The sequence below is a fragment of the Zingiber officinale genome, chromosome 1B (assembly GCF_018446385.1).
Source record: "Zingiber officinale cultivar Zhangliang chromosome 1B, Zo_v1.1, whole genome shotgun sequence".
NCBI classification, from domain to species: Eukaryota; Viridiplantae; Streptophyta; class Magnoliopsida; order Zingiberales; family Zingiberaceae; genus Zingiber; species Zingiber officinale.
Genome location: NC_055986.1, coordinates 163531446 through 163675624, shown reverse-complemented (window position 1 = coordinate 163675624; position 144179 = coordinate 163531446). Strand labels below are relative to the sequence as shown.

General features: G+C 37.0%; 7 protein-coding genes across 11 annotated transcripts; 3 read left to right on the top strand and 4 right to left on the bottom strand.

Annotated features, from left to right (window-relative positions):
• Window positions 1-1370: 1370 nt before the first annotated feature.
• Window positions 1371-2366, bottom strand: LOC122044228. The gene has a single exon (XM_042604756.1). It carries the CDS (start codon window positions 2364-2366, stop codon window positions 1371-1373), a length of 996 nt encoding a protein of 331 aa, XP_042460690.1.
• A 28040-nt stretch (window positions 2367-30406) lies between these two features.
• LOC121988514 (VAN3-binding protein-like) lies at window positions 30407-34473 on the top strand. Its single transcript, XM_042541971.1, has 7 exons — window positions 30407-30737; window positions 31029-31142; window positions 32621-33014; window positions 33102-33353; window positions 33433-33482; window positions 33564-33621; window positions 33698-34473. Exons 1-7 carry the CDS (start codon window positions 30474-30476, stop codon window positions 33904-33906), a joined length of 1341 nt encoding a protein of 446 aa, XP_042397905.1. The 5' UTR covers window positions 30407-30473; the 3' UTR covers window positions 33907-34473.
• Window positions 34474-67513: 33040 nt separating this feature from the next.
• Window positions 67514-68383, bottom strand: LOC122016619 (calmodulin-like). The gene is made up of 4 exons (XM_042574019.1): window positions 68288-68383; window positions 68045-68202; window positions 67874-67954; window positions 67514-67776 (listed from the first exon to the last, which is right to left on the bottom strand). The coding sequence occupies exons 1-4, from the start codon at window positions 68358-68360 to the stop codon at window positions 67642-67644; spliced, it is 447 nt and encodes a 148-aa protein (XP_042429953.1). The 5' UTR covers window positions 68361-68383; the 3' UTR covers window positions 67514-67641.
• Window positions 68384-70111: 1728 nt separating this feature from the next.
• LOC121988495 (heterogeneous nuclear ribonucleoprotein R-like) lies at window positions 70112-89410 on the top strand. Of its 2 annotated transcripts, none has more exons than XM_042541960.1 (12): window positions 70112-71398; window positions 74511-74600; window positions 74697-74933; window positions 75833-76051; window positions 76127-76232; window positions 78793-78951; window positions 87918-87976; window positions 88052-88131; window positions 88209-88300; window positions 88378-88415; window positions 88911-88956; window positions 89054-89410. In XM_042541960.1, exons 1-12 carry the CDS (start codon window positions 70199-70201, stop codon window positions 89065-89067), a joined length of 2340 nt encoding a protein of 779 aa, XP_042397894.1. In that variant the 5' UTR covers window positions 70112-70198; the 3' UTR covers window positions 89068-89410. The 2 variants fall into 2 exon arrangements, with proteins under 2 accessions (XP_042397894.1, XP_042397888.1); XM_042541954.1 differs by having other exon boundaries at window positions 88375-88415.
• Window positions 89411-89720: 310 nt separating this feature from the next.
• Window positions 89721-97605, bottom strand: LOC121988473 (E3 ubiquitin protein ligase DRIP2-like). 4 transcript variants are annotated; one of them, XM_042541919.1, is made up of 8 exons: window positions 97141-97605; window positions 95593-95692; window positions 92696-93026; window positions 92181-92578; window positions 92037-92087; window positions 91439-91477; window positions 90549-90621; window positions 89721-90045 (listed from the first exon to the last, which is right to left on the bottom strand). In XM_042541919.1, exons 1-8 carry the CDS (start codon window positions 97280-97282, stop codon window positions 89869-89871), a joined length of 1311 nt encoding a protein of 436 aa, XP_042397853.1. In that variant the 5' UTR covers window positions 97283-97605; the 3' UTR covers window positions 89721-89868. The 4 variants fall into 4 exon arrangements, with proteins under 4 accessions (XP_042397853.1, XP_042397862.1, XP_042397869.1 ...); XM_042541928.1 differs by having other exon boundaries at window positions 92208-92578; XM_042541935.1 differs by lacking the exon at window positions 91439-91477.
• Window positions 97545-107707, top strand: LOC122044219. Its single transcript, XM_042604747.1, has 4 exons — window positions 97545-97630; window positions 97973-98298; window positions 101033-101269; window positions 107404-107707. The coding sequence occupies exons 1-4, from the start codon at window positions 97545-97547 to the stop codon at window positions 107430-107432; spliced, it is 678 nt and encodes a 225-aa protein (XP_042460681.1). The 3' UTR covers window positions 107433-107707.
• Window positions 107708-117586: 9879 nt separating this feature from the next.
• On the bottom strand, window positions 117587-119321 carry LOC122016537 (non-specific lipid transfer protein GPI-anchored 13-like). The gene is made up of 3 exons (XM_042573906.1): window positions 118899-119321; window positions 118622-118714; window positions 117587-117939 (listed from the first exon to the last, which is right to left on the bottom strand). The coding sequence occupies exons 1-3, from the start codon at window positions 119236-119238 to the stop codon at window positions 117776-117778; spliced, it is 597 nt and encodes a 198-aa protein (XP_042429840.1). The 5' UTR covers window positions 119239-119321; the 3' UTR covers window positions 117587-117775.
• Window positions 119322-144179: the final 24858 nt, after the last annotated feature.

The window sequence follows — 144179 nt, the reverse complement described above, 5'->3', positions numbered from 1 at the left end:
TGTAATACTTTTTCGAAATTATAGTTGTTACCTAACGTAAACGCTCAACGAGCGTGGGCCTTGGAGTAGGAGTCGCCCAAGGCTCCGAACCAAGTAAATCTTGGTGTTCTTGTGTCTTGCTTTTATTTTCAATTCTGCTGCTTTACTCTTGTCGATTTTCGAATCTGAAACGCGTGAAAGCCATGAGCGTTATTCACCCCCCTCTAGCGCTTCTTGATCCAATAATTATTATTGGAGTCGCAAAGTTACAAACATAGTCCCACATTGAAAATACATGGGAATGATCATGGATTTATAAGAGAAAGATATATCCATTTGGCATTAGGCCTTTTGGATAGAGCCTAAGAGTAAAACCATCAGGGTTTAGGCTCAAAGTGGACAATATCATGTAATTGTAGAGATATCTAAATTCCTTATGATCCTACAATTGGTATCAGAGCCCGGGTTGCTAGGAGGTTTAACCGTCAACTGTGCATAAGAGCTATGATCTGATTGAGCTATGTGGGTATAATATTGACCTCGAACAAAGAAAGTGGGGGCTCCTATGTTCAGATCAAGAGGACCAAACACTAGGCAGGAAGTCCAACTAGGCAAGGAAATCCTAGTAGGTCGGGTGGACCGAGGGGCAGGAAGACCTGGTGGGTCAAAGATCGAACGTGGAAAGCTTGTGGTCCTTTGTTTGAGGAGGGGATTGTTAGAGTTGCAAGGTTACAAACATAGTCCCACTTTGAAAATACATGGGAAAAATCATGGGTTTATAAGAGAAAGATATCTCCATTTGGCATAAGGCCTTTTGGGTAGAGCCCAAGAGCAAACTTATGAGGACTTAGGCCCAAAGAGGGCAATATCATGCAATTATAGAGATATCTAAATTCTTTATGATCCTAAAATAACAATATCTATATAAACCTTATGTAAATCCCAAAGAAGTAATATGCGGCCATGATTAGAAAAATTGAAGTTCTGTGCATGCCTTATACCTGAAAACCTCCTTTAAAATATAGGGCTTAGGGCCTTTTCCTTGAGTTTTGTTTCCATTAACACCATAACTTGAATGTCTTTTTGCTGAAGGAGATGTTGCACCCCTCCATGCTTTAGGGGCTTGTGAAAGCCCCTAATATTCCAAGAGGCAACCTTCATTTGTGACCCTTGCGGGCTGCTCACACCCGTTGTTTTGTACTAGTCGTAGAGACAAGTGTACTACTTGACGTGTCCCCACTCGTAGATGATGTAGTAGTGGGCAATGATGAAGATGTCGATGCCTCCGATATCGTATGAATAGTCTCACTTGCTACCCCATCTTCTTGTGATGCCGTGGAGGAAGAAGTAGAGGAGGAGGATGTGCTCCCTTCACTTGAAATTTCCGGCTGCTAGACAACTTTTGGTGGCTGCACTTGCTCAGTTTCTCTTGGCACCTCTTCATTTGTTTCCACCTCTTGAGGGGGTTGTTGTTGTAGCATTTGATCCTCTCCTTGGCGGGCTTCATTCTCACAATTGGGAGGAATTATGTCCACCACTATAGGGTTGTTCACAACGACAATTGCAAGCTCTTGTTGGTCAACCGACACCTCAACATTTGGCCTTTGTTGTATTGGTCGCCATTGTTGCCTTGTATGGTTTTCATATCTCGTTCTTGTCCTCCCGCGACCTCTAGTTGATTGAGATCTTGGTCTCCCATATCCTTGCACATTTGGATCAGTTTGGGGGTTGTTTCGTTGTTGCCCAACCGGTGTAGCCTTTCCTCGGCAATTCTCCGATCGATGACCCAATTTGTTGCATGTTTGGCAAAAATACGGGACCATTTCATATATGATTTTCAAATCCACTTGAACACCAGTAGGTAGGGTGATGGGGACTTCATGATCACGTTCACCAATAGCCAGAATATCTACCATAAGCCTTGCATATTCCAACCGTTCCCTTGTCCTAGTCAAATTATCAATGTACAACGGTTTGCCAACTTCTGATCCAATCTTGCTTAGCACAAATTGGCTCCAACAATCTAGTGGGAGGCCAAGAATTTGTATCCATGCCGGCACAAAGCATCCATCTTCATCAAATAGAGAACACTTAGGCATAATCTTCAAGAACATCGGAACACCGAAGGTAAAGTAAGGTACTCCTTGAAGAACTTTTTTGTGGTCTTCTTCATTATCAAACTTATACACTACCCAACCACTCTTGTGTAGGAAGAATTTGTGAGGTGTCTTCCATTGAGAACCAATGTACTGAACTCCATCATTGCTCGGATGACGACCCATGAAGCAACCAACCAAACAAAGTCCCATTGCATCCTGCACATTGTCTATGTCTTCAAAACGGAAGGCTAATCTTTCTCCCTTTGCTTCGTATTGATCTAGATTCATGGCAAGCTTAGTTTTGCGATTATTTTTGAAGAGTCCAGCCCAATCTTGCTTCTTTGGTGGTTGATCAGCCCTCTCCTTGTTCACAGCATCATTCCTTCGTTCCGGCAGGGTGTTAGGCGCCGGAGCTCACTGTTCTTGCATCTCCGACAAGGTCTCCACCTCCTCCACCGGTGGAGGAGGTGGTGAAGGAGTTCCTTGGGCGTGAGGTTGTTGGAGAGGAGTTCCTCCTTGCTGTGGTGTGGCCACATCATCAGCCACACGGACCACATCCTCCATGTCATCAAAATTCGGTTGGTCCATATGTTCTAGTGACTTTGCCACATGGGATTCTTCATTTGCCACCTCATCTTGGCTGGCCACCTCACTAGTTGACTTTTGATCTAAATGTCTCTTGCTCTTCTTTTTTCCCTTAGTCATGCAAGGAGAGGAAAACAGTTGGACGTTGGAATTGCTTCACCTCACAATTTGCCCAATGAGAGTCCTTGCATGTGTTGCCTTTGACCAAACTTCCAATGAGTAGGCAGCCTCCACACCTCCGCCAACCACTTGGTAGCACAAGAGTGGAGGGGAGGGATGACCCTGGCCGTATAAGATGGTCGGCGCCGGAGCAATTCAACGGAAGTTCACCAGAATACACAAAAACTGCCAAAAGACACTAGATTAAGAGAAAACTCACTATATAGACACTTACCTTGCTGTTTGGTCCTCAAAACAGCCACAAGAAAGCCCCCCACAGGTTGTAGAAGACACCCATTGCAAGAACGAGCCATCGTCCTATCGGTGAGGAGGAAGGAAACCTCCGCCGGTCATGATAGAGGGTTGTCCATGTAAAGAAACCAAGAATCCTAGAGAGAAGTTGGAGCTTCTCTCACTAAACCTCCCGACCCTCACTACTATATTTCTTTTTTCTTTTCAATCTCTCTCCTTCCATTCATTCTTTATAATCTCTCTTTCCACTCATTCCATAAATATAATAATAAAAAAAAAATAAAGGGAATAAAATAATAAAAAATTTGAAAATAATAAAAAATTTAAGATAATTAATGTAGTATGCAAATTATTTATCTTAAATTTTAAATATAATAATAAAGAATCTAATATGAATATTCTAAGAGAATTAATTTGACCTTGCCTCTAAGGGCACTTCCCTCACTCCTCAAAAGGGGGTGGGAGGCCCTCAGGGAGAAGGTCAAATTACATGGGATGAAATGTATAATAGTTAAATAAATAAATAATAATAATAAAACGTTTGAAATTGAGAATTCTCGGTAGTGAAGAAAAATGTAAAAATTCGCTCGGTGAGTTATTATGTTTAGTTTACGGAATAAGAAAAAGAAAAAATATAATTATTTTATATAGAGAGAAACTGATAAATTTTTTTAAAGAATATAATAGAAAAGGTGTAAATTTTCATATTATGATTTTATTGACATATCTTACGTGCATAATTTATTTCAATCAATTGACAAATCCATTATTATCTTTCTTAACTTTGTTGTCCAAATAGATTATATTAATTGCTTGGATTATCTAAATTGCCCAAACCATTCAATTTGTATGAATTCTCTAGCGCATCTGATTTGTTCGAACTATTGGCTCGGTTATAGCCCATTTGACCATTTCATTCAGTATGTCCCCTTGAGTTGTTTGGACCTTTCAACCCATATAGGTTGATTAGACCATCCAATTAACTTGGCTTTCTTGATCCACGACCATCCAACTTGTTATTAGGAACGTGCGAACTAGGAGGAGGGTACGTACTGGTGAATATAAACTTCCATCACTTTATCTCAATTTTATGTGCTCGTCTACCATTCGTTAGTATGTGGTGGAAACAAATAGGCAATATATAAGAGAGATATAAATTATTTTTATTTGGTTCATCACCTTCTAAGGAGACTACGTGCAAGGTCTAATCCTAACCATTACAACCACTATCTTTCTCAGATAGCTTCCGGAGGCAGAGTAAGATAGTGCTAGTCCGGCGTACTACTTGATTTTAGACTCTTATAATGATGTCTTGGATTAACAGCTTTCCCAATTATGAACCAAGTAAATCAATAGTCTCATATTTCTTTTTATGTATTTATTTCATCTTAATTTATAAGTGTGTGCTAACTAAAGTCCAAAGATCGAGAAATGTGCAATTTTCTATTATAGACAATTCACCCCTCGTGTCGGTCAACGAAGATCTAACACTTCCATCCGAAGGTTGGTTAGTCAATTTCGGAGTATGTCCCGTCTTGTTAGTTTAGTTTCTAAGGTTCCTTCGTGCAGCTCTAGGAACTTCTCCCAAAGTTCTTTAGCGAAGTTGTAGGTGCCTATTCAGTTGGTTTCTTGAGGTGGTAATACGGTTAACAGATGAAATTTTACTTTACCGTTAGCCACGAAATTGACCTGCTGCATTTTGTTCCATTGGAGCTCTTATTTTTCTTCATCGTTTTCATCCCTAGGTGTTTCAAAATCATACTTAATTGTTAAAAGAATTTCAAACTTAGTTTCGAAGAATACCTCTATCCGGTGCTTCCAAAGCACAAAGTCCCTCTCGAACTTCAGTGGGTGAACACTTGAGGCAACCATCATCTTGTTGCTTTAGTTGGTGATTATCCCTTCTAAAGCGTCCGAGGTCTGATACCACTTGTTGGATTGGGTGGACCGGCAAGAAGAGGGTAAATAACTGTGAAATAAAAGTTTAAACTTTCTCTTGATTCTATCTTAGCAAGGACACACAATTAATTAAATAAATAAATAAAATAACATGAAAGAAATAAGAGGCTAGAGTTTTTACTTTGTTATAACCTAAGTGATTGTTAATCTAAGGTAGTTGAAAATCTCACTAAAAGATCTTCTTCGTGAAGGCGGAGTAGCGAAAATGATTACAAATTGTGTCTCTCAATATTTGAAAGCTCAGAAACAAATATTGAAAATGATTACAAATTGTGTATCGAACTCTTAGCTCCAGGGTACGTATTGTTTATAGCCCCGTGGGTAAAAATTACCATTGCTAGCATGGCATCGGAGACATTTCCGATGTCATCCAGAGCACCCTCAATGGATAAAGTTTTATCCACGCAAACAATGGCTCTTCAATGATTCTACTACGTTAGAAACGCCTTTAATGTGATATGAGGTGCCCTGCATACTGTTTATCAGAGGCCCCTCTAATCACAACTGAGGCGCCTCCAGTATTGTTCATCTGAGGCACATGTAGTCTCATCTGAAGCACCTCGAGTACTGTTTATCCGAATGATCAATTTTAACATTGATCATTCTTCATTCCTCTCACTTGGGTGGTGTTCCGGCTAACTAGAGTTGAGCTCACCTTAATCCAACTCCAATCTTCTCCTCGAGCAAGCTTCCTCCCTGTTTTCTTGTCCCTCGAATGCGCCAAACATGTCATTCTCATTCCATCAATTTACTATTCAACAGCTCCTCGTCACTCGGATGGATTGAACACGTCGACTCCCTTTCCGTGTTATTCTTCTCGCACGTTGCATCTTTCACTGAATTTCTTATATTCTTAAGTTCTACACATTTAGACACAACTTTTAAAAACTTTTCTTTTTGTGTTGTAAAGACAATCGGAATATGTAGCGGAAAGTATAAGACTCATTTGGTTACTTGGTTCAGAGTCTAGGTCGACTCCTACTCCAAGACCCGCGACCCTTGATCGCACCATTGGGTAATTCACTAAAACTCTTCTTTCCGAAAACCTCAGAAAGAAGAAGTGCGTACAAGTAGATGAGTAAGATAGTAACAACCTACTATCTTACTTGAATTAAGTACAATGCAAGCAATAGAAAATTATACCGACAGTATATAAAAGTTGAAGCTCGGTCAACACTTCTTGAAGCAGTGGCTTGCTTATGAAGATGAGTAGTCATAGCACAAACAGCAGCTTGCACAGAGATGAACTTCGAACAGATTTCTTGCTTGGTTTTGAGCCTCGAACCTCAAGCTCTTTTTATAAGATTTGCCAACGTTCGGTCGACCGATCCACGGGTTCGGTCGACTGAACCCGCTCCCTTCCATCTTCGCTAAGATTCGATCCTCGGCATTAATGATGTTTAATGGTTCGGTCTGTTGGTGCAATCATGCCCTGGAAGTTTCAATGTGTTGGCAATTATTTAAGTTTAGGTTAATACGGTGGAACTAACATGCATTGTGAGTTTGCAGGAGGAGTTTCTTGCAGGTCAGAAGACCAGATGCAAGAGAAGACCAAGAAGGTCGAGGACTGGATTCTTGGCAAAAAGAGTTCTTGCAGGTCAGAAGACCAGATGCAAGGCAAGAGAAGTCCAAGAAGGTCGGGGACCGGATTCTTGGCAAGAGAAGCTCCTGCAAGTCACAATTAAGATTATGTGTGTGATAGGCTCACTGTCATAGATCGACTGGAAAATCGATTCAGACATGGCTGTGCGGCAAATTGCCTCTGAATCGATCAGCCGATCGATTGAAGGTAAGGCAATCGATTGACTGATCGATTGGTAAAGTTCTGCGCAGCACAGAATGCGTCTGGATCGATCAGCCGATCGATTCAAAGTACTGAATCGATCGGCCGATCGATCCGTGAACATTCTGTGCGAAGCACAGAATCACTCTGGATCGATCAGCCGATCGATTCACGCAGCTGCTAATTTCATGAGCAAGCGCTTGAATCGATTCAAACGTTGCCCCAATCGATCCAAGTCAAATAAAAGAATCTGCACCGTCGATCTTGACGCGATGGCTTCCAACGGATAGTTGTGAATCGATTGGAATATGACCTCAATCGATCCACGGCAAAGGCGGCGTGAGAAACGGCTAGTTTTCTCAACGTATAAAACACGGAAAGAAATTGGAAAACAAGCACAACGAAAAACATACTGTTCCATTGCTCTCCAAGCCTTTTGAAAGCTCTCAAGTGATCAAGATTCAAAGTAAAGGGTTCAAGCTCCTCTCCACTACGTACTGAAATCTCACCTGCAAAGAAGAAGCTGATTAAAGCTTGTAATCCTTCTCTACTTCTTCTTTGTAGCGTTTGTGATATTTATTTTGAAGAAAAGGGAGAGGTGTATTTCTGTTAAGGTTTCTCCACCTTCGGTGTGATTCCGAGAAGGAGGGTTTTTGATAGTGAAAGAGTGTGAGTGGTGTGGATCCTTGGATTAGTCACCTCCTTGAGGAGGTGGATACCAAGTAAATACCGGTGTTAGCATTGCCTTCAGATTTCCGCTGTGCAAAACAAAGTTGGTCAGAAAAAGAAGTGAGCCATTCACCCCCCCCCCCTCTAGCTCAACCGATCCTAACAAGTGGTATCAGAGCATTGGTTTGCTTTTGAGGATTTATCGTCAAGAAAGCACAAGTTAAAGAGCTACAAGATGTCAATGAAGGAGGGACATAGTACTTCACGACCACCATTCTATGAAGGCAGCAATTTTGCTTATTGGAAGAGCCGCATGGAACACTATCTCATGACCGAAATTGATATGTGGTTCTCAATCACGGAGGGATTCATGGCGCCAACTGAAAATGGAAAAATGCTTGAGTAATCCAAGTGGACTGTTGAACAAAAAATGAAGGCTCAAGCAAATGCAAAGGCGATTGTGACTCTTCAATGTGGATTAAGCTCGGAACAACTCAACAAAGTTGGACCCTTTAAGAGTGCCAAGGATTTGTGGGATAAGCTTATTGAACTAAATGAAGGCACCAAGGATTCAAGAATTGCAAAGAGGGATTTGTTGATAAATCAACTTCAAAACTTCACCATGAAGGATGGAGAAACGGTAAGCTCACTACATGGGAGATTCAAGGAACTCCTAAATGGTCTTCATTCAGTTGGAGAGAGTGTGGAGAACCGAGATCTCATAAGGTATGCTATAAAATCTTTCCCAAGAAACTCTTTATGGTCATCCATGGTGGATGCTTATAAGGTTTCAAGGGATTTGTCAATAGTGAAATTGGATGAATTATTTTGTGAACTTGAATTGCATGAGCAAGCTAACACAAGCCATAAGGAGAAAGGTATAGCATTGGTTGCAGGTGAAAAGAGCAAAAAGAAGCACAAGGAAAAGAAAAAGGAGAAGAAGGAGTCATCTTCAGAATCCGAGCAAGATAGTGATAGTGATAGTGATGAAGAGCTATCATCAAGTGAAATGGCAAACTTCGTTCGAAGAATGATGAGACATTCAAGGAAATTTGACAAAAAGGATGTTAAGAAAATCTTCAATGATGAGAAAAGAAAAGGTAAATCTCTTGTGGATTCTAAGAATAAAACTGATGTAATTTGCTATGAATGTAAGAAAAAGGGGCACTACAAAACGGAGTGTCCAAAGTTGAAGAAGCAAGAGAAAAAGATCAAGAAAAAGAAGAAGGCGTTGAAAGCCACATGGGATGACTCATCATCAAGCTCATCGGAAGAAGATGAAAGGAAGAGCTCAAAGCACATGGCTCTCATGGCCTTAAGTCATGTAGAAGATAGTGAAGATGAAGATAGTCATGAAGAAGATGTGGAGTCTTCAAGTGAGTCATCTTCTAGTGATGATGAGGTAATTTCTCCCAAGCTTGATAAGATGTATGCCACCATTGCATGCTTAACCAATGCACTAGCTAAATCAAAAGGGAAGGTCAAAAGATTGCAAAATGAATTGAAATCACTCAAAAATGAAATTGTGCCATGTGAAAGTTGCATGCTTCATGAAAATGACAAAAATGATGTTGATGATCTTGAAAACGAAAATGTATCATTGAAATCACAAGTTGATGATCTTAGATGTGCTCTAGTAAAATTTACTTCAAGCTCAAAATACTTAGACATGATTCTAGGAGCTCAAAGAGGCGTGTACAATAAAGCGGGACTAGGTTTCAAATCTCAAGATAAGGAAGTTAAATTCATGTCCCTAATTAGTAGAAACCATGCTTCAAGGGTTAAGGTTGTTCAAGCTTGGGTACCCAAGCAATTTGTTATTGATGCTACCGGACCCAAAGTGTGGGTACCAAAACATTTGGTTCATCGTGTTTAAACAGGCATGCGAAAAGGGGGAGCATCCAACAACATGGTTCGTAGATAGTGGATGCTCTAAGCATATGACGGGAGACTCATCAAAATTTTCATCATTTAGACACAAAAGTAAAGGTACCGTTTCTTTTGGTAATAGTGGTGAGCTAAAAGTTATAGGAATTGGAGATATTAGAATTTCCGAGAAATTTGTAATAAAAAATGTGTTACTAGTAAAAGGCATGGCTTTTAATCTCTTGAGTATTAGTCAACTATGTGACTCGGGGTATAGAGTTGAGTTCAACTCATCTCAATGCCTAGTCAAACATAGTGAACTAAACACCAATGTTCTCATAGGCCATAGAAAAGAAAATATTTATCAAGTTGAACTATTTGATGCTACTAATGTGTTTGCTAAGTGTCTCATGTCCAAAGAAGAGGAGACGTGGCTTTGGCACCGGAGACTCGCTCACACCAACATGAAGAATATCAAAAATCTCTCAAGGAAGGAGTTGGTGCACGGATTGCCAAAGTTGAAGTTTCAAAAGGACAAAATATGTTATGCATGTCAAATGGGTAAGCAAACCAAAGCTACTCATAAAGGTAAAAATGTTGAAAGTACTTCAAATGCTTTAGAGCTCATTCACATGGATTTATTTGATAGTAGCAAATATATTTCTTTAAATGGTAGTAGATATTGCTTTGTAATTGTGGATGATTACACTAGATATACATGGGTGTTTTTCTTGAAACATAAGGATCAAACTCTAGATACCTTGATTGCTTTTTGTAATAGAGTAGAAAATGAAAAGGCTCATAAGATAAACAAAATAAGAAGTGATCATGGAGGTGAGCTTGAAAATGATAGATTCACAAGTTTTTGTATGGAAAAAGGCTACAAACATGAGTTTTCAACCCCTAGAACACCTCAACAAAATGGAGTTGTTGAGAGGAAAAATAGGGTGTTACAAGAGGCCGCTAGGAGCATGTTAAATGAATATTCACTACATAGTTTCCTATGGGCCGAAGCAATCAATACGGCTTGTTATGTCCAAAATCGAACTTTAATACATAGGTTTCTAGGAAAAACACCTCATGAATTGTGGTTTGGTAAACAACCTACAATTAAGCATCTTAGAGTATTTGGGTGTAAGGTCTATATTCTAAACACCAAGGATCACTTGGGAAAGTTTTCCGCTAAGGCGGATGAGGGGATTCTTGTAGGATACTCAAGTCATAGCAAGGCATACCGAATTTACAACAAAATATCAAAACTAGTTGAAGAATCACTAAATGTTGTATTTGAAGAAAATCCCTCTTTAAACGCTATAAGAACAAACAATGAAGAATTACAATTTGAGTTAGAGAAACTAACACTAAATGAGGTAATCATCAAGGAGAAGAAAATCAAGAAAGTGATGGTGAGAAAAATGAACCTTTGCCACTTGAACCCGAAGTTATAACAAATCAAGACTCAAGACCTATTAGGACTCATGTAAATCATCCCTTAGATCAAGTAGTAGGAGACATTACTCAAGGAGTGAGAACTCGATCTTACTTTAGAAATGAAGGAAGTCAAGTTGCCCTAATATCTCAAATAGAACCAAAAACCATTGATGATGCCTTGTGTGATCCGGATTGGATTTTAGCAATGCAAGATGAATTATCTCAATTTGAGAGAAGTCAAGTTTGGGATTTAGTTTCTAGGCCTAACAACAAATCAATTATTGATACAAAATGGGTTTTTAGGAACAAACTTGATGATAAAGGGATAGTGGTGAGAAACAAAGCTAGATTGGTCGCTAGGGGTTTCAATCAAGTAGAAGGGTTGGACTATGATGAAACTTATGCACCCGTAGCAAGATTGGAGTCAATTAGAATGATGTTGGCCTTTGCCGCCCACAAGGGCTTCAAATTGTACCAAATGGATGTAAAATCAGCATTTTTAAATGGTGTAATAAAAGAAGAAGTATATGTTGAGCAACCACCGGGATTTAAAAATTTGGAGTGTCCAACCCATGTATATAAACTTAAAAAGGCCTTATATGGACTAAAACAAGCTCCTCGGGCTTGGTATGAACGATTGTCAACATTTCTAGTATCAAAAGGATTTCATTGAGGAAAAATTGATCCTACTTTATTCTTGAAAAATAATGGTAATGATTTGTTTGTGGCCCAAGTATATGTAGATGACATTATTTGTGGTTCCACAAATAAATATTTTTTAAATGAATTCATTAATCACATGGAGAGTGAATTCGAAATGAGTTTGGTTGGTGAGTTGACATTTTTCCTAAGATTACAAATTAAGCAAACAAAAGAGGGCATTTACATTCATCAATCCAAATATGTCAAAGAGCTGTTTAAGAAATTTGGAATGGAAAATGCAAAGGAAATATCTACCCCCATGGCCACAAATACTAAGTTGGACAAAGACATTGAGGGGAAAGAAGTTGACTCCAAAGTGTATCGTAGTGCTATAAGAAGTCTTCTCTATCTCACGGCTAGTAGACCGGATATACTTTTCGCCGTAGGTATATGTGCTAGATATCAATCTTGTGCCAAGGAGTCACATTTGAGTGCCGTTAAGCGAATTCTTCGTTATCTCAAGGGGACTCAAAATGTTGGTCTTTGGTATCCTAGAACCGAAACTTTTGACCTAGTGGGCTATACCGATTCCGATTATGCCGGATGCAAGTTGGATCGCAAAAGCACTAGTGGTAGTTGTCAATTTCTAGTGTCCTCTTTAGTAAGTTGGTCAAGTAGAAAACAACATTGTGTAGCTCTCTCCACAACCGAAGCGGAATATATTGCCATGGGAGAGTGTATATCGCAATTATTGTGGATGACTCATACTCTAGAAGACTATAAACTTACCTATAACAATGTTCAAGTACTTTGTGATAATGTGAGTACAATCAATTTAACAAAAAATCCCGTTCATCATTCAAGAACGAAACACATAGAGGTTAAACATCATTTTATCCGTGATCATGTAACTCGAGGTGATATCATTTTAAATTATGTTGGATCAAAATCTAACTTAGCCGATATCTTCACCAAACCTCTTCCCGAAGTTGAATTTAGCTTTCTTAGAAGAGAATTGGGAATGTGTTGTATTGATTAAATCAAATCCTCCATGGTCACTTTATAGGTAGAGCCTTTGGGTTCTTCACCTTAATTTTTACCTCTCACAAACACATAGGGTTATCTTCTTTGTGTGATTTAGATGGGGGTGAGAGGTTAGGAACATTTATCTTGGTCATAATGCTTGTTATGATGCATTAAGTTGGCCAAGAAAAATGATTTTCACATGAAACATTCATTTGTCCAATCATAGGGAAAGCAAGTGTACAACTCATGTGCCCGTTGCCCAACGATTATGATTGGAAATTTCCAATTGATCATGTCACAACTCACTTCTGAAACCTTGGTTGAAGTGTGTTATTGGATGGGGATTATTATGAAAAAGATAGATACAAACTTCCTCATATTTTGAAGTTTTCAATAATTTGTGGTTTTGTGTAAGTTTTCATTAAGACGAGTTTATTTTTATTAAACTTTATTTTTCCTTGATAATATGGGACATATATAGTGTCTATGCAAAATTTCGTGATTTTTGGAGTAGTGTACAATTAGTTGTGTTATTCCAAATCTTGGTTCTGAAAGTTTTTCAGACATGCAGAACTATCAGGCTTCCCAATCGATTGGTCAATCGATTGGGAGGCTCGCACTTGGCCACAGAAGGCATCTGAATCGATCAATGGATTGATTCAGCATACCTCGATCGATCAATGGATCGATTGAGACGCTCGTCGATTTTCCACAAAAGGCATCTGAATCGATCAATGGTTCGATTCAGAGAACCTCAATCGATCAATGGATCGATTGAGACACCCTTTCGTTTTTCCACAGAAGGCGTCTGAATCGATCCATGGATCGATTCGGCCTTTTGTTCGACTTTCACAGAAGCATTGTGAATCGATCGACTGATCGATTAAATTACTCTCAATCGATCGGTCGATCGATCGAAGCCCTAAAACCCGTCTTAAACCCGTGGATCCGAATCGATCCCTTAATTTTTTCTTTTCTCTTTCTCTCTCTCGACGCGGCTTTTGCCCTAGGCGACTTCCCAGGCGACGGTTCTGCCTGTCTCGATCGTCACTCCGGCATTCTTCTCCGGTGAAGAGGAGCTATTCCACTTCTCTTCCAGTTCTCTCTCGACACACTGGGCAGCTCCTTTCCTCTTCTCCGCGTCCTCACACAAAATGCGGACTCAAAACCCTAAACCTACGTAAAACTCGTTGCTCTACTCCTTGTCTGCTCTTTTTGCTCCTATTTTTGCCCTAATCTGTATTTTTTTTTGTGTCTTTATGCATTGCATTATCCCTCATGCATTGCATTACTTGCATTACCCTTGAATCTTTGCATTACTTGCATTCCTTCCCGTTCACTGTCAACCCTGGGCATCTCGTGCATTTGTTTTCTATCCCACAGAAAGAAACAAAAGGTCCGTGAATCGGGCGAAGGGTCGTCTGTCCCTTCTTCACGTCCTCAACCTCCCACTGACCCTAGGTTTCCAAATGCTGCAATGCAACAAGCTTTCACCAAAAATGCTTTCAAACTTATATCCCCTAGATCAGTGAATTTGCAATATTATAGATCTTCTTGTTTTGATACCTATAATAGGTTCAAGCATTACAAACTTGACTCTTTGTTGACTTGTGAGAGGGACATCAATATAGGTCTTGTCTCCGAATTCTATAATAATTTACACACTTCAGATGGTGTAAATTATCGCACTCGTGTTGCAAAACGGAGCCTGGATTTCTCTTATGAGATTCTTCAATCTTATCTCGAATGTCTACCTTCAAACAATGATTTTGTCTTTTATCCAAATCTTCCCGATGAGCTGCCTCCACCTTTTGAGCATATTAGCATTGCATCCATGCATCAGTTTTTCTTTGGTCGTCCTCGTCCGGATGAGCCAGATGCTCATATCACTAAGTTTTCTTCTCTTGAGTTATCGGCTGAAAATGTCACTTTGTTTAAAGTGATCATCAACTGTCTTTTCCCCATTGCCTCTCGTGCCTTAGCCACTCTACGACCGCCTCATATGTTTGCTCTCTATGCCATTCGTCATTCCCTTGACATCAACATCGCTCTGAACATCTTTCATTGCATCATTCATCTTACCCAGCCCGTGCAGCAGACAATACATATGCCTTTCGGGCATCTTATCACAGATTGGCTGGCGTCCCAGAAGGTAGATGTCTCCCGGGGACGGCTGGAGCATATAACAGTGGCTTATTCTCGGATTTCTTCCCGCTCTTTCAAGAAGTCGGGTCTGATTGGTGGTACAGCTGGAGTTCGATGGATCGATGGTCGTGCTTTTGGGGAGGGACCCCGGGCTCGCCACAGGGGGGATGCACAGGCCTTGGCTCCTGCGGAGGATGAGGCTGAGGAGGAGTTCCAAGGGCCAGCTTCTCCGACTTTGGAGGAGACGGTTTCCACTCGCCTTGAGGAGCTGACCCTGGAGGTAGCCAGCCTGCGTACTACGTTGGATACCGTGGTCCAGCAGCAGACTTCGATGCAGGCGACTATGACTTCGATGCAGCGGACTCTGGATACACTAGTGGACTTAGTGGGCTCGTGGGTGACGGTTCACCCGTCTCAGTCTGGTCCATCCACCGCCCTTGTTCCTCCTGCTGAGGATGCCCCTGATCTTGACTCTGCGGCGGTTCCTGCTCCGGCTACTACGTCCGCTCCAGCTGCTGATCCTGATCCCACCCCTCCTAGAGACGAGCTTATCGAGTTTTATGTTCCTATATGATGTATTTTTATCTTGTTGTATGGATGGTTGTTCTGGGGTCCTTTTTGTGAACTCTCTTTTATTTTGAATGTATGATATACTTTTATGCTACGCTCTCCTTTTGATTCTACATTTCAGTGTTGTTCTGTTCTATTGATATATGTGTGTTTTAGGGGGAGCATTCCTTGGCTTTATCGTATTTGCTTTGTGCACTTATTGAGGGGGAGTTATTTGCTTTTGATTTTTGACAAAGGGGGAGATCTATGTTGAAGTTTATGCTTATTGCTTATGCTTATCTCAGTAAATTAAAATCAAACTTACTGCAAATATGCAATTATTATTTCAGCAAGCTACAATCATTATTAGAAATTAGTCTAAACTTAAATAGATTGTCAAACATCAAAAAGGGGGAGATTGTTGGTGCAATCATGCCCTGGAAGTTTCAATGTGTTGACAATTATTTAATTTTAGGTTAATACGGTGGAACTAACATGCATTGTGAGTTTGCAGGAGGAGTTTCTTGCAGGTCAGAAGACCAGATGCAAGAGAAGACCAAGAAGGTCGAGGACTGGATTCTTGGCAAAAAGAGTTCTTGCAGGTCAGAAGACCAGATGCAAGGCAAGAGAAGTCCAAGAAGGTCGGGGACCGGATTCTTGGCAAGAGAAGCTCCTGCAAGTCACAAGATTATGTGTGTGATAGGCTCACTGTCAGAGATCGACTGGAAAATCGATTCAGACATGGCTGTGCGGCAAATTGCCTCTGAATCGATCAGCCGATCGATTGAAGGTAAGGCAATCGATTGGTTGATCGATTGGTAAAGTTCTGCGCAGCACAGAATGCGTCTGGATCGATCAGCCGATCGATCCGTGAACATTCTGTGCGAAGCACAGAATCGTTCTGAATCGATCAGCCGATCGATTCAAGGGATTGAATCGATCGGCCGATCGATCTGTGAACATTCTGTGCGAAGCACAGAATCACTCTGGATCGATCAGCCGATCGATTCAAGGTATTGAATCGATCGGCCGATCGATCCGTGAACATTCTGTGCGAAGCACAGAATCGTTCTGAATCGATCAGCCGATCGATTCAAGGGATTGAATCGATCGGCCGATCGATCTGTGAACATTCTGTGCGAAGCACAGAATCACTCTGGATCGATCAGCCGATCGATTCAAGGTATTGAATCGATCGGCCGATCGATTCACGTAGCTGCTAATTTCATGAGCAAGCGCTTGAATCGATTCAAACGCTGCCCCAATCGATCCAAGTCAAATAAAAGAATCTGCACCGTCGATCTTGACGCGATGGCTTCCAACGGATAGTTGTGAATCGATTGGAATATGACCTCAATCGATCCACGGCAACGGCGGCGTGAGAAACGGCTAGTTTTCTCAACATATAAAACACGGAAAGAAACTGGAAAACAAGCACAACGAAAAACATACTGTTCCATTGCTCTCCAAGCCTTTTGAAAGCTCTCAAGTGATCAAGATTCAAAGTAAAGGGTTCAAGCTCCTCTCCACTACGTACTGAAATCTCACCTGCAAAGAAGAAGCTGATTAAAGCTTGTAATCCTTCTCTACTTCTTCTTTGTAGCGTTTGTGATATTTATTTTGAAGAAAAGGGAGAGGTGTATTTCTGTTAAGGTTTCTCCACCTTCGGTGTGATTCCGAGAAGGAGGGTTTTTGATAGTGAAAGAGTGTGAGTGGTGTGGATCCTTGGATTAGTCACCTCCTTGAGGAGGTGGATACCAAGTAAATATCGGTGTTAGCATTGCCTTCAGATTTCCGCTGTGCAAAACAAAGTTGGTCAGAAAAAGAAGTGAGCCATTCCCCCCCCCCCCCCCCCCCTCTAGCTCAACCGATCCTAACACGGTCAACTGACCCTTTTGTTCGGTAGACCGAACAGAGAACTTCCCTGTTCGCCGAGATTCGCACTTAATGCCCATTAATGTGATGATCTTTAGGTCGGCCTATCCTCTGGTTCGGTCGATCGATCAGCCTAGCTTCCTTCTTTGCTTTAGCTCGATTTGATTTGTGCTGAGTCATTAGAGTTCGGTCGACCGATCAAGCTTAGATCGGAACATGCTCTACTTTGGTCTGAACTGATCTCTGATCTGAGTCAAGTTGGTTCAATCGATTGATCCCTACGTTCGGTCGACCGATCAGGCCAGATCTGTAAAATAGTGTGAGACAATATAATCCTGCAAAATAAAGATTGGCACAGTAATACTATATTTAATGCATGAAGAGTATTAGATAGTAGAACTGTCTTGATCTCAACTTGGAAACCTTCCTGATTTCTTCAGTTGGATCAGCGACCTTAGGTTGTTCCTTTCAGGGACACGACCTTACTGTCGCTCCTCCAGTTGCTTACCTCAACCTACCTGCCAAACATGGTCCTTCAAACATGTTTGGACTTTACCGCTTAGCCTAGATTCGGCTACCCAGGACTTTCCCTCGATCTACGGTCCTCCAAACCTATCGAGCTTCTCTGCCAAGTGTTGAATCCTTTCGACCCACTTGGACTTTACACCTGGGTTTCACAATCTGCTAAGTCTTTCTTGCCTAACCTCCAACTAGGACTTTCCCGATTGAGTAAACAGCCTGCGTACTCATGTAACTTATTAAATCATAACAAGACTTAACTTGAATCTTTGAGAACATCAAAACTTAGGTTCAATTCTGGTGCGCCCTGCACCAACAAGTATCGAACACACACAAAACCTAATTTAACTCGATTGACCACATCAAAACTATCTCGAGGCACTTATGAAACTATCGTAGAATATCAAATCTGCAAGATTCCAAGATAATCAATCTTGTATATGGACCTCTTCGTAAGATAATATTGTACTATGGTTACTATGTTAATGACTTTAAATTTCATGTGATACAGCTGGATTCATGCAGACTAACTTTCAATTATGGTGTTTGCATAAAAGGATCTATCAATAATAATAATTCTGAGTTTCATTATTACAGGAGACTTGAAAAAATCGTAAAGGTTGAATATTCTACCTTATCCATCAAAAGGTGTGTGTCGATTATCAAATATTCTTGGAATTATCCAACGTCAAGAACAGATACCTGGATACATTCAAAGTGTAATTTAGTTGAGGTAAATGTAAATAAAAGATTCAACAAGTATGAACCTTTCATTTTCGCAGTACAAGTGAGTCAAGTTTTCTATCTTGAATATCTAACGAAAAGAAGAAGAGCTAGTGAATGGTTAATAGTTTGTCGAATGAAGCCTCGCTCTACCATAAAAATGTCGAACTCTATCATGACCCAAAATAATGATGCATTTCAAAATGATACAGTGGATATATATTCAATAGATTCCTATAGTCAATTAATATCTCAATTACTTGTAGATGTTAATTTACTTTATGAGGAGATAGATAATAAAAAGATGTCTAACGAAAATGAGCTTATTGAACTAATAGAGTCTAGTAAAGAGAATCTACAAAATGTTAATGTTAATGATTCATATTTTTAAATCTCACTAGTTGTTCTCTATAATTCATTAATGTTAAGGTAAATTTATATTAAATCTAAATTTTACTAGTTCTATCATATAAGTTATTATTATTCTGATTTAATTACTACAAGTATATATGTGTATGTGTTATAATGTAATTGTATAGATATAGATATATCGGATATGATAACTGCACCTTGTAGGCATACTATTTTGCGGATTGTTGAGGGTTGATAAGTATTGATATTATTAGTAATTTTCATTGCATCTATCTTTTTTGTAACATATTTCTAATATTTCTATTTGTATCATACAGTTTTACCCCAGATGGTCATCGAGTAGCTGCATATATCATGTCAAATTTTAAAGAATGATTTAACCCTGTTGGTACTACATGGAAGCGTGTAGACCAGGAGATTAAGCAATTTTATTATGATGAATTTTGGTAAGTAATTTTAATTATCAGTTTTTTAATATTTTTTATATTAATTTGTGAACTTATTGTTGCAAAAAATATATACATGGGAGGGCATGATGCAACATGGTATGCAACCTGCAACGCAGCTTGTTCTAAATTGTATAAAGATATGTTATGCAACCTTCCTAATCGATGGCCTCAATCGATCTTTCTTCTTGCGATAAAACACTGCTAATTGATTGACTCAATCAATTAGCAGTGGCTCAATCGATTTAGCTAATCAATTCAACCATTGTTTTCACAATTTCTCTTCATGAAGCTCCCAATCGATTAGAAATTTATCTTAATTGATTGGAGTGTCCCTAATCAATTATCTCAATCGATTAGGCTCAGCCTAATTGATTGACCAATTGATTCAGGTCATTTTTTTGTTCTCACAATGACGTCCTAATCGATTAGCTTAGAGCCACCAATCAATTACCCAACCCCAACTTGCTAAATCCAAGTCTAGGGTTCCTTTGCCTAACATCCGGTCAACTGTGACCTGTTGAGAATTCTCCACCAAGTATCCAGTCAACCTTTGACCCACTTGGACTTTGCCAACTTCCCATTAGACTTTCAATCACCAGGTGTGTTCCTCCTTGACTCACTCGAATTTTTTCTCTTATCTAACCACAATTAAGTCTTTCCACTTACTAACATGCGTGTTGGGACACCCAAAGCTAGGGGGCATACCTTCTCTTACTCGAGCGCTTACTTCGTCGATATTGATTGCAACGGATAGACTTAAAGTAAAGCTCCCCAATGCTAACATAAGTTTTTTACTTGGTATCCACCTCAAGATGAGATGACTAATCTAAGGATCCGGTCCTCTCTCACATATGCACTATCAAAACACTTCTTCTTGAAAATATTTTGGAGGTGGAGAAACCTCGTACAAGTTCTCAACACAATAAAAAGAAAATGAGAAACTAAACAAATGAAATCTTACAAGATTTAAAACAATGAAACCCTAGCTTACTCTCTTCTTGTTTGGAAATACCTCTTGATGCTTAGAAATGTAGCAGCACTTTCCTTCAAGAACCTTTAAGAGCCGGCTATGAGAATCAGAGAAGAAGATGTGAGAAGAGTTGTTGCGTTTGAACTCGCCAATGACTTTATCTCTACAGTTTTAGGGTTCCCAATCGATTGGGTCTGCTCCCAATCGATTGCCACGTCAGATCCACGTAATCCCAATCGTTTAAAGAACAACCTACACGACAGTCATCTCCCAATCGATCGGCTAATCGATTGAGAATAATTGGATTGATTCACTGAATGATCTAGAAGCCTTCTGTGCTCTCGCAGAAGACCCCGGAATCGATTACCCAATAAATTTCAGCTGCCTCGCATTATCGCGAGAGAAACTTCCTTAATTAATCAACTGATTGATTAAGAATGTCTGAATTGATTGGCCAATCAATTCAAGACCTTTCTATTTCATGATAAACAACTGCGAATCGATAGGTTGATCAATCGGCACAGCTCTAATCGATCAACTGATCGATTGAGCTGTCTTTACTCGCAGCACTCTCCCAATCGACCTGGTTCAATCGATCACTTGATTGATTGACGAACCCTAACTTACTAAACTCAAGTCTAAGGTTCTCTTTCCCAACATCAGGTCAACCATGACTTGTTGAGATTTCCTTGTGCCTAGCATCCAGTCAACCTTAACCTACTGAAACTTCATCACCAAGTGGCATGTCAATCCTTTGATCCACTTGAATTTTTCTCCTTGTGCCAAGTGTCCCGTCAACTTTTGACCCACTTAGACTTTTCTTCCCGTGCCAAGTTTTGTCATCGCTATATTTATATATGATTTTTAAACAAATTAAGATAATTAGCGATGACGTATTTATATTCCGTCTCTATATAGCGACGGATATTTAAAATTTTGTCTTTATTTACCTACGGAATATTAAATTTATTAGGACCGAAAAAATTTAGATATCTCCATAATGGTATAATATTATCCACTTTAGGTCTAAGTCCTTGTGGTTTTATTTTTGAGTTCTACCCAAAAAGTCTCATACCAATAGAGATATTTTTCCCTTATAAATTTATGATCTTTCCCATGAATTTTTAATGTGAGATTTTTTTTACAACATTGCGACTCCAACAATTCTCCCCCTCAAACGAAGAACCACAAGGCCCCCTCAAGCAGAAAGTTAATCCGTTTGACGTCCAATCCTCGATCCACCATGTGTTCCTAGCCCTCAATTCAACTAACCCACTAGGACTTCCTTGCCCCTCAATCCAACTGACTTACTAGGTATTCCTTACCTAACTGTAAACAAGGTTTTTTTGTCTGGCTATCCATCAAGATTTCTTACCTAGTATCTGATCCTCTTGGCCCAGACATGGGAGCCCACATTTCCTTTGTTCGAAGTCAATATTCTACTCACGTGGCTCGATTAGACTATAGCTCTGGTGTATAATCAGTGGTTAGACATTTTGGTAGTCCGGACTTTGATAGCAATTGTTAAGATTGAAATAATTTAAATATCTCACAATGGTATGATATTGTTCACTTTAGGCCTTAGCCCTTATGATTTTATTTTTTTGGCTCTACCTAAAATGCCTCATATTAATAGAGATATCTTTCCGTTATAAATTTATTATCTTTCCCATTAATTTTTAATATGAGACTTTGTTTGTAATTTGCAACCTCAACAAAATTAACCGAGAGATAGAATTTAATATTCGTCTCTATAATTAGCGACAGGGTTAGTAAACAATCGTCTCTAATTTAATGATGAACTATTTAATCTTGTCACGAAAATTAATGATGGGATTTAATTTCATCAGTAATTCACTAAGTGATGTTAACAACTAATTTTACAAAGACTATAATAATAGGTGGCTAATTAAAAATTAGCTACCGCTAATTCCAGCTAAAACTTTTTGCTTTTTAGTGTACGAAGATAGCTATTATAATTATAATAATATGGTAAAGTTATTCTGATTCTGATTAAATTTTTTAATTTATAACCCAATTAATAAAGAGTTGATATATTAAGTTTTACTCATATATTAATGCTCTATATCTAGGGGTGTAATCGAATCGAGCCGAGCCGAACTCTTGGATGTTTAAGTTTGGCTCGTTTATAATCGAGCCGAGCTCGAGCTTTATTTAACGAATATATTCATAGCTCACGAGCTTATTCGAGCTTTTATCGAGCCTAAACGAGCTTAATAATTATAAATTATAAATTTAAATATTCATTAAAAACTAAATGATATATTTTAAAAAAATTATAATATTCTTGTTAAATTTTATAATTTTATTCTAATAAATAAATTTAATATATTTATCTATGTTTTTCATAAGTAGAGTGTAAAATCTATAAATTCAATATCAAAATTATTATTTTTTTTATTTAAAAATTGATTTAGGAGCTTAACGAACATGTTCACGAGCTAACGAGCCGAATATTGTGAAGCTTGAGTTTGGTTTGTTTATCTTAACGAGCCTCATTAAACGAGCTCCAACGAACTTTTATCGAATCGAGCTTCGAATAGCTCACGAGCGACTTGGCTCATTTACACCCCTATCTATATCTAGTAATTTTGACTAAGTTAGATAAATGAAAAAATTAAATCGATTTACTTTAATATGTTATAATAACCATAATTCTAACCGCTACAACAACATAGTAAAAATATTTTTGAGATGAAAAATATAATAAGAAATCTTAGAAAACTTTTAAAGAGAATATTAATAATTTTGTATTTCCAAAAGCGATCATTTTAATGCATGAAAGTCAATCCAAACTAATTAGACCTTAGTGGTTGGATATTGTAGGAATTAGATTTTTTTTTTTGGTAACTAATTTATTAATATGTGCTTGATGATTGTCGATTAAGAAGGCATCTCTTGATAAATAAATTTCCTGCACAAAAAATAAAATTAATTAAAATCCATCGACTAATTTCCCGAAACTTTAAACTATTTCATCCACTAACTTCTTGATATTCCTTCTGATTATTATTTTTTTAATAAATACTTTTTGATAAACCACATACATGACAAGAAAAGGCCCCACAATTAATTGTGCGACCGGTCGCTTAAAAACACAGAGAAACTAAGAAAGAGGGTCCCAAGTTGTACATCACATCGAGCACACGTGATCCTGCCTTGTTGAATGGTATAAGACAAATCCCTAATTAAATATATAGAATGTGATGCATTCTAATAATTAAAAATCGTGTTCCTGCATGATGGGAAATTTTAATCCAACATCAATTTACGGCGAAATAAATTATAAGAAGAGGCTTGTGAATAATTAATCGGCCTGTGAGGTGTGACGATCGATCGATCGATCGATCAGTCAATGAATAGTTGAAGTTGTTCAAACTTTTGGTTTATTCTTGGCCTCTATCTAGCACGATCGGCATTAATGGTGTGGCCCTCGTGATCACCTCCCACCAGCTGCGTTCGATCGCAACGTGCTATAATGCTGGATTTGATGGTCGTTGGATTAGGCTAATGTGGCCGGATCACATGAACTTGATGATAATGTGGCCCGTGCTAGCAAGCGTCGAATTTAATGCCGGTGTACCAGAAAGATAGTTACATATATCTTCGTCCCCACAAGACTTATCGATACTAGAGATGCATTGTTCTGCGATGGCGAGCGTCAATAGTTCAATTCCATGTTGAGTGTGTTCGAAAATATATGAATGAAAATGCCCCCGGCAATGGTCCAGCAGCATACTACTTTTCCAATTTTCTGAACATCAAACGATTGAGTCTAGTTTCAGTAAATTAACAGATCAACATCTGAGGATTGAATCTTAATTTCGACAATAATCCAATAGCAAGTATGTCTTTTTTTAATTCTTTGAGCATCTAATAATTGAATCTCAGTTTCGACGAATTAACGGATGAATTTTAATTATTTAAACATGCTAAGTTGATGGACTGCCGTTGTGAGCGATTCCTAATTTATGAAATCAAATCAGTCACCTTCAAGAGTAGTCGTCATAAACTGAATACCTGATGTAAAAAAATTGTTAGTGCAATATTCCCTAGGTCAAGGTTGACCTGGTTGACTGAGCTTGAATTGGTTCAAACTCGAGTCTTGATGTTTGGGTTTCGATGTTTGACAATACATGTAGACAACACATGGAGATTGCAGGTGCGATTGTTCATGTGGGGAGATTGTGAAGGAGAGTCAAGTAGGTCAAGGTTGACTGGATACTTGACTTGAAAATCCTGATGAGTAAAACTAGGTGAAAGACCTAGTGAGTGAAGCTAAGCAGAAGAGAAGTCCCGGTGAGTGAAGCCGGGCAGTTGAAAATCCTGGTGAGTGAAGCCAGGTGAAAGACCTAGTGAGTGAAGCTAGGCAGAAAGAAAGTCCTGGTGAGTGAAGTCAGACAGTTGTGGAAAGTCCTAGTAAGTGAAGCTAGGCAGAAGGGAGGTCCCGGTGAGTGTAGCCGGGCAATTGAAAATCCTGGTGAGTGGAGTCAGGTGAAAGATCTAGTGAGTGAAGCTAGGCAGAAGGAAAGTCCTAGTGAGTGAAGCCAGGCACAGGAAATTCAGATGGATCAAGATTGATCGGGCATCTAGTGCTGAGAAGTCCAAGTAGGTCAAAGGGATTGACCGGATACTTGGCACAAGGAAATCCAGATGGGTCAAGGTTGACCAGACATCTGGTGGAAGTCCAAGTGGGTCAAAGGGATTGACCGGACACTTGGTGAGGGAGTCCTAGCAGGTCAAGGGTGACCGGATGCTAGGCATGATGAACCAACAGGTCATGGTTGACCGGATGTTGGTATAGTGAACTTTGGACTTGTTTTTGGGCAAAAACAGGAGCTGAATCGATCAGCCGATCGATTGGCTCATGCCCAATCGATCGGCTGATCGATTGGGTGAGTCCCCGCGATAAGTCTCCTCCCAATCGATCAGTGGATCGATTGGGGAGAAGTGTCGCGTGAACATAAAGCCTCCCAATCGATCGGTCGATCGATTGAGAGCCTCCAATCGATCGGGCGATCGATTGGGAGCTGTGATTTTTCTCGATAAGCCCTGGATCGATCAGCCGATCGATCCAGGCAATTCCCATGAGCACAGAGGCGCTCTGGATCAATCGGTCGATCGATCCAAAGCCTCCCCAATCGATTGGGATTTGACCGTTGGCGCAGGATATAGCTGTTGGCGAGCGTTTCCCACCGTATGACTTCCTCTCTTCTCCACAGGCTATCACAGCAAACCTCCACAGCGATCTTTTCTTCCTCACCGCCAGTTCTTGAAGGTTCTTGGAGGCTCATCCAAGTCAAGAGGCGAGTTGCAACAAGAAGAAGAAGAAGCTAGGGTTTTCATTATAATCTTGTAAGATTCATTTGTATTTTGTTTCTTTCTTTCTCATTGTTGTATTGTGAGGTTGTAAGGCTTCTCCGCATTCGGTAGTTACTGAGAATGAGTGTTTTTATAGTAGAGGGTGCGTGAGTGTGTGGATCCTTGGACTAGTCACCTCTTCTTGAGGTGGATACCAAGTAAACCCCTAGAGTTAGCGTTGTTGTTTGTATTTCTTGTATTTCCACTGCACATCATCCCAAGAAGCGAGCAACGACAAGCATGACGATTGCGACGAGCTATTCACCCTCCCCCTCCTAGTTACATTTTGGTCCCAACAAGAAAATAATGAAAACAGGTAAAATTGAAAGGAATGAGACTCCATTATGTAGGAACCTTTAATTCCACATTGAAAATTTCATGGGAAAAAAAAATATATTAAAGTTGTGAACTTATGTAAGAGGGACAGAGCTATGTTATCCTTAGATTAGGATGGATTCCAACCCTAGCTTTTTTAATAATAATAATAATAATATTTTATTTAATTTTTTTTCCAATTTCATCGCAAATCTATGGATAATTTTTAATCCCGAATACGCCCCTGTATGCAAGCGTCCACTCGGCTCCCCCTCGGGAGCACTCGACCGACTTGGTATTTGGCAATCGAGCTAGGCTTGTGGCATATCTTCCCATTCGGATTTAGGAAGCACTGGACGGTCATCCAGTAAAATTGCATTCCAACTCAAACAACTTTGGAGCTCGGTCTAATCAGTCGAGACCCACAATTTGATACACCAGCTCGTAAGATTGAAATTTTATTTTGCAAAGATTATCTAATATAGTGTTCATCTTTTCTTAAAGAATTTGTAGTATAAAAGATACTTATACTAAACATCTTTCAAATAGTAAAAGAATATAAATTATATGGAAATTTATAATCGACCGTCAAATTAATTAAAAAATAAAAGAGATTATTTTTTCAAAAATATATGTCCATCCAAAATTAATCCCTCATTCTATAATAAATCTGTCACACTTTACTTAACTCGACATCAAGAGGACGTTCATCTCTTCTTTCATATAGATTAACATTATTTAAATTTCGGAGACACTACGCTTTACCCGGGTCAGTATTCACCGCTGATTTACCTCCTCCTAGGATCCCTGTGAAGCCAGACCTAGGGGGCCGCTGAGCGGCGGGACCCACCTTTGCACAATATAGATTAACATTATTATTAGGTACTATCATCCCATCAAAAGATTAAAATGCTTTGACGATGCTCGTGGGCGAGCGAACCGCAGTGATGGCGCTAGCTAGCTAGCTAGCTGCGTGGCACGCGGATTGTGCTCAAGAACAGAAGTGCGGTCGAAGAACTTGGTCACCTCAAATCATGAGTCTGACTCGACCCATATCCACTTCCATGCTCATCATCCATGCACGGGCCCCAGCACATTCAGGTGCCTGTGCCGTTTGGCAGGAAAATAGGTCTGCCGTTACCAGAATCTTGACTCTAGCCCATGATTCCATGTCTCATGCATGTCGAGGACGACGACACGACCTGATTTGATGCTGGCTCACAGCCACGAACAACTGACCGCCTCCCCTCCCCTCCCCTCCCCTCCCCTGCTAAGCATCCATGAGCAAGCAAGTCTCATCACATGATCAGCTAGTGACGGTGAAGGGACAGGCTGGTGTTTTTCAGATTTCTCACCACCACCGCCACCACCAGCAGCCAGCAGCTGGAGCTGTACCTCCAGTCCTCCTGCCATCGCTCATGCCATTCATACATGCATGTCTAATCCAGTACTAGCTGACAAGCTTAGGAAAGTTCTAACACCTTTCATGACCTCCTTCCTCTTCATAGATCGTAACAGAGCGGTGATAAGCCAATGGGTCTTGTGACGTAACATTCTAATTCAGCCCTACTTGGCTTCGGAGGACAGTAAATGTATTGAGATGGCGATGGGTGGCCTGTAGTCTTCGCTAGCTGATGATGATCCCAGATGCCTCTGTCTCCTCAATTATTTCCTTCATCTTAATTTGAAAGTAAAAAGAAAAGAAAAATAAATTTTTAATCGAGACAAGGACGTACTGATCAATATCAAAATATATCCCAAGAATTCAATTGAGACATCGCAAATGATTTCTGAATCCCATTCTATAGAGACAACTCGGCCATTTCCCTCGCAAGGATGAGTTTGAGAAAGTTTCGAGGTTTGCCGACAATATTCTTATTTAAATTTATTAATCTTTTTTTATCTAGGGATATTATCAAAACCATATTAATTATTTTGAGTTTTTTTTAAAAAAATTATTGATTTTTTTTTCTGTAAGTGTGGCGGAAAATTCCGATGCAATTAATTATTACACTTGATCGCTTTTTCTTGTTGAGATTTTGATTGATTTAATTTCGTAATTATTTGGTGATCAATCACTTGGTGCATAATTTACTACCAAGACATAATTATTTATAATAAATGATTAAGATTGTCGTATCATCCTAGTCCCACACGATAAATGTGAAGGATTAAGGAGTTGAGGTATTGAAATTGTTTATGATATCGACAAAATAAAATTTAGAAGCTTTGGCTTTTGTGGTGTTGATAATGGCCCACATTTCGTGGATTGAATTGAGAAATTAAATACATAGGGACCCATGAATTTATTGTAGATTTCTATGATTGATTCTACGCGTGACTGTTTTTAAATTTGTCACTTATATGTGCAAACAAAACAAAATTTGGATTCTAAAAGTTTTTTCTTCATGTATTTGTTTTGATTAAAATATTTTTTTACTATTTTTTGGTAAGTAAAACACCATCCCTTTGCACATTTACAAGCAAATAGTACTCCCTTATTCATTTTCTATAGAAATTTACCAAAACTAATCAATTTTTTAATAAAAAAAATTGCTCCTCCTTTTGTAATCAATTGTGTTCCTTTACACCTTAAATATCATACCTTTTTGTCTAAACAGTTTTTTAATGAATAATTCAAAAATGTCTATTTTCTTAAAAAAAAAAAGTTCAAATAGATTTATAAACAATTGTATACTTTTAAATATATATATTTTTAATCATTATAAGTTTTTAGGTAGGTAAAATAATAGAGACGGAATTATAAATTTCATATTGAGAGGTGAAAAATATGTATTTATGTTGACACAGTCTGATCGTGTAAGTTGCGAATCATTCATCTTCATTCGTTCTCCATTTATATATCATTACATTTCTTACACTAAAAAATTAAGTAGATAATAGTCTTCATCGTTTCTATATACCCAAGGCCGGTCTAGACTTTTAGGAGCCCTCGGTGAAAAGAGAAAAAGAGGTTTAGAATTTATTTTTTTACTGACATACAATTTGAATAAAGTTTAATTAAGAAATTTTAAAATCAATAAATTTCATTTAAAATATAATAAACTTCACATAAAACATATTTCACAAGATTTATAAAAACTACAACACTATACAAAATATATTTCTCAAGCTTCTCCAAAAAGTACAATACCTATAAATAAAAAATATATCAAATAATTATTAAAAAAATCTAGATCTTCTAGTATTTTGAAAAGTAAAATTATATCAATAAGGTCTTCAAAATTATTTTTTTTAACATCTCATTTTCAATGAATATATTTGCTATGCTGTTTATATATTGATGAATAAAAAATACAACACTATATAAAATATATTTCTCGAGTTTCTTCTTAAAAAAGTGTAATACCTACAAATAAAAACTATATCAAATAATTATTTAAAAAATCTAGATCTTCTAGCATTTTGAAAAGTAAAATCATCGATAAGGTATTTAAAATTATTTTTTTAACATCTCATTTTCAATGAATAAAATTGTTAAGCCGTTTATATATTCATGAATAATGATATGATAAAACTAAAATTTCAAACCCTCAGCATGTAGCGTAAACGAAGGGCACATAACATTTCTGATGTAATGATCAAGAGTCGATTTTCAGGAATTGACTACTTGAAGTTTATCCACTATGTGTCTATGACATGTGTATCTATATTTACCTCTTTCTATATCCGTAAGGCAGGTACTATCTTTTTTTTTTAATGAAACTACAATTTTAATTGAAGAATAGATTTTTTTAATTTAATTTAAAAAGATTCAAAAGAGAAAAAAATGGAGAAATTAATGTTCAAATTTAAATTTCACTAATCTTCTTACTTGCGTAAATAAATTAATGAAAAAAGTTTTTTAATAAATAATTCAAAATTATTTAATCTTACATTTAAAAAAATTAAGTGACACAGCCTTCGTCGTCTCTACTTGCAGTTCCCATTTTTTGGTTCACAAAATATAAATTAAAGGATGAATCATTTTTTTTTTTTTTTTTGTTATTGATGAAGAGTGATGGTATGAAGAATATCGATGGTGGATAAGTGAATAAGTTGTTAGGTGTCGAATGAAGATCTTTTTTAGATGGCTTTCGGTTAACCGTTTCAAATCAAATTATAATCTGATATGCATGATGAATCCAAGAAGGAATCACAATTAATTATGGCCGAATCATGATCATGATCCGATCGTAAATATGAGTGGTCCATCATCTGACCATAAAAAATAATTCAGGAGATCTGACTCACCAATAATGAAGAGTGATCCATTCTCTTATCTATGTTTTACGGATAAGAGGATCCGTGCTCCTCTACTTGCTCCGCCCTCAAGGTAAATAAAATATTTGCATATATTTTAAGCATTTGAATTAATTTTAAGTAATTTTTACCTTTAATATTTATTCTCCGTTGAGTTTTAATTTATTTAAAATTAACTGCACTCACCGGTGGTTAGCAGTCTTGTATATTTTACTATTTAAATTGGATATTTATTTATTATCTTAAAATTATTTAAATAGTTTTTTAAGGATAAGAGGACGGAGTCGAACCGGGTGTTTAGGAAATTGAAAAACCGGCCGGTCCAATTTGGTTCTTAGGAACCGTCGTCTCTTTACTCCTGCTATAAATAAAATCCGACCTCGCTCTTCCTCCACACTACAGCCCTCTGCCACTGCATTGCTACTATAAGTACTCCGGTATCGCTACCTCGCTCCACTGCCATGGACGAAGTCATGCCCCCGCGCTGGGAAACTGAGGGCCTCCGCCCACCGGAGCTACCCGGGGACCCTATGGAGTTCCTCTCCCGCTCTTGGAGCGTCTCCGCCCTCGAGGTCTCGAAGGCCCTCGCGCCGATGCCCCCGACACAGGGCATGATCCTAGAAGAGGACGCTGAAGAGCCCTCGACTGCCATCGCCGGGAACCCCTTCTCCTTCGCCTCCTCCACTACCTCGCAGATGATTTTGGAGCGGATAATGTCGCAGTCGGTGGGTTTGAGTTCCCCCAAATCCGATCCCTTTTTATTCTGATACATGCTGTCGAAAAAAAGAGGATTTTTTAGGTTTTGTTTCTGTTTGCGAAATTTGGTAGCAGTGTGGCTCATGGCAATAGAATAGATAGTGACCTATGCTTCCATCTAACGGATGATTATAAGTTTAACTGCTTTAGAGCAGAATCGGAGGATTTATTGTGCTGTAGGAACAATTAGCCCATCACACAGATCAGATTCGTTGTTTCTGGTGCTCTGTTCTTAATCCCCTGCTCTTGGACACTGGCAGGAAGTGTCTCCTCTGACGTCTGGCCGGCTTTCTCACAGCAGCGGCCCTCTCATCGGCGGAGGATCGCTCTCCGATAGCCCTCCAGTCTCCCCCTGTGAAATGGATGAGCTCAAGGTTCGTTCTTCTCTCCAACATTATACACATGTCTTTGTTTTTCCATCATTACTTTGTTAAAACCAGTGCTTTTATTATTTTGTTGAGGCGTGTAAAAGACGAAAAAAAGGAAGAAAACTTACTAGCACTTCATATGCTATTTTAATCTATATCTAGCGCATAGTCTAGATTCTACTACTCTTAGCTGCCCGAGGACCAGCTTGTGGTTTGTAATTTACAGAAATAGAAGAAACAAATGGTTTCTTTGGAAGATGGAAGAGCACTGAAGGCAAAGCCATCAAGTCATGAATTGCCTTTTGTTAATTTTGTTTAGAGGAAAACAAAGCAAAAGAATAAAGAGAAAGACGAAAACACTTTCTCTTCTTTCGATACAGCACCTGACAAATCTATTACCCTTCTTGTTATTAAATGATTTTTTAGTGTTTTTTAGTCTGGAAGGGAGACAAGCCCTGTGCTTTTTCTTGTTTTCAGATTTTGCTCCTTTATTTTATGCAATTTCTTGAATTCCAATCCTCCACTTGTTGTACCTTAGTTTCTCCAGGAATTGATAGCCAAATTTTTCAACAGAATTCGCTTACAATTTATATATATATATTTTTGGTACCGAGTGGTTAGTGAAGCCAAAATTGCATCCTGATGAATAAAATAAAGCCATATCTTTTGTCTGATTGCCCTCTGAGCAAGGCCTGCATTGGACTGTGGAATTTGTTTTGCTTTAGGTCAAAGAAGACCTGTTCCTCTCAGTGCTTGTCTGGGTAAAGAAGCAACCCTTGTCAGTAAAAGCAAAACAGCATCTCAGTTCTTTACTGAACTGTTGCATGCCTTGTCCTTACTGACTTATGTGGTGTCTTTCGTCCTGCATGTAATAGGAAGGTTTGCATCATTTAGGAAGTTGGTCCCTTTTACCAACTTCATGATAAATTTGCATCTCCTCTCCAATGATTCTTTTATCTGGCCAATCCCATGTACAATAGCTCCATCTAATCCTTTGTCCTGCAAGTGTTTCTTTTTTCCTATTACTGAACACAAATGGTTGACCCATGCATTGCTTGCCAGAAAGATGTAAAATAATAAAAGATTATTTTATTACGAGTTTCTACTGTTTTTGTCTCCAATTTTTTTTTATATCAATCGGGCTCAAAGCGAAATGAAATTAACAGGATTTGTTATTTTGAGAATTTTGTAGGATAAGTTTGCCAAAAAACATTAAAAAAAAGGTTCTAATGTTTTCAATTGGTTATTGTTTCTCAAACTCAAAAGTGTAGTTGTGTAGTTGGCAATAAATTAAGAAGGCAAATTATGCTCATAGGTATAGATATGTGGCTTTCTTGGAATTCCAATAGTCTTCTTGGTGATCAATTATTAAGGGAATCAGATTCTCTTTTATATATGGCTTAGTTGGTTTCTAATCTAAGCTCTTATATGATCAGTTACTAAAGAAATGAGAATTATTTGGTCTTTGGTGTCAACCAATACAGTCCTACCGGAGCAATAATACTCCTAAGCCTCAACACCACAGAGTAACCAGCAAGACGGTAGGAAGGTGGCTCAAAGACAGAAGGGAGAGGAAGAAAGAGGAGACTCGGGCACAGAATGCACAGCTTCATGCTGCAGTTTCAGTAGCCAGTGTTGCTGCAGCAGTTGCGGCTGTCGCAGCTGCAACTGCTGCCGCCTCAGGATGTGGAAAAGATGATCGTGCTACTAGGATTGATATGGCAGTCGCATCAGCTGCCACTCTTGTTGCATCACAATGTGTGGAAGCTGCAGAGTTGATGGGCGCAGAGCGTGAGCACCTGGCTTCTGTCGTCGGTTCTGCTGTTAACGTAAGGACTCCTGGAGATATTGTTACTCTCACTGCAGCTGCTGCGACGGGTAATTGCAAGTTTAGTTTAACAAACATTTGAAATCAGAATTGGCTAGACATTTGGATTGAGTTCATGAGAATTAATGGCTTGGCAGCACTGAGAGGGGCAGCAACTTTGAAGGCAAGGGCACTCAAAGATGCGTGGAACATTGCTGCAGTGATACCAGTGGAGAAGGGAACACTGAATAATCGCAACCATCAACGCCAAAGCAATCGACGAAAGGAACTAGAAAGCAATGGCAGTGGCTTTAGTGATGAGCTTATTCCCGAGGAAGATAACTTCTTAGGCATTTGTAGCCAGGAATTCCTTGCCAAGGGAACCGATCTCCTAAAACGCACTCGAAAAGGTATCGACCAAATGCCAAGTTCAGAATTTTTTTAAGGGACTTGATTTTTGAATTCCTTATGAGAATTGTTCAACTTTAGGTGTACTTCACTGGAAGATAGTATCGGTCTACATTAATATATTGGGTCAGGTAAATTGTTCTTGTTGATCAATCACATTGATCAATAGTTTTAAATGCTAATTCTGACAAATTGGGGCACCCTCTTGGTAGGTGATACTGAAGATGAAGAGTAAGCATATTGCTGGAACTATTACCAAAAAGAAAAAGAGTAAGTTCCCTCACACCTCCAGACTTTCAATTTCTCCACGCGTGGCTAATTGATGTGTTCTCTCTTTTAATTGCAGGTGTGATCATAGATGTCTGCAAGGACATCCAGGCATGGCCAGGGCGGCACCTGCTGGAAGGTGGTGAGCTACGTCGGTACTTTGGCTTGCGGACAGCGGAGCACCGTGTCATTGAATTTGAGTGTTTGAACGATAGGGACCATGAGTTGTGGACACATGGAGTAGCGAGGCTCCTCAGCATTGTTAATGAGAAGAAGAACCTGATCTGACTTTGGCAGCTGCTGCCGACACTTACCAGATCTAGCACCAGATCTGAGAAGAGAAGGCTGTGCATGACCCACTTGAATTAATTGAGAAGCTGGATAAGAATGATTACAATCAGATAATGTCTGTGAAGAAGAGGGTTCTCCATTTGTAAAGTCTCAGACTCTCAGATATGATTTAGACCTCAATCAATTGGATGTTTGCTTATTAGGTATTTTTGCTCTAAAGTTGTGGAATATTTGGTGCATATATATGCTTCTTCTTCCAGGGAAAAAGGAACCAGATCAGAATCTTAAGAAACAAGAAAACACTTGAGGCTGGTGATTCACATAGCACGATAACAACAGCGCCAGAATTGGTCGGAGTGGGAAAACTACTGAAGATTACGAATCCCTCGCATGCTTTAACTTTTCCTAGACATGTATAGATTTAGATAGAAGGTTCAATGTCTCATGCGCTGGGAATATTGTTTATAGCTTTTTTTGCTTTTGGAATGATCGAATGTATGACTCTTTGAAGCAGTGGTCCTTACTCCTTACATAAAAGCTTCAGGCAGTATTTGGATTTTTCAATTCGACCACTTTCACTTGGCTGTTTTGGACATGTTTCAAGCTATCTGATCATGTTTGCGCGCTGTGATCTTGTTTCGAACTATCGGATCACGATTCTTTTTACTAATTTGAATCAATTTTAACTTTGGACGATAAGTTTAACCGATTGAATTGACCGATTTTATCCCATCTTAAAAACATGGAGGACGGACGTGATCTCCACTAGCTCGATAGCTACTCACTAAGAAGGATAGTTGTTTGGCTTTCACATTGAGGCTAGAGACCAATCAATAATATGGACCACCTCTTCTCTTCCTCTTTTCCAGATGAACAAGTTTATCATAAACTTAACTGGATGAAAAATTAAAGTCTCCTAATAAACAACAAAAAGGTAGGCGTGCAGTTGATCTTCAGATCACATTCATTTGTCTATTCAGATGATCAATTTCTCCTGTGTCTTCTACTTGTTTTGTCCTGTTCTAAGTTCATTGTGTTCTTAGAAGTAGTTGGTGCAAGTAATAATGAATGCAACTTTTCAATCAAAAAACGCTTTAGAAGTTTATTTTCTGTATCTTCTGTCTGAAATTACTGTTAAAAAAATACACAATTATACAAACAAGTAAACAAGTGTAGAATTAAGCCATATGGATGGACTAAATCTAACTAAGTCCATATATGTGGGCTTAATGTCCATAAGGTGGGCTTATACTTGATTAACACGCATACAACTAATTATCATTAAATGAATTTAATCTTAATTAAGTGATCTAATGTTTGATTGCATATAAAGGGGATTTGAATTAAATAGATGTGAATTCAATATAGAGATTCATTAATCAGATTCATTGACATTGATGTGTTGTTAATGAGAGATGAACTTTATGGTGGATAGTCCTCGTAGGTTGGACCGAGTATATAAAGTAAGAGATATGATTTATTTAGGGCATGTTGAATTGTGCTCTCTTCCTCTTGCTTCTTCTTCTCTATTGAGAAGGACCTTGGGTTGCTGTCTCAATCCTATAGAAGACATCCGTTGTGTTCCCAGGATCTTCAGCTATAAGTAAGAATTAATAGTCCTTTGCGATGGATTCAAGTCAGCTCTTCGCTAGCTATTTTTTGGTTTTCAATATTGCTTTAAAGATTGATGATATTTTTGACGATTTAGAAATATGTATCAATTTTGCATTTTATTCCTTATGGATGAGTGAATTGATGTATATCCATTAAACATAGCATTGGAAAACCCTAGGATATAACCTAGATTTTGAGTTTTTCACATTATCTGTGAAGAACTCGAATACGGTGAAATTTTACGATTTTTTGAGCTAAAAAATCGTATTCAGAAATTGGGTTTTCTGATATCAATCGATTGGTGAAAGTCACCACTCGATTGGTTAACACAAATTTGGGCACAAAGAGTTCCCAAATCGATTGAGTTAATCGATTGGTGTTTAATAATTAATTAACATAAGGGTCAATCAATTGGAATGCCCAAAATCATGCACATAAAGGGTTGGAATTGATCGGTCGAGCGATTGATGTTCACCAATTGATTACCATGAGGGTTGATCGATTACTAAATTTGATTTTGAGCACAGAGGCTTTTTAAATTGATTGATTTTCACCAATTGATTTTTGTGAAGAGTCAATCGATTACATTTCGTTGGATTGTCCACAGAAGGTTTCTGAATCGATTGTTGGATTGATTACACTAATCAATTGGAGTGGATAAACTCAAGAACAGTATCCTTCAAAATCGATCAGGAAACTCAATTGTTATACACTAATCGATTGCCAGTGGTTGGCAATCGAATGACGTTCCCTAGAAAAGGGGCATAAGTTGTATCAATCGATTGCTACCTATTGTCAATCAATTAAGAAGGGTATTAATCGATTGATAGCTAAATTTAGCTCAGTTTTTAATAGTTTTTTCTTGTATTCTTCTTCGCTCTTACTGCTTAGTCGAACCATACTATTGTCAAAGTGAGAACTATTGGGGAGGTTAGGAGTATTAACGTAGAGAGATGTATGTCCATGGTAAGGGTGATTGACCCAAAGAAAAAACCATTCTTATATCGAATATATATTTAAAGAAGCTCACAAATTAAGTTAAACTTCTAAGTCATATGCATAGTGTGTTGGCCCAAAGGAATGGACACTACGTGACCGATTAGAAATATTATGAGTGATAGTTGAAAACATAAGCTAACTAAGAAAGCTCATAAATAAAGTATCATACGCATAATACGTTGGCCCAAAGGAATGTGAGTTATGTAGCAGATAAATGTAATTATGAGTTGTTTGAGAGTACCACTAGCAAGTTACAATTTAGTTAAAAAATTCGATGTAATGTTATACTAGGTATCTTTATTATAGTTATATGTTTTGTTTGTTGTATGTTATTATTTTTCAACTATAAAGGTATATATCTTGTTTGTTAAATTGAGTATGTTATTTGCTTTTATTTATATAATACTCTCAATGTCAGTCAGCTAATCTGAATAATAACCTCGTGCTTACTAGCATAAGTTTTGGACAATGAAAAGAACATATTACAGTTTTATTGGGCTACATGTATCTAGACTTTGCATCTAGACATGATCACCCAACACCTTTAACTAATGACTCCATTAAAGATCAAAAGGTGATCTTTGACAAGTAGGAGCGATCAAATCACATGAATCTAATAATCATGAAAATGTCTATTTTGGAATCACTTAGAAGTTCAATAACTAAGAATGAGGATGTCAAGACTTTCATTAGGGAGTTAGCAGATTGATTTTCTCAAATGAAAAGGTTGAGACTACTATACTTCTCAAGAAGTTAGTGTCTATACGGTACAACGAGAAGAGTAACATTAGGGAGTAGATCATGGAGATATCAAACTTGGTTACAAGGCTTAAGATACTAAAATTAGACTTATCTTAAAGTGTCCTTGTAAACTTTATTCTAATCTCTCTGCCTACATAGTTCACTACCTTTAAGACTAGTTTCAACACTCAAAAGGATAAATGAACACTAAATAAGCTCATAGCTCAGTGCGTATAGGAAGAAGTGAGATTGAGGAGTGGCGCATCTCATAGTGCTCATCACTATGCATTCTCATCTCAGTATTCGAACAAGAAGAAGAAAAAGGTAATGGTAAGTAAGGGTGTCAAAAATGAACTTAACCCGACGACCCAACTCGAGTCGACCTGAAAAAATCAGGTTCGAGTTGGGCATTTTCGGATTCGGGTCGGGTTCGGGTTGGAGGGTTAAAAATTTTCGGGTTGGGTCGGGTCGAGTTCGGGTTGACCCCAATTGACCTAAATATAGGATTTAGTGGGTTTTTTTTTGTTAAATCAAATTTTATTTTGAAAGTTAAGATATTTTTATGTATATTGATATCATATTTGTATGATAATGATGGTGTATTGAGATAAAAATCAATAATTATAGGAAAAATAGTCAAAAAAAAAGTTATTTTGAATTAGATTTTTGGGTTATCTGGTTCGGGTTGGTCGGGTTTAGGGGTTTTGGATTGAACTCGAGTTCGGATCGGGTTCGGATTGGGTTAAAAAACCAAACTCAACCCAACCCGACCCGACCCAACCCATCCGAATTGACACCCTTCATGGTAAGAGTAAGGATAAACAACTTGCAGTGATTGGGGCTTCATGACATAAGATGTAAAGCAACAAGATCTGGACCTAACTTATTTCTTTTGTAAAAAGAAATGGCATTTGAAGAAGGATTGCGTAGATACATCAATTGAAGTATCAAGAAAGGTAAACTTGTCAACTTTGTTAGTTCATAAGTCAACCTAACTACTATACCTAATAACACTTGATGGATAGATACTAGTGCAACTACTCATATAAGTGTAACTATACATGATTGCTTTAGGAGCTGAATGTCAATTGATATTGAAATATTCATCTATACGGAAATTGGCAAAAGTAAAGGTAATAGGTGTTTTTAAAGTTTATTTTGGGAACAATGTACTATTGAATTTAGAAAATACATTTATAGTGTCATTTTTATGCTAAACTTAATTTCTATTTCATGTTTGGACAAATCTGGATATACTTGTTCATTTGAAAATGAAAAGTTTAGTATTTTTTAAAACTCTATCTTGTGTGGTATTGATTCCTTGATTGACAAACTATACAGATTAGACATTGAAACTTATATGGATAATATTGTGATGCTTAATATAGGTGTGAAACATGGTGTGACAAATGAGAATTTATCAATATTGTAGCATACACATTTAGAACATATCTCTAAACCATGCATAAAAAAGTTAATGTTACTAGGAATTCTTGATTCCCTTAATTAAGTATATCAAGGGGAAAACAACTAATAAAAGTAATAATGGTTCAAAGTGGAGTAATGGAGTTTTAGAGTTTATATATACGAATATATGTGGATCGTTCCCTAAAGTTTCTTGGAACGGACAAATATACTTTATAAGGTTTATAGACGACTATTCCCAATACGGATACTTGTACCTTATTCACAAGAAGTCGCAATCCCTGGACATATTCAAAACCTTCAAAGTCAAACTTGAAAATCAACTTGGTAAGAAGATTAAGGCCATAAAATAATATCGTGACGGTCATACTATGGTAGATCTAACAGATCAGGTGAACAACATCCTTAGCCATTTATAGATTACTTAACAGAATGTGAAATCATGATGCAATACACCATGTCTGAGACTCCTTAGTAGAATGGTATAACAAAGGGATGAAATCAGACTCTAAAAGACATGTTGAAAAATATGATTGTATTTTCTTCTCTACATGAGTCTTTATGAGGTGAGATACTCAAGACTATGATTTCCTTATTCAACAAAATTCCTAGTAAGGCGATAACAAAAATCCCATATGAGTTATGGACAGGTGGAGTGATACTATCTCGGTCTATATGTTTGGGGTTGTCCAGCTGAATCTAGACCCTATAGGCCTAATGAAAGGAAATTGGACTCAAGAACTGTTAGCTGCATTTATAGGATACTCTGAAAACTCAAGAGGTTTTAAGTTTTTCAATCCCATGAGGAGATCCTTTTTCGAGATAATAATACCAAATTCATTGAGGATGGTGGAAATGATAAAGTTAGAGAAATATTATTTGAGAAAAACATTGGTGATCCTAATATGACAACTACTGATGCAACTGATAGTGAAATGGTTACCATTTCACATGCAGTTGTGGTTGCACAATCGGAAGGGGTAGTGACCATGATATTCCCATATCACTTCTAATACAATTGGAAGGTACATCGGCTCTGCTAGAGGTATTCCCTCTTATATTTGAGCATAACTCCCAACTACTTCAAGATCAAGTGTCACTAAGGAGATCCACGATGTCTCGTGATTATATATATCTCCAAGAGCATGAGTTTGACATTGGTTGGAAGTGTTGGTGCAGTTAGCACCAGTGATCAAACCTAAATTTTTATGAATGATAAATGAATTGAAATTAGGTATGGTGTGATTTAACATTTTTACTAAGTGTACAAGACTTGATAGATCTGGTGGATTTGACACCAGGCTGAAATTCAACAATGTTTGTTGGACTTGATAGCTGGTGGGAAGTCCAGATAAATCAACGAGTGACCCAATATCTGGCAGAAAGTCCAACTGGATCCGCGGGACTTGACAGCTGGCCGAAGTCCAGTTAGGTCTGTGAACTTGACAACTGACGGAAAGACCTGGTGGGTTAAAGGCAAGTTAAACAATTATATATGGTAAGTTAAGTCACTAGAGAAGAGTGTTCTAGTGAGTTCAGTGAGAATGAGTTTCAATTAGGGACTTTAGGTATTGGTCTAGTTTAGGTTCATTTTGGATATCTAAACTGAGATCATGACTAAATCCTAGTCTTGGACAGACATAATCTAATTAATAATTCTTTTCTATATTGTGCTAACCTTATTTTGTAGGTTACACTTTGTTGTTGGACTAATATATTTTATAGGGTTAAAGTAGCAAAAATCATCCTTGGATGAACAGTGCCCGAGGTGTCTCAAAGGTGCTAGGAGGTATCTCAAATCGACGCTTGGATGCGTCTTGGACCAGTCATAGATGCCCTCAAGGAGATAAGATTGACGGATAAAACTTCATGGTGTGGAGGCACCCTGGAGGTATTCGAGGTGTCTCAGAGGAGCATTGGAGGCTCGTTAGAGAGTTTGGAGACACCCTCATGCAGATAGAAATCGAAGTCACCGGAAGTGATCAAGTTCAAGACTTTGGGGGATCATTTTTTAGGCTGGAGGAGCCTCAGATAAGCTTGGAGGTGCCTCCGACACTTTTTAAAAGAGCTATTTGACCAGAACTTGCATACAACTGAATGACGAACTTCAACGACCCTTCTACTGTTTCGACTCTGCTATGCTACTGCGCTACTGCTCTAAGACATCCAACCGTTGTCGGCAGACCAACACCAACACACAAGCCCATTCAGATTTTGTATTTTTGAAGTGTTGGTAACGATTTAATATTCTTATACATCTTTCATACTTACAAAAGGAAAGTGTAGGTTGTTACATTTTCTCGTTTTTCATACTTATATTCACTTCCCTCTTCCAGCGCTTTCGAAAGAGGTTTATGTTGGATCATGAAAAATGCTAGAGGGGGGGGGGGGGGGGGGGGGGGGGAATAGCGTTCGTCGAAAATTCGTTATTGAATCATAGTTCGCAGCGGAAAGTAAAAACAAACAACGCTAACAAATCAATTTTATTTGTTTCGGAGCCTTCCTCGACTCCTACTCGAAGGCCTGCACGTGAGATTGCTTTCGTTGGACAATCACTAATAATTTACAAAAAGTATTACACAATTTAGTACAAGAACTATATAAAAAATACCGACAACAAGGAAAATGAAACTGAGTCGCAGGTTGTCGGAGGAGCTTCGCAGCGTCGCGGGAACGTCTTTAGAGCAGCGCATAAGAGAGCAATCGTAGAAGAAGTTGTGTTTCATGCTCTGGTGGAAGACTTCTTATATAGGTAGCTCCAGGCACCCGGATCCCTTCCGAGCGGCTGGACTATGATGTCGGCCTAGCCAATCAGCGCGCTCCACGTTTGCGACGAGATAGACTTTTGCATTCCGGGCGCCCGGACCAGCTCCGAGCGCTCGGATCCCTTCCAGGAGCCCGGACCACTTTTTCCAACAAAGTTTTTTCCTGTAAAAAAAGGATTAATCTGAGGCAATAAACATTATACTACCCTATAAAACAAAAGATAACACAATTATAAAAACAGTATAGTAATTAGATTCTGTCTCCTCGAGACCAGAATATAGTCAAGATCTCAACTTAGATTTTCGAAATGAATCTAAGTTGGATTGACGCCTATTGTTCCCTCAAATAGGGAACGTGTACTCATTAAGTCACTCCCCTCCAATGACTTACCTTAACTTACTGCTTTGCCAGACATCCGGTCAGCACGTCGACCTGTCTGAGCTTCGTGACAACTATCCGGTCGATCTGTTGACCTAGTCGAACTTCGTGCCAGCTATCTGGTCGGCCCATCAACCTAGCTGGATTTCGTGTCAGATATCTGGTCAGCTCGGCAACCTATCTGGACTTTGTACCAGCTATCCGGTCAGCCCGTCAACCTTGCTGGATTTCTTACCAGATATTCGGTCAACCTGTCGACCTATCTAGACTTCTCCTACACACTTAGTTACATCGTTAGATCATAACAAACCTAACCTAATTTACTTTGTCATTCATCAAAATATGATTTCGACCATTAGTGCAATCTGCACTAATAATCTCCCACTTTTTGATGCAATGACAATCTATGTTAAGTTAGGGAAAAAAATAATATGAAAAAATGATATGATTTTTAAGTTAGTCTTATTTTAATGTTATATCTTTGGTATTTTGCTAACTTAAACCACTTAACCCTCCTCCTTTGGCATTCATCAAAAAATTAGAAATAGATATGTCATGAAAAATTTGCTAAGTAAAGTAAGTAAAACAAATTTGGCAATAGAAAAATTTTCAGGATTACTTGGGGAGTTTAACTTAGAAAATAAGTCAATTAACTTTAAGAAAATCTTTAAAGACATCCTAGAACATGATTTTCAAAAGCAAAAAACTTTATATCAGATTTTCAATAATGTGATTTTGAAATTGTTTTCAAAATCTACTTAATTTTCAAAATATAAGATTTTCAAAAGATACAAGAATTTGATAAGTCTAAATTTTTGCAAAAGTAACTTAAAAGATTTGAGATTGTTTTCAAAAGCTACTAATTTTTCATAAGGGTTGCAAAAGAAAAGTTTTTGCAAAAAGAACTTTAAGGTTAAAAATTTTAAAATTAATTTTCAAGAAAAATTGTTTTGAAAATAGCTAGATTTTTAAGATAACTTTTGAAAACTTTGAAAAACTTTTTCACGAAATGAAATTTTGAAGAAGATATAAGAGATAAATAAAATGGTAAAATTAAGGTAAGATTGTGAAACTCTTTGAAAACTGGGCCAAGTTGTTTTCAAAAATATCTTTTAATTCAAAAATGCAAAACTTGGGCAGTTGTCAAGTTGTTTTTAAAAATATCTTTTAAAGTAATATTTTAAAGCTTAAATAGTTGTCAAATTGATTTTTGAAGGTTATCTTTTTTAAAACACTTTTGAAATTTGTAAGGCCAAAAGTTTGAAAACTCTTTTAAAAATATTTAAAGTTATTAATCTTCCCCCTGAACCTGATATTATTTCAAAATAAACAACTAAAAAATGTCTTTAACTGTCTAACCATTAGTTACTATCTAACTATCAGAAGATAGTAGTTTTCACTTGGTTAGTTAGGTTAAGTTAATTTATCCAATTAGTGTTTGACTAAGCTGAAAAAATTAACCTGATTACTATTAGTTTGATTTTTAATGTCCAGACCTGTATTGATGCACTGATATCAGCATCTTAAGTCTAGGCAATCTGCCTATGAATCTCACCCCTTTCTAAGTTTAGCAATACACAAACAAGGTAATCTTAGTGTGTTGGTGAGATACTCAAGTTCTAGACCTATAGGAGCATGCTTTCTAAGGGTTTGATCTAGACTAAGGCTAAAAGTAATTTTAAAAATTCTAAAAATAAAGAAAGTTTTGTGACAAATAAATAAATAATTTTACCCTAAAATTTTAAAAATAATTTTTGAAAATAATTTTGAAAGTAATAGTCCTAGTCTATTAATCATAACACGACAAGTCAATATCTAAGGTGAAACATGTTGGACCCCGTGATTGTTTTGATGTGATCAACAAAGTTAGGTTAGGTCATGTTTGTTATTTGATCCCTATGTCTAAGTGTGCAGGAGTTTAGGAGCGCAAGAAGTCTAGCGAAAGATGTAGTTAGCGACAAGGACGACACGGGAAGGGAGCTGACGAGCTTGGTGCATCCGAAGGACGAGAGAGCTGCGGAAGAGTACACCAGTGACGAGAAGAATGTGCGCGGCGTTTGAGGGATGAGAATCTGGGTCGGAAGTCTGCTAGAGGAAAAGACCGAAATTGGATTCGGGTGAGCCCTATTTCGGTTGGCCGAAATCACCCAAGCAATCAGAACTTCGGAAGCCTTCGTGAAGATGAAGAAAAGCTGAAGAAGCCATTGGAGGCACCCTCAATAGTGTTGAGGGCGCTGTCAACATTGAAGGTGCCCTCAACATTGAAGGTGCATTCAACAATGTTGAAGGCGCCCTCAACTAGGTTAACTTAACCGTTTGCGCGCGGATAAAATTTTATCCACTCACCTAGGCTGGAGGCGCCCTCAACCTCGTTGGAGACGCCCTCAAGGCTCGAGATAAGTTTTCCAGGAGCTATATAAAGGCCCCTAGAGTTAGGAAATCATTGATTCAACTCTATATCAACTTCCTAGCAACTTGTAAGAGCTTTTAGTGTGTAAAAGGCTTCTCCACCTTCAGAGAAGGAGACTTTCTTAGTGTGCATGTTCAACCGCCTTGGATTAACAACCTTCTTGGCTATAACCAAGTCAACTCACTGAGTCTTCCTGCTTTTCTTTATTTTTATTTCCTTATTATTATTGTTGCTATTATTTTTAGAGTTGAAAGTTTGAGGAGGATACTTTTCATTTGCAGACAATTCACCCCTCCCCTCTTGCCGGCCCCGCTGGACCAATAAGTGGTATCAGAGCGAGACTGCCTCAGAAGGACTAACCGTTGACTGAAACATCAAGATCAAGACGACGGTCGATGCAAATATTCATCCTCGAAATTCAACGGAGACTTCGGTACAAGGAAGCGAAGAATGGAGGTATTTTTTAAAACGGATTTCGATATTTTTATAACTATGAAATATGGTTTTACAGCTCCAAAAGACAAAGAAGAATATCAATGGATGAAGAAGAAGTAAGCCGATTTCGTGGCCAACGGAAAGGTAGAGTTCCATCTGCTCAGCGTGCTGCCACCCCAGGAGGTAAGTCAGATTGGAAACTACGACTCCGCCAAAGACCTCTGGGAAAGATTTCTGGAGCACCATGAAGGCACCTCAGAAGCAAAATTAGCAAAGCGCGACATCCTCCGGACTCAGCTGACAAATCTCCGGATGAATAACGGTAAAAGGTAGCGCAAATCCAAGCAAAAATAAAGGAGCCGATAACTCAACTGACCCATCTCGGAGAATCGGTAACGAACCGAGATTCTATCCAGTATGCTCTCAACGCCTTCCCAAGAACTCCAGAGTGAGCGTGCTTAGTAGATGTTTACTACATCTCTAAGGACTTTGAGGTAAATATTTTAGAAAATTTATTTTCTACTTTCGAACTTCACGAGTCTCGAATTGCAGAGCCGAAATAAATAGAGAAATCAGATCTCGATGTTGCCCTACAAGCCAAGATGGATGGTCTCGACTCCGAAGTGTCGATCGATGAAACTGAAGCGGTGCTATTGGTAAGAAAATTAAATAAGTTTATTAAGACTAATAAATTTAGATCGCAGTCCAGAAAGCATCAGCGCAACAGAAGGACGGTCTAATGCTACAACTATAATGAGGAAGGACACATCAAGGATGACTGCCCGTCCAAAACTAAAGAAAAGGGACAAGGAGAAGTCTCAAAGGCTGACGTCCTCGAAGCGCAAGAGTCTGAAGGCTACATGGGATGAATCGTCATCCTTGGAATCAGAAGTCGAAACATTCTCAAGAGTAGCACTGATGGCCAACCATCAAATATTTGAAGAAACCAGCTCGGAGATGAGCATAGATGAAGGGGGAGGATCACAGAAGAAGAAAGCTGCGATGAAGGGGGAGCATCAGAAATAGAGGTAAGTAAGGTACGTTCTCTAACTCCCAAGCATTCCTTTCAGTTTATTAAAGTGCTTACAAAAGATTTAGTTAAATTAGAAAAGGAAAATGATATGTTAAAATTAAACTTAGCAAAGACATGTCCTCTTGAGATGTACGATAATCTAAAATCTGAAAATGAAAAATTGGAAATTGAAAAATTGAAAAATAATGCATGCATAAATAAATTTCCAAAATCAAAACTTAGAATTTATGGAAAGTTGAATTGGTATATTAGAAAACATCATGAACAACTTAGAAAAGTTCCCAAAAGTTATGTACCCCCTAAGTTTTTGATTAATCCGGTAGGAAGGAACCTATACTGGGTGTCAAAAACCTTTCTAGATTAAAATTTTCTAAGTTAGCGCTTTCAGCAAGAAAAATTAAACAGTTAATTTTTGTTGAGGCTTTGTCTAAGAAAGTGGTTGTTGCTCCAATAACCAAGAAGGGCTAGTACTTCGCCACTGTCTGAAAGCCAAAATATTGAAATAAAATGTTTAATTAACTTACTGATAAAGCATGAAAATAGAAATTAGAAAAATGCTTTAACCAATTTTTTTTGGAAATTTTTCAAAAAAAAATATTCTAAAAATTGCCTAAGTTAGATTTTTTTTTTTACTTAGAAAAATTTCATGCTTAATTTTTTTTATAATTTTCCAAAAATTAAGAAAATTAAAACTTGAATAACTTTTACTTAGAATATTTTTTGAAAATTATTACCCCATTTTTTTGATGTGATCAAAGGGGGAGAGCTAGGTACAAGTTAAGGGGGAGTTTTAGGGGAGTTAATATTTTAAAATTTTTTAATTCTACTTAGTGTTACAAATTCTCTTATTGCAACCTTTTTACTTAAAATATTAGTTTAGTAATTTCTTTAAATTACTTGTCTATTTTTTTCCCTAACTTGAACTTGGGTTGATGCACATCAAAAAGGGGGAGGTTGTTGGACCCCGTGATTGTTTTGATGTGATCAACCAAGTTAAGTTAAGTCATGTTTGTTATTTGATCCCTATGTCTAAGTGTGCAGGAGCTTAAGAGCGCAGAAAGTCGAGCGAAAGACGCAGCTAGCGACAAGGACGACACGGGAAGGGAGCCGACGGGCTCGGTGCGTCTGAAGGACGAGAGAGCTGTGGAAGAGTACACCGGTGGACGAGAAAAACATGCGCAGCGTTCGAGGGACGAGAAGCCGGGTTGGAAGCCTGCTCGAGGAGAAGACCAAAAATTAGGTTCGGGTGAGCCCTATTTCGATTGGCCAAAATCACCGAAGCAATCAGAACTTTGGAAGCCTTCGTGAAGATGAAGAAAAGCTGAAGAAGCCATTGGAGGTGCCCTCAACATTGTTCAGGGCGCCCTCAACATTGAAGGCGCCTTCAACAGTGTTGAATGCACCCTCAACTAGGTCAACTTAACCGTTTGCGCGCGGATAAAGTTTATCCGCTGACCTCGGCTGGAGGCGCCCTCAACCTCGTTGGAGGCGCCCTCAAGGCTCGAGATAAGTTTTCCAGGAGCTATATAAAGGCCCCTAGAGTTAGGAAATCATTGATTCAACTCTATATCAACTTCCTAGCAACTTGTAAGAGCTTTTAGTGTGCAAAGGCTTCTCCGCCTTCAGAGAAGGAGACTTTCTTAGTGCGCATGTTCAACCGCCTTAGATTAACACCATTCTTGGTTGTAACCAAGTCAACTCGCTGAGTCTTCCTGCTTTTCTTTATTTTTATTTTCTTATTATTATTGTTGCTATTATTTTTAGAGTTGAAAGTTTGAGGATAGTACTTTTCATTTACAGGCAATTCACCCCTCCTCTCTTTTCGGCCCCGCTGGACCAACAAAACATAAATAAGTCAATATATAATCACAACATTCAAGGTAAAATACACATAGATAATAGCAACCTAATCTATCGTGATGATGAGGAGGGTGGCTCGAAATCCAAAGAGCGTAACTTCTCTATCAACTCAATGTGACGAGTCCGATCATCCTCTCGAGAGCTGGATATTCCCTATCGAAGATCCGAGACATCCTACCACATGTCTCATCCAAGATCGAAAATCTCCTGTTGCATGTCCCGTCGAAAATTAGAGACCTCATGTTGAAGACTAGTAACAGCTGTCTTAAGACCGGTAACTCGGTCGGCTAGAGTGGGAGGGGCGGGACGTGGTGCTTGAGCTGGAGGCAGTGCCAGAGCAGGGGGATTGTCGAAAAGCGCATCCATGAACTCATCCACCCCTGCCTCCTCCCCCTCAGCATCTGCCTATGGCTTGACATCCAGGTTAGGCTAGTGTTGGGCCCCCCCTCCGCCAGGACAAGACACCCTCATCATCTATATGAATACCTCCTAAAGAAAAATTCCTAGATCCTACCATGTCAAACTCAGTCAGGGCTTTGACATCACCTCTGGTGACATCAATATCTAAAGAGATAATGTATGCAGTCAAAATGTGGCAGTAGGGCATGTGAACCTGTCTGCTGGTGGCGAGTTCAGCTGAGTAAATAATGGCATGAAAGATATGTAAACTAATATCTATGTCTAGGCATAGAGTAGAAATGAGTGAAAGGGGCGCATTATCGCGATGTCATGAGTGGTCAACGACAAAATATAAAAGACTAAAACCCTATAAAGGACATAGTACTGTACTCTAAGGGAGACCGACCTAAATAGGGTAACTGTGGGTACTCGCTCGCCCCCTAAAAAATACAAATAGATCGTGTTAAGTGTAATGTGTGAGTAAGGATCACCAAATAGTGGATTACTAGGGGGATAGCATTGAAAAGTGCATGTAGATGGACGTAAACCTAGAAAGGTTCAGATGATAGTAGGGGATAGTGTGATATCTGTTAGGATCCTTTGTACGGCTAGAGAGGGGGGGTGTGAATAGCCGACCCCAATTCGTTCGATTCTTTCTACAATGTCGAGTTAGCGCAGCGGAAATAAAACAATAGAAGCGACAAAGAAAGAAATCAAACCTCAAACTCGATGGATGTAACGAGGTTCGGAGATTAGGGCTCCTACTCCTCGGCGTGTCCGTAAGGTGGACGAAGCCTCTCAATCCGTCGGTGGATGAGTCCCCGGAAAACCGGCTAATAATATACTCCTTGTGGGTGGAGAAACCTCACCACAAAGTCTCTTGCAACAGCAAGATAAGTGTACAAGAAATGCAGCAAGAAGCAAGAGCACTATGAATGTAAAAACAAACACTAGCTTGCCTTCGACTGGTTTCCGTTGACGAAGCAGCAACTTCACGGAAGAACAGCAGCAGCTGACCAGCCGGGGAAGCTCACACGAAGCTTCACGAAGTAGAGAGCTCAGCAAAGCCCAAAAGCACAACAGCACTTAGCAGAAGAGAAGAGGAAGAAGATACCCTGTAAAAGCCCTCAGCCCCTTTATACCTGCGAAGAAAGCGAAGAAAACACAGAAGAAATCTAGCCGTTGCGACGCAACGGCTAGTGCCTGGATCGGTCAGGGGACCGATCAGGACCTATTCTGATCGGTCCCCAGACCGATCAGCTTTCTTCACAGAAAGCTGCCCACCTTCTGTGCGGGTTCTGATCGGTCTGTGGACCGATCAAAGACGAGGATCGGTCCACAGACCGATCCCAACCTCAGCGACATCGTCTCGATCGGTCCCCGCCGATCAGGACGTAACTGATCGATGCGTGGACCGATCACCTACCTCTCTTTGCCTCTGTTCGCTTGCTGATCGGACCACCGTAGAAATTCAGCAAATTCAGCACGCCCGATCGGTCACCGGACCGATCGAGCAAACAGTATCAGGATCGGTTTGGTGACCGATCCGGAGCTTGGGTTTGGCCCAAACCAAGTCCCAAGACTTCAAACCAATATCCGGTCAACCTTGACCTATTGGTACTTCATCCCTAACATCGGTCACTCCCTTGACTGCTAGAACTCCCGCCAAGTGTCCGGTCAATCCCTTTGACCTACTTGGACTTTCAACACCAGAAGTCCGATCATCCCCGATCCATCTGGATTTTCCTTCCGGCTTCACTCACGGGACTTTCACCTGCTTCACTCACCAGGATTTCCACATTGCCTAACATCCCGTTAGGACTTTCCCATTGGCTTCACTCACGGGACTTTCCACACCGGCTTCACTCACGGGACTTTCCACACCGCCTAACATCCAGTTAGGACTTTCTCATTCACCTAGCTTCACTCACTAGGATTTTCACAGCTTCACTCACCGATTTCCCAATGCCGGCTTCACTCACTGGACTTTCATCTTCACCTAGCTTCACTCACTAGGATTTTTCCCGTGCCAAACTCCCTGTTTGGACTTTCCCGTGCCAAGTCTCCATACTTGGACTTTTCCGTGCCAAGCTCCTGCTTGGACTTTTCCAGTGCCAAGTCTCCATACTTGGACTTTTCGCGTGCCAAGCTCCCTGCTTGGACTTTTCCGTGCCAAGTCTCCATACTTGGACTTTTCCCGAATCAGGTCAACCAGGTCAACCTTGACCTACGGTTGCACCAATAATCTCCCAAACATCTATTCTTGTCCCACATCAAGAATAGAACTCTCTCACGAGTGTCAAACATCAACATGCAACACAACTAGGTCAACCTTGACCTAAGGTTGCACCGACAATCTTCCCAAGTCAAACATCAAAATACAACTCGAGTCACGTCAACTCGAGTCGGGTCAACCAGGTCAACCTTGACCTAAGGTTGCACCAACAATCTCCCCCTTTTTGATGTTTGACAAAATCATAATCAAGTTAGGTTAACCCGATAACCTAACATAGGTTTTCCAACCATCTTCCAATGTCCAATGTTCTTTCCTTGAACATTCTCTGGACATTCTCCCTTAGGTTAACCCGATAACCTAACTTGGGTTCTCTAATAATTCTCCCCTTTTGACACACATCAAAAAGTATTCCAATGTTCTTCCTCGACATTCTTTCCCTAGCTTAGGTTAAACCGATAACCTAACTTGGGTTCTCCAATAATTCTCCAATGAACACTCTCCCCTTTTTGACACACATCAAAAAGAATAAGGAGGGTATCAAGGTCAAGAGTTTCTTCCTAATGAAAGTCCCATACCTTTCATTGAAACTCTTATTTTCCCCTTGATACTAAGCTCAACAGTCCACTTAGTGATAATCCCATATCACTAATCCTCAAGGAGTAAAAACTCCCCCTAAAAGTCAACTCCCCTTGACTAATAGTTAAAACTCCCCCTAAAGGCCAACTCCCCCTTGACCATTGCACCAACAATGTCTTGGAGAGTTTCAAACCTTTAGAAATCTAAAACCCAACTTTCAGCCGAAATTTCAGACATGCAGTCGAATTTCAGCACATTGGCACGCTATCAGACCTCACTGGATCGGTCACCAGACCGATCCACAGCACTCTGGATCGGTCCAGTGACCGATCCAGCCCTCCCTGGATCGGTCCAGCGACCGATCCAGACACTGATCACAGGGATTTCTGATTTTTCCTCTCCCGAAATTCAGAAACCCCTAATAAATTCCAGAAAATTCGAAAAATTGTGAAATTTTGAGGATACATTCCTCATATCATACACTACCATGGAAAAATAATTTTCTATGAAAATAGTTTCCATTTTCAAATCTTGATACAAAGTTCAAAAACTTTGAAATAGTTCAAGTTTTAACTCAACTTTGTATCACAATGTTCAATGATGAATGCTATCACTAGGAAAGCTTCATCAAGGTTTTTCAAATCAATTTTAAAATGCTTTTAAAACCATTTGAATTTAGGACCATAATCTTAGGGCTAGATGTACATGACTTGTACACAAGCTTTCCCTATGATCCCCCATTTCTTGAATTAGGTTCATCTAGGTACAAGAACTATGCACCTTGATCCTAACTCATGATCCTAATATCTCACACACATCTAAAGTGTATCAAACACATCCATGTCAATTTTGATGTGAGATATGGGTTTAGGTATCTTAAACTAAGGTCTCATGCATTTTCTAAACACAAATTTGATCTCAATATCAAAATGTGTTTTTCATCCTTAAATCAATTCAATTGATTATTAATGCAAGAGATGATGACATGGCATAAAATGGTATCATAAATGAAAACATGTGCCAATGTCATGATGTCATGGCATAAAGTTTGAAACTAAACTAACACATGACATATAGATAACCTAAGCATTATCATGACATTTCAAATAATGATAAAATAAATATGATGTCATGGCATGGCATATGACAACCAATCATGGCAAGTTAACACAAATAAAATACCTAGATTACCTATCTAAGTATCCTTAATCACTTAGCTAACTTAAATTCTAATCCTAGATTGCCCAAAGTGCTCCAAGAAAATGTCAAAACCCAAATTGGCATTTCTTGATCTCTTGTTTGATTTATACCATTTAAAATTTTACAAGAGTAGCACTTCTAAATTAAGGCCCGGATTGCCTTGATTACCTAAGAGAATATCAAAATCCCAATTTGATATTTCTCTAGGGTTTTCCAAATTGTGTCAATTTAAAGCAAGATTAATATATTCTCACTTTGGCACACTTTACTCTTCCAAGGAGTGAATGATAAAGATTATTCCATTTCATTTTCAAAGGTTCCCAAAAACCTTGAAAATGCTCCTTGAGTGTCAATTTCCTCAAAGTTGGGTTAACTACCCTTCTTATTGGAGTTGACACTCTCTAACCCATCTATGGGGTAGAGAAAATGCTCCTAGGAACCCAATACCTACTTGAGCTCATTGGGTTCACTAAAAATTCACTAGGGATGACTTCCCTAGCAACCCTCCTAATGACCCTCTTAGGCTTTAAAGCCTTGGTCATTTGGGTCTCATCAAGATCAACTATAGGGGTGACTCCCCTTGTGACCTTGGTGGTGGTCTTCCTAGCCCTAGGTTTTGTTCCATAATCGAATGGAACACTATGATAAGTGGGCTTGACCACTTGGGACTTAGGTTTGTGACCCAAACCTTTCTTGTCCTTGGACTTGGGTTTTTGACTCTTAAACCCTAGAGATGACTTCTCCATGTTTTTAAGAGCCTTTTCTAAATTATCAAGTCTTGACCTCAAGACTTGATTCTCCTTCTCTAATACCTCAATTTTTGATTTATCACTCTTCCTTGAGGTATTCCTAGGCATATGTCTAGTTGATTTAGGATTCCTACCTAGGTTATCCTTAGCCTTAGATGGGTTGATCCTAGGGTTAGCCTTCCTAGTGTTATCCTTATCTAGGCTCACATGTTTGGCACCTAAGCACATATATTGATTCCTAAGATTATCATGCTTATCATTATTTGCAATTGCAATAAAACTCCTAGCATGCATTTTATTAGAATTGCAAAAATGAACCTTAGAGGTTACCTTAGGGTTTGCCTTAGCTCCCCCTATCGATGTGCCCGGTCTCTTGCCCTTGTGAGGTTGCCTCCCCCTCGGACAATGGCTCCTATAGTGTCCCCTTCGCTTGCATTGGAAACACACCACGTGCTCCTTGCCCTTGCGTGTCGGGACTCCGGCTTCCTTGACTTTTGGCGCCGGTGGAGTCTTTCTAACCCTCTTTGGACATTTGCTCTTGTAATGTCCACACTCCCTACACTCAAAGCATATTATATGCAATTTACTTGAACTTAAAGTGTTTGAGTTACCTAGGGTCGAGGATGGATGGATGCTCTCTTCTTCATCCCTCCCGGAGGTAGAAGCTTCTTCTTCGTGCTCCGATCTTGAAGAAGAACTCACCTCCTCTTCTTCTTTAGATGTTGAGTAGCCCTCAACTTCTAATTCCTCACCTCCACGATGTGAGCTACTTGGCTCACTAGGCTCCTCTTCATGGCTTGAAGTGGGGCTCTCCTCATGGAGTTTGGCCAAGTTGTTCCACAACTCCTTGGCATTATTGTATCCACCTATCCTACACAACACATCATTAGGTAAAGAGAATTCAATGATTTTCGTTACCTCATCATTGATGGTTGATTGGTGGATTTGCTCCTTCGTCCACTCCTTCTTCTTGATAGGTTTTCCTTCCTCATCCATCGGAGGGGAAAACCCTTCTTGTACACAAAACCAATTTAACATATTAGTCCTAAGAAAATACATCATCCTTACCTTCCAATATGTGAAGTTGTCGTGAGACTCGTAGAAGGGTTGAATCGTGACATCTTCTCCATAGAGATCCATCTCTAGCCCGTGCTCCCCCGGGTGTTGATCCGTCGAAGAGCGGCCTTACTCTGATACCACTTGTTAGGATCCTTTGTACGGCTAGAGAGGGGGGGGGTGTGAATAGCCGACCCCAATTCGTTCGATTCTTTCTACAATGTCGAGTTAGCGCAGCGGAAATAAAACAATAGAAGCGACAAAGAAAGAAATCAAACCTCAAACTCGATGGATGTAACGAGGTTCGGAGATTAGGGCTCCTACTCCTCGGCGTGTCCGTAAGGTGGACGAAGCCTCTCAATCCGTCGGTGGATGAGTCCCCGGAAAACCGGCTAATAATATACTCCTTGTGGGTGGAGAAACCTCACCACAAAGTCTCTTGCAACAGCAAGATAAGTGTACAAGAAATGCAGCAAGAAGCAAGAGCACTATGAATGTAAAAACAAACACTAGCTTGCCTTCGACTGGTTTCCGTTGACGAAGCAGCAACTTCACGGAAGAACAGCAGCAGCTGACCAGCCGGGGAAGCTCACACGAAGCTTCACGAAGTAGAGAGCTCAGCAAAGCCCAAAAGCACAACAGCACTTAGCAGAAGAGAAGAGGAAGAAGATACCCTGTAAAAGCCCTCAGCCCCTTTATACCTGCGAAGAAAGCGAAGAAAACACAGAAGAAATCTAGCCGTTGCGGCGCAACTTACTGATCGGTCGGGGACCGATCAGACCTATTCGATCGGTCCCCAGACCGATCGACTTTCTTCCTGAAGCGCCCACCTTGCGGGTTCGATCGGTGCGTGGACCGATCAGACACCTGGATCGGTCCACGCCGATCCCAACCTCAGCGACATCGTCTCGATCGGTCCCGCACCGATCAGGGACCTGATCGGCGTGGACCGATCGGCACCGCTCTCTTTGCCTCTGTTGCTGGCGATCGGTCACCGATCGATCAAGAATCGAACAGAGCTTCGATATCGATCGGTCACCGACCGATCGAGCAACAGTATCACCGGATCGGTTTGGTGACCGATCCAGAGCTTGGGTTTGGCCCAAACCAAGTCCCAAGACTTCAAACCAATATCCGGTCAACCTTGACCTATTGGTACTTCATCCCTAACATCTGGTCACTCCCTTGACCTGCTAGAACTCCCTGCCAAGTGTCCGGTCAATCCCTTTGACCTACTTGGACTTTCCAACACCAGAAGTCCGATCATCCCTGATCCATCTGGATTTTCCCTTGCCTGGCTTCACTCACCAGGACTTTCACCTGGCTTCACTCACCAGGATTTCCACATTGCCTAACATCCCAGTTAGGACTTTCCCACTGCCTGGCTTCACTCACCAGGACTTTCCACCCTGCCCGGCTTCACTCACCAGGACTTTCCACACTGCCTAACATCCCAGTTAGGACTTTCTCATTCACCTAGCTTCACTCACTAGGATTTTCACCTGGCTTCACTCACCAGGATTTCCCCGAATGCCTGGCTTCACTCACCAGGACTTTCATCTTCACCTAGCTTCACTCACTAGGATTTTTCCCCGTGCCAAACTCCCTGTTTGGACTTTCCCCGTGCCAAGTCTCCATACTTGGACTTTTCGCGTGCCAAGCTCCCTGCTTGGACTTTTCCGTGCCAAGTCCCCATACTTGGACTTTTCCAAGCTCCCTGCTTGGACTTTTCCGTGCCAAGTCTCCATACTTGGACTTTTCCCGAATCAGGTCAACCAGGTCAACCTTGACCTACGGTTGCACCAATAATCTCCCAAACATCTATTCTTGTCCCACATCAAGAATAGAACTCTCTCACGAGTGTCAAACATCAACATGCAACACAACTAGGTCAACCTTGACCTAAGGTTGCACCGACAATCTTCCCAAGTCAAACATCAAAATACAACTCGAGTCACGTCAACTCGAGTCGGGTCAACCAGGTCAACCTTGACCTAAGGTTGCACCAACAATATCAGCACCAGCTACCCTAGTGGTGTATGTAAGGTCATCTACTCTAACTAGGTTGTTGTACAGTTCAGTACATAAACCTATGTTAACTGAACTGGTACAGTAAACCAGACGATGCAAGCTGTAGTAGTCAATGACCTCTACAATAAGAATGCATGAACGCATAAAAAACTATTTATCTAAACACCTAGTCCATATAGGCATGTAGATAGTAGTGGCAAACCTAAATTCCTAATCCTAAGTTCCTCAGTAGGAAACCTAGGGTCAATGCTAACAGTAGAAGGCCCAACATCCGAATTAGAACGTTTCCTCATCGGAATCTTCGGAAACAAGTACGGACTCGTGGCTTGATTCATGTTCGGACTAGACCTGACCACGGTTCGGAACCGATGATTCGACGGTTCATAACCGCCGGTTCGACGGTTCCAAGCAGGTTGACCCTTAATCTTAACCACCCAAGATGGTTATGGTTCACGGTTCAGAATCACCGGTTCACGGTTCGTCACGGTTCTTCACGGTTCAATATTATTATGTTAAAAACATTAATAATTATAAATTATAAATTAAATATTAAAAATTACAAATTACAAATTTAAATTTATTGAAAAAAAAGGCTTGCGCTTATTTAAGTTACCTACGTATCCCCTTAGGGGAATCAAAGCCCACGTAGTTCTTTTACATTTTCACTCACTTCCATTTCCCGTTCTTATCGTATTCGTTCCTCCAGTATCAAAATATTCAATTTCGTCATCTGAAAGTTGCATTCCTTGGATTCTTCAATCGTCCAGTAATGCTTGGGCTTCCAATAAGTCGAGAGACAAAGTTGATCATCGTTCATCTAATATGTTGTCGCCGACACTGAACGTCTACTCCACAGTAACAGTTGGCACTGGACAAGCTAAAATTTCTTTGCCGATCATGGAGAGGACAGGAAAGCTTTAAGTCTTCTGTGACCACCACTTTAAGATATCGAAATTTTTACTATCTGCTTCATTAAAATCAAAAGAAGTCATAAAATATTTTTCAAGTTCCTGTGTGGAACTTGAGGATCCTCGTGGACATTTTGCCCGTTCTTTTAATAAAAGTTGTGCTTTTGTAAGTTTTAAATTACTACTAGTAGTTTGTTGTATTTCAGAAATATTAATTTGTGTTTCATATTTTGCATAATATTGATTATAAATATCATATAAATAAATTTAACATTATATATAATATTAACTGGATCAGGAGAAGCAAAATCTTTAATTGGAATTAAAGCGTCGTAATATAAAGTTAACATTTCTTGTAAACTTATAATTTAAATCTAGCATCTAAAGTAAATGCAATTAAATAAATTTCAGGAATAAAATAAAAATATTTTTCTCATTTAATTTTCATAGCTAAGATGCAAGGAGATAAAGATTCATTATTAATATGTTCATTTAAAACTAATACTATATTAAAAAAAAATTTCTAAAACTAATTTAGCAGTGGGATAATAAACACCGAAAAGTTGTTCAGTTACATCATTAAATACTTTTAAAATTTCACAAATACTTCTACAAATATTTCATTGTTGTGAAAAAAATACATATTAGTATTAGTATTTTGTGCAAAAAATGAACATAATAATTCTTTATATTTAAATGAATCTTGTAACAATTGGTATATTGAATTCTAACGTGTTGGTACATCACGTGGAAATTTTTTAGGTCTCATTCCATTAATTTTACAAAACCTACCCTATTGTTTTATTATAGATGGATGAGACCATAAATAATAAATTGCAACTCTAATTGGTTTAATATAACTTTCTAAAATTTTTAAACCATCTTGAACACATAAATTTAAAACGTGGCATACACAACGAATATGAAAAAATAAACCACCAATAATAAGTTGATAAACAAATTTTAGATCATCTATACCAGCGGTATTGGAACTAGCATTATCTAATGATATTGAAAATATTTTATGAGTTAAGACATATTCTTCTAAAATTAAACATAATAATTGTACGATGTTATGAGCATTATGTGATTCATCAAAAACTTTATAAGCTAACAATCTTTTTTGGAGGTTCCAAGAGTTATCGATCCAATGACAAGTCACACCCATATACGAATGTGTTTGCCAATGATGACTCCAAATATCGGAACATAAACAAACTTTATTATCTAATTTACTAAATTCATTAATTAATTTTTTTTCCTTATTTTACTAATTTTTTAATTGTACGAGTAAGTGTAGTTCTAGGAACACGTTTAGCATATGGATTAAGATATTTTTTGCAAAAAATCTTCAAATGTGTATTTATATCCAAAAATAAAAGAAAGATGTTCTACGAAAACAAATTTAGCTAATGATTCTCTTAATTTATTATCCGAATATAAAAATAAACCGGAATCGGTACTACCGCTAGTTGAAGAAAATCTTGATAATTGTGTTTGAAAATGGTCGAGTCTAAATTCCGTCGGGTGCTTCGTTTCTACATGTTGTTTCAAACACCCATAGCCGCCACCGACTTGGAATTTGTAGGAAGCGTTGTAGTGCTTACATTTTGTACGCATTTCTCCTGACGGAAGAGTGACCTTCTCAAAATGTTTAGTGAAAATAGAAGACTTTAGAGGAGGAAGTTCCCGAACCTTAGAAGTAATTACATTGGTACTTCCTTGTGTTTCGAGTGTTGGATTCGGAAGATGCTCGAACTCATCATCGATGGATTGAATGTTGGGGTCCTCCTCCCGCGGATTCATTATTTTCTTTCCCTTCCGAGCTCGAGATTACGCACCTCCGCGGCCTCCTTCCATTGTAATTGAAAATTGGAAATGAAAGTGTGTAGAGAATACGAAATTGAGATTAAGAGTAGAGAAGATGTGTGTGAAAATGATGAAATAAGCTCTCTATTTATAGAGTTTTGATAATAATGGACACTAAATCATAGCCATTGATAAAAAAAATGATCAAATGATCCTAACCGTTGAAAAAAATATCCAAAAAACCCCCACCCTCTCCCAACGGCTATGAACCGCCAGTTAACCGACGGTTCAAGTTGGTAAAAAAAAACAAATGTTGAACCGGCGGGCCGAATCGGCGGTTAACTGGCGGGCCGAACCGACGGTCCGTCGGTTTTGCACCAACGGAATTGGAACTGGTCCGACAACTTGCCGGGCCAGTTCCGATTCGACCCAGTGAATCAAGTCAACGGGCAATTGACCCATTAACCCGACCCGGGGTTAGGTCTAGTTCCGATCCATCTTCCGATTCGTTCTCCGATTCTTATTCGCGGGCCATCAGCGCGAGGTAGCTTCGGTGCTTCTGATTTCGGCATCCGATTCATCTAATGATTCACCCCACGTTGCCTTGAGTTCTTTCTTTTTGGTTGTTTTGTTTTTGGCATTCTTCAGCTTTGGGCACTCATTCTTGTAGTGACCCTTCTTGTTGCATCCAAAGCATGTCATATTTTTTGTGTCGTTAGTGGAGTTGATCTTTTGTAAGTCATTTCTGCTGACGTTCTTCTTTCTCCTGGTGAATATTTTTCTTACCAAATTCACCAGGTATTCTTCATCTTCTGAGTCTTGGTCAGACTCACATTCAGATTCAGGCTTGGTTCTTAATTTTTCTTTGGAGGAACCTGTAAAAAGGGTAATTCCTTTCTCGACCTGTTTTGAGTTAGTCTGCTCATGGAATTCAAGTTCACAAAATAATTCGCCAAGTTTTTGTTGGTGCAGCGGGGCTGACAAGAGGGGGGGGGGGGGGAATTGCCTGCAAAATGAAAGTATACCCTCCTCGAATTTTCAACTCAAAATAAATATCAACAATTAAAGTAAAGGTAGAATTAAAATAAGAGACAAGAAATTAACTTGGTTACAACCAAGACGGTTGTTAATCCAAGGCGGTTGAACAACTCCACTAGAATGTCTCCTTCGCTGTAGGCGGAGAAGCCTTTTTTACACACTAAACGAGTTCACAAGTTGCTAAGAATTGAATGCTTGATTGAATGATTATTTCCTAGCTCCAGGGGCCTTTAAATAACTCCTGGAAATTCTATCTCGAAGGTCTAAGGCACCTCTAATAAAGGTCCAAGGCGCCTCTAACCAAGTCAACCGGATAAAACTCTATCCGCACTTAAACGATCGAGTTGACCAGCTTGGGGGTGCCTCAAGCAGTGTTGAAGGCGCCTCTATTGTTTAAGGCGCCTTCAACACTTGTTGGAGACACCTCCAAGGTTGAGGACAGCGCATGCGCCTTTAGTACTTCATTAAGGGCGCCTCAAGCTAGCGTTCCAGCTCCTTTAGCCTTCATTTTAGCTTCCGATGCTCCGATAACTTGGGTGATTGCGGCCAACCGGAATATGGCTCACCCGAACCCAATTCCCGGCCTTTTCCTCGAGCATGCTTCCATCCCGGCTTCTCGTCCCTCGAACGCCGCGCACATTCTTCTCGTCCACCAAAGTACTCTTCCGCAGCTCTCTCATCCTTCAGACGCACCGAGCCCGTCGGCTCCCTTCCCGTGCCGTCATTCTCGCTAACTACGTCTTCTACTCAATTTCCTATGCTCCTAAGTTCCTGCACACTTAGATACAGGGATGAGATAACAAGCAGGACCTAATCTAACTTGGTTGATCACATCAAAACACCCACGGGGTCCAATAGTTTTAATTTAGAGAGATTCTTCGAAATCTTGTAAGCATCCACGATGGATGCCCACAGTGCATTTCAAGGAAATGCGTTTAGGGCGTACCTTATTAGATCATGGTTATCTATTTGGTGTCCGATAGTATGAAGCCCGTTGAGAATGTCCTTTATCCTCGTGTGGAGTTGACTCATAGATTCTCCTTCCTGCATTTTAATATTAAATAACTTATTCAAGTAGAGGTCTCGTTTAGTTTCCTTCACGTCGCTGGTTCCCTCGTGCAGTTCGATGAGCTTGTCCCACAATTCCTTCGCATTTTCATGTGGGCCGACGCGGTTCAATTCCTTCTTCGTTAGCCCACAATAGAGAGTGTTGAGAGCTTTGAAGTCTATTTGGGCTTTCTTCTTCATTTCTAGATTCCACTGTTCCGGGTCCATCGGAATTCCGGTGTTATCGAGTGAGCCTTGTAGCCTCTGGTGATGTTGAACCACTGGTCGAAGTCAGTCTTCAAATAAACCTCCATTCGCTTCTTCTAGTATGGGAAGTCGTCACCATTGAATAGGGGAGGGCAGACAGTTCTGAATCCCTCAATTTAGGCCATTACTCTTGCACACAAAGAAATAAGGAAGAGAATCCCAAGACTTGATCTAGGATTTAGCAGTATGGGAGAAAAAGTAAAAATTTAAGGCTGAATTAGTGTTGCACCAGTTCAGTTTAATTTGCTACGAAAAAGAATTTTTCAAAGAGGTAATTATATCAATTTGGATTGTGTCGAAAAACTTAATATCAAAAAGAAAAGAAAATCATCCACTTTGTCTGATTGGTGGTTGCACCAAATCAAAACGGTACATGTTCTGATACCACTTGTTGGATCGTGAAAAATGCTAGAAGGGGAGAGGGGGTGAATAGCGTTCGTCGAAAATTGGTTATCGAATTAAAGTTCACAACAGAAAGTAAAAACAAACAATACTAACAAATTAATTTTACTTGGTTCGGAGCCTTCGTTGACTCCTACTCCAAAGCCCACATGTGAGAGTGTTTTTGTTGGACAATCACTAATAATTCACAAAAAGTATTACACAATTTAGTATAAGAATAAAAAATACCGACAATAAGGAAAATGAAACCGAGTCTCATGTTGTCGGAGGAGCTTCGCAGCATCGCAGGAGCATTTTTGGAGCGACGCGCAAGAGAGCAATCGTAGAAGAAGTTGTGTTTCATGCTCTGGCGGAAGACTTCTTATATAGGTAGCTCCGGGTATCCAGATCCCTTCCGGGCGCCTAGACTGTGACGTCGGCCTAGCCAATCAACGCACTCCATGTTTGCGATGAGATAGACTTTTGCATTCCGAGCGCCTGGATCCCTTCCGGGCGCTCGGACCACTCTTTCCAGCAAGAATTAGATTAATCTGAACCAATAAACATTATACTACCCTGCAAAACAAAAGTTAGCACAATTATAAAAATAGAGTAGTAATTAGATCCTGTCTCCTCGAGACCAGAATCTAGTCAAGATCTCAACTTAGATTTCTGAAATGGATCTAAGTTGAATCGACGCCTACTGTTCCCTCAAACGGGGAACGCGTCCTCACCAAGTCACTCTCCTCCAGTGACTTACCTTAACATACTGCTTTACCAGACATCCGGTCAACCCGTCGACCTGTCTGGACTTCGTGCCAACTATCCGGTCGGCCCGTTGACTTAGCTGAACTTCGTGCCAGCTATCCAGTCGGCCCATCGACCTAGCTGGACTTTGTGTCAGATATCCGATCAACCCGTTGACCTATCTGGACTTCGTACTAGCTATCCGATCAGCCAGTCGACCTAGTTGAATTTCTCGTCAGATATCCGGTCAGTCCGTCGACCTATCTAGACTTCTCCTGCACACTTAGTTACATCGTTAGATCATAACAAACCTAACTTAACTTACTTTGTCATTCATCAAGTCTGAGTTCAACCATTAGTGCAACCTACACCAACAGTTTATAGTGAATTGTCCATCGATATGGTCTGAGGGATCATGGGTCTTAGAGTAGGAGTTGCCGAAGACTCCGAACCAAGTTACTCCTTGTATTCAAAATTTATTTTTTTTTACTTAATTTTTTTTATTTTTTTACTGCACACTCATGTTTTAAAAAGATAATCATTTTAAAAATATACTGTTGGAGTGTATACTGAGAGCCTAAGCTTTGTAAACATTCATTATGAATAAAGAATCACATTTGGTCTAATTATCTACATTTGTTTGTAGTTGTTCATTTAATTTATATTGTAGATAACATAGTATGTGGTGTCACATACAGAAGATGATGTTGTCAGTACTTTATAAATTATAAACAGTAGCTCACGACCAGAATGGAAAGGAACAAACCATTAGAAGGTCGTAGTGTAATTAGGTATTAGTTTATCTTGACTATATAATTACACTAGTACACTCAGAGTGTATTGAGTAGGATCATTTGAGGTCGTTTCTTTTATACTGACTTTGTAAAGGAACAAAGACCTCAGTTATTATGGAAGTGTGTGCTCTTAATCCTAATATAATAACAAGCACATATGTTTGATATTTATTTCTTTAATTTATCAATGGGTGAGATTTAGTTCGATGAATCAATAAACCCGATAAGTTGGGAAATGGTATCACTCATAGTGTGTGTTGTTGATTATAGAAGGAAACTGTGTCCTAGTGATGCTAGGTTGATAATGTCCTCAAGAGGAGCTCATAAAGATTGTCATGTTAAACCCTGCAGGTGGACTTAGTCCGACATGATAATAAGGTTGAGTGGTACTACTCTTGGACTTAGATATTAATTAAATGAGTTGTCGAACTCACTTAATTAGTGGACATTCGATATCTTAAACACAGGAGACTAACACACTCATAATAAGAAGGAGCCCAAAATGTAATTTGGGATTGGTGCGGTAGTTCAATGATAGTTCTCTAGTGGAATGAATTATCATTGATAAAATTAAGTTGTGTGTTCGGGGCGAACATGGGATGCTTAATTTTATCGGGAGACCAAACCAATTCCTCCTCTCGGTCCCTATCGTAGCCTCTTATTTATAGAGTACTATACCCACATATACCCACCTTCTATACCCACCTAAAGGGGGCCGGCCAAGCTAGCTTGGGAACCAAGCTAGGGCCGGCCTAAGCTAGGTGGCGGCCCTAGCTGAACCCAAGCTAGTAGGGCCGGCCATAATTAAATAAAAAGAAATTTAATTTTAGATTTTATTATTATGTGGAAGATATATTTTAAAGAGAATTAAAATTAAAATATCTCTCTTGTAAAAGTTCTACAAGAGATTAAAGATAGAGGTTAGAGCTCGTTCCTTATTGGTAGATTGGAGAGTGTTTTATTTGCTCTTTAAAATTATTCACATGTTAATAATATTAAAATTATATAGATTTCCTTTTATTAACCATGAAGAGATTTTTAAAGAGAAATTTTATTTTTAAAATTTCCGGAAACAAATAAGGAAAGTTTTAATTGTTGATTAAAACTTGTCCAATTTGTTTCCTCTTGATGTGGCCGACCATCATTGTTTAATTGGGGAAATATTATCTTCTTTTTCTCAATTAAATCATGTCACGCAACTTAAGGAAAATTTGTTGTAATTAAATTTCCTAATTTACCTAGGCCAAGGAATATAAAAGAAGGGGTGAGGGTGCCTTCACAAGATACAACATCTATTATTCCTCTCCTCTTTTTCCTTGGTGTGGCCGGCCATCATCTCCTTCTCTTCCTCTTGTGGTGGCCGAACCTCTCCTTCTCCCTTGGAGTTCTTGTGGTGGCGGATACTACTCGGAGAAGAAAAGAAGAAGGAGAAAGCTAGCATCTCTTGGAGCTTGGTTAGTATTTTGTTTTTCCTCCTTGGTGAAGTTTCCCTTTGTGGCCGAACCTTGCTTGGAGGAGAAGAAGGTGGTTGGTGGTTTCTCATCTTGGAAGATCGTTGCTCACACAACGTCCGAGGTTAGAAGAGGAATACGGTAGAAGATCAAGAGGTTTTTCTACAAGGTATAACTAGTAATTTCTATTTCCGCATCATGCTAGTTATTTATGGAAATAATACCAAATACAAGAGGCTTACGTTCTAGTATTTCGAATATGGTTTTTCGAAGTTGTGTTCTTTTGTTTCTTTCTTTTCCTTGTGATTTGATTGTTCTTTTTGGTTAACCTAAAGTTATTTTAGGAAATTAAATATTAGCTTTCTATTAAAGGTTTTGTCTAGTCGGTGGTGGTTGCTCCCATATCCAAGAAGGCCATGTGCCTCGCCACGTCAGTACTGGGAACCTTTTATGGAAATTGATATTTAATGGAATTAATAACTTAAGGAGACTTGGGTCGAACGTGTTAAGTTCCGCAGGAGATCCAAGTCAAAACCTAAAAGAACAAATAGATTAAGTTTTGGATCAAACGTGTTAAGTTCCGCAGGAGATCCAAAATTTAATTTAAAAGAACACATGGTAGCTAGGAAAAGGTTCAGACCTTTGTACAAAATTTTTGTACAGTGGAACCTATAGGCTTTCCGAGTAGCAACCAACATATACGTGATTCACCCTCCCCTCTCACGTGTACACCAATCCTATAGGAAGATGATCCCATATCCTTCCAAAAGTCAAGCAATGCTCTCATAAAAAAAAATGGATCGAAATCATGAAGCTAGAGATGAAGTCTATGACGAACAATAATGTTTGGGAACTTGTAAAATGTTGAAAAGTATAAGACACACTAAGTCACCAAAGGATTCACTCAAAAGAAGGACGTTGATTACTATGAGACATTTTTGTCTGTTTCAACGAAAGACTCCCTTAAAATAATCATGACACTTGTGACTCATTATGATTTAGAAATATATCAAATAGACATTAAGACAAGGTTTCTCAATGAAAACATTGAGGAAACTATATACATGGTGTAATCGGAAAACTTTAAGTTAGGAGATTCAAAGCACCTAATATATAAAATAAAAAAGTCCATTTATGGTTTAAATAAAACATCACGTCAATGGTACCAAAAGTTTGATCAAGTAGTTTCTTCATACGATTTCAAGGATAATCCAATTGATCAATATTTGTATATCAAGTTCAGTGGAGCAAAATTATTATACTTGTTTTGTATGTCGATGATATATTACTTGCAAGCAATAATAAGAGTTTCTTGCTAGAAACCAAGTTATTTCTATCCAATGAATTTGAAATGAAGGATCTTGGTGATACATCATTTGTCTTAGACATACAAATTGTACATGATCGTTCAAGGTACACATTTGAACTATCACAAAATGCCTATTTAGAAAAGGGCTCATTTAGTATGACATATAGAATTGTGCTCCCGATGACACTTTGGTGGCAAAGGATGAGACTTAACTTGTAATAATGTCTACATCATGAACTTGAGATTAAGGAAATGTAACAATTCCCCTATGCATCGGTAGTGGGGAATTTGATGTATGCCAAAGTATATATGCGTTCGGATCTTGAGTATATTATGGGGATGTTGGCTAGATATTTAAGTAACTCTGGACTAGAGCATTAAAAGGTTATAAAGAGAATTATACGGTATTTGTAAAGAATGAAGGATCATATGCTCATATATCGGAGATCATATCATCTAGAGATCATTGGATATTCGGACTCCAATTTTGCTGGATACTTGAATAGGAGGAGATCCACTTCAGGTTATGACTTTATGATGGCAGGAGGAGTTGTATCATGGAAAAGCATCAAACGGACGTTAATAACCACTTCCACTATGAAGGCAGCGTTTATAACCTGCTATGGAGCTTCCAATCATGGGATATGAATGCAGAACCTTATCACAGGTTTATAAATACTTGGGGATATTAACAGGTCATTGAGGATCAACTATGATAATAAAACTGTAGAATTATATTTCAAGAACAACTGTAGTTTGTTGAAGTCTAAACACATATACATAAATTTTTTTTGTGGTAAAGAAAAAAGTTCAGAATGATCAAATAATGATAAAATATATAAGGGCAGATTCCATGTTAGCATATCCATTCACCACGGGGTTATTATCTAAGGTGTTTTATCAGCATGTGCTGAATATAAGGGTTTTTCCTTTTGATGAAGTACCCATTATGTAGAAATTTGTATTTTGTGCAATGCTCTATATTCATGAATACATATTTTTGGCTCATTGTATATACTACAGATTTTTTTATATGTATGCTTGGTTTTGACTTTCTCTGACATATGGATATCATATTTACTGTTGTACTTTTATATTTAGTTGTTGTAAATATGATATGAACTCCATTTGGAGTTATAAGGTTGAATCATGATTTACCACTGTAGTTTATCATAAGATTTTGATAAATATGATTTGGACTCAGTTTGGGTCATAAAGGAAACTTGTTGAAAATGGACACTCATAAATCACATTTTACATTATTCTTGTACTAAACATCCATATTTGATTTATATCGTTAATGATATTAGTACTATGATTATTGTTGAGTCTTGTTACAATTATAGTAACTATGTCTTCTTTAGTTTTGTATTAATTGATTTAATAGATCAAATTATTTAAAGGGGAATTTAACCTATAAAGTTTGGCATGTTGAGCTTAACTAAGAGGTTGTGTGGTGTATAAGAAATCAAGTATAGCCTAAGTAGGAGATTGTAGGATTAAGTCCATATGGGTGGACTAAATCTAATTAAGTCTATATGAGTGGTCTTAACCTCCATAAGGTAGGCTTACAATTGATTAACACACACAAATTAAGTGATCTAATGTTTGATTGCATATAAAGGGGATTTATATTAAATAGATGTGGATTTAATGTACAGATCCATTAACCTTGTTCATTAACATTGATAGGTTGTTAATGAGGTATGAACTTTATGATGGATAGTCCGCATAAGTTGGGTCAGATATATAAAGAAAGAAATATGGTTCATTTAGGACATGCTGAATTGTGCTCTTTTCCTCTTACTTCTTCTCTATTGAAAAGAACTTGGGTTGCTGGCTCATTCCCATGGAAGACATCCGTTGCGTTCCTAGGATCTTCGGCTACAAATAAGAAGCAATAGTTCTTTGCGATGGATTTAGGTCAACTTTTCGTTAGCTATTGTTTCAATTTTCAATATTACTTTAAAGATTAATGATAGTTAGATCTTATTATAGACACATCCTCTAATTTATTATTGATGATGTATGACAATTCTAACAACAAGAACCTCTCACATCCCATTTTTCTTTCTATAAAGATGTCATCATCTTCACAAATTCCTCGTAGTTTACCTGCCCATCTCCATCTAAATCTGCCTCTTCGATCATTTGATCCACCTCCTCGTCCGTCAGTTTCTCTCCCAGACTTATCATCACATTCTTCAACTGCAAAATCATAAAACTTTCCTTCTTTAAACTGCAAAAGTCTACGCAAACATAATAATTAATACACTAAAAAAGTTAGATATTAACTCTATCTCACCTCATTCTTAGAAATGAAACCATTTTGATCCTTGTCAAACACTTTGAACGCCTCCCTCACTTCCTCTTCTGAATCGGTCTCCTAATTATTAAGAGCCAACAACAATAAATCTCCCGTGAAATGACTATTAACTCAACAAGCTACACGAAAATACTATCGTGGACTGCTTACATTCATTTTTTTAGCCATGAAGCTCAAGAACTCTTCGAACTCGATCGCTCCGCTGCCGTCCGCATCCACCTCACTTATCATTTCTTGCAACTCCTCCTCGGTAGCTCTCAATCCTAATGACTTGATCATCATCGAGAGCTCACCCATTGTAATGCAACCTAAGGAACCAAACATGATTTAACACAATTAACCAAAATGGAGATCAGGCAGGGTTCAGTCAGAGGATAGGAACCAAGAACAAACCATCTCCGTCGCGATCGAAGAGGCAAAAGGTCTCCTGGGACTCGATAATCTGTTCCTTCGTGATGAAACCCATCCAGGTGCTTGAAAATCTCGAGCTGTGAGGAACTGGCAATACATTCTTGGAGTTTATATAGACTCAGTTTGGTCTGACAAATTCCATTTGATAGTCAATGGCTTCCCACACGGACAAGGTAGATTTGGTCAGGTCCACCAAACCGAGTTGGCTTGATCAAGACTTGTCATTTATTTCCTTGAGTCAATCGGTTCGCGTATCACCTTTACCCACACACACAAATGTTTCGGGTCAAAGTATTTGTGTTGGGTTGACTTTTTGTTTGTGCTTGCCTGCTGGCAGAGGATAAGTTGGAATTGGGCTCGTGGCATGGAAACGTAAACAAAAGTAGTCGAAACATCGGGCAGCTCGATAACTTCGTCAGCAGATCTAGCTTTTTGACTAGATTCTCATCTTCTAGTTGTTCCTCGCTTGTGAACAGTCTTCATTTTTTTTGGACGAAAAGTAAAACATTCTTGTTCGCTTTTGCATTAAAGAACAAAAGTAGTATGCGCGAATGAGATTGACTTGAGCCTCCGCGGAAACGAGAACAAGTCAGTCCCAACAGATTGTTCTGGGTGCGACAAAGTCAACAGCTCGGTCAGCAGGAAGATTAAATGGTCAGATTGTAGTCAAATGAGAGGGAAAAAGAAATGAATGCATTTTTTTTTTTGTTTATGGAGTTGTTGTTATTTTTCATTGTGAATTTGTGTGTTCCTCAGGTATTTGAACCTTGTCGTCTACTTCACTTCTCATGATATCTTAGTGTTCGAAAGAACTCCTACAAAAGCACCTATGTCTTTGACGTCTCCCCTCGGCCACCCAAAGAAAAGGGTAAATTTGAAGGATGAACACGATTAAAGTTGTTCAAAGATTGGAACCAATTGAGCATTTTAAATAGAACTGAAGCTAGCTCGAGCTGGAACTTAAGATCCGTCCCTGTACGACACGCATATGGTGTCAATAAGCTATGCCTATGTCGGGTGTGGCTATCTGGCGAGAGGAGATCTCTTGGACCACTTTTTTGTGATCCAGGGGATGTGTCACTCCTATTTACGGTTAGATCGTGGTCGCGATCCGGTCGTAATTGGTTGCGATCCCTTCTAAGGTTCATCGTTCCCATCAAATTATAGTTTTTGTTCGGAGCGGGCGGCCGGAGGCCGCCTGGAGGCTTCCAGTGGTGGATAAGTGACCAAATTACTGGGCGTCGAGCGAGCGTGTCCTCCGGGCGGCCTCCTGCCGCTCTATCCGAACAAAAATTATAACCTAGTGGGGACGATGAACCCTAGAATGAATCGCAACCAATTGTGACTGGATCGTGATCACGATTCGACCGCAAATAGGAGTGACACATCTCCTGGACCATAAAAAAATGGTCCAGGAGATCCTGGCTCCTAATGAGTGTCATATGACAAAAATTAATAAAAAAATCTATATTTTTCAAAATATAAAATATAAAATCTGTTTGATAAAAATATTGTTATTAAAATGTGTGTATATATATAAAAAGAAGTATAACAATTAACAAGGACTTAAGATAGGAATTAGCATTATTAAAAATAATTTTATTTTAAATATTTATTCTATATAATAATATTGTTAATTTACAAATAAAAACTTCACTCGGTTCTTGGGCCACGGAGAATCTATTCCCGGTCTGAAGCAGGCCGCGGCCCATTTGCACCTCTAGGCACGACAGCCTTGTAATTTCGTGTCTATTATTATTATTATTATTATTATTATTATTATTTCGTTTTCAATTTAGTTACAAGGTCACAGACTTACAGTGCAGATCTCTCTCCTCCTCTCTTCGTCTCTCCCGTCGGCGCTCCTCCGACCCAAACACCAAAACCAGGACGATGCCTCCCAAGAGGCGCGTCGTCAAAACCGTACGCAAAACCACCCCAAAATCCCAAACGAAAACCGCCGCCGAGATCCCCAACACTCCCGCTGCCGAGCCCTCTCGTCCCGCCGCCGATTCCCCCGCAATCGTCACCCCTCCCCCCTCCGCCATCGCCTCAGAGACACCCGTGTCCGAGCTCATCGAGCCTACCCCGGATCCTCCTGCCCCTGATGCCTCCGTCGTCCAGCCTCCCGAAACCCCCGCTGCCGCTGTCGAAGCCGCAGAGGAACCTTCGGAAACTCCCGCCGACGCGAACCCTTCGATCGTTGTCACGGAACCTCAGGCGTCGGCGGTGGAGGTTCCCATTGCGGCACCTCAGACAGCAACTGTGGTGCCTTCTGGAGCTGGGAAGAAGACAGCCGTCCGGGTGAGGAAGGTGATCAAGAAGAAGATAGTCAAGAAAATCATCCCTAAGGCGGTTCATTTAGCGAAGAAGGATTCGGTTTCGTCGCCACAGCCAGCGGAGACGGCCAGACAAGAAACCCTAGTCGCTGAAACCGGGTCTGATAACCCTAGTTCCGATGCTGCGGCTGGAGATGCTGTACTGGTTGAGAATAATGAGGTAGATAAGGAGAAGGGTGTGCATAAGGAACGGGATGACTTGAAAAAGGATATGCATATGGATCAGGACGAGCAGGGAGATAAGGAGAATGATGATCAAAGGAAGCAGGATAAGGAAGAAGGTCACAATGACACAGTGGTGGTTGCTGCGGATGAGATGGTTGAGTTGTCCGAGCAACAGGACAAGGACAATGATGCTAAAAAAAGGCAGGATAACGGGGAAGGTCACATTGAGGGATTGGTTGCTGCTAGTGATGAAATGGACGGGATGTCTGAGCAGCAGGATAAGGAAAATGATGCTCAAAGGAACCAGGACAAGGAAGAAGGTCACAATGAGGCAATGGTGGCTGCCGGTGATGAGATGGCTGGGATGTACGAGCGGAAGAATAGGAGAAAAACTGAGATTTTTATTGGTGGGTTGAGTAGGGATGCAAAGGAGGAGGATCTGAAGAAGGTCTTTGGAAAGGTGGGAGAAATTGTGGAAGTAAGACTGATGATGGATGGCCAAACAAGGAAGAACAAGGGGTATGCTTTCTTGAGGTATAAGGATCCAGCGCATGCTAAAAAGGCCGTCTCTGAATTTCCTAGAGTTGAGGTAATTGCATTTTTGTTCTTTGCCTCTTAAATTTAGTTCATGGAGCTTTGTAGCTGTTGTACAATACAATCTCTGTTCAATTTTGTTTAATTTGACTCCCTGAGTATGGGAGAATGTTCATGAAGTAACATTGTGGTCCCATCTTTAGGATGGATAACTTGTAATGCATATCTCAGAAATAACCATATGATTTCACAGAGTAATTTTTCTGCATGTCTTGTTACCTGAACATTTTCACCACCTAATTTTTATGGCTGTTTTTGAAAATATTTGATCCCACATTTGCATCATAACTTGAAGAATGAGAAAGATATTTTTTTTCCATTGGATTTATAGATATCACATTAAAGAAGCATTGCACTTAAAATATTTGGTGACTTATGGGTCCTGACATTATAATTGTCTGCCATAGTACTTATGAATAGATAGACACAAATATTATTCCTAAAACACAGACTAGATTAAGGAAGATATTTTTGTTCATGAGAATGAAAGAAATTGGTTATTTGTTTGTTCTTCTCATATCAGCAGTTCAATCAATATATTCTATAAATCACAGGACAGAATATTGCTTGAGAAATGAATGATCCTGGTTGCTATATATGTTACTCTCATGCTCCTTAAAGTAGTGCAAATTTAGTACATGAGGATAATCTTAGGAATTCTTTGTTTATGATGTTTTCAGAGATTCAAAAACAGTTTTGAATTGATATTTCTGCAGGATAAAAGATACAATTAATAAAACCATTTAAGCTGGTGAGAATGTGTTTGAAGAGACCTTTCAGTTGTGTAGTTATTATTGAATATATTGCAATTGGCAATCATAAGGTCTTTTTTTCACATTGAATGGACCCGTGTGCTTAGGATGCATTGTTTGGTTTGATACTTACAAGTCTATTTTGGTTTATTCAAACAGAAACTGAATACTAAGGTTCACTGTCAACCTTATAAGAATTGAAGGTTTCTACTTCTAGCCAATTTGAGATAAAAGTTTTCCCCATCAAGTTGCTGGGGACTTGAAAGCTTACATATTTTATATAGCTGCTATCTCTAGCCAATATGTAGATTAAAATTTACTTCATTTAGGACTCGAAAGTTTATATCTTTCCTATAAATGGCATTTGATGACACATTGTACATTGACTTCTTTTACTTACATTGTCACCCCCCTTGAGTTGGAGTATGCTTTCATTAATTGGAAGTTGCATATACTGCATGGCACTTTCAGTCTTATTAAAACTGTCATATTAAAAAAGGGCTAATTATTTGTATTATTGATTTGGAATGCCTATTTTGCAGTTGTGGAAATATATATACACTGAAAAAACTAAAATATTATTACAATGCTGTTTCTTTAACTACTTTCATCAACAATATCACGCTAACATAACTCACTATAGAACACACAATACAACAAATACAAATGGAAAAACCCTGCAAACAATGCTAAAATACACAAGCTTAAAATGCAACAGCAACATTACACCAAAAACTGGAACAGAAGAAACTTTTATTATTGCAACAGAACTTCAGAAATCTCAGTGTATGCATGAGTGTTCCTCTACCAATTACCTAATCATCACTTTACTCTATTGACCCACTACTGTCGAATCTATATTTGCGTGTGCACACATGCTACCCAAGCATTGTACGATTAAAAGTTGACACAAGCCGAATAATGATCCATAGCCCACATAGAGCAAACCTCAGTAATTTCAGCATAATGCATGAATGTGCTAAACTTAACATGGCAACAAACATGAAAGATATTCCAGTGACAAACTCATAATTTATTGTATACATGATATAGACAATAGTCATCATTGGAAGAAAAAGATGCTGTGATGGTCCAAAATGAATCAATTTTGTGACAGCTATGACTGTAAACAACTGGTAAAGTTAATTAATTTCACCAACTTGTTATCACAGTTGTTCTCAAAAGTCCAAGATAAATTAGTGTGAAGAAGCAACAGTACTGATTAGATCAATCAATGCAGATCAATACAACATGCAATCAAGAGCAATCAAAATATGACTCCCACAGGTTGGCACAGTTGGTAACTACATGGGTGGTTGCTCTAATAGGTCTTGGGATCAATTTTGGGTGTTTGACCTCCCCCATGCAATGGGCTAGGGCAAAATGCCTCCAGTTATTTACCTACTTGTATCTAGCGGAGGGCCGGTGATACTGGGCCGCTGGGATGAGCATTATCACCTTTTGCTCCAAAAGAGCAATCGTAATATACCAACCGAAGGAAACCATGTAGATATAATGCAAATGAGTTTAAAAAAAAAGGAAAAATAAAAAGAACCAACAAAACACAATCTCTTTTGATATATTCTCTTTGTTTAAGTTAAAAATCCCTCGGTATCTCTTCACAACTTTTCTCTATATTTGTGAACCTTAGTGTATTGTAGTATCTTTAGTTTGAGGGTAGTTAAAGATGAAAATTATATACTGAAGATTTTATTCTTTTGGAGCTCATATCAACTTGTCAACTTAGTACATATCATTACTACAACAACAACTAAGTCTTATCCTACTAGTTGGGGTCGACTTAGTACATATCATTACATCATCTAAGTCTCAACAATTGTACTAGCATTGGGTCTTCATTATTTTTATCGAACATTTTGTCATTTTTTTTATTTGTGAGTTTCTATTTTTGTAACAATATCTATGCTTCATCTTGATAGGAGTGTTAGAGTTAATAGTTACATGATGTTTGAATGTATAGGCTGCTTAGATGATGATATTGAGTCTCATATGTGGTATCTAGACAAAGTGTATTATATTGGTGACTTTGGTGCTCTCTCTCTCTATATGGGTTCAGTTTATCCTTTTTATCTGAATATTCCATTTTATCCTTGCCAACATGTCCGGTGTGCCTATTTATGTCTGACTTTGCTATACTTGTCCACATGGTCTGTTAACTTATTCTTGTTTATCCTCCTTTATGCTAATTTTTTGTATGTAAACTTGAGCTGATATATCTTTCATGCTTCTATTTTAGCTCCTGTGGAAGATAGTTTAGATGTTCTTTGTTCTGAATTATGAAGTATGGTTGGTACTTGGTAGTAAAGCTAATTTTTGTACTAATGTAAACTGAAGATCTGTGGAAAGCTTTGTGGAGCAGCTGCTCTTGAGGGTAATGATACTATATATTTGGGAAGCATTGATAAGGACTGGAAGAAAGAAGATGTAAGTTTTAGAATTTCTTCATATCAACTGGAGAATCCTTTGCCCTTCATGGTGACAATTTTCTTCCTCTATTTGTGTCATGTGAATTGTGAGCAGGTGTTGAAGATTTTGCAAGATATTGGAATTGAAAAGATTGACACTGTCACTGTCATGCCTGATCCTCACAATGCAGATGCAAATCGTGGATTTGCTTTCCTTGAGCTTGAAACTAACAGAGATGCACATATTGCTTACAGAAAACTTCAGAAAAAGGATGTGTTTGGAAAAGGTCGAAATATTTCTGTTTCTTGGGCTGAACCATTAAATGACCCTAATGAGGAGGAGTTGCAGAAGGTCTCTCTTTTTTTTTTTTCTTGTAATGATATTTTCTGTTAGTTTCATGAGATTCTTAGGCTCTGATCATTACATGAAAAACTGTTTAAGTATTTCTAAAATATATGGTTGGAGCCTTGGAGGGAAAGTTATATTTTGAACTAGATATCTTACCGTCTTTTTGCCCTAGCCCTCTGGCATTTCTGAAAGTTTTCAAAGTAGTTTGGTCTTGTGTGTGTGTATATATATATGTGTGTGTGTGTGTGTGTGTGGTTCTTATTGCAAAATACCAAGTATGCTTGTTGGATAGGCTTGTGCAATTTTACTCCCAAAAAATTGCTTCAGGGTTGAAATCTTGTGTACTTTCTAATTGTCCATAAACAGTAACAGCCATATTTAATTGTTTCCTTAGGTTAGAACCATCACAAGGGATTGATGACAAAATTTTGTCACGTAATGTGAAATTGTATGACTAAATTCTGTACACTTATTATTTTTGATCCAATCATGTTGTCCAATTAGTTTGAGTTTTTTTTTTTTTTTTGAAATCCATCTGTTTTAAGTTATGTGTGGACATTTGCTTTTTGGATCCATCTCACCTTATTAAATGGCTAAGAATGTTTTAATGCCAATCTCAATATCTAATTGTTCATTGTATCTTGCATATATGCTGGTGCGGAAGAATGCACATAAAACATTTTTCTAAATAAACTAATTGGTTCTTGAAAATCTGTTTTCAATCATCATAGAACAAGTGCTTGCATGTGCATGCACACACATTGTTTCTAACATATAATGGATGAGGTTTTCAAAAAAATTATCCTCATCAACAAATTCTTGGTTAAGCTTTATGATTCTCAAGTTAAGATTCCTTATGAAATCTTTGTCAGGTTACTTATATTTTATTATTTTAATTTAAGGTGAAATCTGTTTATGTTGAGGGCATACCATCTTCGTGGAATGAGTCCAAGTTAAGGGAGTTATTTGGCAAGTTTGGTGAGATTGAACGGATTGTCCATTCACGTGATATTCACACTGCTAAGAGAAAAGATTTTGCTTTTGTTAACTTCACTGTTAGAGAGGCAGCTCTTTCATGCATTGAATCATTCAAGGAGGACGTAACTGAGAATGGCTCAAAGGTATAATTCTTAGTATATTATGTTCCTATCTTTTTGCTTGATTTGTATGGATTTTTTTTTTTTTTTGGTTTGTAGGTGCCTATTAAAGTATCATTTGCTAAGCCTGTGCAAAAGAGCAAGCAGAGTAAAGGGTCTTCAAAGTATACAAGCACAGACAAGGAAAAGACTAAGCCTATGCAACGTAAGTTTTAATGTCTTCAGTTAAAATAGTTAAAGCATCCTTTATCTGTACAAATTATATGAATATCTTTTTTTAACAATTATCTTTAGGTAATGGGATTGTTTAAGTATTTGTTTCTATCTATATTGTGATTATCTCAATGTATATGATTGTCTAATCATTGTCGAATTGTTTACCTCAATTATCAAAATTGATATTTTCAGTGTCTTGAGGTACAAGTCTATGTCAAAGTTCCATTTTCCAATTTTCTCTGTTTATATTTTTTAAATACATTTTTTTGTTCTATTTGATACGTATTATTTGGTAAGAATATTTTCATATTCCTTATGTTTGTGTTTTGAGCATGAGACAAATTAATTAAAATTATGCAATGTGCATACAAAATTTTGTGACGGTGTGTTGGAGATATATAGCATAATTACAGAGTCTCTTAAGATCTCTGCTAAAGTGGCATATTTGTGGCTAGAATCTTCACCAAACATCATCTGGCTGTATTCTTGAACTAACAGCTTCTTATTGAAATGATAATTGAATAAATATAAGTTCAATTAATTCTAATCAAACTATAACAATAACAACCAAGTCTTTCCCACTAGGTGGGGTCGGCCTAATCAAACTACAACCATACAAAATAGTAATAGAAAATGGCTATCAGATAATGATGAACTATTTGATGTTCAACCTTATCATGGTCTGAGCTTCACAACTGCTCTTATTTTTTTTAATATTTATTTTTGAGTAAATACTGAGACAAGGATTTCTCATTTGTTAATTATGACCTAACCTGTCTATCCTTTGACTCTTTGGATCATTTCCATCTGAAGAAAAAGGACACATGCAATATCTGCTCCATGTGTGCTATATTTCTTGAGAACTTTTTTCATATGCAACATCTTGCTATGCAATCCATTTTTTTAACTTCATCATGGAAGGAATTAGTGCAGAGTTCAAAGGATATGTATGATTTTTTTTTTTAATTTATTTTTGTCTGTTTTATTATATAATCACATTCTTTTAGTATCCTGGTTTAGCATGGGTATTAGGTAGTATTTCATTTTTTGAAGGATTATTTTGTTCCTTGGTAGGAAAATTCATCTGAATGCCCTTAGTGACACTTATCCATATGTTGGCTTTTCTTTCCTACTAACCATTTTTTATTTATTAATCAAAATCAGTTATCTATGATTTGTCTTTTTTTTTGTGTGTTTGTTACTATCTTGAGCTGCATTATTTGCATCTTGATTGATGCTGTGTATGATCTGGTCCCTACCTTTGTCAATCAATATAATGTTCACAAAATTCACATGTGGTTCTCCTCTTATAGTCTTTTTATTGATCCTTAATTGTTATAGTCAATGTTCGTCTCAACTATTTGTGGATTACATGAATTTATTCACTCTTTCTAAATTTATGCAAGGGTATCAACTTAGTAACATTCAAATCAATTAGATTAGTTTCCATTACATTTACTAGAGTTTTATTCGCTGTTCCTCTATTCCTTGTACCTTTTGCTCTGGCTGATTCAACTTGTTTAATTATAGAACTGATTGGACTTTTGAATAATGTCTGTATTGTCTCAATGCATTTTTTCTCATTTTATTTCATCTATTGGAATATTACAGCCAACCCCACCTAGTGGGAAAAGGCTTTGTTGTTGTTGTTATTTCATCTATTGGAGCTCACTACTAGGTTGTATTGGTTGTCAAGCTGCAGCGATTACCATGGAATTCTTCCATAGACTGTCTATAGATGCTTTACTCGAGTAGGTGCTACCTAACATGTTTATCTTAATTCTCAAATTTCTGTTGAATAACCTAGTTAACTAAAATGCACCATGACCTCGTAAACTATTTCAAATTCTAATACAACCCTGTATTTTTTAAAAAAGTTGTCGTAACCTCATTTGACCTATGTTTGAAACCACTATATGATTCCTAAGATATTATCATTTCAATCTCCAAAGTTGAATTTTGTATACAATGTTCACTGAATAGTTTGTAAAGATGTTTTCTTTCAGAAGGTGCCTACTACTAAGTTGGTAAAAACTTGAAGTTGTTGTCATGGTCTTGGTTCAAAATTTGCCCTCACCATATGGGTACTTGCCTGTATATGTCTTACATAGAATATGTAGTAGGCTGTTTCCTTTCCCTCTTAAGATAATGTTATGTTTCAACGTTTCTCTGATTTTTTATTGATAATAAGAACCTTTAGTTAATATGTTATGCAGATAATGTTTCCTAAATATTCACAGTTTTTTGTTTAACGCCAACAATATAATAAATTTCCTCTTCTCAGAATTTGTTGGTAACTTGATTTATTATTCTTCTAAATATATGCAATAACCAATACTTTGGCATTAGAATGGAAAATGACTGTCTGTTTCCAAGCAAGATTTTGTTAGTGAACTTTGACTAAGCAGGAGATTATAAATTAGCCCGCCCCATACTTTTGGTGCAAGTTTTGTCAGTGACTATAATTTAAATATACTGTTGTGGTTCTTAAGATTTATTTAACTCTAATCCAATGATATATGACATTTCATCTTGAATCTTTCTTCTAGGTGATGACAAGACAATTGATTCGTCATACAAGAGAAAATCTTTCAGAGGAGATATTAATATTACAGGTGGAGACAGGAAGACTTCTACTACCAATGAACTCCTTCAAGTTTTGAGGGAGCAAGCTCATTGGAAACATGGGCAAGGTGGTTATGGCAGAGGTATCTCCTTGGATGAAATTGTCATACCTTTGAAGTCCTAGCTTTAGTGGATATTTTTTATTGTTAGTATTCATGATTTTTCTTAGAAAAAATTAGCTTTAGTGATATCTTTATAATCTAGACATTGATTTTTTTTCTTCTGATTCTCCTATAATTATTTATTTAAATATTCCTTTTAAGTAATTTGTTTAGATAAATATCTCACTTTGCTGAATTTGTATATAAACGTAGCAAATCATGCTATCCATACTGCATTTCCATGTAGAATAATATTCCAGCTAAGAATATGAACTTAAATAATATACTAAATGATTATTTATTAACCATCCGAAAGATTTTACCTTTTGATGATACAAGAACAATCAAGCTTTATCCGACTAGTGGGATCGACTATATGGATCCTTTTACGTCATTAGCTCTATCCCCTACTATATCATCTATACTTAAATAAATTTTAACTTGTTTTATTGTTGCTAACAAAGTCTTCTTTTTTTTTATCTTCATTGTTTAATGTGCATTTGTCATAGTTTCACATTGCCTAACCAGAGTATTTATTGGCCATCTAGTACATGTTCGTACTATCTTAAATGTGTTTCTCAGATTTTCCCTCAATAGATACAACTCCGACTGCTCTCATTTATTATTCTATCTATTCTCATATGTCCACACATCCACCTTAACATCTTCATTTGTGCAACTTTCATCTTCTACTAATGTTTTCGAGTCATGGCCCAACATTCAGCGTCATATAGCATAGTAGGTCTAACCGTCGTTTTGTAGAACTTCTCTTTAAGTTTTAGAGGTAATTTACAATCACATAAAATAATCGACGCTTTCCTCCATTTCAACCATCCTGCTTGTATTCTTTGTAAGGCATCTTCTCAATCCCTTTATCATTTTGCAAAAATGATCCTAAATGCTTAAATCTTTCAGCTAGACAACTCGTCATCTCCTATCTTAACAATTGTCTTATTCAAGGTTTTAAAAGTTGCTAGGCGCTAGTTAGACGCCCAACCAACGCCTAGACCGCTTAGGCAGAGGCTAGACGCCATTAGACAGATTCCATGGTATAAACATAAATTACATAATAATTAAAATAAATTATCTTTCAATTTGCAAGTATCAAAATGAAAACAAATTACCTTGCGACTTTAATGAATATTGCGAGTGTTTGATGAAATGACGTTTTCAAAGGATGAAACTTTGACCAATCTTCAATTCAATCCCTTTCAAATCGCAAGAAAAATTAGACAATAATTTTTTCTTCAAATCGATTTCTCCAGCCTTTTAACTCCAAAATGTCGGTTTCTTCATTCGCTCTGAAAATGAAATTTTTTTTGCTAGCCGCTAGGGCAAGCCAACAAATCGATTTTTTTGTTGGACCAATGATTATGACCTATAAAACTTAAGCACAACACATAAAAAAAAGGGTTACATTTCAGTTTTTTTTTAAAATTTAAAAGTTCAAACTAAAAAAAAATCATGAAATTCTTGTACTATTTTTGCTGTGCTTATACGATTCAACTAATTAGTCAGCGTCTAAGGCTGCCTAATCCTGCCTAGGCGCCAATGCCGCCTAGGTTGGCCGACTAATATGTTTTCAGTGCGGCTGACTGACACCTAGCACTTAGGCAGCCGCCTAGGATGATTTTTAGAATATTGGTCCTATTACATCTAATATTGCTAAATTTAAATTTCATATATTCTGTCTTTACTCTACTAAACCTAAAACCTTTCACTTCTAGTATTTCCCGTCAAGATTCTAGTTTTCATTTGCAAATAATATGCACCACGATATTGTGTTTTGAATGTGTTGAGTAAGTTCGTTCATGACTAGTATAAAAAGATAGGGACTTAAAGCTAATCCTTGATGTAACCTTATTTCTATTGTAAATGCACCAGTAAATCCGCTTGAAGTCTTCACTTTGGTCGTTACATTCTCATACATTTCCTTAATTAGTTCAATATATGCTATGCTAACGCTTCTTTTCTAGAATTCTTCATATAGTTTCTCTTAGAACTTTATCATAAGTTTTTTCTAAGTCGAATGAATATCACGTGTAGATCTTATTTTTTAATTAGTTATCTTAGAAGATGTATAGCTTCTAGCATAAGTCCAAATTGATTATTGGTCACCGTGGTCTCCTTAATTTTTTTTCTATTACTCTTTCTCAAAGTTTTATGCTATGATTTATTAGTTTAATACCCTATAGTTTGTATTATTTTGTACCTCTCCCTCATTCTTATATAAGGGAACTAGAGTACTTACGATATTTTTTCGTTTTCAATATCATGTTAAATAATTTTATAAGTTATTCAATATCTTGTTTCCTTAGACACTTCAACCTCTATCGGAATATTATCGGGTCAACAACTTTTCCATTTTGCATTCTATTTAAAACTTGTTCTACTTCTAAACTTTAAATTCTATGATAAAAATTTAAATTTCTATACTTATTTGACATACTTAAATTACCTAAATTTAATTGGACATCTAAACTTTCATTAAAAAATTGATAAAAATATATCTTCCATCGCTCTTTTATTTGTGCATCATTTATAAGTACTCTATTGCATTCATCTTTAATACATCTTGTTTGAATTAGATCTCTTGTTTTTTCTTTTTCACTTTAATTATTTTATAAATATCTCTTTCCCCTTCTTTTGTATCCATCATTTATAAATGACGAACCAATCATGGTCGGTCCCAAGCCCTGGTAAATGAGGAGGGTTGCGTTAGGTTGTCAGTCAACATTAAAACTATGACAAAGGTTCAATGAATTGATCCATTAAACTATTATGTTAATGTTAGGTTGTTCCTAGGAAGGAACGATTGCAAGACCCGACTATAATGTCTCGGCAAGGATCGCTACATCTTTAGAACTCGAGTATAGTGTTAAATATATAAAAGTTCGCGTTGCAGGGTCTGATTGTAATATATCGGCAATGACCGCTACATCTCTATGAGAACTTGTGTGTAGTGTTAAATAGGCAAGAACTCTCACACTATAGGTTAGATAAGAACAAATATGATAAGAAAACTAATAGTCTAAGATTTTGAACATAGAATATAGTAACTCTCATTAGTAAATTAATGGAGGTAGTAGATATGATGATTAGGAGAAGAATTAGTATTTTATATGTACAAGAGACAAAATGGGTAGGTGAGAAGTGATAGAGAAAGAGTAAAAAAAGAAATGGGTGGATATTGTTGTAGATGGTTTGTTAAAGGATAAAATTGTAGGAGTAATTATAAAAGGGGATCGAATTATAACCTTTAAGATAACAGTGACAACAAAAACTATAAACATAATTAGCGTATATGCAACATAAGTATGATTAGATGAAGCTACTAAATCAAAGTTTTGGGACGATTTAGATGAAGTATTACAAAATATTCCGTCAAATGAAATAATTTTAATAAGAGATGATCTAAATAAGCATGTTAGAGTGAAAAATAAGGAATATGAGAGGGTACATGGGAGTTATGATTTGGAATGAGAAATTAAAAAGGGAAAACTATATTAGATTTTGCAATAGCATATGACCTTATATTAGTTAATATATTTTTTTAAAAAAGAGAAAAACATTTAGAGCATCCATATCGGTTTCTCTATTACTATATCTAAAATTTAGGGTAAATGACCCACTTTATTAAATTTAGATAATCACTTTTCACTACACACTACATCAAATACCCTAAAATTTTCATCATCCTTAATTTTTTATTATTTTCTTCTCTTCTATTTTTTATTATTATATTTATGGAATGAGGGGAAGGAGAGAGATTGAGTGGAAGGAGAGAGATTAAAAAGAAATATTATTTTATTTTTAGGGTAGAGGTTTCATTTCCTAAATTTAGAGAATCACTATTCATCAAATCTAAATTTAGAGAATGGATAGGGTAATTGATGTAGAGGATTTTTAGTTAACCTATCCAAAATTTAAAGTAAAATCTTTAAATAGGGTAATTGATGTGGATGCTCTTAGTCACGTTCAAAATTGGGAATAATAAATCACAAATTAACTTTTTTATGGTTAGGAAGGAGGATAAAAATTTTTATAAAGATTGTAAGGTTATCCTTGGAGAAAGCTTAACTACCCAACATAGGTTAGTAGTATTGGATATACGCCTCAATCATAATATCAATAGAAAGAAAATATATACAACTCTTAGAATTAAATGATAAAAGTTAAAGAATGGGAAGCAAAATATATTTAAGGAGAAGGTTGGAGTATAAATGTTAGATGAAATATGTAGTGACTCTAATACGACATGGGATAAGATGATATCAAAGTTGAAAATAGTAGCTAAGAGTGTGGTGAGTCAAAGGGACATGCACTATTAAATAAGGAATCTTGGTGGTGGAATGAGAAAGTACAAGAGAAATAGAAGGAAAAATGAACAACTTATAAGGAATTATATATTTGTATTAATAAGAATTTTTTTTAAAAAAAATATACAATAGCCAAGAAAGAGGCTAAGAAAGTGGTAAATGAAGCAAGGAATTAAATTTTTGAACAATTATATTAAAAATTGAATACAAAAGAAGGGGAAAGAGACATTTATAGAATAGTTAAATGAGAGAAAGGAAGACAAGAGATCTTATCCAAATAAAATATATAAAAGATGAATATAATAGGGTACTAGCAAACAATAGAGAAATAAAAGAGCAGTGGAAGAGATATTTGCATCAACTTTTTAATGAAAGTTTAGGTTACTAACTTAACTTATGTAATTTAAGTAAGTCAAATGAGTATAGAAATTTAAATTTTTATCATAGAATTCAAACTTCTGAAGTAAAACAAGTTTTAAATGGAATGCACAATGGAAAAGCTATTGAACTAGATGATATTTCGATAGAGGTATGAAAGTGCCTAGAGAAACAAGATATTGAATGATTTATAAAATTATTTAACATGATATTGAAAACAAAAAAATGTCCGATTCCCTTATATAAGAATAAGGGAGACGTACAAAATTATGCAAACTATAGGAGCATTAAACTAATGAGTCATACTATGAAACTTTGGGAAAGAGTAATAGGAAAAGGATTAAGAAAGGATACCATGGCGATCGAAAATCAATTTGGGTTCATGTTTGTTGAAAAATATCGGGAACAAAAACAAGATCTACACATGATATTCATTGACTTAAAAAAAACTTATGATAGGGTCGAGAAATTATATGGAGAAATCTAGAAAACAGAGGTGTTAGCGTAATATATATTGAACTAATTAAGGATATGTACAAGGATATAATGACCAGAGTAAAGCCTTCAAGCAGAGCAATTGAATTATTTCTAATAAAGATAGGGTTACATCAATGATTAGCTCTAAGTCCCTATTTTTTTGCACTAATTATGGACGAACTCATTACACATATTCAAGACACAGTACCGTGGTGCATGTTGTTTGCAGATGATATTATTTTAATAGATGAAACACGTGAAGGAGTAAATGCTAAACTAGAATCTTAGCGGAAAACACTAGAAGGGAAAAGTTTTAGGTTTAGTATAATAAAGACAGAATATATGAAATTTAAGTTTAGCAATATTAAACGTAATGAGACAATTATTAGGATAATGTTGAGTTGTTCGGAACTGAAAGCTTTAAATATTTAGTATTATTTTTGCAAAATGATAGAGGGATTGAAAGAGATGTCTTTTTAGAATACAAGCAGGATGATTGAAATAAAGGAGAGCATCGGGTATTTTATGTGACCATATAATACCTCTAAAAGTTAAAGGAAAATTCTACAAAGTCACAGTTAGACTTGCTATGTTATATGAAGTTAAATGTTGTGCTATGACTCGAACACATGAGCAGAAGATGAGAGTTTTAGATATGAGGATATTAAGGTGAATGTGTAGACATACGAGGATGGACAGAATAAGAAATGGGAGCATTAGAGAGAAAGTTGGAGTTGCATCTATTGAGGGAAAATTCTAAGAGACACATTTAAGATTGTGTAGCTTGTACTTAGACGATCAATAAATGCTTCAGTTAGACGATGTGAAACTATGATAAATGCATATCAAACGAGAAAGAGGAAGACCAAAAAAGACTTGGTTAGCAATAATAAAACAAGATAAAATTTATTTAAGTATAAATGATGATATAGTAGGAAATAAAGTTCAATGACGTAAAAGGATCCATATAGCCGACCCCACCTGGGAGGATAAATCTTGGTTGTTGTTGTTTCCTCGTTCTTATAAATATATAATTTCTTATATGTCATTCATTTTTCCTTCACTTTTTTTGTACTTTTTCATTTCATCACCAAGATTCCTTGGTGATGCATGCCTCTTTAACTCATTGAATATACTCTTAGATATCATTTTTAATTTTGATATCATCTTATCTCATGTCGTATTAGAGTCGCCGTATATTTTGCTTGTGCTACTACCTTCTCCTTAAATATATTTTGCTTCCTATCCTTTAACTTCCACCACTTAATTCTAGTAGTCGTGTGTATTTTCGTTCTATTGATACTATGATTAAGATGTATATTCAACACTACTAACATACGTTTGGTAGTTAAGTTTTCTTTATGGATGACCATGTAACTTTATAAATCTTTCTATCCCTCTTTCTGATTATAAGAAAATCAATTTGTGATTTATTATTCTCACTTTTAAACGTGACCCAGTGTTCTTCTCTTTTCTTATAAAACATATTAGCTAGTATAAGATCATATGCTATCATAAAATCCAATATTGTTTTTCCTTCTTCATTGCTTGTTCCAAACCCACAATCTTCATGTACCCTCTCATATTCCTCATTTTTCACTCCAACATGGTCATTTAGATCATCTCTTATTAAAATCATTTCATTTGATGGAATATTTTGTAATACTTCATCTAGGTCGTTATAAAATCTTGATTTGATATCTTCATTTGATCTCACTTAAGGTGTATATATGCTAATTACGCTCATAGTTTCTTTCGTCACTACTATTTTGTGAGTTATAATTTTATCATTCTTTCTAACTACTCTTGTAACTTCATCTTCATCTTTTAATGAACTTTATCCTTTAATGAACTATCTATAAAAATACCAACTCCATTTCTTGTTTTACTCTTTCTTATGTACCATAACTTAAAACATGAGTTCTCAATCATTTTTGCCTTCTCGCATATTCATTTTGTCTCTTGTATACACAAAATATAATTCTTCTCCTAATCATTGTATCTATTGCCTCCATTATTTTACCTATGAGGGTTACTATGTTTCATATTTCAAATCTTAGATTATTAATTTTCTTATTATATTTGTTCTTAACCAACCTATGGTATGAGAACATTTGCCTATTTAACATTATATCAAGTTCTCAGGTAGATATAGCGGTCCTTATCAATACGTTGTAGTCAGACCTGAAATGCAAATTCTTGTATATTTAACATTACACCCGAGTTTTGGAGATGTAGCGATCCTTGTCAAGACGTTATAGTCGGATCTGTAACGCTTTCCGTCCGAGGAACAACCTAACATTAATGCAATAGTTTAATGGATTAATTCATTGAACATTTGTCATAGTTTAACGTTGACTTACAATCTAACACAGTCCTCCTTTATTTGGGCTTGGGACTGGCCATGACGGATAATTCGTCATGGGCAGAGTTTGCCTTTCGATGATAACTATGAAAATTTAGTAGCCATTATGATATATGTTGGCATGTTCGCTTAAGACGGTTAAAACTTCGTTTTGTATTGGTTTCAAAGGATAAGGTAAATGATTCAAAATAATGAAGATCGATGAACAAATTTACAGCAATGAACTCCCTAATATGATTAAAGAATATGCTGTTATGTTTAAATGTGGAAGATATGAGTGATATTCAGTCAATTTATGCCTTATTAGAAGAGAAGAGGAAGTCATGTTACTTGGACCAATTGTGTCTATTGTGTTTCTTAGACATGAGTTATGACGTAATTCCTAGAGAAGTTTATATGAATTTGCTTAATATTTATTTATTTTGCAAATGTTGAGGTTTATACGTAGTTATAAAAATTAGATGGGGCTGCCAATTGCGCTGGAGAAGTTGGCAACTGGATACTTCTGTTGGTGATGTTTGTTCAGAGTGAAAAAAAAAAATAAATCAAAATTTGCCAGTTAGATCAAATAGTCAATTGGTCATGTGACTTGAAATATAAAAAATATTAGCTTATAATTTCAAATGATCAGATTTGGGATCATAACATAATTTTTATTCATTTTTTTGGCATACTATATAATAAATATATCCATTTTTTTATAAAAAATCCTGCATTTAAAATACAATTGCAAATTGAGTATTCTAATTTTATATCATTGCCAGTTTCGTATGTATTTATTTTTTCCTATATTTGTTTGTCTGAGTGTGCTTGTATTTTTTTATGTCAATATGGAGCATGTGTTTCTTTGAGATGTGCAATTTATAAATGTGATATAACTTTTTTTATTCTTTTTGACTAAATTTATGTTCTGAAATAAAATTAATAAATTTGTAGTTTAACAAGTGAAACTAAATTGATCTTGTCAATGGACTCAGCCGAATAAATATTCGGGTCCAAGTTCAGTGCAACGATTGCTCCGGAGCTCTGTGGTTCAAATTCCAGTTCGGTTTTTAGAAGATATCTGCTGCGAAATAATTACCAAAGTTTCCATCATTTGGAGGGCTTTATTGTACTCCCTTTGATTTTCCTCTTATGTTCCTTATGTTTTCTTTCCTAGTCTTCATTTTCTATAGTCCTTGCCTGGTAGATTGACTAGTCCTTATTAGCTCCAATCAGACCTTCCCACTGGTTGCTACTGCTGGAATGAGAGTGTTATTCCTTTGTCTACTTCCCATATAGACAGCCTTGTGATTCTGCTTTGTTTTCCTATTTTCTCACTCAAGTTTAACATTTAGTTTTACGAACATTTTTTTAGTACTTCTAATGATTTTATGACTCATTTCTCACTTGTATTTTTGCATAACCAGGTCCTATGATACAAGATTATCCACATGTGGCTGGAGCAAAACGTTCCTTCTCTTATCCGGTAATTACTGCTTTGTAGTGCAATTCCACCTTGATCTTTTCTGATCATATCCTTGGCATGCTACTATTGCTGCAGGGAGAAGAAGCTTCATACTTAGACACCAGAGGATACCCTCATCCTCGTCTTGACAGATCTTTTCCAGTTTCCAGCTCAAGGTTTGCTTATCTAACCTCAGTGACTTCATCAATCTGAGCAACCTATACTTTCTTTTAAATGTTGATGTTTTGGTTAGCTATGGTGCATACCCTTCTGGAGGCGCATACCCTTCTGGAGCTGGGTCTTCTCTGCCATACTATCAGCACTCAAATACTGGTTATTTAAGTGGTATTTTTCCTATTTCTTTCACAATGCAAATGCAGTTGACCTTTTTACTCATGATTTGATATGTTGAACTTCAGCAGGTTCTACTGCTGTACCAGAGTATCATGGCAATTTTCAGGTAAATTTAAATTTCACTCTTGTGTTTTTTCATTGGAAATGAAAAAATAAATTAAGAGCATTAGAGAGAAAATCAGAGTTGCATTTATTGAGAAAAAACTCTGAGAGACGTTTAAGATGGTACGGGCATGTACTTAGACGATTAATAAATATTCTAGTTAGACGATGTGAAATTATGACAACACATATATCAAACGAGGAAGAGGAAGACAAAAAAAAAACTTGGTTTAGTAATAATAAAACAAGATAAAATTTATTTAAGAATAAATAATGATATATTAGGAGATAGAATTCAATGGTATAAAAGGATCCATATAGCTAATCCCATCTAGTGGGATAAAACTTAGTTGTTTTTTTTCATTGGAGAGTAAATAAAAAATTTACTCTGCATTAGTTTCTTGTTTGATTACTTTCATATTGACAAGAATGCCTATTGCTTCAAAAACAATATTTATTTAATTGCATCTGACGCCTATGCATTCTTCTTCTTCCACAGAATCAAGGAGCTCCTCCACCTAATAGAAGCAGTATGTATTCTAGATGTAAGCTTATTACCAAATTGTAATGCAATCATCTCTCCTTCGGCCCTTGTGTGCATACTTCTTCCCTTGTTTTTGATCGGAAAGATACTTTCTGCAGATAGATATGGTTGATCATCGCCTAGCATAGAAGATTTCAAGTTTCAGCCATTGCATCACCTTCTAGAGCTTCCCATCTTTGCTGATAGATTTGGAAGCTTCCTAGCAACTCATGATCTGTTTTGTTCATAGAAAGCTATTGAAAGCCTCTTGCACCAGTTTTACTTGGATTAATCCGTCTCACTTGCCAATGATTCTAGCACATTAAACTAATCTATGTAATCAACGATACTTGTGGTATCAGTCGTCAACTACTGTACTTTCCATGTCCCAAAGAAGCCATAGTTGTCAATGTAAGAACCAAATTTAATTAGAATAGCTACTTAATGAAATATACATGAGCAATGCAATCTTTCAATTGTGTGTTACTTTTTCTGCATGTTTCAATGTTAAATTAGATATTTCGATCATCGTGATTTTTGTTACATTAAATATTTTTTAAAAATAAAAAATATCTATTTGTGAAATAATAGAGAATATTATTTGATTGCTAAATGCAAATTGACATTGAAAAATTAAACTGACATTGAAAAATTATAGAAATATCTATTTCTTTTAAACAAAAGGAGCCTAAATATCATCAATGGATTAATATTCCCAACCAAATACAGTCAATCAAGACCTACAACAATTTTTGCCTGTAATGAAAAGCAATCTGTGCAGTCTCATTTGAGCAAATTATGTTCTTATATGAGAAAATAGTACAAACGTTGACATGTGTACATTAGAGATAAGATTGGATGAAAATGAGAAGAGAAAAAGATAATACAAAACAATATTCTTTTATTGGCATCTTTAGATGCAATGAAATTGCTCTCATTTGTTGTCTGAAACCTTGCTCCAACTGTAGACCAACACCATCACAAATTCCTTGGCTGAGGTTCCTACCGTAGCCTGAAGCCTTTGCGAAGACCTCTCTCTTAACCAATGCTCTACTAGTTTGTTAACAGACATTGTAGGGCTTACTGGCTGTCCAAGGCAAGTGATTTGCACCTATATTTATCATAGTTAGCAGAAAAATATTTTAACTACAAAATGTAGGAAAATATTGTGCACGAGTTGTTAAGATTGACTAGTCGAACAAGATACATTCGGAGTTGAGATACTTTTGTTTGCTTGCATAAGTACATCTTTGTTGCCTTCCTATAATCTGAGATCTAAAAAGAACATAAAACCATAACACTCATTGCCTCAATCAACAACATTCTTAGGATGCCAATTTGAAGTTAATGATGTAACTGCAAGAGCTAGTCATGATAGGTGATCACGGTAATATACTATTATAGAAGATAAATTAGTGAGTGAAATCAACCTTCCGCAAGGTAATATGTGTCCCAACAAAATTGATTTTTCTTTTTGCAATATATTTTTTCTATAGAATTTAAAATATCATGTTATTCAGCCAACAATATGTCAAACCATTTGACATCTCTAATAACAGATATGGTTCATTTACAAGATATGTACTGAAATGAAAAGGGAAAAAAAAAACTCACCGCAGCATCATTCTCGAGCTTGAGCTTCTTTACAAGGTACTTGTGAATGAGCAACACAGGCATGCTACCATCTCTAATAGCAAACCATAAACTGGATATTAATACCATCAAACAGGGACATGAATAAAACAATTGAAATGAAAACAGCAATATAGCGTTCATATTGATGAGAATTTATTGCCACTAAATCAGGAGGAATTAACATAGTAAAAATGCTTACTTTTTTCTTCCACTCACTGTACAGCCATACAAATTATTTGTTGACTTGTGCATTCTAAGAAATAGAAGGCAAAGTGAAATAGATTTCTTTTTTAGTTACTTCAATGGCCAATTTTCTTCTTCTAACAATCTTTGCATTAACAGAAACATACAGGATCCAACTATCACAACATATTGCTTTCAATTCATAAATCATTTTGTACTATCTGAATTTGCTCTACTAATTCAAGTGAGAAATATTGTAACCACTTTCATACTTTAACTATTATGGCATCATGCTCTCAGTTTAGTGCTTTGTCTGCATCACAGCCTGCTGATATACTCAATAAAGAAAAAAATGTCAAAAGGTTGAAAGCCTAATACCCTGACATCCTTGCACAGCTGGTTTTGTAATCATTCTTTGGTTCGTAATTATACTTTGTAATTTGACACCACTTGTGCCCATTGTAACCTTTCTTCGTTACATGTCACCAGCTTGCTATTTTGATACGACATGGGATATAAAGTCATAAATATAAATTATGTTCGTGCAACAAAGTAAACCACAAAAGAATAACAAAATTAATTATTTAATCTATTCCATATCTATACCTTATTATGGTATCTGATTTCAATAAATAAAAAATTCTGATATGTTGATTGCTGAAGAAGCTATGTCGAAAGGACTTTACCGTGGGGGTAACCCAACTGAAACCAACCAGAATGCCCAACTAGCAGATCAGAAAAATTGGAATGTCATCTTCGAGTTTGTTAGTAAGATGACTGAGTTTCAATTATGCCATGAAAAAGAACCTTAGAAAATCCAACATAATAAAAACATTATCCAAATGTATTCTAGAAACCAATGCATTTTGATTTATTTACTATTATCATTTTTTAAATCAACCCAAACCCTACTCATTTGATCAGAGATGTCCTAAGTTAATTTAAAAATGAAGAAATGTTATAAATACGGATCATTATATAAAAGGAAAATTTCAAATTTAATATGAAAAAAATGAAACAGGATTTTCTAAAAAAGGGTTCTGGTTTTCATGACTTTTTCAAGTAATTGCTTTTCCCCAAATCCTACACAACCTTGACCCGTGCTCACCCTTACTTTTCAGGCCATTGCACTTTTCTTTCAATCAAAAAAACTGAAAGAGGTGCATCTAAATTTAGAATGATCAATATGCCAGTAGGAAAAGTAAGTGAAGGCGGGACATTTTGAAATTTGAATAAAGAATTAATTGATTAAATGTGCATGATATGAGTAAAATTAAAACTCACTTGATCCTCAGATAGTTTGAAGATAGATGTGGAAATGGTTGATCAATTGTCCTGTAAAATTCACACCAGATAGAGCTAATCAGAAACAATAAGCATCTGTGAAGATAACATAGTCAATATAAATTCCAAAAGACAAACTGTAACTGATCAGTAGAAGGAACCAAGGAGAACCATATTGGATTAATCTTTCTAGAAAATTGAGAATTTTGAGCATCAAGAGATGATTGAGATGATGCAGTAAGATCCTTGCTTCTCCTCTTGACTCTTTGCAGCCTGCTTTCTTTCAGTGTTACTGGTTGCAATAGAATGTTATCAGCCTGTTCAAGAATTTTAGACTTATGCTGATGCACTTTAACCCTTTCATTCTTAATATTTACTTCACCATCACAGCCATTAAAATTTTCTTCCTTGACAACATGTCGCTGAGTAACAGAGCTAAAAGCCTTTGTCCTGTTTGCAGCTTCCACCAGACAGTTTAAAGGGTCCCAGATATCAGCATTATCCTGAAACATGTGGTTGGATGGCTCAACGTTTGAATGAGCCTGGAGAACATGCATAAATAATTGAACAATTAAAACTCAAGATGATCAATGCAACATCTTTGTTGCTAAACAAACGAGTCAGTTAACTAGGAAACTGAAAAAATTCACTTCTTTTACCTGTTTTCTCTTTAGGGCCTTGCTCATTTTCTCATTTGAGCTTGATTTTTCTACATAATTATTAACAGTATTGTCATCCTTTTCGGATGATGCATCAGTGGATGAACTCAGACCTCGTGCAGTGACAACCCTTTTAGAAGCTGTTTTTGTTTGCCTTCCTGTTGAACATGTCCGTGTCACTACGTGAGAAGTGCTGACAACCAATGAAGAAAGTGACTTTTCTTTTCTTTTAACAGGTAATATCGGGGTGGGTGTTTCCTCAGGAGCTTCAACTTTGCTTTGTTTAGAAGGAAAAATCTTTGCCCTAATATCCTGTAAATTGTGGTCCGGCCTGTACAATGACCAGGCAAGAATTCTTGAACAAGATAATCTCATGTAACAGCACATAGAATATAACAACAACAGAAACAACCAAGTCTTATTCCACTAGGAGGTCAGCTAATAGCAGATAAAATTATAAGACAAAAAATGTGATTCCTGGATAAAAATTTCTTGCCATATATAAAATAAGATTCAAGGAAAAAATGTGTCAAAACAAGGTAACTAATTTTGATTTATATTGTTACACAGTCAGGGCAAAAATCATTTCAGTGCCCCCAATTTTATGCTATCATAAAAGGGGTGCCAATTTTCAAAAAATTTCAAAGGGGTGCTTCAAAAAATTTCAAAGGGTGCCTGATTTTCAAAAAAAAATTAAGTACAACGGATCAATAGGAGTAGAAAAAACAGTTCGGAACAAATGGGGGACCCCATTGATAATTTTGAAGAAGTGCTCCTTTGAAGGTAAACCAGAGATGCCATCATTTATTTATTTTTTGCCTAAAAATTATACTTGTCCTATTTCAGTGTAGGATAACTTGAGAGTTCCTTCTCCCTACAATTTTTCTGTTGAACAAATCTCTCCAACTCACTCTAAGGTGATACTGAGATAATAAAAATAATGCACTTTTCCAAAAGACTGCAAGCCATTACTTTGATAAAGAAACATTACAAAATAATCACATGCCTTATGAGGAAAGAAGAACGAAATGTTACAGGTTCTCCAACTTTCAGGAAGGATTTTTGGGTTTATCCATTAGAAATCCCACTAGAAATGCAAGGGAGTTCAATGAATGATACACTCATTAAGGCTTCATTTATTTCATGCAAAATGTGTCCTACAAGCAGACATTTTAATATAAGTACAGGACATGGTCCAATGATGATCTGACATGTGGCTAATCTCAGGGAAATCTTAAACTATTAAAATGGTTTTTATAATCTAATATATTTTGGATACCTATGTTTCTATATATCATACATTTCAATATCAAATTTTCACCAGATTATTTTCATTTAAAATATTCCATAAACTCATATTTTTCTTTTATATTATATTTACATAATTTTATCTTTTGTTTTTTTGTCCTAGAATGGCTTAATATCCTTGTATCTAGGCATATCATTTTAATATCCTTGTATATTATTACATATTTTTATTCATTTCAATATCTAAAGTTATATCTATGAGATCATGATTATGCTATCATACCATTATTGAAAAAACAAATAACCCAATGGATTAAATTTTAATTTCAAAAAAAAAAGAAAGGTGAAGAATGGAATTTTTTTAATTCATGAAAATCACTTCCTCTTACAATTTGGAAGCAGTTTCTATGAAACAAAATAAGCAAAAGCTAAATATATTGGCTTAAACACAGAGTACCAAATTACTTAAGTTCAAATTATTAGGCAAACATCCTTGGAAATACCTTCATTCTTTCATACCATTTAGCGTATAAGACCATATGCTTGAAGAAAACCTAGCAAAGTAATGGCAGGAGAAATTCAACCTTGAGACTAACCATGAGGCATTAGACCTTCCAATCCCAAATCAACTCAAATGCAAATGCAAACCCATCTATATGAACAAGTAAGATGAAGGATAATGTTAACTGAAAATAGAAGTCCAACTGTATCCTGAACAAAATGATCTTTCGAATGCAAGGAGCATCACTGGGAAGGCAAATATGCAATGTTAGTTCTAGAAGGTAGCATCTCTTTTCACATTTCATGGACAATTTGTAAGACAAACAAAAGTTAGTTAAGGTATTTTGTTTGTAATAACCCACCCTTTTCAAACTAGAACACTAGCCCATCTCAGAGTTGATTTTCAAGTGAATGGTGATACTGTTTAGTTTCATGTGATGAGGGAAGGCCTCAAAGGACAATGTCATGTGGTTTCTAATGAATGGGCGCAAAGAACTCAGCTAATTGTGGTTGTTTAAAAGGCCTACGTGTTTTCTCCAAAACCATGTGTTTCAGAAGGGTGCGATCAATTTATGCGAGAAATTACTAAAAAGTAGCAAACTTTTAGACCATTTTTATATAGCATTTGATGCAAAAATTGTAATGATGATATCATAGACATAAATCACTGTCATGATAATACATGCTTTTCCAAAGCTCTTCAAGGACATACCGATTTCCTTAAAATAAAAGAGATGGTCATAAATGTAGAAACTAAATACAGTAAAAGGACTAAAATGAACCTTAGAATATCACCAAAAGATCAAAAATAGTCAACCTGAAATTATAAAGAACAGATTATTGTTGGGAATCCTGTTCTTGATAGGAAAGTTCAATTATTCCCAGTTTGAATTGTTCCCTTTTCTTTATTGTATTGGCACGTGGATTACTTTTCATAGTTAGCAGATCCATTTGCAGGGATGCAGCTTCTCCTCTTCTTATCCTAATTTCAATCATGGTGTTACTTTGCCTTAGAACTTCTAAGATTTGTTGAAAGAACTAATTTTACACTGTATAAGACAAAATTTTGAACTAAAATGACATTACACAGAAGTAAGAAAATTAAGACAATTGAAAAGAAATTAATATTACAACGGAAAGAAATTAACCTGAGCTTCTCCATTGGAACAACACCCAAACCAATATTACATACAGGGCAATGATCTGTCTCCTCATCATTGAGTTTTTTAGTTATGCACTTCCTGCAAACTGAAAAAGTGCACAAACATCAGGAAGCTGTATGTCTCATATAAAAACATACAACATGATTTGGTAGTACTAAATCTAAATCATTTGCATAGCTTAAATAATTTTAAACTACACAGAAATGCCAAAGAAAGGCATATCAAAGCATGTGTTTTATGCTATATTTTATGAACAAAAAGAATCAACTGGAATATTTCAATTAAAAGCGAAGAGTTATTGCAGCACTTTTACTGAAGAGGTATGAAGAGTGAAAGCTGAGAAAGAGTGAACACCAACCTTATGTCAAATCTAAGATTTCAGATTACAATTTTCCTTATGGACACTTTATCTAAGATGAAGATCTAAGGGATTTACTAAAGGATGAAGGAACAGTGGACTATGAGAAAAAAAAAACCAAAGCAGAAGTCAAATGTAAGCTGTCAGATGACAATGTACAAAAGAAACACAAAGAAGAAGTCTAATATAACTTATCAGATGACAATCTAAGAAAGAGTGTACAAAGGCTCTGAAAAGATTAAACATCTGTCTGTTTTCATTTCACTACTTATCCTGTTAAGATAGTTGATGGGTGATGCAAATGGAGCAGAGCATATTCGGGATAAGCAATTAGTCCTACCAACTAGTTCCAATTCTTGATTAAATAAAACACAAAAGCATGCGATGGTTGAGTTCAATGAAGTACAGAAGACCCCATTGTAGAAAAAGGTTACAATAATTGTTCCCATCAGATAAATTATAAAAGATAAAGGCAACAAGAGAGATCATTTTCTAATCAATCCTGGACAATGAATGCCTATTTAAATCTAGACAAACAGTAGACCAAGTTGAAACCTAAATCCAAGACATTTCCTGATAAAGAAGGCACACAAGGATACAAAAACACTTTAACGACTGAAAATCTCAAATCTTCACGTAGACATAGAAGCACGGTTTAACATTGTCCCAAATTGGTAACTATTGGAGGTCATGCGAAAATTTGATTCCAGTTACTCTATCAATGTATGTACCGATTCTGGAATCTAAAATGATTCTATCCTTTATAATTATCTTCTCCGGCAACAAAGAACAAAGTTAGTGAAAGGCTATCTTAGATCGTAGAAGCAGGGCAGAAGAACCAGCATGTAGTTGAAAGCAACGCATGCGGTCGCATACCTTTGCACTGAGGATTTGAATGTCGTAAAAAAAAACTATACTTTTTCGATCTTTTAATCACTGCATAAGCTTGCGATCTCATAAGTACAAGAAAAAGAAAAAACTAAATCGAGAGAAAAAAATGACTTTTTTCTAGAGTGCGAATCATGACAAATAAACAGAAAATTTACGTAAGCATCGGGAACCCTACATTCAATCACGCGATAAAATTTGGTAGCCGAATCCCGCTACAAGGAAAATGAACAACGAGAGCTATGGATCGAAAAGGAGGGGGGCGGTGGATGGAAGAAGGAGCTCACACGTGTGAAGGCACTCGGGGATGGTGGTGGCGTCCCGGAGGAGCTTGCAGCAGAGAGGACAGGTCATGAAACCAGCCAGAACCTCCCTCCTCACCTTCACCACCTTCGACGGCCCCGCCGCCGCTGCGCCTGCATCCACCATGGGTCACGCCGCAGGTTCCAGCTCACTGAAAGCAATCCCAGGAATCCAGCGCATGCAATCTCTCAAATCCGCAGGTTCCGTTCCCAGGTGGCCATAGTTCACATTTTATCGACGAATCACGTAGAGGTGGGCAGTCAGGCGGCGGGGATCGGGCGGCGGGGGACACGAAAGATGGAATTTTGACGGTAGCTGAGAACGGAGGAGGAATTGAAAGCGTGGATTGATAGAAAAGGAGGAGGGCTCGTAGGAAAGGATTGCAGGGATGGAGAGATTGCGACGACGACGAGCAGAGGCCAAGCGAGAACCAGAAGGGGACGAGGAGGGTGGAGTGGAAGAACAAAATATATGGTAATATATAAATACAGGATAAAATAGAGAAAATAAAATGAGCTAATTAAAATTAAGGGAAATTAATTACAAAAAGAAAATTAAAAAAGTTAATAATTAAGCGGTAAAAAATAAATAAAATTTAAGAATTCTAAAAACATTTTTAAATTTCATTTGTATTTCTTTTTTTTTTTACTTTAATTTTATTTTACAATGACGAAGAAATACATATTTTTAGGAAAAAAAAACTAATTTTCAAACTATCCGTCGACATTTAAGGAAATTTTCAAAAACACCTTTGAAATTTTGTTAATGTCAATACAGTCAAAATTAACATTTCCTTAAAATCTCACAACCCTAATCTCATGCAGCTTGCTTTGCTCAGACTCTCGTTCCCGTCTCTCTCGTCCTCGTGCCTAATCTAGCCGTCCCCACACGCCGCCATTCGGCCTTCCCAAACTTCCGAAGCCTTCGGAGCTCTGGCGCTGGCGATCTCGTTTTAGTTCTCCCGATCTCCGCAGTCTACACGGCGCATAGCAGCGCGAGATCCTTTCTCGCCACCCATCGTGGGCCGTGGCTCGGTGGGGCTCCGGCGTTTGATTTGTCCTCCTCATTACTTTCTTCTCCGTGCGACCAGCCGGCGAGGACAACTGCTGTGAGCCTGTCAGTGTGTTCTCTCTTCCAATCCGGTATAATACTTTGTAATCTCAATTTTTTTTAATTGGTCATTGATTCAATGGATTGGAAGTATTTTTTTATTCAACAAAAAAGGAAAAATAACTGTTTTGTGTTTTAATTTATTAAGGGATGTCAATTTGACTTTAGAATTTGTCAAGTTCATGTTGCTTTGGATATTGAGTCTTGCCTTCATTTGGTCCAAATTTTTGGAGAATTAATCCGTTTTTATTTCTTTCTTCTTATTTTGTTTTTGTTGTTAAAGAAATGAAAGCTTGTCGATAAATGAATTAATAGCTAAACATGTTAGGTAAAATGAATTAGGTGGACCTCTTAAATTAGTTGGACTTTATATTTTTTCCTGTGTGCATTTCCTTTGGCGTATATTCATAGCATACCTTTGATAGTTATATATGGTTATGAATGATTTCCATGGTTTTCATGGCCATATTTGATGGAACTTATATACTGTAGATAGTTGAAATGTTTTTGATAGTTATATTTTGATACTTGAGATGGATTTGATCATTATATTTTAATGCTTCAGATATTTTGATTGTTATGTAGGGTTATGCATGCAATTTTGTTAGTTATGTTTTGATGTGCTTTAATAATTATGTAATTAATAAAACTTGTAAAATTTCCATTTCCATACTCTAGATGTATGATTTATAAGTTACAACTATATAAGGTGTTTACAATTAATGCTAAAATTGACTATTAGAGGTGTGATTTTAAAGTTAGACATATTTGTTTTTTTATATAAATATTGAATTAGTAGGTTATAGAAATTAAATATATTTTTATTAGTTAATATTTTGATTCCATGATTTCAATTCTTAAAAGCTTGTCAAGACTATTTCCGGTTCATTATGCAATTGGACCAATTGGCCCATTGGTTCAACCAATGGTTCAGTGATTGTTCGATTTCGGTTCATCTCGGTTCAATTTTGGTAACTATGATTTTCATTCCGTCTCTACTGAACATTATGTGTCGTCTTCAAAAATAAATAGAGATAAATAAAATGAACGGATATTTCCATTTTAATCTTCTTTTATTTACCATAAATTGAAGCTACACATAATATTATTTTTATTCTTTTTTAGTAACATGTATCTTACCATTTCCATTTGCGCTAGATTATTTTATTTTCATGTTATTTTCTAATTATCCAACATTCTAATTTGTAAAGTATTAAATGTCATTATGCAATTTTATAAATTTCTTTTAGTCTTGGGGAGGGGGGCATATGACAATCACATAAACTCCAAAATCTTCTATCGTTTTTTTTTTTTACCATTTGAACTACTTGTTATTTATCTTATTAATGAGATCATAATTTCTACATTATATCTCTTTACATTTACACGTGGAATTGATTATTTAATCACATTCCATATATTCAATTTTAGTTCTATTTGCATCATTTCCAATGTTTTCTTTTAGCACTTCGAGTTTCTTTAAATTTAATCCATTTGTTCTCTCATCAATTAACATAATATCATCTCTAAATAATATACACAAAGGATGTGATGATAGGAAATTACAACCATACGTAATTATCTCCTCAAATTACAAGAGATATGATATCCAGACCATGAAAAGAAAATAGGAAAGTAACTTTAAAATGCAAAACTCCTTTGAGTTTACCATAGTTGCATCTTTCTACGTATGATAAATAGATTCTATGGTCATTTAATCATGGAAGAAGACAAATTAAGCCACACAGAACCAATTATGTCTGTAGATTTTGTAGGCCGCGGAGTCGAAGGTGTTGCGGGACGCTTCCGGCACAACCAAAAGGGTCCGCGATGCTTCCGGCCCCGCCGAAGGCGTCCCGCGATGCCTTTGGCGCCAAAGTTGTCGTGGGACGCTTCCGACGCCTTTGGAAGTGTCCCGACGCTTCCAGCGCCATTGGAGACTTCCCGCGACTCCTTTGTCGTTTGCGACGCATCGGGACGAGGACACCTCCGGTGCCGGTTTTGCCCATGCGGCGGTAAAAACCGTCTGTGCCGCCCAGCACGGAACGGCATTTCATTCCATGTTCATAACCTTTGTAACTAAACTTTTTGAGCCTAGAGGCTTAAAAAAGTAACTGGCATGGATGAATTTGACATAACATGCATGAATCTTAGCCATTTTTGTTGCAAGGCTAGGATGACATAGCTTTGCATAGAGCTCAAAGAAGAGATGTAGTTCATCTAGTTAACCACAACTAATTGGGCCATACATGAATACATGATAATGATGACAGCCGCATTGATGATGACAATGACAATGACAATGACAATGACTTCATGAGTGCTAAGGAGGTAGAGTTTGATGTATGCATCTCCATAGCACTGCCTAAACAACATTTCATTACTGCAGAATGTAGGTGCTTGTTATAAATGGTTAATCCCCTTACCATGAGAGACAAAATTGTGGGAAGTACCACTTCCATTTGTGTAAATGATGTATTTTCTACATGCAATTGCTATTAGTTACATTGTTCTTTTACTTGGCTTGGTAAAATGGGGACTTACATGGTGCAGAGTGTAGAACGAAGATAAATATAGAATTCTGTGTTGCTTCAATATTTATTTTGCTTCCTAATGGAGGCAGCCATTTTATTATTGTTCTAAGGAGTGTCATTTGTAGGTTTATACTGGAAAGGACAAGTTTGTTTTCTTATGCATTACTTATTTGCTTTACTCTTTCTGTAGACTATATTTGATCATGTAATCTCATTACCATGGCAAGTGAAGAATCTAAAGATTCGGTGAATATTATGGATTGGAAGAAAGTGTGCAATGCTACTGCTAGTGGCTCAAGTGTGCCAATTACTAAGAAGCGACTTCCAAAGAAAATTAGACAGGTGCCTGACTACTATTTTCTTCCGCGAAGGTCCTTACCTTCTGCATTTGCATTTTATGGTGCGTGTTGTGCTGCTGGAGTTGGAGCAGGAATGATACTTGAAGTTTGGATTAAGAAAAAGATCAAAGGTATTAACTTCCTAGCATTTGAATAAAGATGCATGCTTAGTTTGTATAAAATGCTGCAATTTATAAGTGCATTCAGATAATATTTCAAAAATGATCATTCTGTTTTATCTGCTAGCGGTCTTTGTCTAAACTCTGGTCCATTATTGTAGAAAATCAGTGAAAGTGAAAACTAGTGAGCCACTATGAAAACTAGGATAGTGAATTTGATTTTTGTCATTCACTGATTCATCTCACTGGCTGTACTGGTCTGAAACCATTAGGTGTGTGACTGGAATGAAATTGCTTGTAGTGAGCTGAACTAATCTCTCTAGATTCTAATCCTCTGATCTAGTAATGTTTGACCGTCAAATTAGGAAAATCCTCCATCCATAAAAAACCGCATCTTGCATTTCTGCCTCATATTTTGTCTCTAAGAATGTATAATTATTTTATTTCACGTTATACCATTATGAAGTACACATTTTGTGTAGTTTTTTTTTCTCCATTCTGACGTCGGGTAGGATAGCGATTATCCGACTGACAAGGAGACGAAATTGAGGAGAAAGCAAGAAGAGAAACCACCCAAAAGAGGAACTTTATAAAGAAATAGAGGATTATTCCTCAAACAAAATACAGACATTTATATAGACTCTAGACCTTAAGACCACATAAAGGAAATAAATACCAAGTACCAACATATAGATTCCAATTCTTATCTCGTAAAGAAAGGAAAGAAATTCTAAAATAAAGGAAAAACATTAATAGACTCACAATTATGAGGGATCCTAGTCATCCCGGGTTGAATGAACTTGTCCTCGAGTTTAGAGTAGTGTCCGGTGGTAGTCCAGGAGGAAGATCATCTGGGTGGTGATTCTTTGTTGTGAATAGATAAGTGCTAGATATAAACTAACATATTTGGCTACCGGAAAATATGTAGTAAATGCTCCCATTATCACTAGAGTAAGGTCCATTATTCTTTCATAACGATTGAATTTGACCTTACACTTATCACACCTTATCTTGGAAAGCAAGTTGCCACTAAAAGTATGTTGTACGAGTGTTGTTTCCTCTACCAACACACTTTCTGGTTTTGCTCCTGCTTCTTTTAAGCATTTAGAGTGTGCATACCTTAAAAATTCATGGGCATCTTGCTGTTGCCGAAGACTAAAATTCTTTCCCATATTGGATAAATCGGAGAGTATCCACAGAGGGAATAAAGGTGATTGACCTTGCTTTGTGTGCATCACAAGACTCTCAAGTTTGCATGTAAAGCACCACGCTTTCTTTGTATATTTCAAGGAATGAAGACCTTCAAGGAGATAGGCTGACAGTGGCCGAGTAAATTGGAGAGTAGCATTAGCATAGCAACTGTTGCCATTGTTGGTAAGATCGCCAGGATGCAACTGAATCTTGCCAGGGTTGTAGAGTTTGATGAAGAGATCAAATGGGAAAAACATCAATTCAGGAGGGTAATTCCTTGACGTTTTATAAGGTGTAGGTTGCTTGAGGAATGCCCTTGCAGGTGTTGACAGACCTTTTAAGGTAGCACCAGAAGCATCATCTGATCTAATTGCTCCTCTAAGAGCATTGCCAATTTCCAAGTATTCACAGGAAGTGATGGTTTGACCACCACTGCTATATGATAATTGTCTCCACGGGGGTCTCCAGTTAGCTAGAGGGTGGTAGCGGTTTGCTATTAAGTTGATCCTGTGATTTACCTTCACACAACCTGGGGATGGACTATGAGGAGCGCTTGGGATGAGCATAATCACTACAAACGAAATAAGTGACTGTCTTTCAATTATTGTCCCATTAGCAACCGTCATTGACTTTAACATCGATCTTGTTAATCAGAAACTGGTAACCAGCACATGCATGTGATTCAGGAAAGGTTTCAATCACTTCCTGTACAAATCCTATATCTAATCCAAATCTGTCTTGATTTAACCATTCTGCAAGTGATTTGCATGAAGAATCAAGCTCTATGGCACTCTGAATAACTTGTGGTATATCGATGGGACCAGCAGATCTGCAAAACTTAGCTAAGGTAGAAAGATAATCTAGAGATTTTTGTTTTCCATTGGCAAAATATTTTGGTATTTGACAACTGTGTCTACTGAGGAACTTAAAGACGCTGACTGCCTATAGGATTCCTGGCATGAACCAACGAGAGTTTGAGACACCATCCTCCATACTGACAATGGCGATCTTCCTTCCACATAGAAATCTCCAATGTCATCCCTTGGAGTAGCTCTTTTTGAAGAATCTTCCTTGGTGAACCCCGACCCAGTTAAGATCTTTGATGCCTGAACCTCTGCAGCATTATTTGGAACCCAAAAAGTAACCCTTCATATATTTTTGCCGGTTTCTCTCCACTATCATTGTCGTCTTCATCATCTCCTCCTCCAGGTTTCTCAGAGAGATCAGTAGCCTCCTCGCGGGCCTTGTTATCCTGGGAACTATCCCCGGAACCTTTTTGATTGATGCCGGAATTGGTGCTGTACTGGTTGTTTTCAAAGCCACCACTCACACTGCTGTCAAGATTTCTGCTGCTGCTGTTGCTACCGTAGCCGTTACCACTACCTGCAACAGCACCTAAATTACTTCCAGCATCATTACCTCCATATCCATAACTGCCAGTAAGGTTCCTTGATCCTGAATGATCAACAGCAAGAGCTGAGATGACCTTGGTATGCCCTTTGAGCACGATCTTGCTGTCCTTAACTCTCTGGATATGTTGAAATCCACCAGAAGGTTGGTCGATATCAGGCCTACCAGTCAGAACAGGCGGTTGTGGAGGAGGGGCCGCTGCTAGTCTTGGCGCAACCATTGACTCGTTGCCTCCCATGAAACCCTGTGTTGGATATATGTGAATGGAGAAGAGGTGGAAGAGGGAAGAAGTTTTATTGTGAATGAGACTTTATCCCACATTGGGAGTTTCAAGGCATTTTGGTTGGTTTATATTGATTCACATGCTTTGATGATCTGAACAAATGCATGGGGAGAGACTCTCTCTCATGTGTGGGTGCACAGGGGGAGTGCAAATCCAGGGTCCGAATTGCACTGAACCAAGTTGACTCATGTGTGAGCACGACTTGTGCGCGCCGAATGCTGGACTGGTCGGGGCAAAATTTGTCCAAGTGGAACAATTAATATTTTGCCACATAAACTTTTTGTGTGTAACGGATGCATTAAATTAAAAATTAATGCAGCCGAGTGAAACGTTGGCATTTCACAGCTGACGAATAATAATCACTAAATAATCATTAATGCTGTCCATTGGTCTGAGCTCCCATATAAGGAGGCTGCGATCACAGACAAAAGGTTACACACTCAAAAAGTTAAAGCTCTCCACCTACGCTCCCTTCTCTTCTATCGTGCATCTCTTGTTCGACGGAGTGCTTATGATAGCAGTCGGGTACCTTTCAGTTCGCCGTGACCATCAGTGCTTGGTGGGAATCACGGTTCACCGTTGTATCTTGAGAAATAGACGATCTGAGGAAACCTCGAAGCACAACCAGAGGTGGGGCGAATTTTTTTCAAGGAAACTGCGACCCTCGCAAGCCTCGGTCCATCTGCTCGCTCGAAGTCTGCGTTCGCTCGACCGCTAACTCGGTCGACCTCTTCTTTGCTCGGCTGCACGCTCGTACGGTCGCAGCTCACTCACCCTCTACGTTCGTTCAATCACAGGCCCGTCCGGTCGTAGCTCGCTCAGTTCGCTTGGTCGCTCGCTTGCTTGTTCGACCGCTCGATCAGTTCACTCGGTCATTCGCTGGCTCGCTCAGCCGCATAATCGGTTCACCCGACTGACCACTTGCCCGGCCGCTCGCTCGATGTGTTTGCTCACCCAACCGATCACTTGCTCGGCTGCTTGCTCAGCTTGCTCGGTTAATGTGCAGCCTACATTCAGCATTTGGTAGAAATCAGCCCCTACTGTCAGCCTGAGATTATCTGTTCAGGTCATCTCGACAGATAAGTTGAATTTAATTTGGTGTATTTAAATTCAACTAATTCCCAATATATCCGGCAATAAATTGTTCTGTCCAACACCCCGTTACTGGAAACCTCCATATCTAAGCACAATCGATCTTTATCGCAAGTCTTTAACTCTCTTGCGATACCTGGGATCTGGACCTTCTCTGGAGTCTCTACCACCGGCTGCTGCTGCACTTTCGAAGGCATCAATGATGGCGGTGGCGGTGGCAGAGGATCGCCTTGTTTCTCTTGCTCGTGCAGGGCCTCTTCAGCCGCCTTTTGCTTCCTGTACAGTTAACAGTTCACTTCTTGAACCTTAATTCCATAGTCGACAGTGGCTCTGCTAAGGAGCTCGACCTTGAGCTTCTCCGTCGGGCAGGAAGCATTCTTCTTCTCCACCTCGAGCTACAGCTCGGAGCCCCTGATGGTGTTGGCCTTGGCGGCCTCAACGTCGGCCGCCTTTGCCTGGCGCAACCACTCCGCCTTCTTCATGGTGAGCTGCGCATTGGCAGCCGCAACCTCCGCCTTGCTGTCCATGTTGAAGGTGAGCTACACCTTGTCACCTTACGATGAAGGTTCTATTGTGTCACAGTCAATCACCGTATTTAGTTTCAGACTATCCTTGTCGGGGTTTTCCTTTGGATCTGTCGAGTCGGACAGCTCGAATGAGGGGCCGGATTCATCGCCGGAGGTGGTCGGTTATCTGACAAAGTTGTCTGGCCTTGAACTTGGGGCGTCCACCTTTCCTTCGTATTCTGGCTTCCCATCAAAAGAGTAGGAATTGAGATATCTTTCGGGCAAAGGCAACTCAAAGAAACTATTTGTGTCCATATTTGACGTGTCAAGTTCAATATAACGCTGTTTTGGTTCGTCGAAATTACTTGTTGAAGTAATTTTTGTATTTTCCCCTTCTGTGCTATTGTAATTGGAAAGAGTACATGCTTCCCTTGAAAAAAATATCTGACCTTTGTCAATTTTGGTAGTTTCTTGTTCATAAGAAAAGTTAAGAGATGTATCATCGATTTGTTTTTCATATTTAGGAGTCCAGTCTTCCTTCTTTTGGCTACCAAATTCATGATCGAGATCCTCAGCGACATAATAATCATCTCCGAACAAAGTTTAAGTATAACCGAAGGAAAGAATTTGACTTTTCATCTTCTCCCAATCTTTAATCTTGGTCTTGCTTTGTCAGTCTTGTGAGCATCGTAAATACTCCCACCATGACAATGCTTGACCTTTGAGTTTGAAAACAACTAATTTTACTTTCATTCGATCTGGAACTTGTTTACCGCACCACTTTGTTGATCTAATCAACAAAATTCTCTGTTTGTGATGTACCAAAATTCAGGTAGATCAACTTGAAGTATGAGGTTTCCATGTTGATCCTTTCGACCATGTGCCTCGTGATCTTCACGAATTTGCACCATTTTCGCTAGGTGCTAGGATAAATCTGCGACTTGCTTCTGTAAATCATGTCGGGTTAAATTTGCAACTTGTCTCTGTAAATCCTCTAACTCCTTTCATGATGCTCAGCTTTCTCCATCGGAAAAAAACAAAATTGAGGAAAAGATAAGAAGAGAAACAATCAAAGGAGAAACTTTATAAATAAATAGAGGATTATTCCTCAAACATACATACGTTGATATTAACTCTAAATCTTAAGACCAAACTCCAATTCCTATCATGTAAAGAAAGGAAAGAAATTTTAAAATAAAATAAATATATTAACATACTCATAATTCTAAAATTTTTAAATGGGCCCAAATCCAAAATATATATATATATATATATATATATATATATATCAAAGAGATAGAAATGGTCAAAAAATACCTAAATTATCAAAAATAAAAATTATTAAAAATAATAATAAAATTCTTCGCATCACATCCTTAACTCCCAGTGTACAGCTTTGAATGCTTAGGCATCTGTAAGCATCTTGTATTTTTTTTTTTTTGAAACTAATTATTCACATATACTGCTGAAATCTGTAGAATGAGTTTAGTTATGCGTGTCAGTTCATCAGTTGTATTTCATTTGAAGTTAGCTATAACAACATTTAACTATTTATCTATGGCAATTGAAGACTATAATGTAATATATGAAACGAAAACTAGTTAAAAAGACAGTATTATTTGATTACTGTACCATCAGCTAACTTAACTAATTCTCAATCTCAGAGGATGGAGGCGTCATTTGGGAGTTTTGACTAGCACCAAAAGCCATTTTTCGACATATATCGATGCGCCAATTCCAAGTCGTACACTTGAAGTGATCAGCAGTCTGTCATTTCATAGAATTATTTGTAAATTTCATCCTTACTTGTAGGCATTCATTTTCTGAGCTTTTGTTGCATTGCATTAACAAACCTTGTGAGGGCTGATGTTTTTGTTTTCTTATTCAGCATTCAGTTTTATGATCAACTTGTATCTCCATACATGTAAAAAGATCCTGATTAATAAATCTTGATTTATTGGCCATCAATTTACCTTCTTTTTTTTTTAAAGAAATGCCCTATCTGAACTATACTTATAAATAGAAGTAGCTTAGTCAAATTGAATTAACATCAAATTTATAAGTACGATACGGTTAGTTTAGGGGTGTCAATTCGGGTGGGTCGGGTCGGGTCGGGTTGGATTTTTTTTTATTTTTTTTAACCCAACCCGAACCCGACCCGAACCCGACTTCAACCCAAAACACCTAAACCCGAACCCGAACCCGACCAACCCGATCAACCCGAATCCGACCCATATAACCCGAAAATCCGATTCAAAACGACTTTTTTGGGCTATTTTCCCTATAATTCTTCACTTTTATCTCAATACTCCATCATTATCATACAAACATGATATTAATATACATAAAAACATCTAAATTTTTAAAATAAAATTTGATTTAACCCCAAAAAACCCTATATTTAAGTCAACCCGGGTCAACCCGGGTCAACCCGAACCCGACTCGACCCAACCCGAAAATATTTAACCCTCCAACCCGAACCCGACCCGAACCCGAAAATGCCTAACCCGAACCTGATTTTTTTCGGGTCGACTCGGGTTGGGTCGTCGGGTCGGGTTCATTTTTGACACCCCTAGGTTAGTTTGAAAATTTGATATATATTTTTTAAAAAATATTGATAATTTGGTTCGATCTTTATTTTGAAAATTCAAATTTGATTTACTCGAATAAATTGCTATTATTAGCCGATTATTAGTTATGAGCAATCGATTGCTTGTATGAAACACTTGAAACTGATATCCATTATTGCTGGTTCCACAATCGAATGTTGGAAATCAAAAATAGAATGTTCTGTAAACGATCGACCATCTAGCAGTCGATTACTGGTTCAGTAATCAATTGTTTGAAATTAAAAATCGAACAGAATATTTCGTAATATCTACGGTTGAATTAAATTACTGGTGAAATTAAGTCACCACATTTAAAAGAAAATTAGGAAACTTATTCTGTTGTAGCATAAATTCATTATAAAACATTTTCAGAATCATCATGCTAAATCATCAAGAATATTTAGTTGTAATTAAAACGGAAGTGTACCTGAAGCCATAATCTTTAATCCATGAGAACGAGTGATTGATCTTTCATATTTATGCATATTCTTTCGAGAGCTCTTTCAATTCTCTCTTAATCTTATTCTAGTAATGAGATTTAGAATATGAGAACATGATACATAAGATCTGGGGACCATCACCACTAAATAGGTAATTTAGCAATTACCTCCTTTTATTTTTGTTTTAGCCCGTCATTAAAACATAAATTATAATTTTAACTTCTATCCATAAAAGGTTCATATCCTATTACATACATTAAAGCCCAACACCCAAAACTTAGACGATCACTTTAATTGGGGCTTACACAACATATAATCTCTCACATATAAGGTTATACAATTAATTGATCCAACAATCTCTTACTTAGACTATATGTATAACATTATGATTATGTGTTGTGAAAATAATCGTAGGAGCTCAAAAATACTATATTATTAAAATGTATCTATTACCAATTCCATCCATTAATCATGTCAACACAGGATCAAAACAGTTTCTGTTACACTCATGCTACACTCATCGTAGCTCGACTCATCAATGGTCACATGTGCCAAAACAACTGAATGACATGGATTGTGAAATGGATGTGTACAAAGGAAACTGCATTCAATGTGATCATAACGTGCCTATTTTCAGCTTGTCCAACATTAAACCTTATTGAGATCAAACTTCAACCATAATTAGAATGTAAATAAACTGAGACTTTATTTCTGCAAAAAGTAATCATAAATCTATATAACTGAAACTATCTATTACATAAAAGCATTTAGAATAACAAACCCCCACTTAAGTCTGAAAAATCTCAAATGAAAACACCCATACGAGCAGTGTGCTCATGAAACAGTTTGCGTGGAAGTCCCTTTGTTAGTGGATCTGCAACGATCGAGTTTGTACCAATATGCTCAATAGACAACTGACCATTCTGAATTCTTTTTTTAACAACTAGAAACTTAATGTCAATATGCTTTGACTTTGTTGAGCTCCTATTATTATTGGAATATAAAACTGTTGAGTTAATGTCACAATGTAACTTCAGTGGTCTTTCAATACCATCAACAATGTACAGTCTCGTGACAAAATTTCATAGTCATACCCCATGATTGAATGTCTCATAACACGCTATAAACTCAACTGCTATGGTAAAAGATGCTACAAGAGACTGTTTAGCACTCTTCCAAGAAATGACACCTCCAGCAAGGAGATAGATATAGCTCAACGTAGATTTCATACTATCTTGGCATCTAACAAAATCAGAGTCAGTTTAACCAATGATCTCAAGCCGATCCAATCTCCTATACATGAGCATGTAGTCTTTTGTTCTCTGTAAATATCGTAAAACTCTCTTGACTGCTTTCTAATGCTCTATTCTTGGTTTGCTTAAATATCTTTCCAACATCTCTGTCACGTATGCAATATCCTGTCGTGTACAGACTTGAGCATACATTAGACTCCTCACTGCTGAAGCATAGGGAATCTTCTCCATTTCCTTTTGCTCGAAATCATTTTTAGGGCACTGACTAAACTTGTCTCCCTTAGCTACAGGGGCATCACCTGATTTATAGTCTAGCATCTCATAACACTTGAGAACGTTTTTGATATATCCTTTCTATGATAAACCAAGAGTACCTCGAGAGCGATCTCGATGTATCTGAATACCAAGTACAAAAGATGCATCATCAAAATCTTTCATCTCAAAATTCTTAGCTAGAAATCTCTTGCTTTCATGTAATAGTTCTATATGATTACTAGCAAGAAGTATATCATCAATATATAAAACCAGAAAAATATGTTTACTCCCACTGAACTTATGGTATACACAATCATCAACCATATTCATCTCAAAACCGAACGAGATGATCACTTGATGAGACTTAAAATATCATTGTTGAGACGCCTGTTTGAGTCCATAGATGAATTTCTTGAGTTTACAAACCATGTTGTCTGGATTTCCAGATACAAAACTTTTTGGCTGCATCATATAAATTGTTTCATCAATGTCACCATTGAGAAATGTTGTCTTTACATTCATCTGGTGTAACTCAAGGTCGCAATGTGCCACTAATGCCATTATAATTCTAAAAGAGTCTTTCGAAGAAACCGGAGAAAAACTCTCTTTATAATCAATGTCTTCTCATTGTGTAAAGTCTTTTGCGATAAGATTAGCTTTATACCTTTTCACATTGCCTTTTGAATCTCTCTTGGTTTTGAATATCCATTTGCAACCAATAGACTTCACACCTTTAGGCAATGGGACAAGATCCCACACATTATTGTCGTCCATGGACTTTATTTCCTCAATCATGGCATCAGTCCACCTGAGAGAGTTAGTGTTAGAGTGTATACTAAAAGCCTAGCTTTTGGTATAAACATTTATCTAGAAATAAGAATCACATTGGTCAAATGTCTACATTTATGATAAATGTAGTTGTTCAATTAATTTATATTGTAGATAACATGGTGTGTGGTGTCACACACAGAGGATCATGTTATCAGTACCTTATAAATTATAAACAGTAACTCACGACCATAATGGAAAGGAACAAACCATTGGAAGGTCGTAGTGTAATTAGGTATTAGTTTATCTTAACTATATAATTACACTAGTACACTTAGAGTGTATTGAGTAGGATCATTTGAGGTCGTTTCTTTTATACTGGCTTTATAAAGAAACAAAGACCTCGGTTATTATGGAAGTGTGTACTCTTAATCCTAATATAATAACAAGCACATATATTTGATATTTATTTCTTTAATTTATCAATGGGTGAGATTTAGTTCGATAAATCAATAAGCCCGATAAGTTGGGAAATGATATCACTTATAGTGTGTGTTGTTGATTATAGAAGGAAACTGTGTCCTAGAGATACTAGGTTGATAATGTCCTCAAGAGGAGCTCATAAGGATTGTCATGTTAAACCCTGCAGGTGGACTTAGTCCGACATGATAATAAGGTTGAGTGGTACTACTCTTGGACTTAGATATTAATTAAATGAGTTGTCAGTAACTCACTTAATTAGTGGACATTCGATATCTTAAACACAGGGAGACTAACACGCTCATAATAAGGAGCCCAAAAATGTAATTTGGGATTGGTGCGGTAGTTCAATAATAGTTCTCTAGTGGAATAAATTATTATTGATAAAATTAAGTTGTGTGTTCGGGGCGAACACGGGATGCTTAATTTTATCGGGAGACCAAAACCAATTCCTCCTCTCGGTCCCTATCGTAGCCTCTTATTTATAGAGTACTATACCCACCTATACCCACCTTCATACCCATGTTATAGGGGCCGGCCAAGCTAGCTTGAGGATCAAGCTAGGGCCGGCCAAACCATTGGTTCATGGGTGGCCGGCCCTAGCTTGAACCCAAGCTTAGGTGGCCGGCCCTATTTAATTTAAAAAGAATTTTAATTTTAAAATTTTCTTATGTGAAAGATATAATTTATTGAAGAGATTAAAAATTAAAATATCTCTTTTATAAGTCTCTACAAAAGATTAAAGAAAGAGATTAAATCTCTTTCCTTATTTGTAGATTAGAAATGATATTTTATTTCTCTTCTTTATAAATTATTCACATGTTGAAAAATTAAAATTATAGAAATTGCTTTTTATAAACCAATCATAAAAGGGATAAAAATTATTGAAGAAATTTTTTATAAAATTTCTGGAGACAAATTAGGAAGTTTTAATTAATTAAAACTCTCCTTGTTTTATTTTTTTAAAGTGACCGGCCATTGTTTTTAAAAGAAGAAAATTGTTTTAATTAAAATAATTTTTCTTTACATGGCAAAAGAATTAAGGAAATTTTGTAATTAAATTTCCTAATTTGCCTAGGCCAAGGAATATAAAAGAAGAGGTGAGGGTGCCTTCTTGGTGACAACCTCTATTATTTTTCCTCCCTCTTTTCCTTGGTGTGGTGGCCGGCCCTTCCCTTTCTCTCTTCTCCTCTTGTTGGCCGAAACCTATCCTCTTGGTGGAGCTTTTGTTTGTGGCCGGATCAAGGAAGGAGAAGAAGGAGAGAAAGCAAGTCTCGTTTCTAGCATCCCTTGGAGCATTAGTGGTGGCCGAAATTCTTCATCCTTGAAGAAAATTATTGTGGCCGGCCATCCTCTTCCTTTCTTCCTCTTTTGTGGTGGCCGAAACCTATCTCTTGCTTGGAGTTCTTGTGGTGGCCGGATACTACTTGGAGAAGAAGAAGAAGAAGGAGAGAAAGCTTGTATCCCTTGGAGCTTGGTTGGTGTTTTATTCTTCGTCCTTGGTGAAGCTTCTTTCTTTGTGGCCGAACCTAGCTAGGAGGAGAAGAAGGTGGTTGGTGGTTTCTCATCTCGGAAGATCGTTGCTCACACAACGTCCGAGGTTAGAAGAGGAATACGGTAGAAGATCAAGAGGTTTTTCTACAAGGTATAACTAGTAATTTTTCTTTCCGCATCATGCTAGTTATTTATGGAAATAATACCAAATACAAGAGGCTTACGTTCTAGAATTTCGAATATGTTTTTCGATGTTGTGTTCTTTTATTTTTTCTTTTCCTTGTGATTTGATTGTTCTTTTTGGTTAACCTAAAGTTATTTTAGGAAATTAAATATTAGATTTCTATAAAAGGTTTTGTCTAGTCGGTGGTGGTTGCTCCCATATCCAAGAAGGCCGTGTGCCTCGCCACGTCAGTACTGGGAACCAATTATGAAAATTAATATTTAATGGAATTAATAACTTAAGGTGATTTGGGTCGAACGTGTTAAGTTCCGCAGGAGATCCAAGTCAAAACCTAAAAGAACAAATAGATTAAGTTTTGGATCAAACGTGTTAAGTTCCGCAGGCGATCCAAAATTTAATTTAAAAGAACACATGGTAGCTAGGAAAAGGTTCAGACCTTTGCACAAAATTTTTGTACAGTTGGAACCTCTAGGTTTTCCGAGTAGCAACCAACAGTTAGAACTTTCTATGGCTTGATGGAAGTTGATAGGATCATCCTCCATCAATCCAATGTCTACCTCATGTTCTTGGAGAAATACATGTAATCATCTAGCATTTGCATTTCTTCTCTCTTTAGTGGATCTCCTTAACGACAGGTTCTGGAAGTTCTTGAGTTTGTTCATTTTGGATATTGTCTTGAATAGGAAAATTTTCAACATTGTCTTGATGTATTGTTCTTGGTCAGTGTCAGGAACGAGATCCTGATCAATGCCCAAAACACCTGTGGGAATATTGACAAATTCCTCATCAAAGATAATATCTCTAACCGTATCTCCTCCCGCAAACCTAGCATCCTTAAAGAACCGAGCATTTCCCGATTCAAAAATTGACTTAGTTGTGGGATCATAAAATTTGTACTCCTTGAATCTTTCAGAGTATCCAATAAAATAACAACTAAACATCCTTGAGTGCAGTTTCTTTTCAGAGGGTTTATAAGGTCTTGTCTCAACTGGACATCCCCAAACGTGCAAATGCTTAAGATTGAGTTTTTTCCATGTCCAAAGTTCATAAGGAGTTTTGGTAGTTGCTTTAGCGGTAACCATGTTAAGGATATATGTTGTAATATTTAATGCTTCTCCCCAAAGCGATTCAGGTAAGGTAGACTGAGTGATCATACTCCTCATCATATCCTTAAGCGTTCTATTTCGTCTTTCAGCAACACCATTCATAGTGGGCGAACCCGACATGGTGTACTGTAGGACGATACCACAGTCCTCTAGGAATTTAGCAAAAGGTGTTGGACGTTGTTCACCTAAACCATCATATCTACCATAATATTCACCACCACGGTCAGATCTGATGCTTTTAATCCTTTTGTTGAATTGATTTTCAACTTTAACTTTATAATTTTTGAACACATCCAATGACTATGCCTTTTCATGAATGAGATAAATGAAGCCATATCTTGAAAAGTTGTTTGTGAATGTTATAAAATACTATTGACCATTCCAAGAAGCCGAAGGAAATGACCCACAAATATCAGTATGTATAAGTTTTAAGATGTCTGAAGTCCTGTTAGCTTCAAATCTCCTCTTATTGGTTTGTTTTTCTTTTATGCAATTAACACATATTAAAATCTGTGAAATCTAAAGGATCAAGAATTTCATTTGACACAAGTCTCTGTATTCTCCTTTCAGAGATATGTCCCAATCTCTTGTGCCGTAACGCAGCTGAATTCTCGTTCGTTAATTTTCTTTTAGTGCCTTTATTGGTTGGCAGGGATTCATTAAATGAGGCAATAGTATTCAACGAATAAAGATTATCATTATTTAATAAAGAACCAAAACCAACTAAATTTGAATCACGAATAAAGATTATCATTATTTAATAAAGAACCAAAACCAACTAAATTTGAATCATGAAACAAACTGAATATTCCATTTCCGAAAGAACAAGTAAAACCGAATTTGTCCAAAGCAGAAATAGAAATCAAATTCCGTCGAAATGACGATACAATAAATATTTCAAATAGATTCAAATAAATTCTAATTTTTAACAATAATCTAAATTTCCCAATTACCTCAACTTGAACTTTGTTACCATCACCAACATAGATGAATCTTTTAGCATCATTTGGTTTTCGGCAATGCAAGCAACCCTGCATAGACACACTGATGTGAGTTATTGAACCAGAATCTATCCATCATGTGTGTTTAGACATTGAAATTAAATTAATCTCAGAACAAGCCATATTGAGAAGCATACCTTTCTTAGCACGTCAAGCTGATAATTACTGCATTGCTTCTTCATATGCCCTTCACCACCACAAAAGAAACAAGGAGAGCTTTGAGGATCAATTAGATCCTTCTGTGGATCATTAGGACCCTTCGGTTGTTTCTTCGTAGATGATGTATATGCAACTTCCTTTGTCTTCCTTTTCTGTATTGGTCCCTTCCGTTTTGAAGTAGAGGTAAAATGAGCACTTTTGTCTTATCTTGCTTTGTCCTTTCCTCTTCCTGAACACAGTGTGATATGAGCTCATTCAGAGACCATGTCTCTTTCTGACAATTATAGCTCACTTTAAACTGATTAAATTGTGGTGAAAGAGAGGATATCAAAACCAGATGCACCAACAAGTCCTCAGAGAAGTCAAGCTTGAGTGCTTTCAATCTAGAAGTAAGATGAGACATTTCCATAATGTACTCTCGTATGTTGTCTTTACCCCTATATCTCATTGAAACTAGATTCGCCAAGAGTATACCAATTTCAGACTTTTCACTCTTGGCAAGCCTCATTTCAATATTTTGAAGGAACTCTTTTGCTGTAATAATGTCCGTAGACATTATGCTCCTGCAAGTTTCTAGAATGACTTTCTTTATGATCATGAGACACATGCGATTCGACCTCTCTCATTTTTCAAGCTCCCTCTTTTCGTCAGAGGTACTCTTATCAGTAATGGGAGGAGGACAATCAACCATTATCGCAAGGTCCAAGTTCATGACTCCAAGAACTATAAGTAGGTTTTCTTTCCATGATTTGAAGTTTGAGCCATTTAACATTGGAATTGAATTGATGTTGGAGCTGATATTAGCAGGAATTGTATCTGAACAGAGAACAAATAATCAAAACAATATACATGCTCAATAATTATCCATAAAATTTAATAATCAATAAATTCAAATAATGTAAATCTCATAACAGTATTAGAATACTGGAAGCTCCGTTAATAATCTATCTTTGGACAGAAATTATTAACTTGTAAGTGATATCCTGATATAACAATTAAACACTGATAGTAAATAATATGTCAAATAATAATTTTCGTTTGGGCGATGAATTATTCACATGTAAATAACCATCACATGTTATCACCAGAACATGTACCACAAGTGCACATGTAATTCTATTAAATATTCATCTTTCTTTGGCCAGCTAGTATTCATATAAATTACATATATATAACCTGTTATATTTTTAAAATAAATTAACATCTACAAAAGAGGTCACTTTGGTGACATTTTGTTTCAACTAATTCATTTTAAAAATATATATAAAATAATCATGCCATTATTTAAATAAATTGAAATTTTAAATTTTTAGACTATAAAAAATTATGTGATGGAATCTGAACGGACAAAACCCTTAGAATTCTAAAAAGACAACAATTGGAATTCTGAAGCCAAAACCATGAAGCTAATTGACATTTCAAACAACAAAACCTTTGGAATTCTAAGTCATAATGTGATAATTAAGATTAGGCGGTTGAAAGATATGAAGAAAGTGGAAATATAGCAAAGACTACAATATAATGCAGGTACCGAATAAAGGAAACCTTTTTTTTTTTTTTTCTTGTCGCCGTCATCACCGCTGGGCAATATTTCCCTCCAACCACCACTGCCTGACAGTGGCTGAAAGGCGACGACGATTTGCCCGATTTCCCGCGGCTCCAAGTCTTAGATCGTGAAAAATTCCATAATCGATCTGGAAAATTTGACATCAAACCTTTTCGATCTACCAAAATCGTATAATATGTACTGATTTTTAATGGTTTAACATGAATAATCGGAATATTTAGTTGTAACCAAAGCAGAAGCGTATATGAAATCATAATCTTTAATCCGTGTTTAATCCGTGAGAACAAGTGATTGATCTTTCAAATATATGCATTCTTCCTCGAGAGCCCTTTCAATTCTCTCTAGATCTTATTCTAATAATGAGATTTAGAACATGGGAACATATGCAAGATCTGGGGCTATCACCATTAAATAAGTAATTTAGCAATTACCTCCTGTTATTTTTATTTTAGCCCATCATTAAAACAGAAATTATAATTTTGACTTCTGCCCATAAAAAACTCATATCCTATTAGATACATTAAAGTCCAATAACCAAAACTAAGATGATCATTTTAATTCGGGCTTAATTTACAGAATAACCCACACCATATAATCTCTTACACATAAGCCCATACAATTAATTGATTCAACATATTTTCTTAATTATTCATTGGGTACAGTATATTTTTGCCCACTTACAAATTGAACATGTTCTTTCCTTGCTCTATTTCTTTCCTTCTACTCGAACACGATGAGATGGAGGAGGATGGAGACGGCCAAGCTCAGGCCCGTTACTAACTTCACGCATCCCTTAATTTCTTGGCTGCCACTCACGTCAGTAGAGCTCCGGCCGCCTACAACGTCATTGCCTCTCAAGCGCGAGCCCCCTGATGTATTATTGCCTTCCAAGGAAAAACCTTCCCGTCAATAAATTCTAGCAACTACTCAATTAATTATAAAGAACAATATGGCTTCTCTGTGCTTTGCCCTCACAATTAATGATTATACATTTTTATTTTATACTCAAATAATCGGTACAAAGTAACTCAAAGATGATATTTCTTTATGCAAAGCAATTCTAAAAAAGTTGTTATTTTTGTGTGAAATAAAAGTATTATTTTATTTAGAGTTCTGGAGCATCCTCTAGTCCAGAATCTTTGAGTCAGTCTTGATCCTCTATTTATTCATTGGTTGACGATGTCTTAATCCTCTATTTATTTATTGGTTGACGATGGATGAAATCCTATCTGTTAAATAGATAAGATACCGTCCATTTAATCAATAAATAAATAGATTTTTTTTTCAGAAAATTTTTGACTAAAGGATTCTCAGTGAGTTATTTGTGTTTTTTATTTGTTTTTTTTTTAAATATGGCTTCTTTGTGCTTTGCCTCAAAAACTAATGACTATTTATTTTCTATATCTTTATTTTTATATTTTTGTATAAAGTAACTCAAAGATGATGTTATATGCTGATTTTATATAAAATAGTTGCTTTATGTAAAATAATTATAAAATAATAAATATTTTAGATATAATGGAATACTTTTTTTAATGATTTAATTTTCTGGCGGTAAGTAATTACCTGAGGCGCCGGTAGCTGCACGTGCTGCAAGATCCTTTTCGAATTGTAGGAAAACTTGTGCATCCGTCGAATTGGGTGGCAGGTTAAGTAATCCTGCAGCCAATCATATTTAATTATACATTAAAATTATTAAAATTAGTGACCAAATATTATTAGATAAAAATCTAATGATTTAATTTTAATTAATTTATATTTAATTTCATCAATTATTCATAGTATTATTGGTCGATTCAAACAATGGATATCTAAATTGTCAGAAGTTAAGTCTTGGACTCACTGGGGCAGTCGGAGACGTTGGCGGGGACGCTGCAGCGCGTCGGCATGTCGAGCGCGAGGGAGACGTTGATCCGGATGCCGAGCTGCGGCTCGTTGCGGTCCTTGACGAGCATGCAGAGGCACTTCAGGCTCTTCGCCGTCACCTGCTTCAGCCCGGAGCAGCAGTCCGGCGTCGGCGACGGCGCCTCCCCCTGCACATACTGTATGCACGTCGACAGCCCCAACAGCTGACTCGCGCACTCCGCCCGGTCGCTCGCGAAGTCCGACCGCGCCGCCGGCGCCAACACCGCCACCGCAACTACCGCCGCCACCACCACCCACTTGCAATTCAATGGAGCCATAGTAAAACTGCAGATGGCCGACCGGTGATGGTGGTGGCGAGTAGTGGAATGCAAATATAAATAGACAAAATTTCCCCCCTTTTTATTACCTTAAAAAAAAAGTTTCAGTGAATTTCAAGAATGGACAAATGGACAATTAATACTCGAGCAAGGTGGTTGCATTTAAGAGGTAGGGAGATTTGTAGGATGCCTGCTTCTGAAGGTTTATTGAAGGCCTATGAACACTAAAATATCCAAAACTTATCATTTTTCATATAATTGAGATTTTTTCTTTTTACTTTAGAAGAAAAATAAAAATACTCATTCGAAAATACGGATATGATATATATAGATAAAGATAAAAAGTGTCTCGAGGTTGATATAGTTAGTACTTAGAGCATCCATATCACATCAATTTTTCTATCTAAAATACATATATAATTTTAGGATAAAAAAATTAATAAAAAATTTATTCTTTAAATTTAGAAAAATATTATTCATAAATGTATAATTTAGAGAATGGATATGATAACTGATGTAAATTTTTTTTAAAATTAATTTATCTAAAATTAAAAGTAAAATTTTTAAATAGGATATCTGATATGAATACTCTTAATTATTTTAATAAATTCTATATAAAATATTTCATTGAAGGTAGGATTTTTTTTAAAATTATCTCTCTAATTTATTTTCATCGGACTGTTACATGATAATTTTATATTTATACATAAATATAAGCATATCGTCTTTTTATATATATATATAATTTTATGTTTATATATATGTATATACATATATATATTTTACTAGCAGTTAAAAAATATTATTGCTGATCTCTCACATAAATTAATTATAGTTTTTCTTTATTACATCATGCGTGATCTATAGCTGAAAGCATAGTTGACTAGTCAAATTTAGGCTATTATATTTAATAAAGTAGAATCTTAATTAGTTCTACATTTTATTTCCCAAGAACAACCTGTTCATAAAGTCTGACATCACGAAGAATAATGTCTTGTAATAGTAGTGTTGAGATAAAAGAAAAGAGGCATTTTATTTTTATTTTGCAAAATATATTATACTTGTTAAATTTATCTAATAAAATTCTTATGGTGCTCCGGCTAATTGAGCTGAATCCTCAATTAAAGAAATTATTGTACTTCAAATTAATTTAAAATAAGAATTTAATAATATAATGTATTATTTTCACTTTTAGTATTGATGTGAGAAGAAATATAGGTTCCACGTGGTATAAGACAAAGCCAACGTAAACATGGAGGAGAATGAAGGTTTATCTTGTCCAAAAATTGATGAAATGAAAAGTTAGAAATGTAGTGTTCTCATTGATTGTCTGTAGATTTTGTTTCGCCCTATAATATAGATGATGTCAGTATTGAATCAGGGAAGAAGTCCACAGTGTTAATCCTCCGACGCTCAATGAGATGGTAATGGGTTGGGTTCTATATCTTTCGTCCCCATACCCATCGGATATATATAGGATCTCCGATGGGTATACTCATACCCATTAAATGATCGGATATCTTCTATAATTATAATTTTTTTTCTTTCTATCCAACTATTATCATTTAACAAAAAATATATTAAAATTAACAACCTATTAAAAAATATATATAATTAAAAAAATAGATTAAACATCTATACAGTTTCCTCCAAATATCAACAAAAATAGTAAGTTGATTTGGAAAAAGAAAATTTTCTTTAATATATGTATATATATTATTTAATCGGGTATTCGGGTCGGGTATCAGATATTAATAGTCCCTCCATACCCTCCTCCATTCGGGTCGGATGTCGGATCCTCCATCGGGTTCGGGTGAAATTGTCATCTCTACGCTCAAGTCAGTCATCGGTAATGAAGTAGAAGGCGAAGCAACAACAAGAATGATTAGTGTGGTACAAATAGTGTTTATTGCGTACCTCCGTCGATACTTGGACCTCCCTTTATATAGAGCTTCTGTAGCAAGCATAGACGCTCCCAAGGCGAGCACGCTTCCCAAAGTTTCCTCTGAAAAGACTTGTCGGTAAAGTGTCTCTGACACAATATCTTAATAGGCCGAGCGTATATCCAAAGTGATAGTGGAAGCTTCTGTCGTACAATCTTCTGGTTGACCATGCCCAGTATCAGTGGCACTAACTCCCGAAATGATGTCAATGGATGACACAGGGGGTCTGCTGCTAGGGCGAGCAAAATAGCGGCTTGGCCGGGGCTTCGCTATTTCTGTGTACCACCCGCTCGGCCAGGACTTCGTTGCAAGTGTCACGTCTGCTTGGCCGGAACTCCCCTGTGTTTTTGTCACGTCCGCTAGGCCGAAGTTCCGCTTAGCCAATGTCGAGTCCTGTTGCCTGGCCGAGAGGGGTAGCTGCATGCTAGGCCCGACTTCTACATATCGTCTCCTCTTCCGTCCGACGTCCATTACTTCATTAAGCGTTGGTCAATTGACACCTTCCTGTGTCAAAGGCGGGATCAGACCGGAACCTTCTCCCTCCGGTCTGGGCATGATCGCCCGACCGCCCGATGATATCTAAGTGTTGACATGATCGCTCGACCGGTCAATGATATCTGAACGTTGACCTTATCGTCCGACCGACCGATGATATCTAAGCATTGACCTGATCGTCCGACCGGCTAATGATATATGAGCGTTGACCGTCTTGATTTTAACCTCCATCATGACAGCAATCTCTTGTAAATTAGACCCTTTCTTATCATCGCATCAAAAGTCAAGACTGACTAATTAAGAAGGTCAACTTGAACGTGATCTAAGACCGTTTTACTAGCTAGTGGGGCTAAATCAAAAATTGACTCCGAGATTGACTTGAACATCCTAAGTGTTCCTTTGTCCCCTTCTAATATTTTCATCTCTTTCAAAAACGTCAGTCTCACTGGAGGTTGACCTCGCCAAAAGTCGATCTCACTAAAGGCTGACCTCATTAGAAGCCGACCGATTGACTTTTTATTCTAATAATGCTTCCAACAACAATGAAGAAACTCCTCCGATCCATAATAATGGTTTAGGGGGAAGAAGATATATATGCTAGACCTATTTGAAGAACTAGCTATTTTTTTCATCATCAAATTAAATGTTCCACTATATAAATCACTTTTTCACAAGAGATGACGAAGTAAGTCTTGTACAATTGGAATAATTACGATACACCCTCCAATCCCATAGATGATAAAATGTATACTTTAGATGAAGGCGGCTTTAACCTTGTTCTATGCCCTTGGAAAGCTTTAAACACTTATATAATGTTTTGCAAAGTTTTTGGCTCAAAACTTCCGATTAGTACTAAGCTAAATATATTATCTTGGAAGATGGTGCCCGAAACAAAAGCTCAAAATTGCAAATTGCTCATAATATATCATGTCTCTCATACCTCTAGTCTTCAACCTTGGCAAAGCTCAACATCCCGAGATTGCTCTACGCGTACGCCATCTAATTCTCCACCTACTAGCCGATCCGGCCATGCATTTTAGCCACGCCTCAAAGCCATTGAATCTATAATTTTCACGATTGCAAGCCTCCACTGTCGCTCAATGCTCCTCATCGTAGACTCTCCTTCAAAACTCGGACATTACTCGTTTCATGCCGCTAATTAGCCATATTGATTATGAATTAATTAACCAACTCAACCGTGTCAAATCACAACCCTCTCATTTGGACTAAGGGAGGAGACATATAGCTCTTTCAAGGACACGAAGGTGGCATGCATGGACCAAACAAACCGTACCGAGTCAATTAGACGATCAATCCATCGATTTCAAACACAAAATATATATAGATAAATTAATTATAAGTCAGATAATTTTTTTTTTAAAAAAAACATATTTACAAATTATACTAAATTATATTAATTAGACGCCTAATTTATTTATTTTTATTTTTATCCTTCCATTCTATGTCATATTAATTAATATATACTGCATGGGCAGTCGATGGTCACTGTATATGCGTACCTTTACATTAATTGAGAGTTGCAAAGATATTGCATGCATGTCGAGCATGCTACGCTACGACCATCGATCATTAATTAACTGCCATAAAGCCTCGATAGCCAAGTCTATGGTGGTGCATCGCGATACGTTGACACCGTCGATATCTATATAGCGACGCACAACTGCCATGACTGTCTCTACACTCAATGCCTACATATCGCCATTAAATTCGCCATTCACTGGCACGTTTATCGAGGGCACCCCAAGTCTTGTCGCTTTATAGATATATATCCTTGCATTGTTAGCCACGTAACTAGGCAGCTAGCTATCTACTTAATAATATTATATATTTACATCGATTATCGACGTAATCTATCTATTTTTTAATTTAATTTAATTTAATGATTGGATGAGTGCTCCTTGTGCAACGGCTCTCTCGGTAAATCGTACGATAAATCTAAATGGTCCGAAGTTGACCCGTTAGAAAATTAATCTGGCCAGTTAAAAATTTAATTAGATATTATTAATAATATTTATATATAATAAATTATTAATTAATTCTTAATTAAACTGTTGATTATTTCCCGGGTTGGAAATATGAGAATGAGAATGACCCTTAATTTTTAAAAATTATCCTTCTCTTTATTTAGTTTACCCTTAATTCAACCCTTCTGTTTTGTTTTAGACCTAAATAATTTTGGGAAATATATTTTACCTCATTAATTATAAGTTTTCTACAACCACCACTTATTAACATGGATCTGTTTATCAATTTAAGAACATTTACAGTCGTAAATCTTTTAAAGAGGTTTATGCTCTGTCACATTATTGTCACATCAAAAATTAAAAATCTTATTTCTTTTAAAAACCACTATCTATTATCATAAAACCTCTCTCTTTTAAAAACTCTATTTTTTTAAAAAATTCTCTCTCTATCCTCTCTCTATTATTTTTTTATAAACCTGATCCCAAGATTTTGATATAAGTTTATAAAAAAAACTATAAACTCCACCTATGTAGTGGGGGAGGAGGCCAGATCCTCTGGTCCAGAATTTTCTGGACCAGAAAAGGCCCTATTCATTCACTGGATTGGTGGACTGGACCCCACCTGTTAAACAGGTGAGATCCAGCCCTTCCAATCAATGAATGAGTAAGGGACCAGGATTGATCCAGGGATCCGGGACCAGAGAATTCATGCTCATAGGAGAAAAATTTATATTGAGAGATTTATGACATAAATTACATGTTATAAACCTCCTACTGTACATGTCCTAAGAGCAAAATTTAAAAATTAAAGTGTTTTTTTTTAAAACCAAATATTTTTATTTTGAGCTTAAATAGAATAAAAAGTTTAAGATTCATTTTAATTTAGTTAGATTTAAACGGATGAAATCCCTTAATGTCAATTTCAAAGGCCTATGAATTTTTTCAGATAAATAAAAATCCCACTTTGCGAAATTACGTCATGGCAAAAATCACAATGGTATCCATAGTTATTATCATTATTAAAGACCTAGATTTTTGCAAAAAAAATTTAACAAGAAAAAATAGAATGAATCTTATTTATGACTATGGTAAATTTTAATGGCTAGAATCTAACCAACTAAAAAATGAATTTATCTACTTAAAAAATTAATTAAGTATTTGATCCGACGGTAAGAACAGGGGACTCCCGTTCTGGGGGGTCAACGCCACGTGGAAGTCAAAGGGTTAGGTGCACGACCGGATAAGGGTGGGTCGACCGCCCGGACGGCCCACCGGTGGCTAAATGATGGCAAAAGGTACCCCGGCTGGAGTCGGGGTTCCGACGCTCGCTGAACAGGATCATAGGGCCGAGCGGATGGCACGCTCGGACGAAGACATAAGGTAGCATACTGCGAACAGTCCCCACATAGCACATTATCGAGTATCTCCCCAGCATACTAGTGCATATGGAGGGCCGGACGTGATGTGAGTGCCGGCCGGCCGGACGCCCCGGCATGGAGTAGGGAGAGAAGGACAAGGAACATCTTCTGACAGCTGTCATGCTCTAGGACTAGGCCGTACTCCAAATCTTATGATAGGGGGTTCCGCTGTCCCATCGAAGACGTGCTTGGACTGTAGCAGTATGGGGTCAGGTAAGCTCACTGACAGGCCTTTACTGGGGTATGGGCTGAGGACACGTGTACACCTCGGTATGTGTGCACCCGCTTCTCCACAGCCCTATATAAAGGCTCTCATCCTTCGCCGGAGCTAGGCATTCAACGATTCTTGGAGCCACTTTCTTGTTGAGCTTCGCCTGACTTGAGCGTCAGAGGGTCGTCGCCGGGAACCCCTTCCCGGCCCGACTTCTGTGCAGGTTCGCCGGAGGTTCGTACGACCAATCGGAAATCTATACAGTGACTCGGATAGCGTCACGTACCCAGCGTCCGTTGATTCAGCATTCGGACAGGATCAGTATTATTAATAAAAATTAATTAGGTATTATTTTTGAAAATTAAATAAAAAATTAAGTGAAAAGGGATATAATTAACTTATAAAAATACAATATTATTTGGACACCCTTAATAATAATCTTAAAAATTATAAAAAGAAAACCTATTTTAGTTGTCCTGATCATTTAGCATTGTCCTTATGACTAATCTACCTATTATGTTTTTCTTTAATACTTTCGTACTAAGTATTTAATCAATGCATGTCATCTTGGAAATGCAATCAATCATTAATATAGAGGGAGATAATTTTTAAAAATTATATATGGAAATTAATAGGAAAAAATATAATTGACTCATAAAATATGATATTAAGGACATCTCTAATGCAAGGTTTATGAGAAGTTTATAAAATCTAAAAAGTTGAATAAAAAGTCTTAAATTATTGTAGAGTTGAGGTTTGAAGTTTGTAGGCTAAGAGCAGTAATGAAAACTCAAACCTACTTTTTTTTATATAGAAATTGATGTAATATGTATGAAACTATGTAACTCATGCTATGAATTAGATCACAAAAAAATCTATTTAAAACTTAATCATTGGAGATGTTTCAATAAATTTTCATATTATTGATGTAATATATTGGAATCATAAAAAAAAAAAAAATCATTTAGAATTCTAACTATTAGAGATTCCCTTAAACACCCTTAATAATTATCTAAAAATTAAGGAAAAAAATCCCTTTTAACTGGCTAGATTCTAATTATTTAACACTATCCATTAGTATAAAAAGGCATCTCCAATAATTAAAGATTTTTTTAACTCTCTATATGCCACATTAATATCACATAAAAAAATATATATTATTCTATCTATAATGAAAAAAATCTCTTTAATCATATATCTCGTTATATTACAAATCATAAATTATAATATTTTATCATTAATTACAAACTCAATCTAAACAAAAAAAATAGATTTAAATTTTTAATTACAAACCTTAAACATCACCTCCACATTTATTCAAACTTTTTTTTATTAAGTTTTTTAAATTTTATAAATTTCTCAGAAATGTTGCATTGGATATCCTAAATAGTAGACTTCTATTAATGGATAAAGAAAATTATCCATTACATTAATTTAAGAAGTAGGCTTTAAATGCTGAGTCAATAGCACATATGATTGTTTCCAGCCCGTACCAAACACCGAACTCCCATTGCTTTTAATGCTGCAGCATGGAGCGTGCAATGTTTCAAAAGAGAGCATCTTGGAAACCACACCACAGAAGATGTAGTTGTGTTGAGGTGGTTGTGCTTCAATTATTATATTTTATAATTATCATGCCATTTTTTTTATAATTTTTACTATATATTTAATCACGTGCTTTTAAAAAAAAATGAATTTGTGGGATCGTTGTCAGTGTCTGATTGCAGTCACTCGGATCTTCCAAAACTATTGCATCCATATTTTGTAATAAGAGTTGATACTTGAATAGGTTTATATATATAATATGTCACTTCAAAGTATATGTCACATTAAGCTTTAGCTTCCTCCATCACAAGAATTAAGAATTAAATACAAAAAAAATTCACCTTAGGTTTTTTCCCTTCGAAGTTAGTTGTATATGTATAATTAGAAATCAAAAGTGAGAAAATTAGGATTTACTTGATTTTGTGTACATCAATCATTAATGAAAAGTTACATAATAAAATATTTATATAGTATTAGATCAAGAATAAGAAAAACACTAATCTATCCTTATAGCTATAAATAGAAAAATCTAATAATAATATAAGATCCTCTTTCAAACTCATGACATTACAATTAAAAATATTGAGAGTTTGTTAGACAAGAAATGAAAGTATAAGCAGAATATGCTTTAGTAATATATCAATAATCTATAGATTAGAATGAATGAATGAAAATATGATGATGTCAAGTTGAAGATGATGACGAATAATGTGGCAACCAATTGCAATATATTTCATTTGTACATGAAAAATTGAATTGTGCGCAATTTGAATAACATTCTGATTATTACACTATAACAGAGTAGGTTGATGAAGAGAGATACTCATATCTACAAGTAACCAATACAACTAAACTATCTTACAAGTAGTTAAGGTCATGACACAATGCTTAGTATTTGTGAAAGATCTAGAAATAACATATTGTTTCTTACTCTTCCAAGAAATGAAAAAATCATCAAGAAAAATGCAGAAGCAAATGGTAGATTTGTGATCCATATAATCATCAGACCAATCATCACCAATGTTTGCACGCAATTCCATAGATGAAGTAAAAGGAAAAAAAGACTTTGAAATTGAGTGCCCTAAAGATACCTGAGAATAAGAAGAACAATAACATGCATAATATCTAGATGAGTCATAGTGAGATAAACCAAGCTCCCAACAATAGTTTGATATAAATTAGAATTCGACAAAGGTGGGTCATCAGACAGAGAATACCGAGCATTAGTCTTAATAGAAATATCAACGACTCTATTATCAATAAGACACACATGCTCAAACAAATCAAATATATATATTTTGACGGGGATAAAAGATAACCTTTTGGGAAATAGGCGACCTTAATACCTAGAAAGTAGTGTAATATAACTAAGTCTTTCATAGCAAAATAATAAGATAACTCAGACTTTAAGGAAGCAATTCCATCAAAATCATCACTAGTAAAAATCATGTCAGCAACATATAACAATAAAAGAATACGACCTACACTCATACATTTGATAAACAATATTGAATCATAATTATTAGGATGAAAATCAAGAGAAATAATCACTGTAGATAACTTCTCAAATCAAGAAGAGGTGCTTGTTTGATACCATAAAATGCTTTATGAATCCTACAAACTTCACTAGGTTGGGTGAAACACAGGAGGTGTCATATAAACATTTTCATGAAGATCATGTTGGTGTAGGAACCACTAGATGATCAAATTCAAGCTTTGATAATGACAAAGGGTTCAAAGTTAAAGATTATTGTGGTATTAATAAGTCTAACTGAGTGTGCAAGAAAGTTCTAAGTAAGCTTAGGCAAGGTAAAAGTCTTAGTTAATACTAAGCAGGTGGAAAACCCTAGTTGCAGCTAGGCAAGGAAGTCTTGGTCTGAGAGACTGGGCAAAAGTCTTAGTAGGTCGAGGAGATCAGACAAAAAATCCTACTGGTTGAGAACGTTAGGTGAAAGTCTTGGAGGTCGCAGACACTAGGCGAAAGACTAGACGGATCAGGGATCGGACGTCAAGCAAAAAGTCTTAAAGTCTCAGATGCTGAGCAAAAGTTCTAATGGTCTAGATGACCGGTTTGGTATTAGGTAAACTCTCCTGAGAGGAGTAGGTGAGGGCGCGTTCCCCATTGAGGGAATAATAAGTATCAATTCGACCTAGGATTTCATAAAAATTTGAAAGTCAAAATCGGATAGTCTCGAGGCTGCCAAATTCATTTAAAATGATATATGTTGCTTGTTGTGCTAACTCTATGGTGTAGGAAATTGAAACTGGAAGATTGGCCGGAAAATGGGCATCCAAGTGCCCGGATTGGGTCCAGACGCCCATACATCCAAGTGTTTGGACTTCCCTAAACTCAATCGTGTGTGCAGATGACTTGACGTGTTCTGATTGGTCGACACGTGTCAACGTTCAAGCGCCCGAGAGTGGTCCATGCGCCTGGGTAAGGATAAAAGTTTCTAGATAGAATTTCGATGAGAGAATACTATATGGGGGCGCCTGGGACTAGTCCAGGTGCCCGGAGGTGGCCTATAAAATGGACTTCGATGAACACCTCAAAGACAACAACTCTAATGATTTACTCTCTTGCACGCTACTCTAAAGATGACTTAAGGACGTTGTAATGCTGCTCCGACGACCGAAAGCACGAATCTCTATATTTTTAGTTGTCGGTATAATTTCATTTATAACACTTAAACCATTATCTCTTTGTATTTGTACTTGTTCAAAATTATTAGTGGATTGTCCAATGAAAGCGATCTATGATCGCAGACCTTGGAGTAAGAGTCATCATAGACTCCGAACCAAGTAAAAACAACATGTTAGCTTTGTCTTTATTGATTCTTCTTTTGAATTCTTTCTTCCGCTGCGTGTACTATTGATTTATAAAAAAAGTGAAAAAGTTACGAGCGTTATTCACCCCACTCTAGCGCTTTTGATCCTACAGATTACTATTTAAAAATACATTCTTAACATTCATTTGAGATATTCTCCGTCGATAAATAAAAGTAACAACAATCAGAGTACGAACAGTTGTCATTTTTATAACAAAGGCAAATATTTTCTCATAATTCATGTCATACTCTTGAGAGTAACCTTTAGCAATAAAATGAGATTTGTATCATTCGATAAATTTATCAGATTTAGTTTTGATCTTATATACCCAACAAAAACTAATGGTGTGTTTTCTAGTGGTAATGGAACCAAATCTCAAGTATTAGTCTGATGGAGAGCAGCTAGTTCTTTAGCTATAGCATTCTATCGAAATGGGTTACGAATAACTTCTCTATAGGATACAAGTTCAAAAAGACAATGAATAGAAGAAACGAATGAAACAAAAGAACTAGAATAACAAGGGTAAGTAAAATCTGGTAGTTTAGAAGACTTATGAACATTAGTAGACTGACGTTGATAGAGAGAAGGATCATTCAAAATTTAAGGAAATAATTGGATAGTGACAAAAGGAGGAGCACATGGAGCAAATGTCTCAGGAACCAAATTGCCATATTCGATTAAGCTACTAGTAGGAGCTGTAAGTAAAACTTCTTCAGTGTCGATATTGAAAGGATCAATGCAAAGCAGATTTAACTTTGTCATATTATGTGAACTAGTCGAAATAGAAAAGAATGAAATATACTCAAGAAACATAGCATGATGAGAGACATAATTTTTGACTAACAGGGTCAAATTAATGACATCCTTTTTGACCAACACCATAACCTAAAAAAGACACAGAGTATATCAAGAATCTAATTTATTATGCTCGACATGTGGATGAAGGATGAAGCAAGTATAATCAAAAACACACAAAGAAGAATTGATAGGAGCATAGTTATATAATTTTTTAAAAGGTGACAAGCCTGAATTGTGTAAGGTTAGAATTTTATTAATGACGTAAGCAGCTGTAAGAATTGTTTCCTTCTAAAAGCACTAGGAACACCTGTTTGAGCAATCTTCCTCAAGATGGTCCGGGGTGACCATGGGTTTTGATGGTTTGGGCAAAGAGTTTAAGTTAGGTTTATCCTTATATTTGATATGTGTATGTGAGTGTGCAAGTTTATAGGATACACATATGACTCAGCTTGATAGCTTTGGGTCCGGTGAAGGATGGAACATTCGAGGGACAGTGGACTAGGTAGCAAGGACAAGAGATGAGAGAAACGACTTCGAGGCATACGCGAATGATAGCATTGAGACAAGCCACGAGCTTGAATGCACCCGAGGGACGAGAGCCAAAGGAAGTAGGCATGAAGGTAAGAGGTCAAGGCTGCAAGGAAGAGTCAAGTGAGTCGTAAGGATGAGGGTCCGAGTGCTGAGAGACTGTACTCAAGGTACCAGTCGACTGATACTTTCATCAGTCAACTAGGAGCGAACAAAATGCTTCTGTTCGCTCAGCTAGTGTGGAGCAATCTACTGGTACTTTCACCAGTCGAATGGTATCAAGCCGTTGGGATGTAACGGTCGAAATTCCACAGAGGGTTGTCGACTGGCACTTTCACCAGTCAATTGGTAGGCGGAGTTTTCCAACCCGTGGCATATATAACCAAGGCTTGGAAGCTTGGTTAAGGTTGAGAAAATATAGGTGGTTAACCCCTATTAGAGGTCTACTAGTGCCCTAGCATCTCAATTATTCTTGTGAAAGTTGTGGTGAGTTTTCTCCACCATAAGGAGATACGTGAGCTAGTCGGAGGTTTCCGGGGAGTCATTCACCGACGGATCGAGATCGTCCACCTCACAGATAGCCGTGGAGTAGGAGATTTATCTTCGAGCCACGTTAAACAATGTGTTGTAGTTTGCTTGCTCTTTCTTATTTTTATATTAGTATTCTATTTATTTTTCTTTGTATTCTGCCACACTAACATAGTAGGAAAGCAAATTAGGGGTGTCATCTATCCAACCCCCCTCCTAGCTGGTCATCTGATCCTCAACAACATCAACAGACAATAAAAAAGAATAGGCTGTTTCAACAAGATGTTTATGTTTCTGTTCAGCCACGTCATTATATTCAGGAGTATCTGTACACGAGATTTGATAAAATATACCATTAAAAGCAAGTAAACGTGAAAAGTTATTCAAAGTGTATTCACCTCTCAAATCACAACGAAAGCATTTTATGACACCAAAATGTTGAGTTTTCATAATAACTCTAAAGTTATTAATAAGATAATTAGACTTGCATTTCATAAGATAAACCCAAGAGTAACGAGTGCAATCATCAATAAATGAAACATAATATCTTGACACTCCCCTCTTTTTGTAGGAATAGGAGAGGGTCCTCACACATCAGAATGTATAAAATCAAATGGAGATGAAGGAAAAGAAAGACTTTTATAAAATGGTAAGATAAAAATTTGGCCAATTTACAACCACTATAATCAGAAATATCATAACTTTTTAAAGGTCCTAATACTTCTATAGGAGCTAAAAACTGCAAATGAGATGCTAAAACATGATATAAACAAGAATGTCACAAATAAATATCAGAAGATGAATGATTCAAATGAAAAGATGATAAGTCCACACTCGAAGCTACAACATCTGTAACTTTGAGTTGTTCCCAAACATAAAGTCCTTCTTGCCTACAACCTATCCTAATTAGCCTATGAGATCACAGGTTCTGAACATAACAATTAGATGAAAAAAAAGAAACTAAGTATCAAGACTCATATAATTGACTAACAGAAATAAAATTTAAAGTAAGATTCAGAATATAATAAACATCAGTAAAAGATAAACAAGACATAACAATTGAACCAATACCTAATAATAGTATAGGCCATAAGCGGTCACAATAGATATAGATGGACTGAGTGAAAAAAGAAACAAAAGATAATAAATTAGGTGACATATGATGGAAGGCACTATTGGTGCAGTCGACTTTTAGGGTTTCGATGTTTGACAATATACTTAACTCTGGTCAATTTGACCAAGGGGTAATCCAAAAAGGACTTGGTGTTTGGAAAAGAGAAGTCTAGTTAGGACTAGATGACTAGCAAAGGTAAAGTGTATCCAAAGGATAGGCAGGTGAGAAGTCCTGGTGAGTGAAGTCAGGCCCTAGTGAGTAAAACTAGGTAGTGGAAATCCTGGTGAGTGAAGCTGGGCCTTAGTGAGTGAAGCTAGGTGGTGGAAGTTTTGGTGAGTGAAGTCGCGCCCTAGTGAGTGAAGCTAGGTAGAGGAAGTCCTGGTGAGTGAAGCTGGGTCCTAGTGAGTGAAGTTAGGTAATGGAAGTTTTGACGAGTGAAGTTGGGCCCTAATAGTGAAGCTAGGTAGTGGAAGTCCTGGTGAGTGAAGCTGGGCCCTAGTGAGTGAAGCTAGGTGGAGGAAGTCCTAGTGAGTGACGCTAGGTAACCCTAGGAGGAGATAACTCTAGGTTATATGTGATCGATGCACGATCGACCAGACCAGCGAATCTTGAATTGTGTTAACATTATTTTACTTTACTATTTTATCTATTGTGCTAACTCAGTGTTACAGAAAAGCCTAGTTAGGTCAACGGGCCGACCGGATAGCTGGCACGAAGTCCAGACTAGTCGATGAGCTAATCGGATGTCTGACAAAAGGTAAGTGAAGGTAAGTCACTGGAAGAGAGTGACTGTGAGGACACATCCCAGTTGAGAGACAATAGGCGTTGATCCAGTTTAGGTCCATTTGGGATCCCTAGACTGAGACTTTGATTAGTTCCTGATCCTAGGAGGACAGGAACTAATTACTCTATTTTTTATATTATGCTAACACTTGTCTTGTAGTGTATTTTAGACTAACATATTTGTTGCAGGGCAAGAAAGCAAGCAAAGAAGCAAAATTGCCTTCGAGTGAACAATACTCGAAGGCGCCTTCCATGAAGGCGTCTAGGTACTGTTCATAGAAGGCGCCTTCCATGGTAATGGAAGATGCCTTCCACTAGATGAAATTTGGCTGAAGTCAAGGATAAGCACCGATCACTTCGGGATTGATTTTGCCTCATTGGAGGCGCCTTCCATGCTTATGGAAGGCGCCTTCCAAGCCTTTTATAAGGCAGTTTCGAGGAGACATTAGATCATCAAGAATGAGCTACTACGTGTGCATTCGAGCTTTCGACTGCTTCTGGTTACTGCTGCTACTCTACAGTGAAGCTGCTGAGCCCGACGATTGCTCCTAGGAGTTTCGATCGCGCCCGACAGATAGACATCAATACGAAGTTCTCCATTACGATTTCTAAAAGTGTTGGTAACATTTATTTTTTGTATTTAATTTCTACAAAAGGACAAGTGCAGTGTGTTACACTTGACCTAAGTCTCTTGTACTCAATTCTCTCTTCTGGGGGTACCGAAAAAAGTTTTTAGTGGATTACCCATCGATAGGTCTGCGGGGCCTGCGCCTTGGAGTAGGAGTCGCCGAAGGCTCCGAACTAAGTAAAAACCGCATGTGTTTTTTCTAGTGTTTGAATTCTTACTTTCCGTTGCGTACTTTGCTTTTAACTTTTAAAAGAAAACGAGTTTTTCAAATCCCCACTCTCACGTGCATCACGATCCAACAACCACTAGAGTCTAAAACCCATAAGGATGAAATTATACTTGAAATATCAGATAATGATATATGAGAGAAAGCACACACTGCAGAAGGTTGTGAAGCAAGGAATTGTTAAAATTACTCAAGCATATACAAATCTAAAGAGGGGACAGTCATTGCATTACTAGACTGATGCAGTCATTATAACAACTATTGTGGTTGATTACCAAGTTTCCATAAAATATTCTGATGTAACAATGATGGTGGTTTAGATCGTTGCTACTGATACTATTGCTCTGATGGTCATTTTTACTACTGCGGTGGTTTCCCTTTGTTAAAAAATAATAGGCAATGAGACTTCCAGTATCCTTTGATTTTGTAATAAGCACACTCATCACTAGAAACTTTTGAAGTAGACCAATTTTGGTTATGAGGTGGAGACCATTGTGGTGCTGCAAAAATAAATGGCATAGATGGTGAAATAGTCCCCTTATCAACCTAAGATTTAAAGTGAATCTCCTCAACTAACAATTCGTGTACCACTAAATCGACATAAGGTAGAGGACTACGATGCAAAATTATCCCACACAATCCTTTATAATCATCATGAAGAGCCATCAAGAATTGGACCAGGCGTTCTTCTCTACGAGTGACATAAGCTGGGAATGCTCACAATTCTAAGGATTCTGTGAGTGCCAACTGGTCTAATAGTTCTAAAATAGTAAAATAAAAATCTTAGACGCCCATATCTTTCTGTCAAAATGCACGAATATCTGCTTCCAATTGATATTGTTTGGCAAAGTTAGATTGTGTGTATAATCTTGTCAGATGATCTCAAACCTCTTTAACAATCTCATACTTGGTCAATTGATGGCAAAAGGCGAATACGCTCGCCCCCAGCGCCCCGCCAACCCGTCCCAGGGTTAACACGAAGGAGGTAAATCACGGGCGGCTACTAGCCTTTGAAATAGTGACTAGCACATAAAGGAGGCATTTATCGCAGCTTTGCCGAGATTCAAACCCCAGACGTCATGATCATACTTGGTCAATTGAGCACCAATGGAGAGTGTAATAGAATTTTTAATTCACATAATAATCTTTGCATTATCAGCCTCTCAAACATCCAACTACTTTGCATAATCAACAATGTTGTTATCCATAGGTTTAATCCACACACATGAAACTTATCCCCACATTACATAGACTTTCCCTGTAAAAAGTTTTTCATAACATATCCTCAATACAAATATTTTTTTTTCATCCAATTGAACACTAATTGATTGAAGCGAATCATCTGTATGACTAGTCATGGTGACAAAATGAATAGTGCTCACGAATAACCAATTAGTAAACCAAAACCAAGGTGATGTGAAAATGAAAAAAATAAATTTAATCAAAAGGCTCAAAATAAAAAAAAAAAATTGTATGAACACACCAAAAACCATGAAGATGAACATTTATACGACCAATCATGGTGAGAGAATAAATAGTTCGATCTACGAAACCTATGAATGTAATTAACAATTCTTTAATCAAACTATCAAAATTACGAAGATAAAGGCTCTGATACCATATATAAATCAAAAGAGAAAAAATTAAGATTTACTTTATTGTGTACATCAATCAATAATGAAAAGTTACATAATAAGATCTTTATATAATGTTAGGTCTAGAACAAGAAAAAGAATAATCTATCCTTAATAGTTAATAAATAGAAAAATCTAATAATAATAATTGTAGTATAATCTAACAGTATCTATTTCTATATCATGTTGTACTTCTTTCATGATAAGAATTAGTGTTCTATTAGATTCCAATGCACTAGAGGTTAATGAGTTATACAACTATTTATATAAGTGAGGCTTTTAAACCAAGTAAAGAGCTGAGTTTCATTTAAATAAGTTTATTTTGTAATTATCTATGAGTTTCATTTATAGAGGTTAATGAGTTAAATTTAATAGTGTTAAAATGTTATTCTTATCATGCAAGTACAACTATGTTAATAACTATTTTCTTTATGATTCACTTGGAAAAGAAGATATTCTATTAGATTCCAATGCACTAAATCTTATATTACAACACATATCGAAGATGTCCTATCCATTAGTATTACACAGATGAAATAAATTATAGAAACTAATGTAATTAGGTCAGTTTTTCATAGAAAAATTAAACTTGCGATTTGAAATTTCAATATCCATGAAAGACTTAGGGTAATATTTAAAGAGATTTACTACTTCATAATACAACACTTGTACAAATAAGATTTATATTGAGCATATGATTCTAGAGGAAGGTCTAATCGTATGCCCCACTCTATCACATTCTTGAAATTTCATCAAAGAGGCTATTAAATAAGTTTAGGAAGGAAACCCTAAGGTTGTCACTCCCTCTACTTTCTATTGATGAGGAGAAGAGACATTTAGAAATAATAATAATTAGACAATAATTGATAATGACCGAGTTGGGTGAAATTAATTATATCAATTATTTGTGGATTAATTATTATATTAAATATAATGTTGATGCATCAAGCAATGTATGAGATATGGAAATATCAATATAGCGACACACAACCACCAGCCTCATATGCAATTAAACCCATTAGGGCGGCTCACTAAATATGATAGATTTGGTTGAACCACCACCACAATTAATTCCACTATTTAGGATATACTAATTAACCTCAAATTAATTTTATTTTTATCATTATTATTTTTTAAATAAATAAAAAATGAGTAGGCATTGATGATCCAATCAGTTTGGAGGTGCGACAATCATTGAATTTAATTTCCTTTGAAATTTTGCACCACGCTAGAAATTTTTCTGATGATTCGGATCATTCCAAAGGTCTCTAACACCGTACTAGGTTATTTTTTTTATTTGTGAATTTATAAGGTATCACTATCAATTTAGACATAAAGAATTAAATTTAGATAATATGATCAGACTATAAGTAAAATATTTAAATCTACAAATCTCATTTTAAGCATTTTTTTTAAATGTCTTATATTCATTATGACGACATCCTCAATTTATACGTTTAGACAACGTCAATTCTTCTTGGTTATTGTTGGTACAATGGTCTTTGATCAAATTTGATGAGTTAAATTAAATTTGAGTTGGCTTAAGTTTGAATTTCGATATTTGATAATATGTGAAAAAAAATTAAATAGGTCAAGAGATAATTGAATATTTATCCGAAAAAATCCTTGTGAGTGAAGCTAGGCGCATAATGAAAATCCTAATTAGAAGTTAATTAGACAACAAAAAAGCTCTAATGAGTGAAGTTAGACAGTGAAAGTCCTAATTGGAGATTAAGCAATGAAAAAAATCATAGTGAGTGAAACTAGATAGTTACATTCCTAATGGGACTAGATAGTGAAGACCTAGTGAGTGAAGTTAGACAGTGGAAGTTCTAGCAGAGTTAGGCAGTGAAGACCTAGTTAGAAACTAGGCTATGGAAGTCCTAGCGGGGCTAGGTAGTGAAAACCTAGTTCAGAACTAGATAGTGGAAGTCCTAGCAAGGCTAGGCAAGGTAAAAGTCCAAGTGGATCAAACGTTGATCGGACACTTGGTGATCGAAAGTCCAACGGAAAATTGGCATGAAATAAAAAGTCCAAGTGGATCATGGGTTGACCAAACACATAGTGAAAAAACCCTGACAAGTAGGGGTGTCAATTTGGGTGGATTTGGGTCGTGTTGAAAACTAATTTTTTAAAAAAATACTCAACCCAAACCCGACTCTAGCTCGAAACCTATGAACCCAAACCCGAACCTGTTACAACCAGCCAACCCAATTTTTTAAAATTATTATTTATTTATTATTAAAATAAGTAAATAAAAATTTAAAATACATAATAATATTTTAATTTAAAGTTTAAACACATAATATAATTATACTTCATCATTTCATGCATTTAAATATTTAAATTTAAGAGTTTAAATCATTAAATGTATTATCTAATCACTTGTGATTTGTTACTGTTAATTTGTTTAAGATATATTGTGATATTGTTGAATGTGTTATGTGCAGGAATGCAAGTATGCAATCCTCAAGATACTGATATGCAAAAGATATGCATTATGCCATTACCTATCGATAAAAAAAAACGACAGAAGGGAAGTCTTTGAGTGATGTATCAACTTAGATTCTTGGAACTATTTTGTGCCAAATTTTATATGAATCTATGATTAAAGGCAACCTAAGGGGAGGGCCAGGAGGCTCTTAGTAGTTAGTACTTAGTAATGTCAGTCCAGAAATTTTCTTGGGGGTGGTGACAGATCTTCTCAGCTTATTTCCCACGTTGGTGCGGCATTCCAAAAGTTTTCGTGAAGCAATGACTGTGCCTTTAAGTTTTCCTGAAGATCCTCCAAAAGAACGACCCAAACTAAGCTCAAGCAGCCAAGCTCATTGTCATCGTCCATAAAAATAGACTTCCAAAACAAGTGATAACTATCAGCTTATTTGGGAACTTCATACATTGGCAATCTATAGATTGATAGATCTGCAAAGCTAAAGTATTATTTAAAGACAATACAACTTCTACAAAATCTACATAGACAAACTAAAAGTAGAAAAGTTAAGGAGGTTATTAGATGTATAAATGAAAGTAAAACAAATACAACGTTAAGCTGTTAATGTAAAGAATTTATTAATACAAGGACATATAAGTTAAAGAGAACAGAAAAAAGAAATAAAAAAATAAAAACTTGGACCCATGTGAAACTTAAACTCTTTACAGATAAATAAATTTTTAAAGCTTTTGTCTCAAGGTGGAACAAGATCATAACAGCGCAAATCAATCTCCAAATGAACCCACTAGAAAACATAGATTACAACTATTCAATTAATAGTAGAATCTTCCACTTCATCATCCACGAAAAAAAAAATGCAAACATTGCCTCAGAACATATTACAGAATCTCTTAATTAACTTTCAAGACAATCCACAAGAATTAAAGGTTAATACAAGTAAAAGATCCTCCATAGATAGATCTATGGAAGGCCCAAGTAGACAACCAGCAATCAAAAGATAATCAATCAATGCATATTAAACAAACAAAACCCCATCTCATCACTATTCTGACTGATTCGCCATGCTATCAACCAAAAGTAACAACTTTAACTACAGATTAGATGTCCCCTCCCTCCCGATGTTACACGATGAAAATTTATAATATCAAAGCGAAATTATAAAAAAAAAAAAGTCTTCAAGCTTCACAAAATAACTTTCAAGTTTCAAGCACCACTTCTCAATCGTTTTACTCTTTTGTTTACTAAGTCAAACCTTGAAACAATGTATGAGATAAACAAATTAAAATCTAAAAGTTTTTAAAAAACTTTTACTTAATAAACTTTAATGGTTTAATCAACTTATTTTTCATTAGAATCATCAATCATGTGTTACAGTAGTTTTTGATCCAACATCCTCATTTGTGAATAAATTCATAATATTTTCAGTTAAATCATTCAACCCCGCCTCAATAGTTTCTACAAAAAAAATATTAGTAAAACAAATAACTTTTAAATGAAAATAGAAAAATAAATCACTTACCTTTCTCTCCAACTAACCAATCTCTACAACAAATCAATGTCTCAACAACTTCAGGCTTCATTGCACTGCAATATTGGTCAAGTATCCTACCAACGGTGCTAAAAGCCAATTCAGAAGCAACTGTAGAAATTGGAACACTCAAGATATCTCTAGCCATTTGTACAAGGTCAAGATACCTAAATTGGTGAGCTTTCCAGAATCCGAGAACATCTAATTTTGTTATTCTATCAATTGTTGGCTCTTCCAAATAGAGCTCTAATTGACTCTTTTGAGCTCTGCCAATGAATTCTAAAATTTGAAAAGTGTCAAATTCCTATATCATAAATGAAATGTATCAGTAACAAGTAGTAAAAAATAGTGAGGAAATGTAAAAAATTATCAACAGTATCTTTAAAACATCCATGCATCCACTGTCTAAATTTAGAACAAGAGAAGCATTATCATCAATGCAACCATGAGAACTCAAAGATGCACTTCTAGTGCTTACCTTGGAAGCAATACCCATATGCATATATTCCTCAAACAAAGAAACCAATTTGGATCTTACAAGACTTAATTCATTACTACCATGTCCATATAACTTGTTGTAACAAAACTCAACAAACTGCATCTTGAATCTCGGATCAACTATCACAGTAATGACAAACAAAATGTTATAATCTTTCTAGTACTTATCAAATTTCTGAAACATCCGATTGGCCAATGATCTCATGAAATCATTGAGCTTTACAAGGCTTGACTTATTGTCAACTGAACCGTAAAGATGCGAGGAAAGTAAAGGTTGGCAGTAGGATATTTCACTCTAGAAAACAAAATTGTTGTCTCATAGAAAACCTTAAGAAATTTGCATATTTTTTTCAACTTGTCCCCACTCATCAACCGTTGGACAATGTGTGAAATTAGTATCAGCCAATCTCAAATGATTAAAAACACGCCGATAATACATGGCACTAGAAAGCATCAAATACGTAGAATTCCATCTAAGAGGAACATCTTTCCTTAGTGATTTCTTAGAATCAAGTGACGTTTCGCTAACTGATTCTATAAACTTTTGCTTTCTCACTTGGTTGCCTTTCACATACTTTACACATTCACGAATCTTATCAACAGAACTAACAATTCTTTTCAAACCTTCTTGAACAATTAAATTGAGAATGTGCGCACAACAACGAATATGCAAAAACTCACCACCACTCACTAATGAACAATTTAAACCAAGTTGATCCCTTAAAAGGCCAACAAACACATCATTTGCAATAGCATTGTCTAATGTAATTGTGAAAACTTTTCTCTGAATTCCCCAAATATTAAATAAACTATTAATTTAATCACCTAATGCAATACCAGACTGAGGTGGAGGCATGTAAGAGAAGTTGATTATCCTTTTTTGCAAAACCCAATTAGAATCAATGAAATATGTTGTCAAGCATATATAACCATCAGTGGCAATAGAAGTCCACAAATCAGAAGTGAAACAAATTTTTCCAGGGCATGAACGCATTTCTTGAGCTAGTCTATTGCATTCATTTTTATGCATCTTAAGAATTTCAACCCTTGCAATGTTTCTAGTGAAATAATTGACTTGAGATTCCAAATAGGTAAAAATAGATCTAATTGCCTCATATTCTACAAACTGAAAGGGTAAATCATGCTTCACGATTGCTAAGATTAGCAACTCTCGAAATCTTTCTTGGTTGAACTTTTGTGACCTAATGGAAAGACTTTTATCACCTTGTTCTAACAAAGCTTGAGCAATGTCACTAGTTTTCTATCTAGACACTGATTAAGGATATGGCATCGAAGATTACCTGCACCCATGCTACTTTCCGCTTTGTATGTAATCCCACAAGCTTTACCCATGCTCTATTTCAGGAAGCATCTCAAAATATTGCCACCACTTTGATTTCAAGACTCTCTTCTGTTTGCCACTTCCGGAGGCCTTGCCTTGCGACAACGTTTCTGCATCTACATTTAAATCCCTCATAGTCGTAGATACAGCTGGTGCAGCCTCCGGTTCCTCCTCCTCACCATCCTCCTCTTGATCGAGATCAATAGGTTGAGAATTCATGTTGTCGATGACGATGTTGGGGAAATAGAAGAGAATTGTGGACCCCCCATCCTTCAATGTTCCGACCCCTGTTGATTGTCGCGGACTCGCGGTGTCGCCTGGTGCCTGCAATTGCTAAACTCCTGATTCTCCCAAACTGAAGCACATGCCGCTTAGCGAGTTAGCGTCTTTCGGTCTTTGCCCTAATTAAAAGTTTAAAACATTAAATACAAAAAAAAGATTGGTTTGGTCCGGGTGGTTTCGGGTTGGTTTGGGTGGGTTCGAGTTGATGGGTGACCTGATTTTTAATTCAGGTCAACCTTGGTTGACCTGAACCCAACCCAACCTTAAAAAAAAATCGAGTCAGATTTCGAGTCCAACCCAATTTGACCCTAATCCTAAAATCCCCAACCCTAACCTAATATTTTTCGTGACGACTCGGGTCGGGTTATCGGATTGAGTTCATTTTTGACACCCCTACTAGCAGGCCAGGGTTGATAGGGTGCAAGGTAACAAGAAGTCTCAACAAGTCACGGATGACTTTGGAGTTTGGCAAAGGAACCCTAAACTCTCAATCGATTGGCCAAGGGTAATGGAGTGGAAGGCTTTTTTGTGAAAGACGGAAAGATACTAAATAGATTAGAGATAGATAGAAAGAGTTGTTTTGTAGGTTTTTAAACGATCGTCTGACGTGACAATCGATTAGAGATAGGCCTAATCGAATATGATGTGTCGAAGTAACCCTAGAAAAGGGATTTTCGTGAAGATTTGAAGTAAGAGTTGTTAGGACAGTTTGGAAGCTAGAGTGGGGGGGAGTAATTAGCTCCAATCGCTTCGTTGATGATGACTTGTAGACTCAAAAATGCAGCTACACTTCTCTCAAAGTCTTCCAAGAACCGGTGGTGAAGATTGGAGAAGAAGATCGATTGATTTGAATCTTCGAACGCCTTTGTATCCCGCAGATTAGGGTTCTCAATCGATTGGTGTTACCTCTAAGCGATTGCTACCTCAGATCTAAGCAAATTCAGCCGTCTAAACCTTACAACGGCTCTTTTCTTCTTCTCTCAATCAATTAGTCAGTCGATTAACGGGCTTCAATCGATCACCTGATCGATTACGAAGCTCACCGTGCGTTTGCAAATTCCTCCCAATTGATTACCTAATCGATTAAACTCCTCGCGAGAAAGCTATTGTGCTTTGTGAAAAATCTCACTTCAATCGATTAAAGAGAGCTGAATTGATTAGCCAATCGATTTAGCGCCTCTCTGTTCTGGCAAAATTTGCATCAATCTATTACCCAATCGATTGGCTTCTGGATGAATCGATTACTCAATCGATTATCCGATCGATTCACTGCGCCTCCTTACGACAACACTCCCAATCGATCCACTGATTGATTAAACTTAGGTCAATTGATTACCCAATCGATTGCTCCAACCCTAACTTGCTTACCCAAGTCCAAGGTTCCCTTGCCCAACTTTCGATCAACCGTGACCTATTGGGACTTCCCCACCAAGTGCCCAGTCAACCTTTGACCCACTCGGACTTTACCATCTTCCCTTTGGATTTCCGATCACCAAGTGTGGTCCTCCTTAATCCACTTGGATTTTCCTCTTGCCTAACCACAATTAAGACTTTCCTCTTGCCAACATACGATCCTCCTTGACTTACTTGGACTTCCCTTTGCCTAACCATAGTTAGGACTTCCCTTTGTCAATTTACAGTTCTCCTTAACTCACTTGGACTTTCCTTTACCTAACCGCAGTTATGACTTCCCTTTGCCAACATGCAGTCCTCCTTGACCCACTTGAACTTTCCATTGCCTAACCATAGTCAAGAGTTACCTTTACCTAACCCTCAAATTAGGATTTTACCTTACTTAACATCTAGTTAGGACTTTACCTTGCCTAACCCTTGAGTTAGGACTTTGTCAATCAAGTATCCTGTCCTCCATGACATGTTGGTGCAATCGACCTCTAGGATTTCGATGTTTGACAATATGACCAAGGGTTGACCCAAACAGGACTTGATGTTTGGGAGAGAGAAATCTAGTTAGGACTAGATGACTAGCAAAGGTAAGTCCTAACCAAAGGTTAGACAAAGTGGAAGTCCCGGTGAGTGAAGTCGGGTCCTAGTGAGTGAAGCTAAGTGGTGGAAGTCCCGGTGAGTGAAGCTAGGTGGAGGAAGTCCTGGTGAGTGAAGTCGGGCCCTAGTGAGTGAAACTAGGTGGAGGAAGTCCTGGTGAGTGAAGCCAGGCA

What these genes read in the sequence shown, in the direction of transcription:
- LOC121988495 (XM_042541954.1), top strand. Translation starts at nt 70,199, where the DNA reads ATGCCTCCCAAGAGGCGCGTCGTCAAAACCGTACGCAAAACCACCCCA. An exon ending in AGGACTGGAAGAAAGAAGAT is followed by an intron (nt 74,601 to 74,696) that starts GTAAGTTTTAGA and finishes AATTGTGAGCAG; the next exon opens with GTGTTGAAGATTTTGCAAGA. An exon ending in AAAGACTAAGCCTATGCAAC is followed by an intron (nt 76,233 to 78,792) that starts GTAAGTTTTAAT and finishes TCTTTCTTCTAG; the next exon opens with GTGATGACAAGACAATTGAT.
- LOC121988514 (XM_042541971.1), top strand. Translation starts at nt 30,474, where the DNA reads ATGGACGAAGTCATGCCCCCGCGCTGGGAAACTGAGGGCCTCCGCCCA. An exon ending in ACATTAATATATTGGGTCAG is followed by an intron (nt 33,483 to 33,563) that starts GTAAATTGTTCT and finishes CCCTCTTGGTAG; the next exon opens with GTGATACTGAAGATGAAGAG. An exon ending in TATTACCAAAAAGAAAAAGA is followed by an intron (nt 33,622 to 33,697) that starts GTAAGTTCCCTC and finishes TTTTAATTGCAG; the next exon opens with GTGTGATCATAGATGTCTGC.
- LOC121988473 (XM_042541919.1), bottom strand. Translation starts at nt 97,282, where the DNA reads ATGGTGGATGCAGGCGCAGCGGCGGCGGGGCCGTCGAAGGTGGTGAAG. An exon ending in TTGGTTCCTTCTACTGATCA is followed by an intron (nt 92,088 to 92,180) that starts GTTACAGTTTGT and finishes TGAATTTTACAG; the next exon opens with GACAATTGATCAACCATTTC. An exon ending in AGCTCGAGAATGATGCTGCG is followed by an intron (nt 90,046 to 90,548) that starts GTGAGTTTTTTT and finishes TGATAAATATAG; the next exon opens with GTGCAAATCACTTGCCTTGG.
- LOC122016619 (XM_042574019.1), bottom strand. Translation starts at nt 68,360, where the DNA reads ATGGGTTTCATCACGAAGGAACAGATTATCGAGTCCCAGGAGACCTTT. An exon ending in TCATGGCTAAAAAAATGAAT is followed by an intron (nt 67,955 to 68,044) that starts GTAAGCAGTCCA and finishes CTTAATAATTAG; the next exon opens with GAGACCGATTCAGAAGAGGA. An exon ending in GTTTCATTTCTAAGAATGAG is followed by an intron (nt 67,777 to 67,873) that starts GTGAGATAGAGT and finishes ATGATTTTGCAG; the next exon opens with TTGAAGAATGTGATGATAAG.
- LOC122044228 (XM_042604756.1), bottom strand. Translation starts at nt 2,366, where the DNA reads ATGAATCTAGATCAATACGAAGCAAAGGGAGAAAGATTAGCCTTCCGT.
- LOC122016537 (XM_042573906.1), bottom strand. Translation starts at nt 119,238, where the DNA reads ATGGCTCCATTGAATTGCAAGTGGGTGGTGGTGGCGGCGGTAGTTGCG. An exon ending in CAACGTCTCCGACTGCCCCA is followed by an intron (nt 118,715 to 118,898) that starts GTGAGTCCAAGA and finishes GATTGGCTGCAG; the next exon opens with GATTACTTAACCTGCCACCC. An exon ending in TGCAGCTACCGGCGCCTCAG is followed by an intron (nt 117,940 to 118,621) that starts GTAATTACTTAC and finishes TTTCCTTGGAAG; the next exon opens with GCAATAATACATCAGGGGGC.
- LOC122044219 (XM_042604747.1), top strand. Translation starts at nt 97,545, where the DNA reads ATGGAGAGATTGCGACGACGACGAGCAGAGGCCAAGCGAGAACCAGAA. An exon ending in GTGTTCTCTCTTCCAATCCG is followed by an intron (nt 98,299 to 101,032) that starts GTATAATACTTT and finishes TGGCAAGTGAAG; the next exon opens with AATCTAAAGATTCGGTGAAT. An exon ending in GATTAAGAAAAAGATCAAAG is followed by an intron (nt 101,270 to 107,403) that starts GTATTAACTTCC and finishes TCTCAATCTCAG; the next exon opens with AGGATGGAGGCGTCATTTGG.